This window comes from Alligator mississippiensis, chromosome 11 (genome assembly GCF_030867095.1).
Source record: "Alligator mississippiensis isolate rAllMis1 chromosome 11, rAllMis1, whole genome shotgun sequence".
Taxonomy (NCBI): domain Eukaryota; kingdom Metazoa; phylum Chordata; order Crocodylia; family Alligatoridae; genus Alligator; species Alligator mississippiensis.
This window is the reverse complement of record NC_081834.1, coordinates 57,116,051-57,240,117: the sequence shown is the minus strand read 5'-3', so window position 1 is coordinate 57,240,117 and position 124,067 is coordinate 57,116,051. Positions and strand designations below refer to the sequence as shown.

Here is a 124,067-nt window from a genome sequence, read left to right as displayed (position 1 = left end):
CCTACAGACCAAGTCCATTGTCTCATGTTTGGTATTTGGGATGTATCCAAATTAACACCTTGCCTTGGACCCAATACCAACTAATTCTAGTTGATTGCAATTCAAACTGTGTATGTAAATGACTGTCCCTGGCCTGATTTGATCTGTCACAAACTAGGACATTCAGCCCTGGGATAAACGCCACTGCTCTTTTTAGCAAGTGATTTGTTACACAGTAATTTTGAGTGGATCTGGGAGCTCTGACTACTGGATTGTCCACAAATTAAGATGTGCAAACTTGTTTGAAGCACCTTTTGGTATCTTAAAGTTATGCTACTCCAGGGCAGGTTTACCTCTGATCCATGTTACCCCAGCTCATGTTCCACGAATGTGAGGCCACTCCCCACAGATCAGCTGCTCAAATTGCAGTCCTCCAGCTTCCCAGGATACAGTGCCCCCACTCCTACCCTCCTATTCTGTGTGGACAAACTTTCCACCCTCTGATCCCTACTGCCAGGGGGTGGTACTGGCACTAAGCCAAGTCCCCATCTTGTCCCTGGGGACTGACTTGACTGTGACTTGACTTTCTTTGTCTCGTCTTGTCTTGTTTTCTTTAGTGGTGTCAGTGGCTGACTTCCTTCATTTAACCACCCAGCTCCTTTCCCACCACGCTTGCAATGTTATACGCCCCGGCAGAACGTTGTGCTCCTATATGGCTCAGAAGTTGTCACGCTAAAGAGCTTGACACTGTACTTAACAGTGTGCCGAGACTCCTAACAGGCTGAACACATAGAGATGTACTCCCTGTACTCTTGGGCATTAGATCAAGCGATATAGAAAGATGGACCCTAACATCTTTACTGGCAATAGAGACAAGAGATGATGAAAATCACTTGCTCTATTAACTGCTACCTGAAGACCCGAACAGATGGAGGTTTAAGAGGCTTAAAAGTCATAAACCACTTGTACATGAAGCCCACAAGCTCCTGGAAGAGATTGGGGCTGATGAACCAAAGCTTTGGGCAGCAACAGAGTGGGATGAGTGTGTTTGGTTCCTGGAGATGCTAAAAGGAAGTACCTTACGCTGCTGGGATTGGAGGAAGAAAGGACATCTTGTCCTTTCGCCCAGGATGCTGTTGGCTTTCCAATCTGTCAGCATCCTTCTTGAAGTGTGGGGTCCAAAAATGGAAACAGCATTCCAAGTGAGACTGCATTTTAAATAGCTGCCTAGTCATAGGGGAATAAACACCATCTCTAAAAGATTATTGTGTATATTTGAGGTTTCCCCTAACACAGGGGTGGCAAAATGCAGCCTGCAGGCTGGATATGGCTGCCAGGCCAGTCTATCTGTTAGACCCCAACTCCATGCGGCTCCCAGCGAATAGAGAGACGACGGTCCAATTGCTCATGGATCCTGGTACTCATTAGCCAGAGCAAGCAGGGAGCAAACACCAGCACACATTGCTCGCAACAGCTTTATTCAGAATGGAGACAGCTTTGGGCGAGCTCCCGCACAGACACACAGCCCGTGAACCAGGGGAGCAGCCCTGAACATTAGTTCTTTTCACATTTTATACACCTTGGTTCATACTTATTAACATTTACTCCGCCTATGTCCCTCCTTCGGTTTCACCCATTTCTCCTCCCATCTCAAACTCCGCCTCTGTTTACTGTTTGCTTCCTTAGCATGGTATTGCCTAAGCATTTCATTCATTTACATGCCTCTCTGCTAAGAGCGCATGCATAAGACTTTGACCCCCGTCTTCTCCTGGTCAATTGTGGCTTCTCACTGTTTTTTTCCTGGTTTTCTTGCTGACTTCACCACCATCTCCAAGGCCGTACTTCTGATTTGTCCCCTAATGATAGACTTTAGTCTGTATCCTATTTTTACACGACGCAACACATCACGCACTTTGCACCCTATCCTTTTGCTGAGGTTACTTTTAATATATCATTCAGCCTTGTGACCAGCAGCTTTTGCTGAGACACAGGAAAAAGCATTCATTCAGCTGCACACTCAGTACTCCCCAAAATCCATATCATTACCCTTACACTATCCAGCCCACAAGGCCTCTAAGAATTTATAAAATTAATATTTATCCATCCCTGGCTGCCTGTCATGCAGCCCTCAATGGCTTGCCAAAACTCAGTAAGCGGCCCACCACCTGAAATAATTGTTTGCCCCTGCTCTAACACTTGATTGCAGTCAGTGCTGGATCTATTGTCATTTAAGCCAAATCCTCCTCCCCTTCCCTGCCCATCCCACGCCCAAAGCAGTTCTTGTTGCTCTGTGTGCAGCTGTGTCTCAGCCAAAACTCCCATGCATTTCCTCTTTGCTGATGTGGAAAGTCTCTCACAGACTGTTAGAAGATGCATTCAGCATGACTCATGCCTGCTTCTTGTTATTTCTGACTTCCCTTTAGCTAGCTCTATTGGGCGTTGTCTAACCATGCCAAAGATGAGCTGCTAGGGTCTGCATTAACAGCTTCAGCTCCCAGTTATTGTTCCCTGGCCAGGCAGTCCTCTACTCTGTCCTCAATACGGACATTATAGCAGCAGAAGCTGGGAGCATACTTGCAAAAAACTGAGAGCTGAGTTTCTTCCCTCACCACAGGACTCCAGAAGCTGGGGATTAAGTATAGCATCACAGACCCTGAGGGAGTGGGAGCATGGCAAAGCCTGCATTTCTCCACTAGGGGATGGGGGCTAGTGGATATAAGGGGTAGTTGTATCTCTACCTGCCCCCATCATCACTTGCCCTAGCTGGTCCCAAGGGCAGATCCACTGGTGCACTTGCACACCTCTTTGATTCCGAATGAGAAGCCCTGAAGATCGTTTTTAACTCATTCCAAATAAGTTAGATTTGGTTTTGCTTCAATCTTACATGGAATAATACAGCCCTAGGCCCCTCGCGTATTACTAAAGCCTCTAGTTTATTTTTAACTGAGAAAAATAGGTGTTACGTCTATATGACACAATGCACCTTACCATTTGCGCCCCTCTTTTCCAAATCCCACAAGTGGAGCAGCCTGGAAAATGGGTTTCTTCTCCTTCAACTGATCATGTGGATGAAATAAAAACCAAATTCGTTTTAGAGAAAGCTTCCCCTGGGAGAATGTCACATTCTGTTTGAACAGTGAAAAGGTTTTGAATTTTTTCCTTCACCAAAATCTTCCTATAGAGAGTGGGTGCTTTTTCCAAAAAAGGTCCCTTCACCCCAAACCCAATTCCCCAACACAGAACTTCTGATGAAAAGTTCTCTCTGGCCTTTTCCTATGTCCTTAGGCAATGCTGTTTTTATAGAAGCAGAAAAGGCCAGGAAATTCAAAATGAATGCTCTTTAAATGACCTTCACTATTCTCAGTGGTGGCAGATAACAGAACAGAGCAATGGTTTCCTGCTGAAGCAAGGAAGGTTGAGATTAGATAGTAGGAAAACTTTCTCATGAGGTCAGTAGTAAAGCACTAGAACCAGCTACCCAGAGAGTCTGTGGAACCTCCTTTCTTGGAGGTGTTTAATTATGATTCCTCCTGACCTGGAGCTGCCTGGATAATGGGTTTCTTCTTCTTCCACTGAACATGGTGATGAAAGCAAAACCATTTTTTGGGGGGTGGAGGTGCGGGGGGGGGGGAGGGGGAGGGGAGTTGAATGAGACAGCATTTTTTCCTTATTTTTGCTTATTTTGTTATGGTTCTTAATGCATAAAATATGATGTTATGATACAATATCTTTAAATTATATTGTAATATAAATGTTCATTCTGTATGTCTCTCTGTCCATAATGATTTTCAGCAACTGTGCATGCGCTGCTGAGAGGGTGAGCAACGATTGGCTGTGTGGCCCAGGCTGTGCGGGCCCAAGTTTGTGCCACTGCTGGGGAAGTTTGTAGTGGCGGTGAACAAGTCCTGGCTGCCCAAGCAGTGGGGCTTCCACCCTGCCTCCCTGCCTGAGGGTGAAAAGGGGGACCACGGTGGCAGTGCGACCCACCCCCCCGCCACCCAGCCCCACCGCCCCTCAGAACAGCTGGCAGGGTGGGGGAGGTGGTGGGCAAGAAGGGAGGGGAGGCAGGTGGATGTGCACCAGTTGGATGCAAGGCTGGGGGGTGGAGTGGGGCCAGATGCAGGGAGGGGGGTGAAGTGGGGCCAGATCTGGAGCAGCAGGGAGTGGGGATAGAGAAGGGCCAAACGAGGAGCAGCAGAAGGGAGAGGGGTGGAGTGGGGCAGGACCTAGAGTGATGAGGAGGGGGTGGAGGGGGGCCGAATGAGGAGTAGCGGTGGAGCGGAGCCAGATGCAGAGATGGGGAGGGGATGTGGAGCAGGACTGGACCCAGAGCAGTGGGGAGAGGGGGTGGAGTGGGGCCTGGATGAGGAGTGACAGACAGTGGAGGGGAAGAGTGGGAATGGACCCGGAGTGGCAGGTGCAAGGGGTAGAGCGGGGCCAGCCCAGGGGCGGTGGGGAGGGGGGCTAGAGTGGCCTTGGATGAGGAGCAGTGTGGGGAGGGGAGGAAGGGGGGCTGGATCTGGAGTGACAGGGATGGGGGGTAGGGCGGGACTGGGCACGGAGCGGTGGGGAGGGGAGGTGGAGCGGAGCCGGAGGAGGACTGTTAGGGGTGGGGGGTAGAGTGGGGCTGGACTTGGAGCGCCGGGGAGCAGGGTGGAAACAAGCCCAGATGAAGAGCGGGGCTGGATCCAGAGTGGTGGCGAAGGAGGGTGGAGTGGGGCTGGGTGAGGATCAGTGAGTAGAGGCTGGGTAGAGCAGGGCTGGACCAGGAGCAGCTGGGAAGCGGGGTGGAGAGGGGCTGGACAACGAGTGGGGGGAGGGTTGAATGGAGCCAGACCCGGAGTGGTGGGGAGGTGGGGGGTGGAGCAGGGCTAGACAAGGAGTGGTGTCGGGGGGTAGAGTGGGGCCAGACCCAGAGCGGCGGGGGGGTGGGGGTTGGATAAGGACTGGCAGAGACTGGGGGGTAGAATGGGGCTGGATGAAGAGCGGCCGGGGGCGGGGGGGAGAGGAAGGCCGGACCTAGAGTGGCGGGGGGAACACAGGGCCAGATGTGGAGCAGTGGGGGGCAGGAGGGTGGGGCACAGGGCTGTACATGGGCTCCATCCCGGCCCCCCCCCCCCCCATTCTTGATGGGCAGTTTGCTAATATCGTTATATTTGTCTTTGCTTCCATCTTAAATTGAAGAATAGAGCCCTAGGCCTCCAGTATATCTTTATCTTCATTAACTATGAAGAATATCTTCATTAACAACCTAACATCTTCATCAGCTATCTGGAAGATGGGATGGAGCCCACTGTCAGCAAGGCTGCAAATGACACCCACCTACACTCCTACACTGCAGGGTAGGACTAGGATTCAGAGAAGCCTAGACAAATTGGAGGATTGGACCAAAAGAAATCTCATGAGGTTCAACAAGGACAAGTGCAAAGTCCTGCACTTAGGACAGACCAATCCCATGCTCTGCCACAGTTTGGGGACCATCTGGCTAAGCAGCAGCTCTGCAGAAAAGGACCTGCTGGCTATGGTGGACAGTAAGCTGAATGTGAACCAACACTGTGCCCTTGGCATACTGGGCTCCATTGGTAGGAGTGTGGCCAGCAGATCAAAGGAAGCAATTCTTCCCCTTTATTGGGCACGGGTGAGCTACATCTGGAGTACCGTATCTGGTTTTGGGCCCCCTGCTACAGAAAGGATGTGGACAAAGGGAGAGAGTCCAGCAGAGGGAAATGAAAATGGTTAGGGAACTGGGGCACATGACATCTGAGGAGAAGCTGAGGGAACTGGGCTTATTTAGTCGGAAGAAGAGAAGAGTGTGGTGGTGGTGGGGATTAATTACAGCCTTCAATTACCTGAAGGGTGATTACAAAGAAGATGGAGCTAGACTCTTCTCCATGGGGGCAGATGACAGAACAAGACACAACGGTTGCAAGTTGCAGCAAGGGAAGTTTAGGTTAGATATGAGGAACAGCTTTCTAACTAGGAGGGTAATAAAGCACTGAAACAGGTCCTGGTGCTTTCAGTGGTGGCAGATGCTCTTGGAGGTTTTTGAGCCCCTGTTAGACAAAGCCTTGACTGGGACTATCTCCTTGGGGATGGTCCTACTTTGAGCAGCGGGTTGGACTAGATGTGACCTCCTGAGGTCCCTTCCAACACTAATTTTCTATGATTCATATTAGCAAAGCTTCTAGTTTCTTTTTAATGGAAGAAAAATATGTGCCATGTCCTCTTTGTGATGTGCTGTGTTCTCACAACATCTGGCCTTCCCTTTCCAAAACCCAACATCTGCCCATGCTCCTGGTTCCCCAGCTGTGGCTGAGACCCACACCTGACATGAATCTCTAAGCTCTGGGTCTCTGTGCGGTATCTCTGTGAACAAAACCCATTTCCCACCTTGCTGCTGCTCTGCAGCAAATCATCCCCTCTCACACTTCCTGCATCGCAAACGCTGCAGCTCTGCATTTAGCTCTGCCCAACACCAGACCCAGCCACCCGGCTTCCTTGTGAATGCCTGGAGCTGCAGCCCTAATCAACCCTAATCAGCCTAATCAGCCCTTCAAACCCCTCTTCAAACCCTCCCCACCATACTGCATACTACATACAGCATACTGCATCCAGGGGACAGTGGCCGAAATCCCACCAGCTTTCCCTTCCACTTGCCTCTCCTTGAGGTCCCTGTTTGTGAGCCAGGAGGCACCCTGGGAGACAGGGTCTGCTCTGAGAAGCTGCTCTGAAGAAGAATGGCAAGGGAAACTGAGGCATGGAGGAGGGAAGGGTCTAGTTCAGTGTCACTCGGCAGGTCAGTGGCAGGGTTGGGAGCAGGCCCCATGTCCCTGGAGTCCCAGCCCAGCACACAGGCCTGAGGGTCCAGCACCTCCCTTCCTGGGATACAAGCCCCTGCCTACCCAACCCTCAGAGCCCCTCCTGCCCCGTGTCACCTCGACCTCCCACACAGGCTGTCTCTGACTGCTCTGGGCTCTCCTTCCTGCCCCAGGTCCATGTCACACAACCTGTCTCCCTCAGGAAGAGCATGAACACCTTGACGAAGCTGAGAGGAGATGCCCAGCCTCAAGAGAGCCTGGTGGGTATCAGGCCTGGGCAGCGGATGACAGTGGTGTGGCCCTGGGAGCTATGGGAGCTGGGTGGGGAAGCACTGACGGCAGGAGAAAACATTACTGGGGGGGTGGTGTGAGTGAGGCACATATAGTGGGGGCACTGGGCATGGTGTTGTGGTGGGGCATGGCAGTGGTGCTGGAGCAGTGGTGCACGTGAGGCGCTGGACTGGCTGCACGCCAAGTGGCGCTGGGCGCTGTGGGATGGTGGTGCCATGGTGCTGCTGCTGTTGCCGCCTGCCACAAAATTAGTTTGTGCGGGCTAAGTCCCATTATCTCTGGCCTTCTGCTGCCTATGTGGGGAAGCCAGGAAAGCAGCTTAGGCTTCCATCCTGGGATTGGGAGATGGGGATGCATGAGTGCACAGCTGGATGGACAGACTGTCATGAGGAAAGAGGACATGAGAACCCAGTTTGGCCACTGCTGCCTTCAAACTAAGGCCTGGGTGACCCTTCAGTATGGCTGGTTATGGGGAATGGCCTGGCCTGGCCTGGCCCCAGTTCCTTCCCTGCACTTGTCCACGACACTGGCCTGGATATCCATCTCCATGCCCTTCTCACACGTCCCTCATCCCAGATATTTGGTATGTGCAGACCCCCCCTCCCCAGAGGCGTCACCCAGCTCCTTCCTCCCTGCCACTCAGGGGGCTGTGGTTGTGGTTACTTCTATGGGCGCCCCCAGGACTTCCAGCTTCAGTCAAAGGACCTTTGTGTAGACACCTGGGCAGAGATGGGTGCTGCCCCAGCTGCTATGAAAGCCCCATTGTGCTGGGCACTGTGCAGACACACAGGCAAAAGCAGCCTCTGTGCTGGCGCTTCTTGCAACAAGAGCATACTGTTGTCTCCTATTCAGCTCCTAGGCAGTTCTTCCCTCCAGCACTGCAGCCCAGTCAGTCATTTCCGAGGCTGTATTTGGCATGCAATTATTCTGTCCCAAGTTCAGGACTTTGCCCTTGTCCTTGTCGTATCTCATCTGATTGATTGCAGACCATTTCTTCAGCCTATCCAGGTTATTCTGGATCCTAGGCCTACTCTCCATGTATCTATTCTGATTATTTTGGATCCTAGTCTGACTTTCCTGAGTACCTGCAATTCCAGCAAACTTGGTGCACTTTGCCAATTTGCTAAGTGTGCACTGAATCCCATTATCCCAATCCTTATCGAAGATATTAAATAACACTCACCTTGCGGAAACAGCACGGTGTTCTGGATGCAGAGTGAAGAGAGGCTCCTCCCAAGGGGAAGGTGTTTGTTCAGACAATCCCTAGGTTTAGGATTGGAGCTCTCCAAGTAAATCCTTTTTCAGGTGCTGAATAACTCTGTGGCACCTCCTTGGCCTGGAGCTATAATGCTTGCTTCTGGTTTTCTGAAGCCCCTTCCTGGAGCCAGGTGCTGGGATGCTGTAGATGGAGTGGTCTGACGTGGCTGTCTGGATCTCACCCACATGTATTGTGGACCAGTGCTGGGTCAAAAAACCTATACAGCAGCACAAAGTGCAGAAGACAAGCTAACATGGGGGCTGGTGTCACTTCAGATCATGCTGGTGGCAACAGTGAACCAGATCCCAGCCACGTGAGCTGTGTTTTCACCAAGAGGGGACTCTGTGGACAAGGGCTCAAGAGAGGAATTGCTGTCGGAGGCCCAGGCCTCTGACTGTCCGACTCCATTTGGAGCTTGTGCAAGAAGGCAGAGGAAATTAATTCTCCTTGTGCTGTTCCATCCGGCTGGCATTTTAGTCCTGGTAAAGCCAACACAGCTGGCCAGAGAATGAGTGCAGCTAGGGAAGAACAGGGCCCTGCAGGCAGCAGTGGCAGATAACTAGTGTTTAGTATCAGTGCTATGTCTTATTCATAGATTCATAGATTCATAGACTAGTCTTGTATCAGTGCTATGTCTCCCACAGCCATCAGGAGCACAGCTCACCTTGGGTTGTCTAGGAGCCTGTCCACTCCTGGAAGGGGACTGAATCCCAGTGGAAATACCGTGTGTATTAGCTTTTGGGCACCTCAGAAGTACAACATATTGAAAATAATGGATCAGATGGGCACAATGAGCAGATGGATGATTTTGAAAAGTGGGGTGCAGTTGGTGAGGTGCATCATGACATTTAACACAACACATCTTTATCTCCAGTAAAAATAAACTAGAAACTTCAATAATAGGCTATGGGCCTGGGGCTATACTAGTCAATTTAAGATCCAGTCAGAAACAACTATAGCTTTAGAGGAATATGCCATGTCACATAGTATGTATAAAAACACAACAAACTTGGCAAAAATAATCAAAAGTCATGTCATTAGTCCTGTAGCCCTCAAAATTAGATATCCACCTCTTTCAGATTTATAAAACATTGTCTAGCCTTCTTGAGCATCTGGACAGGGCACTGAACATTATTTCCACACCAGAGGTAATGGTTCTAGATAGTTCTATATAGTTAAAAGCAGTATGCAGGGCTGTGAAATAGGAGCTAGGTTACCAGGAGCAGCTAACAGACAGTAGAATTGCAGAGGAAAGGCTATCTTGATTAGTGGAACCAGGGAAGGCCATTAAAAAGGAGAGCGGGTTGTTAACACCTGGGGAATGGAGAGTTTAGAAGGAATCAGGTGTATTATGATGAGCCAGGAACTCAGTTGACTCCCTCTCTTCTGCCTGAATAGAAATGCTGCTGCCATTGCCAGGCAGTTCGTTTTAAAATATGGGTACAAGAGAAATCCAAGGAGGGTGTAACTACCACTGCCCCCAGCCCCCTGCATCCACCCCTATAAGACACCAAAGCAAAACTCAGAGTGACCTGGTACACAGGTCCACCTATTTGGTGGGAAGAGTTGCAATTTCTGATGAAACCTAGATCTGAATGAGGCCAGAAAACATATTTAGTGACTGATAAGAATCAGGATGCATATCCTGTAAGTAGGATGTTGGTTTGATGGGCTGATTTCCTTGTCTGGAGACAGATCAAAATCCCAAACAGACATTCTTGTCTGCTTTGAAAAATATGTATTGATCAGAGAAAGACATGTCAATAAAGAACAGACAATCACCTAGGGAGGGGCAGTTAGCATGGGTAAACATTGGGTGTATCCAAAACCAGCACAAGAGATGGGATCAGCTGTGATTGTTTCATTTCAAACGGCCCCAGTCATGATCTCTCACGTTCTTGTGCAAGATGCGACTGTTATTATAAATTGGTGATTTAAATTTCATATGTAGGTCCAGCTAAGTTTCACAGCTATCACACTGGTGCAAATGCACCCCTCACTTTGATGCCTGCCGCACCCAAAATTTAAAACCAACTGCCTTTGGAGGAGCAGGATTTTTACTGCTGAGGGAATCAACTGACTTCATGGCTCATTGTAATCCCCCTGAATCCTTGTAACCTCTTCATTTCACAGGTGTTAATGGCATTCTCTTCCTTTGAATGGTTTTGAATGGCTTGATGTTCCACCAATCAAGCTAGCCTTTATTCTGCTGTTTTGCCATCTATTAGCTGCTCCCTTCAATGGAGCTCCTGTTTTACAGCCCTGCAGACTGTTTTTAACTGAATCCAAAGAAGTTATATTTAGTTTTGTTTTAATCTCAGACTGAATAGTATAGCCTTAGGCCCTCAGCATTTTAATGAAACTTCTAGTGTATATTTAACTGGAGAAAAATATGTCTTGTTTTTATGTGTGTCAATGCACCTCACCATCTGTACCCTCCTTCTAAAAATTCCAGATCTATTCATGGTAGTGGTAATATTGTTTCGCTGATGGTATCCTGACAGTGTGAACAGCCCTTCCATACTGAGAGAGTCTGATGTGTCTGGTAGTACTTCACTCTTAACTACACCTGATGGAAATGTGCAAACAAAAATGCACTGCACCAAAAAAAAAGCCACATTAAAATTTTCAGGCACTCTACATTAATGCCCGTGTCATCTATACACGCCCTGACAGACCAGATGAGAATCTAGGTGCTTGTCTTGCAAAATGCAATCTAGATCTGCTGTGCACTGGTTGAAAATATGCCACGCAAGAGCCCAGCCCCCCTCTCCCCCAGTCTGAGTAGCTAGAGACCCAGCTGCCACATAAACCCAACTGCAATTCAGATGGGAGGTGGGGAGTGTAAGCCTATCTACATCCCTGACATATTAGAAACCCTCAGAGAAGTTCTTACATATATTATTATGAACTGTACAAAAAATAGCTGCTACTGTCACTGTCACTCATAAAGGTGGTCATAGCAGCATCTACCTTTAGCATAACAGTCTTGTGATTCAAGAACTTGCCCAGGGAGCAGGACGCCTGATTTCTTGGCCCTCTTTGGCCTGATGGAGTTCAAACTCACATCTCCTCCCTTTCCAGGAGATTTTCCACTCAGCAGGCTATGCGAGGGCATTGCCTACTTCTCCTTGGTGAAGATGGGCCTCTGTGCCACCAATAATGCAGTTGTTAGAGGCACAACAAGGCCATAGAGAGTTGGGGCTGGACTTTTTCACAACCAAGAAGATCAAAAACACACAAGAACAGGGAAGCAAGAGGTCCAATAAATCAGGAGACTGGGAGCAGGTGGGGCAGAAGGCCCAAATCTGTAAGGGCCCATGAGGTAGGCAGTCACCTGGGTAAAACCATTTACCAGGGAGGGTCAGAAATGGGACACATGGATGTAGACTGATGTCATTAGCCAGGGCAGGGTCTGTTAATATTTCCCACCCAAAATTGACCTGTTCCACACCCTCAAAACAGATATTTGCTACTCAAAGATGACGTGTCCAACTGAAAACAGTTCATATGAGACAAACTGCATTTCATGAGAAACCTATTTGATCTGAACACCTTGATTAGGACCGAAAATATCGCCAACAGTGATCAAATCTGGGGATGAAAAGCAGAGGAAAACCTCTCCAAAATATTTCATTCTCAGGACCCACCCAGGATTGGAAATAAATATGTATTGGGAGGATGCAAACAATTCATGCATTCTAGGGAACTTCCCCATTCTCGCTGTTTACGGAACAGTGGATTGGAAGATGTTTCCTTCTTTCTTTTCCTCCCCTTTCAGAAAGGGATTGGGTAGGTCAACAGCATATGACCGTATGCGGGGGGAAAAGGGCGGGAGCAAAATTAGCCATTCAGCAGCTCTATTATTCATTGTGTTAGTTCAGCTAGCTGCCTTGGGAAAGCTACAGACCCAGAACAAGAATGCTAGCTCTGAAAACAGAGATGGATGGTTCCATGCAATATGGAGCCCTGGCCTGGGTGTAATCCCAGGATAACTCCAGCTGCTCATACTGGAAACATGAGAGCTTTATGGCAAGTGAAGGGTTGCTGAGAGAATGAGCTGTGAGGAAGTCTCGTTTCGTCACTGGCACAAGCGACACTGAAAAAGGACTCAGGGGATAGGACTCCTGAGGGGTCTTCAGTGGAGAAACTCATTCCCAGTTGGATTCAAGAAGGCAGGATGATATCTGTCCAGCTGGAAGCCATCCAGGCATGCTGAGGGTGTGCGTCCAGGTTCTGGGTGAGAAAGCAGAGAAGTTTACCATGTTCGGAGATCATGGGACCGTGGAGTCTTATGATTCGTCTGATGTTACGCAGAGGCACCAGCACACCAATAGGCAGAGTCTTTGCTCAACAAAGCCCAGAATAAACCCTGCCCTAACGTCAGAACAAGGTTCAGTCACCAAGGGGAAGAGGATCCAAGCAGACAGAAAAGTAAGCTGGGGGGAAGTGGGATTATTTCACAACTCTTTTAGGAGCTCAGGAGAAGATGGATCCACAGGGGTGCTGTGCAGAGCTGGGCTGGGGCCCAGGAGAGCCCAAAAGACAGAGCCCGTGGATCTGCTTCGGTGCTGGGGTGTTGGGCGTTGCCGAGCAAACTGACTCCATTGCTCCAGTCCGGGGAGGTGCTGGGGTGGACCGTGGGCTGCATGAATCTATGTGTTTGATCTGCAGTGGCAGGGGCGGGCTGCGTTTACACTGGGCTCCAACCACTTTGTTCTGGAGCAGGACGGCAGCCAGGGCAGTGGCCAGGCAGTCAGCAGACAGATCCCAGGGGCTAAATCCTCATCTCCATTATGATACAGCAGGCATGCCCAAGTCGGGAGGGGGCTGCTCAGGGTTTATACCTAGGTAGTTCAGATTAGAACCAGGAATGACTCCATTGGATCACTCTGGATTTACCCTGAAGGAACGGAGGTCCAAGTGTGGATTCCCCTGTTTTTTTTCGAGAGGGGAGTGGGGAGTGGGAGGGAGTGTTGCACTGATTCGCATTAGCTGAAGTAGTGGCTCCAGGGGCCGGCTTTCAGAGGCAAGGGACAGGCATAACTCCCACCAAAATCACACCTACGCTCTGCATTCACTGGTTTACTGACCAGAGCTTTGGGGCATTTGAATTCTCAAGCACAGAAAGGGCATGAAGACTGTAATGAGTGAATTGCCTTTGCAATTCTTTTCTGCAGAGAAATCCAGCCTTCCCTGTGGAAACACAGTCTCTGCAGCACGATGCATCGGGAGAGAGATCTCAGAACCCTGAGTGAGGAAACCATTCCTCTTGCTCCTACTGGTTATGGTAGGGAAAGTCTTCTCCCTCAAACAGACAGGACAGTCATGGATTCTGCAAAGTGTGACCCACAAGACAAATGCCTTGAATGTGCGATTGTAGATGGAATGAAACCCCTGGTGTCAGTAGCCAAGTGTCTGCAGCACGGAGGGTTGGACACTCAGGCAGCTATACCTGAACTCATGAACTGTGCCTTTGAGACACTCAGATCTGCAGAGGAGCTGGCCAACGACAAACAGAATATAGCCAGTTCCCAAAACCAGAGTCTCCTCGTCCAGAGGGAGAAGCTGGGAAATGAAAAGAAGCAGAAAGAAATTAACCTCTTGTTGTTTAATCTCGACCTAACATACATTGGGCAGATGAAGCAGGTTGCCCAAGGCATGAGGGATACTGCAAAGAGGCACCTGCATGAACTGGAGGAGGAGCTGAAGAGAGTAAAAAAGGAGGAAAAGTGGCAGAAAATCATAAGGAACATTGTGATGGTCATCCTACCTCTTTACACCCTCATTGGTAAGGACTGACTCAAGCTGCCCCTTTCCTTCAGGTGGTGTGGGGTGGGGACGCCAGACCTTTTTCATGTGTCTGGTAGCACACTGCCTGTGCAAGGCACCCAGAGGGAAATACTGTATGTTCTCACCTATAACTCACCCCAGAATAAGATACCTACCTTGCTTTTTGAATGAAGAAAATAAGTCTTCTCTTGTATTAAGTAGCTTAGCAACAGCAGTGAGGAAGCCAAGCCTGTTCTTTGTTCCTCTCCCTGTGTGTTTTGTGTAGATGTTACCTTTGCTTTTATATTATTTATTGGGTTAGAGATAACCAGTGGGAACTACTTTTACCAGATTTCTTGCATATAACTCACCCTGCAATCTTGATGTTTCACTAACCAAGCTAATCTTCCTTCCAGCAATTTTGCTGTCTGCTCCTATTCTCTCTTCATGGAAGTGGAGATTCTTCTTAGCTCTTTTCAGAATCACAAGTCCACCCATGGAGACCAGCAGTTTTCAGCAGCAGCTAGGGATTCAGCTTTAGGTTAAGTAGGAAAGGGAGGGTGATTTGAAGATTAGGCTCCGTCCCAGCTTCATGCAACCTTAAGTGGAAAAATATTTTTTCTTCATTCTGCCTGCCCCAAAACAAGGTGTGTGTCTTATTTGGTGGAATGTGATATGCAAAGTAATATGATACTCTCATCCAGAGTTGCTGTACGGGTGTCTCCAGGGAACTGTAGTCCAGGTGCATGGGGCTTCCACTTCCCTCTGTTCCCGGCTCTTGGGACTCGATAACATCTTTCCTGATGCATCATGTGCTCCTCCTCTTGGTGAGGCCACATGGGGCATCCCAGAGTCCATGGCTGTGATATATTATGGGAGTTCTTGTCCTGCAAAACAACCTGGTCTACAGACAAGAGTGAAATTTTGAATCAGCTGAACTGCAATTTCCACAGGCATAATTTCACATTCTTTCCTGTTTGCATTATTTAAAATCATAAAATCATAGAGTCATAGGCAACCTCCAGAGGTCCTTCAGTCAAACCCACTGCCTGAGGCAGGATCATTCCTATCCAAACCATCCTATACAAATCCATAATCTAATCTCTTTGTAAAACTAGCCAACACTGATGCGACACAAGACATAACCACTGAACCTGCCACAGGTAAAGAAGGGGGACCACCAGTGACCAATGTCCTGCTTCTATAAAAGATTGTTAATATACACTCAAGAGATTCCAGGGAGAGGGCCATGTCTCTTGCTATAGAGAAAAGCAAAATAACCTACAGTTGATACCAATCTGACCAGGGGGTAAAATTCCTTCCTAGCCCTAAAGATGGCAATCAGTCTGACCCTAAATGGAGGGGCAAGACCTTCTAGACAGGACCCTCCAGCTTTAAGTCCCAGCAGGAGCTTTCATAATCCTCAGCCTGGGCTGCAGCCAACACCCAGTGCCTCTGAGGAAGGTATAAAAAATTTTCCACTTCTGTTTTTGGGAGGTATAAAAAATGTTCCACTTCCTTTTTTGGGAGCACTTGGGTTTTTGGATTAAAGGTTCCCAGGTTTTTTGATCGGGCAGTTGGCCTTTTTGATCAAAACCTGCCTTGAGGTTTTCACATCAACGTTTTGATTTAATCGCTACCCTAATTTTCTGTCTTGAAACAGTTTCAGTGCAAGTTGTGCGTGAAGCCCTTCATATAACAGATGAGACCCAGTCTTCCATCTCCCTGAGTGTGGTGGTTGCCATTTGCCAGGCCTCTCTCTATGTGACTTACAAGACAGTGAAGGAGTTGGAAAATGCCATTGAGCACTACACAAACAAGGTTTTTGAGTACAACCAGAAGGTTTACACATATGAGAAGGAGGAAGGAGAAATCCGGATGAAAATGGAGGAATGTAGCAAGACCAAGGATCAAGAACCAAAGCTTTCAGCATATCAGATAGCCAAACTGGACATGTACACTTCTTTCCTGCAGGTTGTGGTGAAGCTGCTTTTGTGTTACAGGAAGAACGCCTCTAAGTACTGGTTCATTTTGCGGAAAGTTTATTGCCAGCTGTTGCCATTAGTGGGAGAGGAAGATCAGGAGGACACGCTGGAAAACGAGCACCTGGCTCAGAAGCTAGAATTTACTGTTATCAAGTTTGAAGAAAATCACAGGGCTTCAATTAAGGGCAAGCATTGTTAGGGCTGAGATGCCAAGGAGAAGGTGAAGTCTGAGGAAGATCTGATTCTGTTATTACTGACATGAAATGAACACCAGAGTCTCTGGGACCAGAACGGACTCCAGGGATAGCAGCTGGGTCTAAGGTGTGGTGGAAACCTTATATCAGTAAGAGTGATTGTAAAGGTGTCTCCTTTAATTAAAACACAACACTTCTGTGTGACATTATACATGCTGAATTGTGCGCTGGGCCCAGGAAATGCTGAATGTCTTTTCTTCTGCAGCGGTGGTGTCTGTCGGCCATTCCTGGCAATGCCCCATTTCTATTTCACAGCTGTGCAGACTAGTGAAAAACCTTAACTCAGGTGTAGAAATGACTGATAGTGAAGTATTGGGGGCACTGTCAAGATACTCAGGATGGCTAGATTTTGGTGTATGAATCTGAATAAGAGATATACATTTAACTATAATGACCATGGGAATACTGACATAATAGCTTTTGGCTATTTTGAATCTTTTTGCTGCTTAGCTAGTTGTGCTTGTTTAAATGTAATAAATACTTTATCAAATCAATCCACATTCCAATAATTGTATTTGTTTTTCCTTTCATCTTAAACCGAATAATATAACAGCAACTTCCCCCACCTCACCCAAGCATATCAGTAAAGCTTCTAGTTCCTCTTTAACTGGAGAAAAAATATGTGTTGTGTTGTGTTATATGTGATGGTGCACTCATTTTCAATCTCCATTAGTGATGGTGGAGTTTCACACATTATTAGCAAATCTCTCACCTTTTAACTGAATGACAGGATGGTGTGAACCTAAAAAAATGAAGCCCTTCCCTCCTGCTTGCCTACAGGCACCTGTGTTTACCAGGAGGCAATTAAAACAGGTCCAGATAAAGAAGTCAACTGCTGCTGGGCTGTATTGCTTAGTAAAATGTACAGATTCAAGGACACTGGACATTTAATAAATACATTAATTTCATGGAATGTTTTCCATTTGGGAAAAAATGCTTAAAATTCCCCCAAATATATCAAAATGGCCTTTCCAGCATTTTTAAATGCTTTAATTTTTCATTTAGAAATCACTTTTCATTTCAAGTTTTTCTTACTATGATTTTAAAGATTAGAAATGGAAAAAGATCAACGTCAGACTGAAATGTTTAATTTTTTTTAGATATTTCCTCTTTCCTTAAATCACGAAACCTTTTGATTTTTATTTTGAATAGAACATCTTTTTAAAAATATCAAAATAGCCTTTTTCCCCCTTGTTTTGTTTTTTCTCCCTCTAACTCTAGTCTTTTTGCCTCCCAGTGAAATGGGTCTCATTTACATGGTTATCTGTGTTGCCAGAATGCCATTATTTCTCCACTCATCCATTGAGCTTACTAGGGACAGCAGAATAAATAATATCTAAGAAAAAAAATTGCTTCTAAAGTTTGCAAATGACATGGATCATATGGGAAGTCGGGTGCACTTGAACAATGCAACGGAAAATATTTTTAAAGCATCATTGGCGCCGCCGTGCCCCCCCAGCCGCCGGGGGCACGCATCATTCATGTTAAGCATAATGTGTGAGTTGACTGGAGTTCTTTGGCAGAGAAAGTTGCTGGGGTCAAGAACTCTTTAGCACAATTCACAGCAGGAATGGAAATTTCCAGGGTAACAAGAACCAGAGTTGTCCTCAGTCATGGAAACCAGGCCTCCTGTTTTTCAACTCATTTATCTCATTAGGCTGTACAGGAGGGAGATGGTTATTTTTTTTAGCAATTTTCAAACTTTATATAGATCTTCCAAATATGGTGGCCTGGGGGGCTTTTTACTTTTTATAAACTGGAAGGACAATATTTGCAACTGCTTTCTGAAATTTTGTGGCACCGGCATTTCTATTCAGGCAGAGCTGAAAGAAAGAGTCAATGGACTTCATGGCTCATTATCCTTTCCCTGATTCCTTGTAATTTCTCTCCATGCTGCAGATGTGAACAGTCCTCTCTCCTTTTTAATTTGATGTTTTGCTAAGCAAGCTAGCATTTCTTTGGCAATTTTTGCTGTCTGTTAGCTGTTCCTAGTAATATCTGCCTTTTTTTAACTCTGGCTCTAGCTAAAAACCTTAATTCAGGTGTGGACATGACTGACAGTGAAGTGTTGGATGCACTGTCAGGATGCTCAAGAAGGTTAGATTTTGCTTTCCGAATCTGAAAAAGAGATGTATAATTAACTATAACAATTACAGGATTAATAAAAGCCTATCTATCTGTTGACCTGTTTTGTTGCCTAGGCTGAGTTTTTTAAACTGCATGTAAAATCGAGCAAATTATTGCACATTCTAAGAAAGCCATGTTTGTTTTTGCTTTGATCTTCAGGTAAATAGTAAAGTGCTGCCCCCCTAGCATATTAGTAAAGCTTCTAGTTTCTTTTGACCTGGAGAACAATAGGTGTTGTGTTATATGGGATGATGCGCCACAGCATCTGCCCCGCCTTTTGCAAAATCTTCGGTCCTCCCATTGCTAGAGGAATGGAAAGCAGAGCTGTGCAAAGATGCCAGAATTATCCTCTGCTTGTCCAGTGCTGGATGAAAAAAAATCCATGTTGTTTCCAGTCACTGATCTAACAGCTCTGCCTCACCCTGTTTTGACCTACCTCTAGCTTTCACAATTAACAGACAGGATATAATTTTCAGCTTCCAAACACCAGATGTGATTTCAGCTTCATCTACTGGATTAGTCATCTCTCTGCTCTCACTTTCGTGTACTATTCCTTTAAGAGAGCTCACTGCCCTGGTAAGCAGAGCTTCCTGTAAGTTCATTTGCATGAGCAAAACTGCGCATGCGTAAAAAGTCCCTTTTCATTAATAATTCCCCAGCAAGGGAGGCTGATGCTGGCAACCGGATGCACTCAGTCTGAAAAAACTCATGTGACTTTGCCCTCCCAAGAAGATAAGCCTTTCTTGTCGCTGGGAGCTGGTAAGACAAAAAAGGAACTGAAAGTTTTTTGAGAGAGAGATCCAACAGCTGTGGTAAATCAGCATTTATCTATTGACTTCAATATGCTAATTTACCCCAGGTAGAGATCCTGCTTCCTTGATTCCCATAGAGTTGTCCTGGATTATATGATTTATATGATTTTCCTCTGCACTGGAAAGTGTTGCTTCACAGGAGCGCGCCGGTCCAGATCTCCAGCTACCATCAACCCACTGGACTTGCTGGGGTGGACCCTCAGTGTGGGTGAACATCGCTGAAGTCTGGGGAGTTACTTAGATTCACAGCAGCTGAGCATCTACCCCCCATATTTAGAGGTTAGTCTTCCTCTGACTTGTTTGTGCTTCTGTTTTTCCTTGGGATGATGTTCTTTTGAGTTGATGGGGATTTTGGGCCACCATTTAAATGCATGAAAACCCCTTCTGGTCTCGGCAAATCACAGGCCTAATGAAGTGGTTCTCAACCTTGTTCCACTTAAGGACCCCTGGCCTGGGAAAATGCCAATTTTTAGGTTTCATTAGTTTTTAACTATGGAAAAATAGCCTGCTTTCTGTTACAAAGAACTCAGAAAAACCTCAACAGGGAAGGATTTTTTTTTTTAACACTGCAGATTCCTCTTTGAAATCTCTGGGTTTACCTTGTGAATTGCAACGGGGCTAACATTGTGTGACACCTTTGAAAGGATCTCAGGGCACCCCAGGGTGCCAGAGCTCATCGGTTAAGTATTACTGGGCTAATGACAGGTTGAGCAATCAACTGAGAATTGAGGCTTGTGGTAGCAAACTGATGTAATTAGTCACATCCTCAGTGGGTGCCAATCAGCACTGCATTGGGTCTGCATTTGGGCAGCGGGGGTTGGACCTAGCCCATGCTCACACACCTGCCACTGACAGCCATGTGCATTGGGTTCCCAAATTCTGCAGCGGCGATGCCCCACAAGCCCTGCCCCCAACATGCAGCAGCCTGCTGGAGAGCGCTGGATGGCACAGGTCTGTGGGCTGGCTCCAACCCACAGGCCGTACGTTTGACACCTGTGCTGTAGACGGACCTGCAACTTCTGCAGATGGATGTGCGGCTCAAGGATAAGACCCTTAGGTCCCTTCATGACCCATCAATGACCCATGGTAGAGATCCTCTTCAAATTGTGGGACTGCCAGTGAGATGGATCTGCTTGCTGTTACATAGTCCAGTCACTCTAGCAGCACTAACCCCCCACTGTCTGAGGGGGTGTACAGAAGTTACATTTTTTTGCATGATGGACCCCAGAAGTGCTCTACAGCCCTAACACAGCAAATGTTCACAGCTGCAGAGAGCTTTTAAAAAGGCTGATTGCATGAAAATGTAACCCTGTAGTATCAGATAGGGGCACTCCAGGGCAGAGCTCGTTAGGGAAACTGTGTGTAGGTTTCCTGTGAGGGTTAATTTAGGAAAATCTCTGTCTCCTCCCTGAGCAGCTGGAGGTGGGAAGGGGAGGGAGCTACCCTGCTGGGGTCTTGCAGGAAGGTGGGCCAGGCCTGCAAGGCAGGGGGCTGTGTTTCCTCCCTCCCCCTGCCCAAGCTCTGGGTGCAGCAGCCATGGCTGCTGCTGTCGAGATGCTCATGCAGGGGGCAGGGGGAAGGGAGCTGACAATTGCCAGGTGTCAGTGCCCAGGAGGCTGCCAAACCACCCCTCTCCCCAGCCCTGCCCTACCCCCTGTCCCCCACCAGCTGACAGGGACCCCCAGTCTATTAAGCTTCGAGTTTCTTTTTAACTGGAGAAAAATCTATGTTATGTTATATGTGATGAGTCACCTCACCATCTGCAACCCTGTTTTCAAATCCTAGATCCACCTGTGATATCCACAGAGACCCATTAAACACCAAAAACGTGATCGAGGGGGTGGGGGGAAAAAATGGAAGGAACTGGGAGAGCTAGTTTTAACCATGAGGCACTTTTCTTTCTGCCTGTGTTTCTGTCGGTCTTTCTGTCTTCCTGGTTTCACTTTTCACACATTTGTGTCTGGTGGGTATCAGGTCAGGTTTGCCTTCTACTGTAATTTATAGTAGAGGGTCCTACCTGCAATTGTTAATGCCCAGTGCTGGATGGCAGTTAAATAAGCTGGCATCCTCAATGGTCCCAATGACTTGGCTCAGAAGAAAACTTTAGTGGAGGGTAGAGGTGCACTGATGCATAGGTCCCATATCAGATTGACACTGATATAAAGAAAATTGACAGTATTGCCAATTGGCCTTTTGTGGCTGATATGGCTGATAATGTCACCGATAAATGCCCCATGCATGTGCACAGCCACAGCGCAGCATGCAGGCAGCCAGGAGCGCAGCCTGGCAGTGTGGTGAGCAGCCAAGTCTGGCTGGTAAGTCTGCTGTGAGGGAAGGGGCGTGGGGTGGGAGGGTAGACTGAAGCCCCAGTGGTGAGGGAGGCAGTGGGGCTGGGGCTGGGGCACTGCACATCCAGGGTGGGATGAGGGAAGGAGCCATGAGTGGCTAGTCCAGGGAGCGTGGGGGGGTTGGGCCAGCTTTGCACGCAGATTGGGGGGCATGCCCCCCCATGCCCTCCTGGGTGCATGTAATGGAGGGAGTCACCCTGCCGCCCACCCACCCCTCCCCCAGGAGAGCCACTCCCAGCTCCATCCCATGCTCCGCCCTGGCTGTGCAGCCCCTGCCCCTGCCCTAGCCCCACTCCTTTCTTCACCATGGGTGCCTCTATCTGTCCCCACATGCCCCTTCCCTCCCCGCTCCCCTTTTCCCCCATAACAGACTTGCTAGCTGGACACTGCTGGGCTGCATATCAGCAATCAAATCGGTATTGGTTGATATGGCTCGTTAAAAATCGGCTATCAGTATCAGCCAAAAAAATCTCTATTGGTACACCCCTAGTGGAGGGTATTAGGCTTACCCTTGGTGGAGGAAATGTTGCCAAAAGGCTGTAGGACTGAGGTCCACTCCAAGATAGGGTAGACTAGGTTCTTTAGCTCTGGTTGGCAGCCAGTCCAGGAGTGGAGCCCCCATAGATGGACAAATGGACAATCTCTGTCACTCCCAGTAGCTCCTGCAGCCAATCTGGTTCCAAATGTACTGGCTTTCCTTTGGATTAAACCAGCAAGGCTGAGAGGGGGACACTGGTGTATGAGCAACCCAGTGTCTCCGTAGACACTGCTCAGGCTTTTGGGCCCTGGACAGATCACTCCAGCTTTGCAGAAATCAGATTGCATCACTGCTGAAGACAAAAAGCAAAAGATTGATCATGTATGATTGTACCATTATCAAACTATCCAACTCTCAACTCCATTTTATTTTGTGGGTCTGCTCTGCACCTTCTGTCTTCAAATTGCAAGCGGTGTTGGAATAGGCCAAACAATGCTGAGCAATGAAAGGTCCTTTGCATTGGCTTACTGCGATGTAAGGAGAACTGACTGCAGAGGATGAGTATCTATCTCTACTCTGCCTTCTCCAGGAAAACAGACATTTTAGCTGTAGGGGGCTGGTAACCAAACAGCATATCACCTGAGAGGGGCCAAGGCTTACCAGGAGGGTGCCAGGACAAAAAGGACTGACATATCTAAAAGGATAAGAAGTGAGTTTGATTTGGTAATCATTTTTATTGGAGTAGCTATAGAGCTGGGGGGAGATATCAGACAAACTTCTGGGCATAAAATACTCCTGCTTGGGCCTCCCAAAAGCTTGTCTAACATCTCTACTGACTCCATATTTGGCCCAATAAAAGTTATTACTAAACAAATTAGCTGCTGCCCTTTCCCTGGACTGGAGGGTGTGGGGGCTGACCTGTGGCATGGAGGTCACAAGTGGCATGGGTAGCCACTATGTGTGGCCTGTAGTAGATTGGGGAGGGGATGGGCATCATAGTGGCAGTTAGGGAAGAGAGCAGAAAGCAGAGCAGCAGATTGGACAGGGACACAGCAAGAAGCATAAAGAAGAGGAGCAGATCAGGCAGGGAGCACTGGGCTGGAAGCAAAAAACTGAGGAGAGGGATCAGGCAGGGGAAGGGGAACAGAGTGGTGCTTGGGCAGCGTACAGAGCTACTTTGTGGCACACCTACTAAAAAGGTTGGCTCCCACTGCTCTTGACCATCCTAACAACTCTAGTGAAAAGGGTAATGTCAGTTGAGTATCGGCCTGTTCATTTCTTTTGTTTCATTATGACCTGATGGAAGGAGAAAGGAAGGTCTTGGGACTCTGAAGACATTGATCAAAATTTGGAGAACCCTCAAGGACAGTGGACTAACTGAATATGGGATTTGCCTTATTTTTGCCAAGGTCTGTGTGACTTCTAGGATCACAGCATGTGGTTTAGAAACACTTCTACAAAGTCTTCATCGCTTGCTTTTGTTGTCCCCCCTCCCCCTCCATTGAGGGTTAAACTGTAGACCAGCAGACCCATGACACAGGAGCTCTGGGGAGGGTGAGTTTAAGATAATTAGAGTGGGTGTTGTGGGGTTCAGGATCAGTCTTTCAGCTTGGATAGTTGGATGCCACTACCAGGCAAGAGTGTAAGAGTAGTGATATGCTCCCTGAGAGAGAGTCTGGGAGCAGATATAGATATCTGCACTGCTAAGATTGGGTGGGATTAAAAAAATGCAGAATCCTGTGATTGAGTATCCAGCAAATGGAGCTCCATATCATGACTTCTCTCTGTTTTGCAGAGCTACACAATGGCGACTGAAATGAAACAGGCTCAAGCTGTAGCAAAACTGGAGGTGAACCACCAAGAAGTAGACCAGCTGGGAGAGAAGTTTGAGCTGCTGATGGAGCCCAAAGCCAACTGGGAGAAATTCCTCATGCCAGCACCCATTTCTGTTGCCACCCTGGGAGAACTGGTGATCAAGTCCATGGAGGAGGATGACTTCCATTTCTCCAAGGACTTCCCCAAGGAATGGCTGAAGTACATGAAAGGAACAGAGACCTTCAGGACTTGTCTATATGAAGTGAGTCAACGAGGATGGAAAGCCTTCAACAATGCCAATAGCAACACAGTCATGATCAACATGTGGTTTGAATGCTTCTCAGAGATGATGGAAGGAGTTATCCAGGGGGCTCTGGTAGGAAGGGAAGAGCTCCAGACTGACAGAGAGGAAGCTGAGGCCTGCAAGTTCACCGCTCAGGAGACCAAGGAGCAGTTCTTGGACTCAATAAATTACCTCCAGGAGCTGCTGCAAGTTTGGTCTAAGGCCAAGTTAAGCTTTAATGAAGAGTTAAAGGCTGTGCAGAGAGAATGGGAGCAGGCTACAGGGCAGGAGAAAATAATAAAGCAGGATGTCACCCATGCAAAGAAGAACCAAGAGTGGCAGGAAAAGCAGGAGGAAGGAGCTATCAGTCAGTTGAAGGCCATCCGGACCTCCTGTCCCTTGGCTATGAAGGAGGAAGACAACTCAGAAATAGAGCAACATAGGAAAAGACTGGTAGACATCCAGGAGAGGTATGAGGGCAGCTGTGAAACCCTCATTCAGCTGACAGAGACATGCAAGGAAACTGAGAAAACCAGGATGAAACTTGAGTTTGCAGAAAGGGAGTTGGAGGCCAAGGTTGTCTCTCTGGGCCATGGACTGGAGGCACTAGGGAGGGTGAAGGAGCAGTGGGAGAAGATGGTGAGTTTCTTCCAGATGATCTCCCACTTGATAGACTCCTGCCTCAACTGGATCAAGGACTATTTAGGCTCTGCTGAAGACAAACAGCACATCAACCAGGCGTTTGAAACTTTCAGTGTGGCTCACCTGGGACAGGTGATGTCAGAGACCTACACCAAGATAAATGGGAAGAGCCCATCTGTCCTCAGCCAAGCAAAAGAAATCCTCTGTCTGGACTGTTCTGATGCTCATTTCAGCTCTAAGAAAGCGGAGCTAGACAAAGCCTGTGAGGCCCAGAAGGCCCAATCCCACCTGGTGCTGGAAATGAGGGAGAAATTTAAAAAGAAGTTAAGTAAAGTGGAGGAGAAGATCAAGAGGTAAAAGCTCACACTAACTTCATGAGAAGGAGATGAAGGTTTGTGTCCCAATCGGGTCTGAGCTACTGGCCCAAACCAGGCAGAGCTTCACAATCAAGCAACTGAAAGTTTCCACCTCTTCCTTCTGGATTATTTTCTTCTTGAATGTCCCAAGTAGTTGCTGTCTCAAAGCTCCTCCTCCATGAAAGTTGTGTTCATTTCCACACCAACTCTCTTGGGATACAGGAACTAGAGGGCCCCCAAGGTCTCATCTCATCTACTCCTATCAATCCCCACTGCTGAATTGTTCCATTCAGGCTATAGCCCTAGGGTTTTAGCTTTCAGTGCCCCAGGGGATGCAATTCCCATTCATAGATTCATAGATGTTAGGGTCGGAAGGGACCTCAATAGATCATCGAGTCCGACCCCCTGCATAGGCAGGAAAGACTGCTGGGTCTAGATGACCCCAGCTAGATGCTCATCTAACCTCCTCTTGAAGACCCCCAGGGTAGGGGAGAGCACCACCTCCCTCGGGAGCCCGTTCCAGACCTTGGCCATTCTAACTGTGAAGAAGTTCTTCCTAATGTCCAATCTAAATCTGCTCTCTGCTAGCTTGTGGCCATTATTTCTTGTAACCCCTGGGGGCGCCTTGGTGAATAAATCCTCACCAATTCCCTTCTGTGCCCCCGTGATGAACTTATAGGCAGCCACAAGGTCGCCTCTCAACCTTCTCTTGCGGAGGCTGAAAAGGTCCAGGTTCTCTAGTCTCTCCTCGTAGGGCTTGGTCTGCAAGCCCTTAACCATACGAGTGGCCCTTCTCTGGACTCTCTCCAGGTTATCCACATCCTTCTTGAAGTGCGGCGCCCAGAATTGCATGCAGTACTCCAACTGCGGTCTGACCAGTGCTCGATAGAGGGGAAGTATCACCTCCTTGGATCTATTTGTCATGCATCTGCTGATGCACGATAAAGTGCCATTCATTTTCTTCTCAGTCAGAGGACCCATCAAAGATAGCAGCCTCCACATCTCTTTCCAAAAGCAAGATGGGAACTGGGGGCCACAATCCAAAATGATATAATTTGGAAGACTGTAACTGAAAAACATGTTATACTAGAGAACTGACCATAGTCCTTGCAGATGGAAGCTGGACACAGGGCAGGAAATAGGTCGTTTTTGATCATGTCTCCATGAGACGCTGACTGCACAGTTGTTACTGCACCGTCATTTAGTACTTGTATAAACAAGTACTAAATGATGGTGCAGTAACCAGAGTTACTGTGCAGTAGCATCACCAGATGGCTTTTAGGTGATGCTGACTGAGCAGTAGCTGACTGCTCCATGTCACGCTTCCTACCACACAACGCTATTGCACAGTAGTAACAAGCTACTGTGCAGTCAGCATCTCGTGTATATGCAGCCTTTGTTAACCAGTCTACCATGGCAATAATGGTGTCCTAGCCCTTGGAGGTTCATAGCTCCACTTTAAGTCCATGGTAATAGGAGCTGAAGGGCTTGAGGGTATTTCTGTGGGTATGAAGAGCTTGAAAGATTCCTGAAGGGGAGTCTTGTGGAATCCATTGCCTCAGCAGATAGCCTAGCCACGTTCAAAAAGGGAGTGGGTAAAACCATGGAGGAAAGATCTAATCATTGCTGTTGAACAGAACAGTTGGAGATGTGTCCTCTGGCATCTCTAACCCAATAACTGGTGGATGACAGGGAGGGTATTGAATAGGGCATAGATCACTCTAGAAATATCTGGTTCACTGATCTCTGTGTACAGCCACTGTCAGAGACAGGAGACTGCACTAGATGGACCACTGCTCTGACCCAATACGGCATTTCTTATGCTCTTGTGTCTTGGGGTAGCTGCAAAAAATGCAAGATCGGACCCAAGTTCATAGAGAGGTCCTCATCCAGGGTCACCAGGATGACAGGACTGTATCAAAAGTCTTCTTCTTTTGGCCAAAGTGCTCTTTCTCAAAGTGTATTGTGTTACTGTCAGAGAGTTTCCAGACAGAGGGATCCTTCAAGGAGGTACCATCAGTGCTGTGGACACAAGAGTTCTTCTTTTCAGATATAGGGAAGTCTCAAGGAACTCTGATGCTCTTGTATGGGCATCTGGAGTCACTGGACATAGTTATACAAGGGAACCTCTGAAGTGGGATTGTATTTGGGGCAGCTGGGTCTGGTCTGGGCTCTTGTGTATAATACTTACCCTTCTGAGACAAGGAATCCACTTTTCCATGTTTCCTCTGTAGCCAGTACATTACTGTGAATAAAAAGCAGAAAAGGAAGAGGACCCAGCATCATTGATGAGCATCCATTGATGAGAAAATCATAACCGGGGTGGGGGCACCAATCAGATTGCTCCTTCACTTAGATGGACTTGTTAATCAATGAATCGGTTTAATTTTTTTTGCAGATCCCCCGCCCCCCCCCCCCCCCCCCCAAGATCAAAGTGTAATTGGAAACCTGGTTATCAGTGAGGTGTTCCAGGGAGTACATGAGGAAATGTAAGTGGCATTGGTTGAAGAAGCCACATGATACTTCTCTGAAACCATTATACCCCTCAGGTATGGGTAGTCAAGGTATTACATTAGTACTGGAAGCAAAAACGGTATTCTGGACAGTGTTAGACTCCCTGATCTGGGATGGCAAATCTTGATTTTCTTCCTGTAGTTGGTTTACCAGGGCATGGTAGCTCTGAGTTGCCAGCTATAGGTGGGCAACGTGTCCAGAGATTGCATGTGGTCTCAGACAACTGGAATAGAGTGGATTTGTAGGCACCTGTAGCAGTCAGCCTTACTGGATTGCAGCAAGCCATGATTTTACTGGAGTGAAAGCCAAGGTCAAATCCAGGTATCAAGCTGAGGGTTGAGATGAAATCGTGGTCAAAGCAAGCAGTAGATCAGGGCCAGGACAGCCAGTAGAGGGACAGGAGCAAGCATGAGGGTCCAAGGGCCAAGGCAGTACAGGAAGTGGGCAGGTTTCATAGCCTTCCCAGGTCCCCCAGTTGTCTCAGGCTGAGTTGGGGCTGGCATGGTGCTATGGTGTAGATTTCTTCCTGTGGGTGTGGAAGATGTGGGGTCAAATCCTGGGGGTTGTGACTCTGCATTCTGTAGCACTGATCCAATACATCAGTTATGACTGCTATGAAGCCAGGTACCTGGTGTTATCTATCTGTAATAGATTGCTCAAAACCAGGCTTGGATCCCTCTGTACTCAGCCACTTCTGTTCTGGGCCCTTTGGCCTCAGGGTTACAGGTTACCTATTGCAAATGAGCTGTGATGGGACGTGCATCGGGCCTCACTCTGCTCAGGGCAATGGGAGTCCAGGATCTCAAGAGTATCATACAGAAGTACGGTGGGAAGGGACCTCCAGAGGCCATGTAGTTCACCTCCCTGCCTGAGGCAAGATCAGTCTTATCCAAACTACCCTATACAGACAAATTAATTGCCTAACCTCTTAGCAAAACTATACAGTCAACTCTGACACAACAGAAGTCATAATGCCCTAACCTGCATCAGGTAAAGCAGTGGGAGCCACAGTGGTCAATGTCCTGCAGCTGCAGATGTTGTTAATATATGCTTAAGAGATCCCAGGAAGAGGACCTCATTCCCACCTACAGACAGTCCATAACAGTCTGGGTGTGGGGTAAAATTCCTTCCTGACCCTAAATATGGTGATTGGTCTGACCCTGAGCAAGGGGGAAAGACCCTCTGGCCAGGAACCTCTGGGCTTTAGTCCCAGCAGGAGCACCGGCACAGCCCAGTATGAATCCCCAGCATTGGCTGCAGCCAACACCTAACGCATCTGAGGAAGGTGAAGTCTCCCATGCCCCACCCCCACGACATGTGAAACAGGAGGAGGGGAAAAAATCACTTCCAGGCCCCATGTGAAAACCAGTTATGTAAAATACTACCCCCCTTTTTTTTCTCGCACAGCCTAGGCCTGATGGGTCTGTGTCTGGTTTTCTTTGGAAATGATGGTAAGTTTCCCCTGTGTGATCATTGTTGCCACCTTGCCACTTTGGGTGACCCTGAATGACCAGGGTAAGGCCAGTGTCCCTGGGAAGGACCAACTGGCCTACCAGCACCTTGTTGGAGATAAAAAAGAAACCATCAATCTCCAGGGTTTCCAGTCCAGTACTTCCCTTGAAAGAAGTTGTCATTTGAAAGCTCAAGACATCACGGGAAATATTTCTGATTGCAGTCACAGTTTACCACCCACTCTCCAGACCGCAAGGACCCAAAGCTCTTTCGAAGCATTTGAAATTCGGAATACCTCGGGCCCCTCTGCTAACCATCTGCAGTCATGGGAGGTATAGGATTTTGAAAAGGGGGGTGCGTGTGGTGTGATGCATCATCACATAGAACATGAAACATTTTTCTCTCGATAAAAAAGGAACTAGACACTTTGCTAGGGGCACAGGGCTGTATTATTTCATTTAAGATCAAGGAAAACAAAAATAGAGAACATTACTGGAATATGCGTTCATTTGCTATTTCTGTCTGTCCCCTCATGGACAAAGCCCCTTTCACAAGACTCTGACTCTGCAGCTGTCCTAACTGCCAGTCCATCTTCCCACAGTCCTACTTTCCAGACTCTTACCCCTTCCATAGCCTTGAGTGTCCCCTCACAAAGCATGCCCTGTTGCCATGGGCAGATGTAAGATTTTGAAATGGGAGTATAGAATGGACCATGCAGTGGAAAGAAAGATGGCTGGATCATTGGTTGCCAATGGCTTGATGTCTAGTTGGCAGCTGGTATCAAGTGCAGTGCCCCAGCGGTTGCTCCTGGGCCTGATTTTGTTCAATATCTTCATTAATAATCTGGAAGATGGCATGGATTGCACCCTCAGCAAGTCTGTGGATGACACCAAGGTGAGGGGAGTAGTAGATACACTGGAGAGTAGGACTAGGATTCAGGGACCTTGACAAAATGGAGGATTGGACCAAAAGAAATCTCATGAAGTTCAACAAGAAGAAGTTCGAAGTCCTGCGCTTAGGATGAAACAATCTCATGTACCGGTGCAGGCTGGGGGCTGATTGGCTAAGCAGCAGCTCTGCAAAAAAGGACCTGGGGGCTACACTGCACAATAAGCTGAACATGAGCCAACAGTGTGCCCCTGTTGCTAAGACTAACCACATACTGGGCTGCATTAGTGGGAGTGTTGCCAGCGGCCCAAGGGAAGTGCTTCTTTCCCTCTATTTGGCACTGATGAGGCCACATCTGGAGTACTGTGCCCGGTTTTGGGTGCCCTACTACAGAAAGGATACGGACAAATTGGAGATAGTCCAGTGGAGGGCAATGAAAATGGTTTGGGGGCTGGGACATATGGCTAATGAGGAGAAGCTGAGGGAACTGGGCTTATTGAATTTGGAGAAGGGAAGACTGAGGGGGGATTTAATAAGTTTAAGTTAGACATTACAAAAAAAATTCACTAGCAGGGTAGTAAGCACTGGAACAGACTATGAAGAAACCCTGCTTTTTGGCTGCCTCCCTGCTCTGAGTCTGCCCAGCCCCACTCTGTTTTCAAACTCTGGCTGCTGGATCCACCTGGGCAAGCTAAGTGACTGGCTTGTAAAAATTCCAGGGGGAGAGGGGAGCTCGCTTTTCCTTTGTCCTGAGTTTCCCGCTGAACAACCTGTGTGACACTGGTCGCTCCACCTGGGGATGCTGATGACTTTTACAAGGATTGGTCTGCATCATCTGGGTTCAAACTGCTTGTTTCTGGTTGGAGCGAGGTGATCAGGCCAGAAAAGTTATTTAAAGGTCAGGTCACCTGGTCTGAGGGGGCGTCCTCCAGCAGACATTTTTCTGGAAACACACAGAAGCTTGGGCCTCCAGAATCCTCTGGGTGTATCTGTAAGTAGCCTACTTGAAATTTATCCAGTAAAGTAGGGTAATGTATCTTTAGCTGCATGTAAAAAGGGCCAACAGGCCCATTATGTTTTGCTCAAGGTGTTTTTCTCTAAAATGTCTTTGCTCTATCACCCCCCATTCTCTCTCTCACTCTCTCCAACCAATAAATCCTATCTGTTACAGCTTGCAAGGCTGAGTTCTTGAGAGAGGAAGGGAGTGAGCAGCCTTTTTGCTCTTTTTGCTTGGCTGAGCTGAGGGGAGTTTAACACAGTCCCACCTGAGTTTATTCTGGATGGCTCCTGGCCATAAGAAGCACCCAGAGATATTACCAAGGGCCAAAACACCCCCGAGGTCTGCTGGGTCTCTATACCCTGGGCTGCACAGAACCATGAGACCAGAGCCTGGGTGGTGGCAGCGACTACCCCAGGCTTGTGGGTGTCCTCCAGGAAGGGGGTCAGCCAAGCGTAGATGCCCCCAGGGAGACACCTGAACTGTGATTTTGGTTGGGCACAGGAAGGCAGGTGGTTCAGTGTAGTAGCACCCCTTACTGTTCCGTCACACAGGCTACCCAGAGGGGTGGTGAAATCTCCATCCTTAGAGGTTTTTAAGATCCTGGTAGACAAAGCCTTGGCTAGGACGATTTAGTAGAGGCTCGTCCTTCTTTGAGCAGGGTGTTGGACTAGGTGACTTCTTGACGTCCTTTCCAACCCTGATTTTCTATGATTTTGTGCTGCAGTTTTATACATCTTGAGAGCAAATGGGCATGATGATGCCATAACAGCCCTGAATCATGGAAAAGTAGGGTGGAAAGGGACTTCAGGCGGTCTCTTTTGTCCAATTCCCTGCTTACTGTCTATACCATAGAAGCATAGGGTTAGAAGAGACCATTAAGGCATGGGCATTGGATGTTGACAAGGGGGGTGTAGATGGCCTGGTACATCACCATATAGAGCTCAAGACATTTTTCTCTAGGTAAAAAAAAACTAGAAGTTTTGCTAATGTGCTAAGGGCTTACAGCTGTGTTATTTGGGTTATGATTCAGGCAAAAATCTTTAATGGAACATGAATTAATTTGCTATTTCATAAATTATGTACAATACTAAAAGTAAGTAGGCATAAATAATCAAAAGCTGTCATTTTATTAGTCCTGTAGCCATTCAAATGAAATGTCCATCTCATTCTGATTCATAAAGCACAATCTAGCCTTCTGGAGCATCTTGACAATGCCTCCAATTTTTCCCTGAAAATTATTTCCACCCCTGAATTGATGTTCACCGAAGTTAAAATGTCCATCCCTGAATTCATGTCTTTTGCTGGGTTAAAAACAGGGTGCAGGGCTGTGAAATAGTATTTGGTGATAAGGAGCAGCTCACAGACAGGAGAATTGCAGAAGAAGGGTGCAAGTATGGAAGACCATTAAAAAGGAGACAGGGTCCTTAACACTTGTGGAATAAAGGGATTAGAAGAGTGCTTCCCAAACTTTTCCTCAGTATAACCCCATGCATGGCCCCATTTCCTCAGCAGAGCCCCTCACTCCTAACCCACAGCCCCCTACCCCTGCGACCCCATTCACTGATGTTGCAACCCCCATTTGGGAGCTGCTGGATTAGAAGGAACCAGGTTGACTATAATGAGCCATGAAGCCAATTGATTCCCTCAGTGCTGCCTGACTAGAAATGCTGCTGCTACTGCAGGCAGTTGGTTTTAAATGCTAGGTAGAGGGGAATGAAAGTGGGGTACAACTGCACCATTTCACCCACCTGGATCTGTCCATGGCTGCAGCTAGAAGCATTGGCCACACACCTGGGGCCTGCCCTGGCTAGAAAATCCCTGCTCCAGGGCAAAGCAAAGCACAGGTGAGACAAGTTAGGAAAATATTTCAGATAGATGCAGGTTGGCTTGTACATGCCAAGGCAGGATGTCTGACACCTGTATCCAAAGCAGTTGGCAACAGCCTCAGTCAGAGACAGGCCTGGGCAGATGCCTGGGCAGGCGTCTTTGGCTAGTGGGTTTTTTCTGCCTCTGTAGTAGGGGCACAGCCCTTTTCTTTGGAGCTCTCCAGGGCATGTTAACAAAACTTGCAGCAGCTGGACACTGCCAGCCCTCACCCCCTTCTTTACGTGGGACAGGTTTGCATGCTCTGCAGGTCTTTGGGCAATGGGCCCTGTAGTTGTGCAACAGGGGTGATTGTGTGCTATTAGGAACAGGTCAGATAAGGACGTGTCTGGGGTAGTTTGCATAGGGATGATCCTGCCTCAAGCAGGGGGTTGGGCTAGACGCAACCACCAGAGATCCCTTCCAGACCTACATTTCTGTGACTCTGTACACTTTCTTCCTCCAATTACAACAGCCTCAAATACTCCCTTGCAGCTCATCTGCACATCTCCAGAGCCAAATACACAATACAGTAATGACAAGCAAAAGAATAGCAATAATAATGTAGGATACCTTCACATCTGACTCCCCAGGCTGCTGGTCATGATCTCAGACAGCAGAAGGGGCATCTCTGGTGCTTTCAAGCACTCATGGAGTTTGAAACCATGCACAGAGCCAGGGCTGGTGCCTTGTGTCCCAGCTGAGTGAAAAGGCAGAGAAGAAAGGCCTGAGAAACATGGGCCTTGAATTGGTGTCCCTGACTGTAACCAGCCCTGGAAGCAGCATTGTCACCAGCATGTGGTGGGCCACAACCCACCACACACAGCCCAGGGAGATGTCAGCCTGTACCTTCACAGACAGAGCCCTGTTCTCCCAGATGCTGCCCCGCCATGGCCCTTACCGCCTGTCTGTCCCCTCAAAGACAAGGCCCAGTGATGCCAGTCCATGTCCCCATGGATGAAGCTCCATTCTTCTAGATCCTACCCAACAATAGCCCAAACTGTCCATCTGTTCCCTCACAGACAAAGTCTGGTACATTCACAACCGTCCACCTTCGTGGCCCTGATGAACTGCCCATCTCTCTCTCTCTTCCTTAATAATATCCCTCACTTGGTCCAACACTGCTGTTCCTATTCCCATTCCCACCATTTCCTGCCCCCCACAGGCTCTGTTTCCCCCTCTTCCTCCCTTGCAGTCAAATAAAAAGACAAACAAAAGTTAGGGATTATTAACACAGGAATAAACAAATTAGAAAGTATCAGGATGGCCCTTTATAAACCCATGCTGCCTCCAGACTGCACCCAGTTCTGGTTCTCGTGCATCAAAAAGTTTATAGAGAAAATAGAGACGGTCCAGAGAAGGGCAACAAGGATGATGGAGGGGCTTTCTTAAGAGGGGAGACTAAAGAGGCCAGGCTTCTTTAATTTAGAAAATAGAAACTTGAGGAGAAACATGAGAAGGGCATACAGAATACTAACTAGTGGAGAGAAAGTCAATAAGGATGTACTATTGACTCTTTCTCTGTATGCAAAAACTAGGGGTCACAACAAAAAAACTAGTAGGGAGTACATTTAACAAGAGCAAAAGGAAGTACTTTTTCATCATAATCAGATAATTCAGGTCTGGGACTTGCTGTCACCAGATGTGGTGGATGCTGAGAGTTTAACCATATTCACAAAGGGATAATCCCTTCGGAAATGTTTTTGCAAAAATCTTGTTGGTCTAATAAAAGATATCATCTCTACTACAAGTCCTGAATTGCCTTTTCCTTTCGACCAATACAGCTACAACCTGGATACCTGACACATGGAAGATATCAAATTTTAGCTGATTTTTAAAAATGAAATCTTCATATTTTCCCAAGCAGGAAGTAGCTGTGACCACCTGAAACCGGAGATCCTGCTCCTGCCTTTGTCTCAAGGTAATTTGCATCATCACAGATCCTCACAGGAGGTGACAGGCTCCATACCAGTGATGAATTGCCTGCCCAGAGGAGTTTTCCATCTACTGACACCTCTGTGAAATCCTATGAAATATGAACATTCATTTCTACCCAGGAGAACTTTTACAATCTTTTCTCCGATGCCTGATGAAGGGTGTTTGTGCCCAAAAGCTTGCAGTTAAAGACATTTTTGGCAAAAATCTTGTTGGTCTAATAAAATATATCATATCTACTATGAGTTCTGATTGCCTTTTCCTTTAGACCAATACAGCTACCTGACAAAGGGATTGGACACATTCTTGGAGAAAAGGGGCATCTGTAGTGACTGAGCACAGGAGTTAGGCGCACGGTCTCTGAATCGGAGCTTCCTAGACCTGAAATGCTGGAGGCTGCAAGTGGGAAAGGAACAGTGGAAAAAACCCTGGCCAGACCCAGTTCAAACTCCCTTTCAGCATCCTCTCTTTGCCATGGTGTGATGCAGGATACTTGGCAAATTCTGACCTGGTAAATAGCAATTCTTATGTTCTTACTAGCTAACTGCCCATCAGGAATGACCGGGGGGCGGCGGGCAGCAGGGATAGAGCACTGCCACCCAGCACCCTGTGCTGCCGCTGCCTCCTGGGGGGGGGGGGGGCGGGAAGCTTGGCCCTCCAGCTCCTCCGTCCCCCTCGGCCGGCACCCCGTGCCACCCTCTCCAGGGAGCAGGGCTAGGGGGGCGCAAGGCCAGCGTTGCACCATCCCTGCTCTGTCCCCACTGTCCCTGCCATCATGGCAGTGCTCCGCCGCACCGCCTCCTGTCTGGAATGCTCTTGGAGCACTGTGATTGGTTGTTTCAGTCAGCATTGTGATTGGCTGCTGAGACAACCAATCAGAGTGTGAATGAAGCATTACAGACAGACAGACAGACTAGGGCTTTTATATATATAGAAGATACTGTGACCTGCCCTGCCCCTCCATCCTGAACACAGTCTGCCCCCCACAGGTCCCCCCTTCCCACTGCTAACCCCAGTCCCTGACTGACTGCCCCTCCATCCAGCTCCCCCCTCCACTAAGGACTCTCGCTCTGCTACAACCTCACCCCACAGCTCCTGGGCGAGCTGCTGGTCTGGCTCCACACACCGCCCATGCCCCAAACCTTTCCTCCCGGCTTCCCCTCCATCGCTGCCCTGGGTTCTGCCACAGACTCAGCCCAGCTCCTGCTTTATCTCAGAATTGCTGCCTGTCTGTCCCCTGCACGCTACTGCTGGCGGTTACTCCATCTCTTCACAGCCTGCCGAGGTCACTGAATAGCTCCCAGTACACTGGACCCTCCCGACACCAGGCCCTGCCCCATGCTCCTGCCTTCAGCAAAGCCCCCTTACTCATGGCTGTCTGTCCCCACTGCCCTGGCCCTGCCTGCAGCTTCCCTTCCCTCAGGCCCTAGGGCAGTGGTTCTCAGTTTTTTTGTACCGGGACCCACTCGTAAACATCAATGGCCAGTCCAACCCAGTGCCCCCAGGCCCCAGCCCCCAATGTGTGGAGCAGGGAGTGGGTGTGTGGGGTTGGGGGCCCCAAGCAACCTCCTACAGGCTGATGCTCTGCCAGTTGGCAAGGGAAACGCGACCGTTTCCCACGCTTTTCCCCTTTAAAGGAAAATCCATTTTTTAAGTTTGTTTGTGACCCTTTTATATATTCTTGGGTCCCACTTTTGGGTTGTGACCCCCAGATTGAGAAATGCTGCCCTAGGGGGTCCTTTCCCACTAATCACCCCAGCCATTACAAAGCCCAGCAGGTCAAACAAATGAGCAGAAGAGGTCAGGTCCCTGCCTTAAGGGATGCGCTATCTCTCCCCAGTCCCCACAGCCCTGACAGCAGAGCCTCTGGCAGGCGACACCTGGTCCAGAGCAAAAAGCCTCTCCCTGGGGCCTCAAACCCACGGACCCCCGCAGAGAGGTCTCTGCAGGGACAGCCTCCTCTCCGAGGCAGCCCTCTGCCCCTGTCCAAATGCCCCCTTGTGTTTGTACAGCCTTTCTCCCGTAAGCATAGAGATTAAATGAATGAATGGAGAAGGGCTGTATGGCCTGGGGGGAGAGGTTCGTGCCTCGAGGCAGGCTGAGAGGGGCTACATGACCTTTTGTTCATTTATTTGGCCTGCCATCCTAGGTTATTGTTGTGGCGTAGGGAAAGGAGGCTGAAGCAGGACCTTAGAGGTGCCAACTTTGTATTTTGCTGGTGGGAGCTTGCAGATATTCCCCCCCCCAAAAAAAAACCCAAAAAAACCCACACACACACAAAAACCAAACAAACAACCTCCCAACAACAAAACCCTCCCGGTGTTTTACTTTAAACTCAGCCTATCCCCATGCCAAACCCTGCGCATGCCTAGAAGAAGCAGCATGCTACTTCAACCCAGCTCTGTTTCATCTGTAAAGATCAGGCACTTTAGTTGGGCTTTTCGGTGCTTTTAGCTAACAGCTGATTGAGTCACCTGTAGCTAAAAAAGTGCCAAAAAGCTCTGCTAAAGCGCCTGATCTTTGCAGATGCTGCAGAGCTGGGTTGAAGTAACACATGCTTCTTTTGGTGAACAGCATTTGTTGTTTTTAATGTCTGCAAGCATGGCGTTGTGGGGGCTGAGCACCTGCTCATTTTTTCGGTGGGTGCTTGAGCCCCAAAGGCCCCACAGAGATGTTGCTTATGAGGGGCAGTCAATCAGGGGCTGGGGTTGGCAGTGGGAAGGGGGTACCTGTGTGTGGCAGACTCTGGGCAGGATTGGGGGGGTCATGGCAAAGGGGGAGGAGGGGGAAACAGTGCCTGGGAGGCAGGGGAAGGTGTGAATGTGGATAGGAGCGGCAGTTTTGGATCAAGCAGGGGGTATTATTAAGGAGGAAGGGGCCAGAGGCTGGGTGGACTTGGATAGGAGGCACTCCCTAGGATAACGCCACTGCTGGGGCCCTAGTGAGATGCCAGGCTTTTCCTGCCAAAGGTCCTGCCATCAGGTCTGTGGGGACTGGGGAGAGACAGTGCATCCCCTGAGGCAGGGATGTGACCTCTTCTGCTCCTTTCAGACTTTCCTATGGCAGGGGTGATTAGTGGGAGGGCATCCCCCAGGGCCTGAGGGAAGGGAAGCTGCCGGCAGGGCCAGGGCAGTGGGGACAGGCAGGCCATGAGCGAGGGGGCTTTGCTGAAGGCAGGGGCATGGGACAGAGCCTGCTGTGGTTTCTGTGCCACGTGTAGGGAGTCCAGTGTACTGGGAGGCATTCAGCAAGCCTGGCAACCATGAGATGGAGCAACCACCAGCTGTAGCATGTAGGGGACAGACAGGCAGCTATTCCAGCATAAAGCTGGGGCCAGGGGGTGAGTCTGCGGCTGAACCCAGGGCAGCTGGGAGGGAAATTTTGGGGCAGGGACTGTGCGTGGGGCAGGAGAGAGGTTTGTGATGGTGCAGGCTGGCATCCCTCTGGGCTACATGTGGTGGGCTGTGGCATCCTCCTGCCTGTGGCAGAGTTGCTTCCAGGGCTGGGTGCTGTCAGGGATGCAGATCCGAGGGTCACATTTTTCTGTCAGGCCTTTCTTCTCTGCCTATTCCCTGAGCCCAGACACAAGCCCCCAGCCCTGGCTCTGTGCCTGATTCAAACTCTGCAAGTGCTTGAAAGTACCAGAGATGCTCTCTGCTGTCTGAGACCATGAACAAGCTGGGGACTCAGATCTAAAAGCACCATACATTATTATTGCTATTCTTTTGCTTGTCATTATTGCATTGTGTGTTTTGCCCTGTAGACAGGCAGATGAGTTACAAGGAATTGTTTGCAGCTGTTGTAATTGGAGGAAGAAAGGCTACAGAATCACAGGAACGTACATCCGGAAGGGACCTCTGGCGGTTGCATCTAGACCAACCCTTTGCTTGAGGCAGGATCTTCTCTGTGCAAACCACCCCAGACACGTCATTGTCTGACTGTTCCTAATAGCAAACAATCCCGTTGCACAGCTACAGGGCCCATTGCCCCCAAACCTGCAAAGCATGCGGGCCTGCCCCAAGTAAAGTAGGAGGGGTGAGGGCTGGCAGTGCCCAGCTGCTGCAAGGGTGGTTAACATGTACTGGAGAGCTCCAGGGAAGAGGGCTGTGCCCCCCACTATGGAGGAAGACAAAACCCATTGCAAAACGATGCCCACCCAGGCCTGTCTCTGACTGAGGCTGTTACCAGCCGTTTTGGGTGCAGGTGTAAGGCAGCCTTCATCTACCCAAAATCTTTTGCTCGTACCTAGGCAGCTTGTAGTGTCATGTGTGACTTGACAGCTGTACAGTGCTCAATAGCTTCAGATTGGCACCCTTATGTGGGCAAAGAGGGTCTGAGGTGCTGCGAAACCCAGGAAGGTGCCGAGGGTCAGAAGTGCGTGATATAACGCGACCACAATTTGAAATGCTTTTCACAGCGTCCAAGGTTCTTTGGGTCAATCTGATATATTTTATTAGACCAACTAAAATAGTTGGAAAAATTCTTCTTTGCAAGCTTTTGGATACAAACACCCTTCTTCAGGTAGAGGGAGAGTCAGATTTACCCAAAGAACCTTGTCTGCCTATGTTCTTAGACCAACAGTTACAATCAACATCCCAGGATGTCCTGAGCTCAGACACAGCAGGGATTTACATGTAGCTGAAAGTACCGCTGGCAGCCCTGGAGACTAACTCTGTATCTCCAACAAGCAGCAGGGAAGTGACAGGCAATTTGTTCCCTCCTTTAGCCCATCCAAGGGAGGTGGTGCTCTCCCTTACCTTGGGGGTCTTTAAGAGAAGGCTGGATAGGCATCTGGCTGAGGCCATCTGACCCCAGCGCTCTTTCCTGCCCAGGGCAGGGGGTCAGACTCTATGATCTGTTGAGGTCTCTTAGCCCATCCACCCTGGTCTTACTCTGATCATTTGGGGTGACCTATGGCAGAGAGACAGGAGGTAGGGGAGAGATGCGCCTTATAGACTAAGCCAAAAATGCATAAGCTTTCATGAGCCTAATCTCTTTGCATCAGAAATGGTGAAAAGAACAACAATCTTTCCACTCTAGGAAGCACACAGCTCCCTTTAGTGTGTGGGAGCAAAACCCATGGTTGAGGGGGTTGCAGGTATGACAGCAAGTGCAGGGGAGAGGAGTCATGGGTGGGTCTAAGATCTGGAACAGGTGGGTACAGATGGGGCGATACATCATTAGAGAGAGAAGAACACATATTTTCTCCAGTGAAGGCTAGCAGCCTAGTGCCATAGCATTCAGTTTCAGATCAAAGTCAAAGAAATATAACTTTAACTGAATCTGCTAGATTATGTTTTAAGCTTAAGAAGCACAAACTAGGTAAAAAATAGCTGGAAGATACTGTGTCATTAGCCCTGCAGCCATTGAATGTTTAACGTACATCTCTTAATCAGATTCATAAAGCAAAATCGAGCCTTGCTGAGCATCTTGAGAATGCCCCCAGTACTTCTCTGGCAGTCATTTCTACACCTGAGTTCATATGACCACACCTGAGTTAAGGCTTTTAGCTAGAGCTAAAAGAAAGCACCGGGCACTCTGGTTCATGTCATGTCAGGTTTATTGACTCAGCGCTACAAGTTGAGACAGGAATGTACTGAAGTTCAAATCAATTTGGTCACCTCATGTAGGGAATCCAGATCTCAGCCACGACTACTGTAATGTGGATTCCCCAGTCCCTCCCTTTCCTGCCTCCAACCACGAGAATCGAAACCCAGGGGTCCTTGCTCTTTCCCTTTCTCTTCCCTCAACCAGTAGGTTGCTTTAGCAGTTAATTCTTGTGGTTGCGGAGGCCCTCACCACACGTGACCTATATTACACAATTCACTGGTTAAATTGTGAAATCAATTTAGACTGACACACATGCAAAGTAAGACTGGTTACACGTGCAAAAGAATTATCATGCCATAAAAATGTCTATCAAGATACAAAACAAGCCAACTGGCTACACAGTGATTTAAAACGTGTAACAGATTCATAGCTGGTTTCTGATTTTTGTTTGAACATGTGGCAGGGCCCCTGAAGCACTGAACATACTGAATACAGTGAAATGCTGAGGACTATTGAGACAACAAGCAGCAAACTCATGCCCATGATCTTCCTTCTGGCTTGGCCCAGCCAGTTGCTCTTAGCAAGTGCTAAGTGGCAAGAGGCTGCCTTTTGGCAGCTGGCATTCCTCCTTGATCATTCAAGTTTTTCCAGAGTCTTCTTAGCAGCATGGTGCAGGGGAGCGTGGGGTAACAACGGATGGAGATACACTATGCCTGCAGGGGCTAAGGGGGCAGGGTAGTGTCCACAGATGGACCTGACCCAGTCACAGCGCAGCTGGCTCCGTTCAGCCTGAGCGCACCCTTGCAGGGTTCACAATTCTGCTTTTCCCATGGGGCACTCTGGTTCAAGGGTTCTTCATTCTCCACCCCTGTCCCATCTGGCTTCCACCATCCTGTTGGGGAACACCCATGAGAAACGACCCCATCTGCTGATTGCCAACCCCTTTCCCTAGCCCCACAAAAGGTCCAATTCCTTTCTGCTGATGATATTCTTCTAAATTAAGCCCAGGTGGCAGAAGCTGCTTTGCAGTGGCCTGCTTCAAGGCCCTTCCTTAATGGGTTTAATAGCTTGGTGGGATGAAGTTGGATGGGAGTTACCTTTGAGGGATCTTCTAATTTGAGCAAGTGGATGGGAGTCTTAACACCTGGCCACATTCAGAACTGAAGGGGCTGTAGACTGAAACGTACAGTCCTTCTCTAGTCCTAACATGCAGGCCCCCTTCTCATCTCCTCCAAGAGCTGATATGGAGATAAATGGAGCTTTACCAAAGCAACCTTTGAGGCACTGGCTGGTTGAGGTCATCCAAAAGAAGATGTGAAAATTATTGATTGTGGAGTTTTGCTTGGTTCAGGCTAGTAGCTTGGACCTCAGTGAGGCACTGACTCATTTCTCTCAGCTCCCCCTCTAGCTCAGGGGTTCAGTTTGAGTTTCACCTTCTCTATGGTCTCCAGCCTGGTGCTGAGGTCCCTCTGGAAGTTGCCCTTCATCTCCCCCACCAGCCTGGTGAGGGCCTCCTGGGCATCCTCACATCCTCTGTCCAGCTGGGCTTTCTCAGTGTGGAAACTGGAACAGTCCTTACCCAGGAGACACCCCATTTGGCTGAGTAGCTCCATCAGGTATCTCTCAACTATTGTGGCATAGGTTTGGGAGATCAATTGTACTAGCTGAGCCACACTGACAGCACTGAATGCCTGTGTGACCTGTTGGAGGTCGTTAGCCGAGTCCAAGCATTCCCTGATGTGCCAGTTGAGAGAGAAGTCCACCAGGTTGGAGATCATCTGGAAGAACTGCACCATCTTCACGCACTGTTGATGCAGGTTCCTCAAGGCCTCCAGTCCTTCTTCCAGGGAGGAGACGTACCCCTCCAAATCTCTTTCCCCCAGCTCACACCGATTCACAGCACACTGGAGTTCTGCCATCTCCTTGTTCAGGTGTTTGATCCTTTGGTAGCTGCTCTCCTTATCTTGCTGAGCCCCAACCAGCATCTCTTGGTTCTTCTCCAGTTTAGCGGTGTGTTGTTCCATCAACTGAGTCTCTCCCTTTGCTCCAAGAGCATCCAGAATGCTGGGTTTGTATTTCACTGCCTTCACAAACTCCTCGAAGGCTGCCTGCTCCTGATCTTCCAACTGTGCATGTGTCAGCTCAGCGCGGTTCTGTTCACACTTGGCAGGCTCCATCTGGATCCTTGCCCCTTCAAGCTCTTTCTGCATTGTCTCCAATTCCTTCTTATAGTCCTCTCTGGCATTTAGGCAGGCCTGATACAGCTCTTGCAATGCATCTCCCTGTTCTGAGAACTTGGCCCTCACCTCCTTGGCCAGGGTCTTGCACTCATGTACTTTTTCCTGCATGCCCTCGATCTGTGCCACAAGCTGGTCCTTTCTCAAGTTTGCATCCTGGAGGAAACCCTGCATGAGATTTGCCATCTTCTTGGGGACATTCTTCAACTGCAGGCTGATCAGGGTGGCGTTGTCCATGCCCAGCTGGAAGGCATCCCACACTCTGTCACATACTTCTTTCAAGCACACCTTGAAGGATTCAGGCTCTCTGAAGTATTTGTACCCACTGCTAGGGGCATTGCCATGGATGGAGAAATCGCCCTTCTCCACAGTGATGCACACCAGCTGTCCCAGCAGCGCAACGGTGATGGGGGCTAGCAGAAGGAACTTCTCCCAGTCAGCCTCAGGCCCCATCAGCAGCTTGGCCTCCTCACGCACCTTGCTCTCTTCCGCATAGCTCAGCTCAGATTTCATCATGGTGTGAGATGGTTCCTCCTCAGCTGCCATGGTGCAGCCTGTAAAACAGGGAACAGGGGTCACCCATGGGCAGATCTAGGATTTTGAAAAATGGAGGGCAGATGGTGAAGAACATCATCACACATTACACAATATAGATTTTTCTCCCGTTAAAAAGGAACTAGAAACGTTACTAATATGCTAGGGGTCCAGGGCTATATTAGTTTAAGATTGAAGCAAAAACAGATATTCATTTATTGGCATGTCTCTTACTATCTCATATGTCATGTATAAAAAAAAACACAACAAACCAGGCAAAAATAACCAAAAGAGGTTGTTTCATTAGTCCTGTGGTCTTTAGAATGAAGCAGACATCTCTTCCAGCTTCAGAAACCAAAATCTAGCCTTCTTGAGCATCTCAACAGTGCATCCAATACTGCACTGAAAGTTATTTCCCCGCCTGAAGTAATGTTCACCTGATGACATTTTCACACCTGACTTTAATGTTTTTAGCAGGATTTAAAAGCAGTCTGGCAAGGCTGAGAAATAGGAACTTCGTGACCAGGAGCAGGTAACAGACTGCAGAATTGCCGGAGCAAGGATAGCTAGATAAGCAGAACATCCCCAACATTAAAAAGGAGAGAGGGTGGTTAACACCTGTGGGATGAAGAGTTTAGAAGGAATGGTGTAGATTACAATGAGCCATGATCAGAGCCGTCCCTAGAGGTGTGCGAGGCCCGAGGCATATCAGCCTGTGCGCAGCTTGGGGGCGGTGGTGAGTGGCCGGAGGTCGCGGAGCGGGGAGGGGAGCAAGCAGATGGAGCTGGTAGCGCTTGATAGTGGCGGTGCATGGTGGCCACAGCGGGGCCTATACAGCACTGTCCATGGGGCCCCCCAAAGTATGGGGCCTGCGGCAGTCGCCCCGGTTTGCACCCCCTTCCTCAGGGACAGCCCTGGCCATGATATCAATTGACTCCCTCATTACTGCCTGACTAGAAATGGTGCTGCCACTGCCAGGGAGTTGGTTTTAAACTTTGGGTGGAGCAGGAATTAAAGAGGGGTGCATCTGCACCCCCGTGGATCCACCTTGGGTGAAATCTCCTTGCTGGACATTATTCTATACTCTGAAGCCCCCTGGGTCCACCCATTGTCCAGTCACCATCTCTGGCCTCTCAAATTTGCTTGACTCCTAGTATTGTACTATATGTAAGTTTTGGACCCTGCTGCCCTAGGCTGGAAGACCTGTCTCAAACCCTTCTTTACATTACCTCATCTTAAGATCATCCTCCAGAAAGGTTCACTCTACTTAGCATATAGTTTAATCCAGTAGTGCTCAACATTTTTCCCTGGGGCGCCAGATGCACAGTGTCCGGTCAGTCCACAGGCTGGATCTGGCTGGTGGTCCTGATCCAGCTCCCAGGGCAGGCATGGTGGGTCCCTATCCAGCTGCAAGAAGGGGAAGGAGAAGCAGCTTGGCTCTGAAGCAGCTGTGTGAGGTGAGGGGTGGGGGGCATAGCCTGGCCTCAATCTGGCTGCATGGCGGGGAGGAAGGGAGCATGGCCCAGCCCTCATCTTGCCCTGTGCATCATGGGAAACATTAAGTTTCACATGCTAAGTAGCAGAACCCACTCTTACTGTATTTATTGAATATGATGCACACTGTCATTTCTACCTGTTGGGTTTTTTGTTTTTTGGGGGGGGTGCATGCTGCATTTGAGAAAATATGGTATAAAACACAGAACCCACTCCTTGTTTCTGTACCTTATTTGATCCTGGGAGCAGGGTAGTTACTCAGGTGTCCCCACTCCCTTCCCCACTCTTCCCATCGTCATGCCCCAGACTTCAGGTTATACACTTGTGCTCTCTCTCCCTTCCTGACCACATAACTCTTGAATTCCCTTCTGCACAGGGGCGACAGCTTCTGCCGGAGGGGTGGAGAGTACCGTCCCCTGCAGGTACGCTCCCTTCAGAGCAGCTTCTCCTGGAGGAAGGAGGTGGGAGACATCAGGTTGAAGCCTGTCAGCAGAGGAGGGAAGTGGGCCCGGGTTTCTCACTGTGTTGAAAAGAAAAGAACCAGTGGCCCATCTAATACATGCAGAGTTGGCATTTTTAGAGCATGTCTGGTAAGACTGAGCTCTTCAGACACAGCAGAGGAACACCTCAAAGCCAGTCTGGGCTTAGGCATGAACTACTTGCCGAGCTGCTGCTCCCTGCCCAGTCTGCTGCTCTGCTTTCTGCTCTGTGCCCTGAGCTCCCTGCCCCACCTGCTGCTGCTTTTTCCTTCCTGCCTGACCTGCTGCTTTGCGTTCTTATGCCTGCCCTTTGCTCTCCGCCCAATCTACAGCTCTTCTTTTTGCTCCCTATCTGCCACTGTGCTGCTTATAGTTTCATAGTTTCATGGACGTTAGGGTCAGAAGGGACCTATTAGATCATTGAGTCTGACTCCCTGCCCTGGGCAGGAATGAGTGCTGGGGTCAGATGAGCCCAGCCAGGTGTCTGTCCAATCTCCCTTTAAACACCTCCAAGGAAGAGGACAGCACCACCTCCCTTGGAAGCTTACTCCATATTTTGGCAACCCTCACTGTAAACATTTTTTTCCTGATGTCCAATCTAAATTTGCTCTCTTCCAGTTTGTGGCCATTATTTCTAGTTACCCTGACATTGTATGTCCAGCAGAGGAGGCTCAGTTGTAGGTCCATGTACCCTCTTGATTTGCCATGTGCCAACCACTGAGACTAGCCATACCACTTGTAGCATCCACGTTACAGGATGGGCACCCCTGCTTTATGGTATGAAGAAACATTGTATTTATCATGGGTGAATGCCTTTTTTCCTGGTACTGTACAGACATACATGTCCATTATCCTGCTCCAGTTCACTCTAAAACAAGCTGGATAAAATGCAGTGACACTTTATCCTGAGACATCATTGTGCACATCTGTACAGTGACTCCGGGGTCAAGCTTGAGAGGGTCATGTTCTGAGCTGGGACAAATCCTGGGGCAATCAATGACACACTTTAATGACACAGTCAAGTCATATGAGCCATCTACTTATAGCCTTAGTGTCCCTGTGGCTGAGATCCCCTCTGTCTCCACCTCACCTGGAGCACCGTGTCCAGTTTTGGACCATGCACTTCAAGAAGGATATGGACAGACTGGAAAACCAAAAGCATTATAAGAACGCAAGAATATAAGAACGGCCATTTACTAGGTCAGATCACAGATCCGTCTGCTCACTCTCCTGTGTCACACAGCAGCAGAGAGCAAATGCTGAAAGGGTGAGGGAACTGGGTCTGAGCAGGGTTTTGTTCACTGTTCCTCTCTCTGTTGCAGCTGCTAGTATTTAAGGTCCAGGAAGTTCTGATCCAGAGGCTGCCCCCCATGGACGACTGGTGCCGCCTTAGTCGGAGGGGGGGGGGGAGGGGATGCGCCCCCCCTGCAACCAGTCATGCCGACTGGGGGGGGAGGGGTTCCCCTCGTGGCTGATCCCACAATGGCTGATTACTGCAGCTGCTTCTGGGAGTGGCTCTGGTGACTGGTCGATGCTTGCAGGGGGGGCACCAGTGCTCCCACCTGCCCCCCATGCCCATCACCTAAGCGGGGAGTGCGGCCAGTCAAGGAGTGCACCAGCGCTCTCCAGGAGTGCACGTGCACCCCCTATGCGTCGCCACTGCTGCCCCACTCTCTCCCATGTTCAATAGCTACTAATGTGCCTTTCCTCCACAAATGTGTTCAATCTCCCTTTGAACCTGGCTAAAGGGTCAGCCTCCATGTAGCTGGTAGCAACGAGTTCCATACTTGAATGACACGTTGGGGGAAAAATAAATCCCTTTTTTTTCATTTTAAACTTACTTTCTCTGCTATGTGTTGCAACCCCTAGTTTTTGTATTGGGAGAGTAAAAAATAACCCCCTTATTTGCTTCATTTCCATTATTTTGGATTTTGTTAACCCTTCTCATGTCACCCTTCAAGCATCTCTTTTCTAAACTGAACAGGCATGGCTTCTTTAGTCTCTCCTCATATGGAAGCCCCTCCATCCAACCCATCACTCTCGGTGCCCTTCTGCAGATCTTCTCTAGTTCTTCTATCTCCCTTTTTGAGGTGTTAAATCCTGGGGGCTGTTAACAGGAGGGTCACTTGCAAATCAAGAGAAGTGATTCTCCCAGTCTATCCAGCACTGGTGAGGCCTCCCCTGGAGTGTTGTGTCCAGTTTTGGGGCCTGTGTTTCAAGAAGGATATGGACAGATTTTTAAAAAGAGTCCAGCAAAGCGCAAGACAATTGATCAGGGGCCTGGCAGACCAGACTGTTGGGGAAAGGGTGAAAGAACTAGGGTTATTTAGTCTGGAGAAGACAGAGGGGGGATTTGATCACAGCCTTCAAATCCCAGAAGGACAGAGAGGATGGAGATGGGCTTTTCTCTCTGGCTGTAAATGACAGGACTAGGAGCAGGGGACATTGAGGTTGGAGGTGAAGAGGAACACTGTGACTAGGAGGGGATCCAGGATTGGACCAGGCTTCCTGGAGAAACTGTGGAATCAACTTCCTTGGAGATTTTTATGAGCCAATTAGACAGACGCGTGCCTGGGATCGTTTAATCAGTGATTGTGAGGTTCTGCAGGATAGGATTTTACTGGGGGAGATTTCACGATGTAAGATTTGGGAGCGCAGCATGTGGGCTGCAGAAGATTCCCAGAATGCCTCCCTGACACCAGCAAGATAATGTCTCCCTGACACCTGCAAGATAGCAAGAAGTTCAGAAAAAGGTCTCATTATAATGCTAAAAATCACACCCCCTGGGCAGAGCAAAGTATGTTAATGAAACATACATGTATGTAAATGAGACACATGGCTAAAACATAGGTATAGAGACATGCTCAGTAGAGAACGTCTTATGTCAGTGGCTTGTAACCAATCACCAAACGATACACTTGCAAACATCTGTATAAAAGGTACCCAAAGGTAGTAACCTGTGTGCTTGTTACGTGAACTATCCGCTTGCACCATTTATTGCTGGCAATAAAACTTCCTCTGTACTTCCACCCCTGGTATACTTATTGGTGCTTGCATACCGGGCACGATCCCAGACTTGAGCTGGGGCACAACACAACAGGACGATCCCATCTTGAGCAGGAGGCTGGACTAGATGTGACCTTCGGAGGTCCCTTCCAGCCTCACTTTCCCATGATCAGGGTAAAAATGAATGCCTGTCTCTCCAGCCAAGTCTATACTGAAGACCATGGGCTCCTCAGAAAACACGGGATCTACACAGTTTGTGATCCAAGTGCTGCTGAAAAACTGGGGACAGCTTGGGGATTAGCACATAAGAATGCAGTTTGAAAGAGTTGCTTTACAGCGAGAGAGGAAAGGAATTTGGTCCATTTAGCTGGCTGAAAAGAAGGGTTAGAGGTGGCCCAATTATTTATGGGAAGAGAAACACTGTCTGGGCTGACAGAAGCTTTTATGACTGAGAAGTTTTCTAGTGAAACAACTGAATCCCCGCTCCCTTCACCCCAAGGAATCCCGCTACATTTGTAATGAATAAATGCTTTCATTATTCCAATCTTTTTATCTTTGCCTGGCTCAGTTTAGGGGGATTTTTAGCACCAACAGGTTCACTGCAACTGTTATAATTCACAGTGCACACATTGCCATGGAGACAGCCATAAAACACGTGGGCTTGTACAAACCAGTCAAACAGCATGAGGATTTGGAAGGTTTGCATGGATTTCTTCTCCTTTGTCAAAAGCCACTCAAAATATTTAATCATTTCTACCAGGCATAAATCATAGAAAATTCAGGCTGGAAGGGACCTCCAGAGGTCGCATCTGGTCTAATGGGCTGAGGCAGGATCATTTCCATCCAAACTGTCCCAGACACATCCTTGTCTAACCTGGTCCTAGAACTATACAACAAACCTGTTGCACAAGTACAAGGCCCATTGCCAAAGGCACCAAGAGCCCTTGAAGCTATCAAAGGTAAAGCAGGGGGACAAGGGCTATCTGTGTCCCATCCTGTGCTTTCTGTCCAAGCTGTTGCTCTGCTTTCTGCTTTGTGCCCTGTGCTCCCTGTGTGATCTGCTGCTCTGCTTTCTGCTCACTCCCTATCTGTCACTGTGCTGCTTGTCCCATCCCTGATCTACCATGCGTCAGGAACTACAGGATGCTCTGGCACCGTTGAATGAAACGGCAACGGAACAGCAGACGAAAGTCAAGGTTAAAATGATGCACATAGACAATGATAACCCAAACTATACCAGTGCTATGATGGGTTCTACATGAGCTGCTATCACAGAGGAAAGAGATCTGGGACTCATTGTGGACCCCTGGATAAAAACATCAAGAGGGTTCAGAGGAGGGCTGCTCATATGGTTAGGGGCCTGCAGGCAAAGCCTTACGAGGAGAGATTGAGGGCCCTGGATCTCTTCAGCCTCCACAAGAGAAGGCTGAGAGGTGATCTTGTGGCCACCTACAAATTCATTGTGGGGGAACAGCAAGGAATAGGAGATGCTCTGTTTACCAGGGCACCCCCTGGTGTAACTAGAAACAACAGCCACAAACTGATGGAGAACAGATTTAGGTTAGACATCAGGAAGAACTTCTTTACGATAAGGGTTACCAGAATCTGGAATGGGCTTACAAGGGAGGTGGTGCTCTCCCCTACCTTGGGGGTCTTTAAGATGAGGCTGGACGTGCACCTGGCTAGACCCCAGCACTTTTTCTTACACAGGGCAGGGGGTTGGACTCAATGATCTGCTAAGGTCCCTTCCAACCCTAACATCTATGAATCATCTGTGCTCAGCAGCCATCAAGGAGCCAAACAAATTGTTAGGATTAAGAAAACTGTAAATAGAATGGAAAGTCTCACAATCCCTTTTTATAAATCCATCCTGTGTCCACACCTTGAAGACTGCCAAGTTCTGGTCCCCACACCTCAAAAAAGATCAAGAAGAACTAGAGAAGGTCCAGAGAAGGGCAACAAGGCCGATGGGTGGCATGGAGGGGCTTCCCTATGAGGAGAGACTAAAGAGGCTGGGCATGTTCAGTTTAGAAAAGAGACTCTTGAGGGGGACATGAGATGGGCTTACAAAATTTGAAATGGGAAATGGAAAGTCAATAGGGATTTATGATTAACTTTCTCTCCGAATACAAGAACTCGGGGTGACAAGATAAAACTAGTCCAAAGTACATTCTATGATTCTATAAAGTTTAAAATGAACAAAAGGAAGGTCTTTCTTCACATCATGTGCCATTAAAGTGTGTGACTTGTTGCCACCAGATGTGGTGGAAGCCAAGAATGTAACTCAGGGGTGGGCCATATCCAGTCCATGGGTCCCATCTGGCTCACCATGTGATTTTATCTGGCCCATAGGTTTTCCAGGGGAATCCTAAGAGCTGAGTGTGGCAGCAGGTAGTGGGGCCAGGCCACAGTGCACGGCTTCTCCCCGGCAGCGCGCAAGTCCTGGGGGCTGCAAATGAGCCACGGGGAACCCCGTGCAATAGAGGCAGGCTGGCCTGGCACAGCTCCTTGCCACCATGTAAAGCTCCTGGAGCTGGCTGGAGCCATGCGGTGCCCGTGCAGAGGGGCCCTGCTGCCTGCTGTTGCTGCTGCCACGTGCGGCAGGGCCTGTGCACTATGGGGAAGGGCATACGGGAGGGTCCCCCAAACACCCCCATCCTTCCTTACATCCCACAAACCCACACCCTGCCCATACCCCACCACATATACACCCCCCCACACTGCACAACATATCCCGCAACACCCCCACACAGCCATACCTTTACAAACCCCGGCCCACACACCCCACAATACACCCCACTACCCACACCCCACACACAATGTACAAGAGTAAGACTTTATTTTTTTTACCTATTATGCCATTACCGCTACATACCCTATACAAACACATGTAAATCAGGACCAAAATATTTTTTTGAAATAAAATTAAAATATACTAGATGCTTGACTTTGAGTATATGATTTGGGATGGGGGGGGGGGGGGGAGGGGGAAGGCTCCAAGATGGCAACCTGCTCCTCCAAAAGGAGTACTACTGGGATCAGGTTGGGGAGTAAGCAAAGGCCAAGGGTTAAGGGTGGGATGTCTGGTCCCAAGATGGTGATCAGAGGGTAGGGCACCTATCAAGAGGAGCCCCTTGACAGCTCACCAAAACTCATTAAGCTGTCCTCCAGCTGAAATAATTGCCCGCCCCTGGTGTAACCAGATTCAAACAGGGATTGGGCATGCTCTTGTAGGGCATAGCTATTGAGCATGGGAGTTGGGGGCACAGCCTCTGAATCAGAACTTTCTAGACCTTAAATGCTGAAGGTTGCAAGAGGAAGAGGAACTATGGAAAAGCCCTGGTCAGGCCCACTTCCCCCTTCCTTTCAGCGTCTGCTCTCTGCTCCTGTGTGACACCAGAGATCGGGAAAGACAGACTTGTGATCTGACCCAGTAAATGGCAATTCTTATATCACTACAAGGGTTGTTAACATGCGCTGGAGAGATCCCCCATTATGGCTGTGCAGATAAGATGGAGGAATGGTAGTTATTAAGGAAGCTTCACAGTAACAGGTGGGAAAAGGTGCCCAAGATCCCACTGGTTGAGAATAATAATCCCCTGGTAAATCTGGTCCCCACATTCATGGCCCAAACCCTCAGGGGTGCTGCTCCACCATGGTGCTGAATTTACAGCACGAGGGGAGGTGTCCCCTGCTTTGGCTGTCTCCACCCTGGACTCTTAGCGAGATGCTTATGCCACCGTTACATAAGCCAAAACCAAATGGCAGTGTCATCTATTTCAGGGGTTTTCAACCTTTTTTAATAAGTGTACTCCCAGCAGACGGATGTGGAGCAAGTGGGGGGGGGGGGGGGGAGGGCACGTGGCCATGTGCAGAGTGGTGGTAGTGTGGCGTGGTGGCCACGGCCACCGCGTGTGAGTCCCCCCACCCGCTGCGACCAGCAGGGCAGCGCCTGTGCAGCCCAGAGAGGAGCTGCTGCCCTCACCCCCCAGCCCAGCTCCTGGGAGGCAGCGGCGCGGGGTGGTGAGTGGCAGTGCTCTGTCCCCACACGCCTGCACGTATCCCTACCCTAGGGCCTTCCCAAGTACCCTCAGGGGTATGTGTACCCCCCGTTGACAACCCCTGATCTATTTAATTGGGGAGATTAAAAATAAGGGGAAAAAAACCCAAACCAAACCATGATGGAAAAATTAGTCTGGAAACCACGCTAGGGGCTGGAACCTACAGAAGCAGGATGTTGGCTGCTGTGGTCCTCCCGCACTACCTGGGGCAGGCTTGGTGTGATATGGTGCGTTGTGTTAGGGCTCACAGTCATTTTATGAAGGGTTGAGATTATGTATTCATCCGCGACGGTTTGGATGGGGCTGATCCTGCCTCAGGCAGTGGGTTGGACTAGATGTGACCTCTGAAGGTCCCTTCCAGCCCAACATCTCTAGGGTGTTAGGAAGGGACAATGATTTGACATCAATTCCAGTAACACCCACAAGCCACACAGTCAATTCTGCACAGAGGCTCAGAGTCAGACCAACTGCTGAATTATCAGGAAGAAATTTCAGCCCCTGATCTGACTGGTACGGATTGGTGGGGGTTTCCTACTTTTGGAGTGGGGGGCACAGCCCGTTTCCTTGGATCTCTTGAACATATATTAACAACCTTTTAAAGCAGCATGGCATCAGCTTCTGTGCTTCCTTTCCTTTCCCTGCAGTAGCTTTGGGTGTGACAGTCCTGTGTTGTGTCAGGGCTGATGGCAGTTTTAGGAAAAGAGACTAGACAGTGGATTTGTCTGGGGTGGTTTGGATAGGGCTGATCCTGCCTCAGGCAGGTGGTTGGGCTAGGTGTGCCCTCTGAAATTAAACGATGGATTTGTATAGGGTGGTTTGGATAGGGATGATCCTGCTTCAGGCAGGGAATTGGACTAGATGACTTGTGAGGTTAACTGTGAATTTGTATAGGGTGGTTTGGATAAACCTGATCCTGCCTCCAGCAGGAGGTTGCACTAGGTGCAACCTCTGAGGTTAAATTATGGATTTGTAAAGGGTGGTTTGGATAGGGACGATCCTGCCTCTTACAGGGGGTTGGACTAGATGATTGCTAAGGTTAAGTTCTGAATTTGGATAGGGTGATTTGGATAGGGGCTTAGACTTGATAACCTCTGGAAGTCCCTTCCAGCCCAACTCCTCTAGATTTTCTATGGTTTCTACGTCTTGCATCCAGTGAGACCTTGTGTCCCTCCCCTTGACTGCAGAAAAGCAGTGAGCCGAAGCAGGGAGATACGCCGCGCTGACTCTTGGGATGCAGAGCTTTCTCCCCAGTCCAGAGACAGCTCCCCAGCTGATGTGCAGCACCACGGCAGTCCAGAAAGCTGGATCCCCAACTGGGGGAGATGCCCAGATAAATCCAGTAAAAAAGCTGCTGACTAACAGCAAGGAAGGAGCTGGCTCCAAAGGGCCTTTTCTCTTCTCCTGGGCCAGCCCCCAGGCTGCGAAGAACTCACCTTTTTAATATGCACCAGTCGTCCCAATGTCCCGAGCTTGCAATGCTTCCTGCAGCCAGCTCCAGGCTCCAAGGCAGGAAGGTGAAAAGCAAAGGCAGGGCCCCATGCAGATGAAAACTCACATTACCAGGGCGGAAATTGTCTTCTTAAAGGGGCAGTACGCATCCTTAAAGCAACCCCCCCCCCTTGCTTTCTGGGATTTGTGTGTCCTGGAAGCTTCCTTCTGTGGCTCAGGGCATTGAAAGTAGGCAGGGTATGTTTGCACCTTCGAGATGTATAAGCTGTTATAAGCAGCATTTGATGAAGCAAGCTGTGGCATAGAAAAAGCTTATGCATCTCTGATTTAGTTGAAAAGGTGCATATCTAGCCTGCTTTTGGACTGCAAATTACTCCCTCCAATCAAGCATCAGATAGATTTATATTAAACAGATGTCCGTGTTTCCACTGGAGGTAGGATCTTGCCATGTAGTGTAGTGATTTCTAACACAAACTCAGCCCTACCCCCTTCTTTCCTTAAAAAAAAAATTTTTTTTTCCAAGTGATGTATGAACTGCTCTAGTACAGCTGTGATGGGAAAAGCCCTTCAGTAGGGATTGCTTAGTGAATTTGGGAACAATGAAACGATATATGCTTATGCATACGTGTACACACACACACACACACACACACACACACACACACAGACAAGCACATATGTGTGTGTATGTATATTTGTATATATGTGTGTGTATGTAGATAGGTGTATATATAGATGTTTATATATGCATGTATATGTATGTACACACATATATACACATAAATATATATAGTATATATGTGCGTGTATGTGTATGTAATATATACACACATATATATGCTGCAAGCATATAGATATACATACATATATACACACATACATACACACGTATATACATCTATACACAAACACACACTGCAAGACTACCTCCAAGAACCAAGAACATGGGCCATACATATGGGATAGGGATGGTGTCTGGGAATGGGGTAGACTCAGACAAGGACTCTGCAGTCCTGCTGGAAACCACACGGAAGAGGGAGGCAGCTTCACTTCAATTCATAGCGTTAATGAGACCATTAACTACAGGACCTTGTTCAGTCCTGCTGCCCACACTCCAAAAAAGGAGGTGCAAAACTTGGAAAGAGGTGCAGAAAAGAGCTGTGAGATTGACTGGTGATTTGGGAAACCTGCCTTGTAGTGAGAGGTTCATGGAGTTTGCAGAGAGGGTTCAGAGGAGACCAGGTTGTGGGGTCCCAATGTCCCGGTGTTGGAAAGCATCTTCTGAGAGCAGAAGGCTTTGACGGAGCTGAACAAGCCCCTATGATTTCTGCAACAGAAGTAAGGTTTGTGCTTGTATCTGTTATTGAAACTTCATAGCTTCTGGCAGCTCAGCTCATTTTCACCACAGTCCTCTTCCCAGACACTGTGGCCCCAGAAGCAGTTCAGTCTGAATCCCAATGATTTGCATGTGAGAGAAGGCGGATGGTGAGGGCCAGTTAGTTGCCAAGGGAATTGAGATGCCTAAGCCTGTGATCACACCCTATGCTAATAAGGTGACCCTAGAAAAGCACAATGGTCAGAGGTCATAACCAGTTTCCCTGCTCCCTACTCCATTGGCCAAGAGCCCCTTATCTCAGAGAAAGGGGTGGGAATACAGAAATTTGAATCTATAACTCCACACAAGGCAGAGGGGTGGGAGCCTGGAACTTGCCTGGAACATGAGGATGGATTATGAGGGGCCTGAGTCCTCCCCACCTGCCTGTGAGTATATCTGTGTATCCTCTGCTGCATGTAGCTGGTCTTGGTTATGTTGCCTGGTGAATAATATCCCATTAAACCAGTGTATAGGGCAGAGGAACTTGCTTTGGCTTCTCTTGTACTTCTCCAGACGAAACAAAAGCCCCCAGAGTCATCACGGGTATAACACTCCTGCCTCCTTCCCTATCCAGCATTTGGTGTGTACTTTCATAACCCCTCTCCACCCACTTTCTTTCCATGCCAGGTGTTGTGTCAGCTGCCTGTGCTCATCTTCCCCTGCCAGGGCTCCTGGCATGGGAAGTATGGAGGGTTGTGGGTAGCACAGAGATGAGAGCCTATGGGTGGGCAGCACAGGGTGTGGAGCTGCAGAGGGTTGGGGGGGGGCAGGTATAGATTCATAGATGTAGGGTCGGAAGGGACCTTGTAGATCTAGTCCGACCCCTTGCCATGGGCAGGAGAGAAAACTGGGCTCAAGTGACCCCAGCCAGGTAAACATCGAGCCTCCTCTTAAAGACCCCCAGGGTAGGAGCCAGCACCACTTCCCTTGGAAGTTGGTTCCAGATCCTAGCTGCCCTGACAATGAAGTAGCGCCTCCTGATATATAGTCTAAACCTACTCTCTAGCAACTTACAGCCATTATTCCTTGTTACTCTGGGAGGCACTCAAGGAAGCGAGGTCTCTCCCAAACCCTGCTGGTCCCCCCTAGTAAGTTTATAGACGGCCACCAGGTCCCCCCTCAGCCTTCCCTTGTGAAGGCTGAACAGGTTAAGGTCCAGTCGCTCAGCACCTGGCCAGAGCATCACAAGTGCTCGTAAAGCCATGCCAGAGGCCTCCCAATAACCCCTGCCAATTCCCTCAACATCCTGGGATGGAGAGTGTCTGGACCTGCTGAGAGGTGAGAACCCAGGTGTCCAGGAAGGTGATACAGGAGTAGTGAAGGCGTGGGCTGTGATGATATGTGTCCCCCCCACCAGTAACCAAATATTGGGGAATGGGTCCCAAGCATCTGGGTGGGCAGCACAGGACTCATGGGGCTTGGGGGGGGGGGGTTGAGAGGAGAACCCAGGCATGCCAGGGGCTGTGTCCACATCCCCCCAGTCCTTACTCCCTACCCTATGCCCACACATTCCCCATCAGTGCTCTTCTGTTTGGGGGTTCCTATGTTATACTCTAATGGGAAGGTGGGAGAGGAGACAGGGTGTTGTCAGGTGGAAGGTGTTTATGGGTGCCACCCCCTGGTTCTTTGATGTACAGACACTTGTGGTGGTGCTCGAAGCTACGGCTGGAATAAATAGATACCAGGTGTTGGTGTGACACACACTCAGTCTCAATTTCTCCCCTTTGGCCCCTCTCTGATGTCTGCAGGGTTTTGCTCATTGGTACTTAAAATGTTCTCTGGAGTTTTGGAGTCCGCTGAAGTCTATGAAATTGCAGTCTGTTTAGACTGGATGTCAGGAAGAACATCTTCACTGTCAGAGCCGGGAGGCAGTGGAATAGATGCCTAGGGGAGTTGTGAACTCTCTATCATTGGGGGTGTTCAAGAAGAAGTTGGACAGCCACCTCGAGAAGAGGTTGGACAGGGAGGCATAGCCATGCCTATGTTCTACTTTGGGAATTTTCCAGGCTTCTGGGTTTACTAGTTCCCTCCTTCCACTTTTCTCCCCCATCGCTTTCTGCTACATGTGGCAGGCCCTCCATGTGTTTTTAAGCCTTCCCCAGAGCCATTGGGTGCTGGTTGCAGCCCAGGCTGGGGATGGTGACTGGGACGTGCCAATGCTTCTCTGCTGGGACAAAAGCTGAAAAATCCTGGCTAGAGTGTCTTGCCACTCCATTCAAGGTCAGACCAATCGCCATATTTGGGGTCAGGAAGGAGTTTTACCCCACGGTCAGATTGGCATGGACTGTGGTGGGGTTTAGCCTTCCTCTATAGCAGGGGGCATGGCCTCTACCTGGGATCTCTTGAACGTATATTAACAACCTTTAACTGAAGCAGATGTTGGCTGCTGTGGTCCCCCTGCTTTCCCCGTGGCAGGTTTGAGTGTGATGCCCTGTGTTGCATCAGGGTTGATGGTAGTTTTATGAAGAGTTTAGAGTATGGATTTGTACAGGATGGTTTGTGTAGGGCTGACCCTGCTTCAGGCACAGGGTTGGGGTAGATGACCTCCGGAGGTCCCTTCCAGCCTGACTTCTCTAGGATTCTGTGATAACTTTTGAGTGTCACATTCAATGCAACCACGTTACAGACAGACCTGCCAGGAAGTGGCCAAGGAAGGGACAATTAATTTTTGGAGCTATTACTTATGTTTTCTCCTATCCTGTGTCTGCTCCAATGACCCTGCTTTAGGGCCGGGCCCATGTACTTCTCTCTGCAGAGTGCCCAGAACTATGGGCTCTGTAGGGATTGGGCATGGGTGGACCTGCCCCAGAATTAGGGACAAGGTCTGGAAACAGCAGAGGACAAGAACCAGAGTCTAAGGCCAAGATGCCAGGTAAGGACCATGGGGCAAGGTCCACAGGCAGAGCTAAAGCTGAGATGAAGAAACCAAGACAGACCAAGGCCTGGAGAGAGGCTTAGAGCAAGAGCCAAGGGCTCTGGTGGTGACCAGGCATGGAGCCCTAAGCACCACAGCTAATGCTCCCAGCACCTCGTCCCAGAGGCCGGGTGTGCCTGTGGTTACCAGAGCTCAGACGTGGGGGTTTCTTCTTCCACCACCAACTGCTCATGGGCCTGGGAGAACTGTACCACCTGTTAACCCCCTCGGGACAACTTCGTAGCAGGCACATTGGCATAGCTCTGCTAGAAGTACCTCAGTAGCTCCAGGAGCTAAACATTATAGTCTACAGGGGGTTCAACAAGCAGGAAGGCTCTCTCCTTACCACCCATTACAGTTACAAGGCAGCCAGGTTTAGTGTGCAAAATCTGTTTATTAGCTAGGCTGTCAGGATAACATGGAAACATGACACAGGCAAAGATTGAATATCTGCTATGATTGCTTGAGAGAAAATGTGCAGAAACTGATGCAATATAAATGTAACTACAACAACCCAAGCAACCTGAAAATCTTTGAGCTAGGGGTATTACACTCATCTTGTACCCCAGACTGGATCTGGACTTCGGGGCTTCTTGCAGACCCGATACAGCCTGGGGCATGCAGCAGCTGTAGCTCCATCATGGGGCATGTAGGCCAGCAGCTGAGTTGTTGGGGCCACTGTAGTTTGTGCCCTACAAAGAAGCCAGAAGGCAACTGGGGCTGTATCAGCCCTCACTTAACCTTCTGCCACTGATCACCACACCTGCTGGGGCCCAATGGCCGTGGATTCTGTGGCAGCTCACAGCCATGGTCATGGCTCCAACTAGTAGCCTGGTGGGCCAGATTGTGTGGCTCCTTGAACGGGAACTGGCCCACAGGCCGTACGTTTGACACCCCTGCTTTAGGTTACTAAGCCAACCCTGCAAATTTTAGATGACATCAATTGCAAACTTGGAGGAGTCAAACAACTACTTCAAGAGGGCCCAGTTCTTTCCTGTCTTTTTTTCCCGCACTCCTTTCCCATACTCCCAGTAAAAATACTGTTGCCTTTGCTACCCCTTGGGCATGTCTATATATGCATTTACGCCAGCTTACTCGTACTGCGCAGTAAATTTCTGCGCAATATGTGGGAATAGGCTGGTGTCTATATGTGCGGGCATTAAAGCGCATTAATACTGTGTGTGGACTGACTTGGGACTATTTTGAGTCAGTCTACACACACAGTGTTACTCTGCACACAAGATAGTCCCAAGTCAGTTCACACACACAGTGTTACTCTGCAGTAAGGTGTCTACATGTGCATTACTGTGTAGTAACTAATTGGGAGTAAATTTGATACCTGAATGATGCGGGCATCAAATTTACTCTCAGATCGGTATAAGTCACTATATTTACTGCATGACAGGCATAGACTTGTAGACACATGCCCATACTGTGTAGTAATTTTGGTTACTGAGCAATAAATGTGTAGATGTGCCCCCTGCATAGAGATTTCTAAAAGTGCGTTGTTCTGGTGGTATTAAAGGCATTGATTTTTTTAAAATCTTAGTTCTCCCAGAAGACGTGCAGGGGCTGAACTGGAATCTCTGCTCTTGGAGGAGTTTAAGAGTAGGTTAGATAGACACTTGGTTGGGATAGCTTAGTTAGGGGTGGTCTTGCCTAGAGCAGTGGTTCTCAACCTTTTTTGTACCAGGACCCATTTGTAAACATCAATGGCCAGTCTCAACCCATAGCCCCCTGGCCCTGCCCATGCCCTTCACTCCTGACCCATGGTCGCCTGCCCTCTTGGGCCATGCTGGTGCCTCTCACTGCCAAATCACAGCCCCCTACCTCCTCAGCCCTTCCAGAGGGGATCCCCTACTGTCCCTGTCCCACTCAGAGCATGGTGGCTGCAGTGGCTGTGGTTCATGTGGGTGGCAGTGGAGTGAGTTCAGCCTTGACACAGGCTGGAGGGAGGAGTGGAGTTCTGTGGCACCCTCCCTGCCCTGGGCTGGGGCTCCTGTGCCACACTGAGCAGCCTGGTCACAGCCCCACCTGCCCTCTGAGCAGTATCTCCCGGCCTCCTTGCCCCTGCGAGTATTGTTACCAGCCCCAGTGTCATGCAGCAGCCCACCACCCCTGAAAGACCCCTTTCCCCCCACTGGAGAGGCAGGTGCCTTCTTCCTTGCTGCTTCCTGCCCTGACACAGCGTCGGCCCCCAACCACATTCCCCCAGTGCCAGCAGGCACCTGCACTGCCTCATCCACTCACCCCCCCGCCCCAGATAACTCCCAAATCTTGGACCTCCAGCCCCCACTCCCCATGCACTTATCTGCATTCAGGTGCTGGGGCTGTTCCCACGACTGACTGGCTGCATGCTAGCCGTGTGTGTGTGTGTGTGTGTGTGTGTGTGTGTGTGTGTGTGTGTGTGTGTGTGTGTGGGGCGGGGTATGCACAGATGGACATGTGCCCACTGCCTCCAATTTGCCCGAAGCAGCTCCTTGCAGGCTGGAATGCTATCAGACTGCAAGGGGAAACCCATGCTTTCCTACATCTTTATGGGACTTGCTCATGACCCTTTCAAATATTCTTGTGATCCACTTTTGGCTCACAACCCACGGGTTGAGAAACACTGGCCTAGAGGACCCCCTAGTGCCCTTCTAGCCCGATTTCTCTATGATGCTTATGTATCTGGTAGACTGTTTATCTTCTCTTGATGGCAATGAGAACCCCTTGGGAGATGAGGTTTTCAGGTCTTTCTGTCATGCTGGGTCATGGGGAGCCAGGTCTGAGGGTCACCCAGGGTCAGAAGAAGCAACTAAGATCTGAGGGGAAAGTGCACAGTTCATGTAGGGGAGCCAGAAGCTCTCTCTGGGGAACTGAATCAGAGATGCAGAGAGTTGGGAAGAGCGTGAGGTCAGGAGACCAGCCAGGGAGACCAAAACAGAGTTGGGTTAGGGAGCTAAAGGGTCATGCCAAACCCAGGGGCCGTGGACATGTTGAGTTGGGTGTTTGGGAAATCCATCAGAGCAAGTAGAAGCACAACCCAGAAGTGAGACAGCCTGAACACAAGATTGAACCTTTTGCTGAGGCACTTCCACTTCTGGGTCAGGGGGTTTTAAAGAAAGGGGGATAGAGTCGGCTGACCCTGGCTGGCAACACCACTTGCAGGGAGTGGGCAGGGCGCTAGGTTAAGATATCAGGTTCTGACCACCTGTGTCTACACAAAAGTTCAGCTGAGGAGGTGGCAGATTAGGAGAAGTGGCTGTGCTGAGTAAACTGAAGGCCTCCAGGTTCTAGACCATGGTCTGATACTTTAATTCTTTTCTTCTGACAATCCTAGACCTTGACCTTGAAAGACTTCCAGGAATCATGCTGTTGGAATGCTTGCGTCACTTCCCCTTGCATTTGCAGGCCTGGCCCTATGGCTATCACCTACCAAGGACTGTCCATGATGCCTTTTAGCCTTCTCACCTGGTTGTTTTTTTCTTCTTCAGCAGAGCACCCGAAGTTTGTGGCTCCTTCCTTTCCCAGCTGCATCAAGGACTGTGAAACCATTTTCAAAATGTCCCAGATATCATCATGGTCTGAGACATTCTTGATGCTGTTGACCATCTTAACCAGCCGATTCAGGGGGCTGTGGTATCTTCTCACCTCTTCTTCTTCCTTGTTCACCTCCAAAAGCTTATCTCTTCCACGGTCCATCTCTTCACTGATTCTCTGATGGGCGCTGTTGTCTTCGTTGATCTTCTCTCTGATTTCTTCATTCTGCTTCTTGTAGGCATAAACTTCCTGTTTGAATTCAGACGCCTTGTCTTCTGAGCGACGGATGGATGCCTCCAGCTCCTGCACTGCTTTCTGAGTCATGTACAGAGATGCCTGACAAATCGCAGCCAAGACGCTCAGTGAGATGGCGGACTGGTTCTCCCGGCTCAGTTTGAGGGCATCTCTAATGTATTCTATGGAAACTATGTTGAGACAAGAAACAGGATTTTACTTAATTGACCAATGTCTTATAAAACACCCAATCTACTGTGTGGAAACATTTTCAGTGGAGGAGTGGGGCCAGGGGAGGGGAGATTGCTAGGATGTGTAGCAAAGGGTTGATTGAGGGATGCTTCAATGCTGCAGTTGCACCTACTTTGATTCCTGCTCCACCTGGATTTTCAAAACCAGCTGCCTGGAAGCGACGGGAACATTTCGTCTGTTTAGATAGCACTGAGGGAGTCAATTAACTTCACGACTCGCTATAATATACCTGATTCCTGCTGATCCCTCTCCACTTCATAGGTATGAATGACCCTCTCTCCTTTTTAATGGTTTTGATATTCCACATGTCAAATTATCCTTTTTTCTGCAATGTTGCTGCCTGTCAGCCATTCCTGGAAATCTCTTTCTGACTATTTCACAGTCCTGTAGACTATTTTAAGTTCTACCTAGAAAACTTAACTCAGGTGTGGTCATATTAACTCAGGTGTAGAAACGGCTAATGGTGAAATATTGGAGGCTCTGTCAAGAAGCTCAGGAAGACTAGACTGTGTTTTATGAATCTGAGTAAGACCTGCACATTTAACTAGAATAACTGCAGGACTGATGAAACACTTTCTGTTTTTTCACTAGCTTTGGGGATTAAGAGTAGGTTAGACAAACACGTGGGATGGTTTAATAAGGGATGAACCTGCTTTCATGGCCTCCTGAATCCATTTCCAGCCCTGTGCTTTTTAAACAATATATCATCTAGCAAATTCCAGTAAAGTAATATTTGTTTTGGCTTTAATCTTAAATTGCAAAATATAACTCTAGGGCCCTAGCATATTGGTAACACATCTAGTTTCTCTTTAGCTGCAGAAAAATGTGTGTCATGTATTTGTATGTGGTGATGCACCACACCATCTTCACCCCCCTTCTTTAAAATCCTAGATCCACTCATGCCTGTAGCTCAGCTGTCTTGTAGTATCCTTCTTCCTGATAAGGCAGCCTCCCTAGCCAGACTACAACTTCGAAGATGCAGCTGGGGTGCACATTTCCCCCTCACCAAGATGTGGAGGTAGGGCATCAAGAGAGGTGGTCTCTGTCTTAGCAGACTAGCATAGAAGAATCAAAGCCCAAGGCCCCTGGAGAGTAGTTCAGGTTCACAAAATCATTCAAAATCTTTTATATTTTGCTAGTTCTGAATATTAACTTTTTCTTAGGAAAAGCTGAGCCATTCTGTGGAAATGTCTTTTTATCAAAACTGTCATTTAGGTATATTACCAAATTTTCTCATGTCTCTAAATAGGACATACACTCTGGTTTTTTTGTAAGGCAGAATAAAGATTTTTTTTTTCTGAGTTGTGGAGAAAGGAAGAATTGCATACAGCAGGGGCAAAGCCTAATCACTCTTACTCCCTTTCCTGTTGAGGCCAAAGCTGTAGTTTTAACTTTTTCATGGCTGAATCTGTCAGCTCTTGGCTGCTCTGCCAAAAGCTGAAACTCTAACTGCTGCTAAAGACTGGACTCTATGGGCAGACTTGTGATGTTGAAAAGAGCTGAAAACAGGCTGCTGGGATGTGAAATAGGAGAATGGAGACCAGGAGGAGCTACTCTGCAACTTATTTAGCAAAAAAGCTGAAGAAAGGCTAGTTTGATTCATGGAACATCAGGAGCATTAAAAAGGAGAGAGGGCTATTAACACCTGTTGAGTGAAGGGAACAGCAGAAAACAAGCTGGTTCTAATGGTGCCATGAAGTCAATTGGCTCCCTCAGTGCTGCCTGAATAGAAATGCCACTGCTTCTATTCCAGGCAGAAAATCATCTTCCCCATGGAAGACACATGCATCAATTTTGGAAAGCTAATTTTTGGGGAAAAGTTTTATGTAGTATGCAATACAAGTAAATATGGTGATTTAAAACATGTTCAGACCCAGTATGGCTAGCAGAAGCCTTATTTGCCCTCAGGCAGGAGACACTCACAACTCAAGAGGTGTCTCATGGTTCAATACCCACCCTGACAGACTGTCTTCCCCAAGCCTCTATCACTATGTGCCCTCCTGATATGGAGGGGAGCCTCTTCTCATAGGATAAGGGCAGCTCCATCTCTGTACAGCCCTGGGCAACTTTGCTGAGGTTGCAAATGAAAGGGTGGAAGTGGCAGGTGGGGAAATTTCCTGCAGAAACAGCCAAACTATGGTTTAGTGCCAGTGGGGTAACAGAGAGCAGATTCACTGCTGGAGGCAGAGAGATGGGTGCAGCAGACACTTGTGAGGCAGACACGTGACTGCCAGAGACCCCTCTGATACTCCAAACCTAGGCAAAGGGCCTGATCTATTGATCTCAGAGAGCTTTAATAAAGTTATGAGGGGGAATTGAATTTGTAGAGATTCAGTCGCCTCTAGATCAGCCCATTCCCAGAAGTAGAATCAGGGATGATACTTGTTTTTAATTCTGAGCAACATCTTTCTCCTAGGCCTCCCACCCTGGCCACCTCTTCTGTCTGGAACCTGTCTGTGGGAGCCCACACAATGCCTATAACTCACTGGTGGGTAAGTGTTGCATGTTCTCTACGATGCCTGGCCATTGAACTCATTTGAGCTTTGGCTGCTCACCTTGGTGTGATAGTTCAGGTGAGCAGGCTACATTAACCTCTAGGCCAGTGCCACAGCCAGTGTGCTACCAGATGCAGGAGATGCACCACCACCCCATGGGAAGCCCACAGCCCAGCTGCGCTCAATACTTACCGATGACAGTGTAAATAAGCAAGAGCCCCAGGATGATGTTCCTTAGGATTGTCTCACATTTCTCCTTCTGCTTCACTTTCCTCAGCTGCTCCCTAAGTTTGTAAAGGTGCTGCTCAGCTGTGTCCACCATGCTCTGGGCTTTCTCCATTGTCCTCTCAGCCGATGCCAACTTGATGTTCATCTGACTGATGTTTGTTTCCTTCTTCCTCTTTTCATCCTCCAGCCTTTTCATCTGGAGCAGTAGCTCCTTGTTCTGGGCTTTCAAGGTATCCAGGTGCTCTTTGGACTTCTTCTCTGTGGTCTGCAGCTTCTCGGAGGCACAGACAATATGTCTTTGCATGTCCTGAGGCACTCCTGTTCCCCCTGGGACACGCTTCAGGCATTCAGCAAAAGACACCAGAGACCGTGCCCCAGCTGTGATGGCACATTCTGGGCAATCCTCTCTCAGTCTGCAGCTTGCTGGAGCCATGGCAGGTGGGCCAGAGGCAGGGGATGTTCAGTTTGCAGAAGGAAGAGATCTCTCAGGGCTGGGAACGAGATGGAGAAAATGGGTGTTCTTTTGCTCACTTATTTTCACTCCACATATCTCACGGTAGGGCCTGGAAGGGCGAATCTGCCTGCACAAAGGCCTTGCAAGGGCAATTAACTCATTACAATCCTTTTGTGCCCTTTCTGTGCTTGAGAATTCAAATGCTCACAACTGAGGATTGGAAAACCAGTGAAAGCAGAGTGGAGGTGTGATTTTTGTGGGAGTTATGCTTGTGTCTCTGAAAGCCAGCCCCTAGAGTGAGCCACCTCTTCAGCTGATTGACTCAATGGAGCCCCCCACCTTCCCCCTTGAAAAACCCCATGGGAATCCACACTTGGACCTCCATTCCCTCAGGGTAAATCCAGAGTGATCCAGTGGAGTCACGCCTTGCTTTAATCTGCGCTACCTAAGTATAAACCCTGATCATTCCCCTCCCGACTTGGGCGTGCCTGCTATATCATAATAGAGACGAGTATTTAGCCCCTGGGATCTGTCATCCTGAATGCCGACTGCCTGGCCACTGTCTTGACTGCCATCCTGCTCCAGGACAGACCAGTTGGAGCCCAGTGTAAATGCAACCCACCCCTGCCACCGGAGATCAAACACAGATTCATGCAGCCCAGAATCCACCCCAGCACCTCCCCAGATCGGAGCAGTGGAGTCAGTTTATTCAGCAATGCCCAACACCCCAACACCGAAGCAGACCCATGGGCTCTGTCTTTTGGGCTCTCCTGGGGCCCAGAGCTGTTGGCCTGTCTTCTCCTGAGTGACTAAAAGAGCTGTGAAATGATCCCATTCCCCCTTCCTTACCTTTCTGTCTGCTTGGATCCTCTTCTCTTCGGTGACTGCACCCCGTTCTGACGTCAGGGGGGGTGTTTATACCGGGCTTTGTTGAGCAAAAGCTCTGCCTATTGGCGTGCTGGTGCCTCTGCGTAACATCAGACAAATCATAAAACTCCACGGTCCCATGATCTTCCAAGTTGGTGAACGCCTCCGATTTTTTTTTATCCAGAACCGGAGCACTAACCCTCTGTGTGCCTGCGCAGTGTCTAGCTGGGACGATACCATCCTGCCTTCCTAAATCCAGCTGGGATTGTATTTCTTCATGGCAGAATCCAGGGCCCTACGTGCCGAGTCCTTCACCAGACAAGACTTCCCCACAGCTTAGTTTCTGCCCCCTCAAATATCCTTCACCTGCCACATAGCTCTTGTGTTGCAGGGACTACCAGCTGGCATTAGCCTGGTGTTACAGTCTGGGCACAGCTCCACAATCTCACAGAGGGACTGTGCATTGCTCTATTCAAGGCCACCGCTTCTGTCCTGGGTCCGTAACTCCCCCCAAGGCAGCCAGCCGGACTAGCGGAATGAGCAGAGCGCAGCTGAATGGGAATCTTCCCCTCCCTCCACCCCCCGCCCCAGCACGGTCACGTGTTGCTGGCCCACACGTTCCCCTTCCTTCACTGAAAGGGAAAGAACAGAGAGAAGAAACACCTTCCCACCCGCTGCCATGCAAATGGGGAGAACGTAGAAGTTCCCCACAATTAACCAGCCATTCGCATCCTTCAAATGTTCATGTATTTCAGACCCTGGGTGAGCCCTGATTTTTTTTTCTTTTCCCTCTGGGTGGAAGATTTTTCTTCTGCTTTTCAGCTCCAGGTTTGATGATCTCTGGAGACTTTTGCAGTCAAACTTTTCATATCAAACAGGTTTCCTGTGAAGCAGAGTTCATGTCATGTGAACTGTTTTCAGTCGGATACCTTGTCTTTTTGGGTCGGAACTGTCTGTGGGAGGTCCCAAGGGTATCGGGTGGGCCATTTGGGGGGCAATGGTGAGATATTGGTGAGGCACTTTGGAAGGAAATGGAAAAAAAAAAATTAATTTGGTTTCGCATCCAAACTTTCATTTCAGCTCATTTTTCAGATGTCAGATTTTGAGATGTTGTCCCTCATCCTGCCCCCACCTTTGGTTGCCTTTGTTCCACTCTCTCACTTTTGCTGGCATTTGCAACAGTGACATGAAACTGGTCACACAATGAATGGCTTTCTGCCTCAAGACTGTTTTGCTACAATTTCTGCAAAATATAAATGAATTCTGATATTCAATATTTTCCCTATATGGTGCTGATCCATTTCTCACATAGCAGCTGTGCAGTTTTATGTGCATTTCAACACGGATTGTTTGTTACAAGCGTCTTTTGCTCTTTGTATTATTGGAGTCATCAGCTAGGAACCCATTGTAGCAGGTGCTATTACCACGTCACAGATGTGGTTGCTATTACCACTTCATAGATTCATAGATGCTAGGGTTGGAAGGGACCTCAACAGATCATTGAGTCCGACCCCCTGCCTAGGCAGGAACGAGTGCTGGGGTCAGATGACCCCAGCCAGATGCCTATCCAGCCGTGTCTTAAAGGCCCCCAAGGTAGGGGACAGCACCATCTCCCTTGGAAGGCAATTTCAAATTTTGGCCACCCTACCATGAAGAAATTTTTTCCTGATGTCTAACCTAAATCTCCTCCCCGTCAGTGATCATTGTTCCTTGTTACCCCAAGAGGTGCCCTGGTGAACAGAGGATCTTCGGTTCCTTGCAGCATCCCCCTAATGAATTTGTAGGTGGCCACAAGATCACCTCTCAGCCTTCTCTTGTGGAGGCTGAAGAGGTCCAGGTCCCTCAGTCTCTCCTCATAGGGCTTGTCCTGTAAGCCCCTGACCATATGAGTGGCCCTCCTCTGGACCCTCTCGAGTCTATCAACATCCTTCTTGAAGTACAGTGCCCAAAACTGGACACAGTACTCCAACTGCAGTCTGACCAATGCCGCATAGAGGGGAAGTATCACCTCCTTGGACCTATTTTTCATGTATCTGCTGATGCATGATAAAGTGAGGTTAGCTTAGGTGATGATTTTGTCACACTGACGACTCATGTTCAACTGGGAGTCCACTATGACTCTGAGATCCCTTTCCACTTCTATGCTGCTGAGAGGGTCACTTTCCAGCCAGGAGGTGTGCCGGATATGTTTGTGTCCTAGGAGCAGCACTCTGCACTTGTCCTTGTTGTACTGCATCCTATTGTGTACCACTCACTTTTCTAACTTGTCCAGGTCTGCCTGCAATTATTCCCTACCCTCTGGGGTGTGAACTTCACCTCACAATTTAGTATCATCTGCAAACTTGGACAGAGTACACTTCACACCCACATCCAAGTCACTGATGAAGATATTGAAGAGTACAGGTCCAAGGACCAAACCCTGCGGGACCCCACTACCCGCATCCTTCCAGGTTGATACCGACCCATTACCACTCTCTGGGTGCAACCGCTAAGCCAATTTGCCATCCACTGGACTGTGTAATCACCTGTCACAGCCTCTTCACTTATTTATGAGAATGAGGCAGTGGTGCCTAGCACGGGCAAGGACTCAGTTGTTGAGTTGATGCACAAATCCAGAACAAAAAGACAACCCCTGACTGAAGGACCTCCTGGTCCAAGCAGGAGAACTGGTATCATTAAGGAGATTGTGTCTCTCAACTTTTCATGCCTGGAGTTGAGAAACCAGCCCATAGAGGGTGAATGATCTAGCACTGGAAGTCACTCCTATTAAGAGAACAAGAGATCCCCATTTGACCTCAAGGAGAGCTGTGCTTCTGTTCACTGGGAACAGGCTGCTGGAGATTAAATGAAGGTGCTAACGCTAGATGTGGTAGATAATCTGCAACTGCTGTTTGTAGGACCCCATTCAGCCCTCATTATGGTGGCTCTGTCAAGTAAGCAAATCTGTAGGTCCCGCTGCAGCTATAAGGCTCTGCAAGCTGGAAAACATGAGTTGTTTTTTTCTCCAAGGACTAGCAGACTGCCCTCAGCTGGACAGGACTTGATTGGTCCTGGTTAGTCATCAGCTCAAATGAGTTTTGTGGTTAGCAGGTTCCTTCAGCCTCTCAGCTTTCTTCAGGCTTTCAGATCATCCTTATTACTCTTTCCTGAACCCTTTACATGTTTCGAAATGAAGGTGCCAAGTTGAAAAGAGTGTTGTCCACTCCTCAGATCCAGAGAGGATCCCACCTGTTGCTTGATGTTCTCATGCTTATGCATCCAGACATCACCTTCATCTTCCTTACAGCAATGCAGCACTGGATAAAGGTGAAGGGGTCTTTCTTAGGACTCCCAGCCAGGCATCTTCATCACTGAGCTACGGAGCCAGGCTCTTTTTGCTTCTGGATCCATTATCCTAGCATTGTTGGTTGCACAGTAGCCTGTGTTCACCCAGAAGACATGGAGGGTACCTTCATGTGCCATATTTGATGACCTGGTGGTTAGGGTTTGAAGCCCCTCAGTCTAAGGAGGGTCTAGAACCCAGGTGGAAGAGCAGGTGCAGGCAGCATCTGGGAGGCTCTTGGGTTTTGCTAACCCGCTGGTCAAGCAGAGATCTTGCTCAGTCTTGTGTGAGGGCTGGGGGGCACGCAAAGAAGAGAGCCTGGTGTAGGATCTCGCGGCTGCTCCCATGACATGGGCTAATGCTAATTCCATGGGGCACTTTATTGATCAAAGATCCCTGTGCTCTTCAGCCTTAGATGTAGGGGAGTGTGTGAGCTGGTTGCCCTGAGCTTGGGGAAAAGTGGCCAGTGCTTCTGTTGGACACAGGGTACAACCACTGTGATGTTCAGATGGAATGGGAATCTAGGCCTTTGCAGTGCCAGCAAGGAGGGGATGAGGGTGGTGAGGGGAGTGGGAAGGGAGGTTGTAGTGAAGGGGCTGATTGTTGGAAGGACCTGTGGGGAAGAGCTGGCTGTTCTGTGGAGTGTTATAGGATGGAGACAGCCTCCACCCCTACTTTATATCCTGTTTGGTCATTTGCCGCCCCCTCATCCCCACCCCTGCTCTTGTAGAAATCATAGAGAAGTCTGGCTGGAAGTGACCTCCAGAGGTCATCTAGTCAAGCTCCTGTCTGAGGCAGGATCATCCCTATGCGAACCATCCTGTACAAATGCATAATCTAAACTCAACCCTGATGTCACAACACAAGACATCAGTCCTGAACCTGCCACAGGTGAAGCAGGGGAACCACGGCAGCCAATGTCCTGCTGCTATAGAAATCCATATTCAAGAGATCCAAGGAAATGGGCCCTCCCCCCCGCCTACAGAGGAAGGCATTGCACCCAGAGTTCATTCCAGTCTGACCATGGGGTGAAATTTGTTCTTGATCCCAAATTCAGCAATTGGTCTGACCTCTACCTGGGTGTCTACAAGGCCTAACAGGGTGACCTTCATTGTGGCTGAAGCAGAGGCTGTCTCTGCTGGGTGTCTGCACAGTGCCCAGCACAAGGGGCCTTTGACTGAAGCTGGAAGTCCTGGGGGTGCCCATAGAAGTAGCCACAGCCAAAGCCCCACGGGTGGGGGAGGAAGTGGCCGGGTGACAGCTTTGGAGATGGGTGTCCAGGCCAGTGTCAAGGACCAGCAGGAGCTGGGATGTGGGCAGGCCAGGCTGGCGTGGAGGCAGGGGTCATGGGGTGGAGGGAGCTGCTGAGGCAAAGGTGTAGATCCTGGATGTGATTCCTGGTGGGGGGGCTGCTGTGTGTGTGGTTGTGGGTGTTTGTGGGTGGGGGAGGTACATGTGTGCTGGTGAGTGTATGTGTGTGGGAGGGGAGCTTGTGTGTGTGGGTCGGGATGTGTGTGTGTTTGGATATAAGGAAGAGCCTGTGGGGGACGGAATGGGAAGCCAGTGTGTGTGGTGTGTGTGTGTGTGTGTGTGTGTGTGTGTGTGTGTGTGTGTAGAAGGGGGGCGGGATGTGTGTGTGTATGGAGCTTGTGTGTGTGTGCTTGCGTGTGTGTGTGTGTGTGTGTGTTTGTAGAAAGGGGAGCCCACGTGTGTATGAGTGTGGGGAGCTGGTGTGTGTCTTTGTGTGTGTGTGTATGTATGTGTGTGTATAGAAGGGGGAGCTGGTGTGTGTATGCATGTGGGGCCATGTGTGGGTGTGGAGGGAAAGGAGCTTGTGTGTAGGGGGAGCCTCTGTGTGTGTGTGTGTGTGTGTGCGCGCGCGCGCATGCAGAAAGGGGACCGTGTGTGTGTGTGTGTGCGCACAGAAAGGGGACCCTGTGTGTGTGCATGTGTGTGGAGCCCGCATGTGTGGACGTGTGTGCATCCTCCTGGTTGGAGGAGAGCCCAGCACCCCAAGTGCACCGTGGTGAGGGCAGGAGGCTGCAGGACCACAGGCAACAGGGCCTGGGGCTGGGAAGGGGGGGTGAGGTGGCCGCTTTGGCAGTGGGTGATGACCACAAGCTGGGTGTGAGGGGCAAGGCATAGGACCATAAGGCTGGGAGGACACTGGTGGGACCAAGCTGGCTCTCCAGTGGGCACCTTTAGCTGCCAGCCCCCACATAGGATGGTGAGGCCTGGTCCCTGGTTGGCGTGAGCTGTACTGGCCTCTGCTGGGAGGTGATGACTGGCACCAATGACCTGGCACAGGGAGGCCAGGTGCAAGGGAGGTTGCGTCCAGCCCTGCCCATTGCTAAGCCAGCAGAGTTGGGTGTTGGGGACATGCCTCTTACCCCACCGCCAGGCTGGGGCAGTGGTCCCAAATGTTTTTTTTACAGGCAAGCAGCCTCTCCCTCACAGTTGCCCCAGCACTCAGAGCTGGAGAAAGACGAAGCCTCATGAGTCCTTTGGACAGTCCAGCCCAGGTCAGGCTCTATTGAAGCCTTAGGTTGAAGGCAGCCAAATTGGGCTTTTGTTCCTCCTTCCCCAGGCCAGTCTGTTCATCCAGCCATGCACTCGTTCACCCCCCTCTCCCTATCCCAGGGCAGAAGATCTTGCTCTTTTCTGGCCTCCCCACCCAGCTCCCACGGCTCCCAGGGTCCTGCCGCTGCCAGCTCTTGCCAGGCCTGGTGCCCCCCAGGCTCCCTTGGGGCTGGGCCTCTCCTCTTATTCTTGCCAAGGGGTTCAGGTGCTTCCTGGGGGAGACGTGTTGTGTGGCACAGACCTGGGGCAGGAAGCAGAGCCCAGAGCCAAGGTGACATGGGGCAGGCGGGGCTCTGAGAGTGGGGCAGGCAGGGACTTATACCCCAGGAGGGGAGGTGACAGCACCCAGTGGCCTGCATGCTGGGCTGGGACTCCAAGGACGTGGGGTCACTGATCTGCTGAGCAATCGAAGGTAAGACCCTTCCCTCCCCTGTGCCTCAGTTTCCCTCCCCATTCTCCTTCTGAGCTGCTCCTCAGAGCAAACCCCATCTCCCAGTGCATGTCTAGGGGCCAGAAAGCCCTTCTGGCTCGCTCATCATAATGAGCAGGGGGAGACCACGAGGAGAGGCAAGTGCAGGGGAAGGCTGGTTGGGGGGTGGGGGGGTGTTGGCCACTGTGTCCTGGTAGCAGTGGGTTGGATCCCAGATGGGGAGGGTGTGAAGAGGGGTCTGAAGAGCAGAGGGCTGATTAGGGCTGCAGCTGCAGGCATTTGTGTGGAAGCCAGGTGGCTGGGTCTGGTGTTGGGCAGAGCTAAATGCAGAGCTGCAGCATTTGCAATGCAGGAAGCGTGAGAGCGGATGATTTCCTGAAGAGTGGCAGCAAGGCGGGACGTGGGTTTTGTTCATGGAAATACTGCACAGAGACCCAAAGCTCAACTATTCACATCAGTTGTGGTTCTTACCCACAGCTGGGGAACCAGGAGCATGGGCAGATATAGGATTTTGGAAAGGGAGGGGCAGATGCTGTGGTGAATCATCACAAAGAGAACACTGCACATATACTTCTCTAGTTACAAAGGTACTAGAAGCTTTGCTAATATGAATCATAGAAAATGAGGGTGGGAAGGGACCTCAGGAGGTCACATCTAGTCCAACACTATGCTCAAAGCAGGACCAACCCCAACTAGAGTATCTGAGCCAAGGCTTTGTCTAGCCAGGTCTTAAAAACCTCTAAGGATGGGTACCTGTTTTGGTGCTTTACTACTGTCTAAGAATTTTTTCCCCTCATATCTAACCTAAACTTCCCTTTCTGCAACTTGAGTCCATTGCTCTTTGTTCAGTTATCTGCCACCACTGAGAACAGTCCAGCTCCATCCTCGCTGGTGAGAAAGTCAGGCAGCTGGGCCATACCTAGGGCAGAGGTATGAGCAGAGCTTCAGTGTTTGCAAAACAGGAAAGATGAGGACGGAAGATTTCCTGTGGGGGTTTCCACAGAAACACTGCAACCAGAGTTCAGAGATTCACTTTGCATGTGGTTCTTGCTCACAGCCAGGGCCTGGGAGCATGGGTAGTCCTAGGATTTTAAAAGTGGGGGGCAGATGCTGTGATGATCATCACATATAGAACACAGCATATATTTTTCTCCTGTTAAAAAGAAACTAGAAGCTGTGCTAATATGCTATTGGCCTAGAGCTGCCTCATTCAGTTTAAAATTGAAAAAAAAATCAATATAACGCTGTTAGAATGCCCATCATGAATGCACATTTTATAAGCCAACAGTGTGCCCTTGTTGTCAAGAAAGCCAACAGTGCATGGGATTGTATTAGTAGGATTGCTGCTAGCAGATCAAGGAAAATGATTCTTCTCTTCTATTTGGCAACGGTAAGGCCACATCTGGAGTATTGTGTCTGGTTCTGTACTGGGGCCTCCACTACAGAAAGGAGGTGAACAAATTGGAGAGAGTCCAGTGGAAGGCAACAAAGCTGGTTAAGGGGCTGAGACATGACTGAAGAGGAGAGGCGGAGGGAACTGGGCTTATTTAGTCTGGAGAAGAGAAGACTGAGAGGGGTTTTAATAGCAGCCTTCAACTACTTCAAGGGTGGTTCCAAAGAGGATGGAGCTAGACTGTTCTCAGTGGTGGCAGATGACAAAGCAAGGAACAAGGGTCTCAAGTGGTAGCAAGGGAAGTTTATGTTAGAGATTACAAAAAATCTTTCTTACTGGGAGGGTAGTAAAGCACTGGAACCAGTTACCCAGAGAGACTGGAATCTCCATCCTTAGAGGTTTTGAAAACAGAGCCTTGGCTGAGATGATATATTTGAGGATGGAGTGGAGACAATGTTTGAAGGCTGCATTGTATAGGGAAAAGTGTCAGGAGAATGCAATGTGTTAGATCAGAGGCTGAGTTGGACCCAAGAGCCCAGACAAGGGGAGGTGCTTACATACATAGATTAAGTGACAAGGTAAATTAGGAGTTTAACATTAATTAAAGTAATCCAGTGCACTTGCTGATGCATGCACTGCAGATATGACATGCTGTAAGTTGCATTTGGGGCCTGTACACATGCCTCTAATGGATGCAGATCTCCCAGAACAAGTCTACCAAAACCCAAGACTGTTTGGACATAGACTGAGGGATGGAGAAGGTCCATGGTCTCCACTCTCTCTCCAGCTTTTCTCCCAGTAGCTGATTGGGGCATTCAGTTTGGAAGCTACTGGGCACCCCTTCACCTAGCTGGGCTGTGAACCTTGGTATCTCTAGCTACAACACCACTGCTCAATCATTATCCATCTCTTTCTCTTGTGCTTCTTTCAAAGCTGGTTCTCTGGGCAGCCAGGGGAAGCAGGTGTGTGGGTGATATAAAGGACCTGGAGAAGGACTTAAGCTGGAAGCTTTGTGTGGCTCAGTGGAGTACGTGCTGGTTTGGAAGAGCAAGAGCCTTGAGTTTAGCTTAGACCCTTGCTTTAAGGGAGGCATTATACAACTCCATGCCTCCCTGAAGACATTATCCAACTCCCTTTGTATAATGTCTTCCATCCATTGACTAGGTTCATGGCTTAGCTTCAGGAGATGTTTGCAGTTGACTAACAGCTGTGATTAACACTGCTACCAAAAGAGTCTAAAGGTGCATAGCAAATTATCTGAGACTCTTAAATCTAAAAATGACGAAGGGCTTTGGAGGCAAAAATTATGAGGAAAGGCTGAAAAAGCTAGCATCATTTAATCTGGAGAAGAGATGACTGAGGGGGAGTTGAACAGTCTTTAAGTAACCAAAGGGTGATTACAGAGGGGATGGAGATGGGCTTTTTTCTGTGGTCATAGGGGACAAAACTGGAAGCAATGGCTTCAAGTTCTGAAGGAGGAAATTTAGGCTGGAGATTAGGAAGAACATTCTGCCTGTGGGGGTGGTCAAGCATTGGAACAGGCTGCCCGGAGAAATTGGGGAATCTCCATCCTTTCAGCAGTTTGGACAGACACTTGGCTGGGATGGGCTAGTTAGGGATGGTGCAGCCTTGAGCAATAAGCACATCTGTTACACTTACCCATTGCGTTGAGTCACAAATTTACCAAGTTCCATCCTAAAGCATTTTATCATTTTTTGGTTTATCTTATGAATCATGTTTATACACCTAACAGAGCTAACTTTGTGTGGCATCCTGTGGTAGCACTGAAATGATCTCAAGGCACCCCAGGGTGTGGAGGCACTCTGTTTAGACGCGTCTACGTGAGATGCTGACTACACACTAGCCAAATAATACTGCAGTAGTGTGTCACGGGACCAACAATGCTAGTATGCTACTGTGACGTATTATTAGGCTATTGTGCAGTAGCATCACTTAAAAGAGATTCTCTGGCACTTCTGCGCAGTGGTTCTTGTGCATTTATTTAGTAGTTGATTATCTTGTGCAGACACACCTGTTGAGAATCAGTGGTCTATACATAGTTGTTCTTGTTCAGACACTGACTTTTAGCTTAGACAGTTCTTCCCCTTCCCTTGTGTGAATCCTCTGATGTACTTACAGACCATGATCAGATACTCTCAACTCTCATTTTGCTTGGCTAAGCAGCCTATGCTCTTCTTGTCTCCTCTCCATTCCCTTCATCCCCTTTGCTGCCCTTCTCCGGTCTGAGTTCATTATTCTGGAGCATGGACCAGAATTGTACTGTCTTCCAGGGGAGGTCTCACCAAAGCCTGGAGAACTGGCAGTAACACTTCTCTGCTTCTACTGGAACAGCCTCTCCCGATACGGAGTGGCCAAGTTGCAGCATGTGTGCCACAGGTGGCACTGGCAGGCTCTGTGTGTGGCATGCAGCAGACTAGGAAACAGAACATAGCAGCAGATTGGGCAAGGAGCAAAAATCAGAGCAGCAGATCAGGCAGGGAGCACAAGGCAAGGAGCAGAAAGCAGAGGAATAGATTGAGTTTAGGAAGGGGATCAGCATTGCACTCCAGGAGTGTGCAGGGCTTACTATGTGGTATGCCTGTCAAAAAGATTGTCCCCCACTGGAATAATATGCGCCCATGTCATTTCCAACCACTGAGACCCAATCTCTAGCCAGATACTTGTTATTAGTGCTTAAGTGTGCAACATTGCACTTCGTGCTGTTAAATATCACCCTGTTTCTACTACTTGAGTCCTCAAGGTCATCCAGTTTTTCCTGTGGTATGCCAATCCTCCTCCGTATGGACGAAGCTTCCCACACTTATTGCTATTTATGTTGCACATTCCTACTTTATGTGACAAACTCATTCATGAAACAACATTAAGTAAGGTCAGTGCCAAGACTGACCCTTGAGGAATTTCATGAATCTATAATCTACACTTGCACAGTTCCTCTTCCAGCACAATTCGGTGTCATCCATCCTTTAGCTAATTGTCTCTAATACCCATCTTGCTCTAATCCTCATCTTCTCCATCTTCAAGGATTAGTTTCCCTTGTGACAATGTAGATAAATCTGGATGAACACGATATATTCTTTTCCGTAAATTTCATAGATTTCATAGATTTCATAGACATTAGGGCTGGAAGGGACCTCGGAAGATCATCGAGTCCAGCCCCCTGCCCAAAGAGCAGGAAGTCAGCTGGGGTCATAGGATACCAGCAAGATAAGCATCCAGTTTGCTCTTGAAGGTGTTCAATGTAGGCGCTTGAACCACCTCCAGTGGCAGGCTGTTCCAGACCTTGGGGGCTCAGACAGTAAAGAAATTCTTCCTTATGTCCAGCCTGAAATGGTCTTGTAGTAGTTTATGACCGTTCGACCTAGTCGTCATCCCTTGGGACGCTCTGGTGAACAAACGTTCCCCCAGATACTGGTGGTCACCCCTGATAAACTTATAGGTGGCCATCAGATCACCCCTGAGCCTGCACTTTTCCAGGCTAAAGAGCCCCAGGGCTCTCAGCCTGTCATCGTAGGGTCTGCTTCCCTGACCTCTGATCATGCGCGTGGCTCTTCTCTGACTCTCTCAAGCTTCTCCATATCCTTTTGAATTGTGGAGCCCAAAACTGGATGCAGTATTCCAGCTGCGGAAATTATCCCATTAAAGAAAGATGTCAGGTAACTCTGGCATGACGTACCTTTGATAAACTCATGCCCATTTTCTGTTTATCTCCGTGTCCTTAATTGTTCTTTTCCACAAAACTTGGTCTAAAGCCTTGTACTACTGAGGTCAAGATGCCAGGCTTGGAATTGTTGGGATTAATTTTTCTTCCATCTTAATTGGCACCATATATTCCATCATCCAATTTTTGGTCCCGTGCCCTGGTTGATAGATTGATTCACAGTCCATGCCAACAGACCTGTGAATTTGTGGCCTGTCTCAGAGCTCTGGGAGATGAGACTGTCCTGTTGACTTGAGTGCTTGGAGCTCTCTGAGTTCTGCTCCCACTATGGATATGGTCATTTTGATTTCCATACCTCCACCCCCATTGCCATCCCCCCCCTTGACTCATATTCAACATCACCAACCTTTGTGGGGATGGGGCCAAGGTATTTACAGAGCCTTGATGTTGTCATTTTCTTTGAGTCAAGACTGTGGTGTCCAGCCCCTCACTTCAGTTTCTGACTGAAGACGTCAGCCCTTGAAAAGGTGGATCTTCCCCTGGGTGTAAGTATTTGCAAGCCATGGATTCAGAGTTTATTTTCAACAGGGTTTAACACATATTTTTGGTGTTACTGTTGGAAAGTCTTTTTTGACCCACATGTCAGGGCTGTAGCTTTGAACCCAGGACCTTAGTCTAATCAGCATGGCTATCTCTCCCAACCCACCACTCTATTATTCTGCTTTGATAGGCTGGTTGAGGCCTATCTGAAGCCTCTATCTGTGCCTGAGTCACTGTCTACTCCCTGACCCCTGAGTTGGTGGCCTGGGTCTCATTACCTGACCCTACACTTCCCCCTGTTTAAGCCCAGGAAGTGGTTGGGTTATAGACCTTTGGCTGACTTCAGATAGTGCTTCTGGTAACTTTGCTTCCTGACCTCCTTGGCTTGCTTGTGGACCTCACTTACCTCTCAATCTCTTGGTTTTCTCACCTGGCTCGTCCCTGGATTCTGCTTGCCCTCTCTGATTCTGGTTTGTACTCCCATATAGTAACCTTGATCTCCTTTGGACCATCAGACCTGGCCACCCATGTCCCAGCATTGACACCACAGAATTAACCTGTTGTCCCCAGCCACGAAGAGCTGTCTGAGGAACATGGGCAAACTATGTAGTTTGGATCCTCTGATTATTTGCTCCAAAGTGTGCAAACTGGTTTTGGCACTGAAAATGTCTTGCCTATGTAGAACAAAGCTACTCATGTCAGCCATCTAATTACAGGGTTATGATATGATATCTTGGTATATCCCTAAAATCCTTCTGTACCAGATAGATCAGAATCAAAAGTGATGGGATCACATGGCAGTTTCTACAAGACTTGATTTTTTTCCCCTCCAGTGCTTTGTAATCACTAGTATTTAAGTGATCAGGGGTCTGGAGCATTTTCCATACCAGAAGAGACTAAAAAAGACTAAGACTGGAAATGACAGGGCTGAGGGGGGATAGGAAAGAGGGTGTGGACCAAGTGAACAGGGCATTGTTCACCAAGTCCCAAAATACTAGAACAAGGGGCATCCCACTGAAATTAGTAGGTAATGGTTTTAAAACCAAAAAAGGTGAACTTGTTATGCCATGTGTCATTGATGTATAGAGTTCATTGGTGGAGTGCAGAGCCAGGTTCAAGGGACTGGATTAATTCATGGAGGATAGATCAGTTATTCTGAGGACTGTGGAGTGTTTTCTTGGGTGGTCTCTGGTCGCTGTTATTTTGCTATACAGGCTACTGGAGTCTGTGTGTTCTGGAAGGCTGACACGAGCAGGCCATCTTGCAGAGTCCAAAGGCAATGCCGAAAAAACAACTTGGATCCATTTTCAGCGGCAAAACCTCAGCTACATTTATTGTTCTTGGACAATCCAACAGCTGGCCTGATGAAGTCAATCCAAGTTAGTGAAGCTTGCCCTTGACAGGCAGAGACACTGTCATTCACCCTCCCCTAGGTCTCTACCAGGGACAGGTCTCCCAATCGCTGCATTTATAATTGCATGTCCCCTGTCTTGTGCCAATTCTTCTCCCCCTCTCTCTCTCTCTGTTGAGATCTTCATCTCTGCTTGTTCCATTTGCCAAGAATTTCAGTCCTTGTGATCTCTGTCTCATTCCCTTTCTTCTACATGTGTCAGGGTATATTTAAGTCTTCCTCAGACGCATTGAGTGTTGGCTACAGCCAAGGCTGGGGATTTTGACTGGACTAAGCCAATGCTCCTGCTAAGTCCAAAGCTGGAGGTTCCTGGCTAAAGGGTCTTCTCCTCCACTCAGGGTCAGACTGATCATCATATTTGGGGTCAGGAAGAAATTTTACCCCATGGTCAGATAGGTATGGACTATGGGAGTTTTTGCTTTCCTCTATAGCTGGGGACATGGCCCTCTACCCAGGATCTCTTGAGCATATATTGACAACATTTCATAGAAGCAGAACACTGGCTACCATGGTTCCCCTGCTTTACTTGTGCAGGCTAGGGTGTTAGGTCTATGTTGGGTCAGAGTTCATGGTAGTCTTATGTAGAGTTTAGATGATGGACTGTACAGAATGGTTTGGATAGGGATGATCCTGCCTCAGGTAGGGTGCTGGACTAGATGACCTCTGGAGGTCCCTTTTATCTTGATTTCTCTATGATTAGTAAGTTCTTAGTCTTTCCATTTGCCCTCGAGTATTTCAGCTGTTATTTTCATACTCTCCTCAGTGTATTCTTGCTCATTGGTGTGTTTTTATTTTTTTCTTTCTTACTGGGTCATCCAGCAGTCATGAGGCTCCTTTCTCCCATACTGCTTTTTGGCGCGGTAGCTTACTATGGCTTAACATATGTATAACGTAGCACAACCGGAACTCCTACAAGATCTGCTCATAACTGTTGAACAGAACTGTTGGAGATGTTTCCTTTGGCATCTCTAACCTAATAAATGGTGGATTCCAGGGAAGGTCTTGAATAGGGGATAGATTACTGTTGAGATATCCAGTTCAATACTCTCCACATGTAGCATCCGCTTCTGCCACTGTCAAGAGACAGGCCTATTTGTTACACTGATGGTATTGTGGGCCAAGGCCCACCAAGAAAAACTATTGAGACAGGCCTATTTGATGTGCCATAAGACTATGGGCTTTGGCACATCATGAATTACTATAAGCCTCCCTTAATAAAGGAAGCCAGTAGGGACACTTCAATTTGTGGTTTGGGACAAATAAAAAGAAAACAGGAATGGGAGTGATGGTTACAGGTTCAAAACAAGGGATCCAGAAGGGAACACTGAGCAGAGTGCACTGGCCAGCTCTCATTGCCCTCTGAATGAGTCAAGGGAGCCTGTGGATGCTGACCAACGAAACTCTTACTGGAGATGTGAGCAGAGGTGTGACAGGAAGATAGACCCACACTTGCCCAGGTTCCCCCCGGCCAGAGTCTGCTTCCTGGTCTTATAGATGGCCATCTTGGGCAGAGCCAGGACAAGGTTAACCAGGACGTCCTGTGGCCTGGTGGGGCCTATAGAAACAGGCCTATTTGATGCACCACTTGGTCATGGGAATGGCTTATCATGGGGAACTATAAGCCTCACGTAAGAAGGGAGGCCACTGAGGACACATCAACTAAATACACTGGACAGCAAAAAAGAGGATAGGAACAGGAGTGAGGTCATAGGTTAATAAGTAAGGCATCAGCAGTGGACACTGAACAGAGCACACCAGTCAGTGCCCACTGCCCCCTGAAGATGTCAAGGCAGCCTATTGATGCTGGCCAGTAAATCTCCATCCAAAGACGTGAGCAGAGGAGTGCCAGGAAAGCAGTCCTGCACTCGTCCGGGTTCCTCCCAATCAGAGCCCCCTTCCCAGTCTTGTAGATAGCCAGATTGAGCAGAGCCAGGGGGAGGTTAACCAGGAGGTCTTGGGGCCTATAGAGACAGGATGCTGGGCTAGATGGACCATTGATGTGAACCAGTCTGGCACCTCTTAGGTTCTCATGTTCTAATACATAATTAGAATTTTAATAAATTAATAAAGCTTGATTTTTTGTGGCAGGGACTGTCTTCCACAAGGGGTAAGGCAGGGCCCTGCTGTGCTGTCATGTCCATGGCAAGGGTGGATTGAAAGGAATTGGTACTGACTGTGGGGGCTTTTGCCTTCCTCTGGAAAGGGGGGCATAGATCTTTACTTGGGATCTTTTGAGTGTGTGTTAACAACCTTTTATAGAAGCGGCTGTGGCCCCCCGGCTTTCCCTGTGGCAGGTTTGGGTGTGATGTCTTGTGCTGTGTTAGGGTTGACTGTGGTTGTTGAATGAAGAGTTAGGACAATGGATTTATATGGCATGGTTTCGATAGGGCTGATCCTGCCTCAGGCAAGGGTTGGACTAGATGACTGCTAGAGGTCTCTTCCAGCCTCATGCTGCTAGCATTTCTCCGTGATTTCTCTGAATGCCTGACTGTGGAAGAATAATTGAGAACTGAAGCCAGGAACGCAGGACCCTGCGCCTCAGCTCTGTCGTGGCTGTACACTGTACTGCCAGCCTGGTCAAAGAGGAGGGAGAAGCAAGGAGTGGCGTGAGTCACGCTGAATGCATCTCCTTTCAGTTTGGGGAGTTTCAACATCAGCAAACAGGAAACATATGTGCGGTTTGGCTGAAATCCATGGTGGTATGCTTTAGCAATAAGAAGTGTTCTGTGGCCTTTTTTTTTTTTGCTGGCCCTCACGGAGTCAATGCTGCAAGGGTTAGAGGAAACCTCTGATAAGCACAATAGCTCCTTGGTGGTGCGGGGAGTTATTTTGAACTCAGTCAGACAGTCGTTGAACAGGCCTCCTGTCTGCTTTAGTTGATCTCTTAGAAGCATGGGTGACTGGTGCCACTTTAGTCAGGGGGAGCACATGCCCCCCCAGCAACCAATCAGCAACCTGGGAGGGGGTTACCCCGCAGCCAATCCCACCAACTGGTGGGGGGGACTTGGGGGCCGGGGGGGGGGGGGGGGGAGGTTCAAGGCTGTGGTGCTCCTGGAAGTGGTCACAGCACTCCCAGAAGTGGCCATGGTGCTTTATCCGGCATTCCCACTCCCCAGCCAGCGCTTGCAGGGGGTGCACTGGTGCTCCTGCCTGCCCCCCCTGCCCGACACCTAAGTGGGGAGTGCAGCCTGTCAGGGGGTACGCCAGTGCTCTCAGGGGGTGCACATGCGCCCCCGTGCACCCCCTATGTGCTGGCACTGCTTAGAAGGAAGCACCCTCCCCTTTCATCATTTGCTGGGCCTGCCCTTGCACGCCATGCACGCACACTTTCTTAGTGCAGCCTCTGAACAGGGTGATAGAGACCCCCTGTCCCCCAGCCGCTCTGCTACAAGAAAGCAGAGACATGATGGCCCCCTCCTTTCCAGAGGGGCATTAACTGGCAGGGTGTGCGGCTGGTTGGGAGTGTGAGTTGGGGGGCATCCCATGACTGGTGCTTTCTCTTGCAAAGGAAGGAAGCTTCTAGCATGGGCAGGTCAGACCCTGGGGATTGTTTTCTGTGGAAAGCCCTGCCGCTCTGCAGACCGGAGACGTGACCCTCATTTCAATTCAGCTCATCAGTGCACTTCATTTCCATAAGGCTACGATCTTCTGCTTGGAGGAAGGGAAATCTATTTGCTTTGCTGCTGTTATTCAATGTGGCTCTGTTTAGGCTGCTGGCCCTTATTGAAGTACGATGTAAATAATATTCTCTGATCATGTTGGAGTGATGCTGTAGCTGGGCTGGTCCAAGAATTATGTGAGAAACAAGGATTTTTCTGTAGTGATTTTTTTTTTTATTGGGCCTGGCCTCCTGTTATAGTCTTCAGCTCCTTTCAATTTACCTGTGACATGATGGTAGTAGCCATAGGCCTCAACAAAGGCAAAGCAAGGCCCCTGGCTTATCCCTTGTGCAAGACAGTCCCTGCTGCAAAGAACTGGGTGGCATTCATGAGTTAAAATGATAATTATGTATTCATTCTTCCTCAGCGTGGATGCCTGGCATTCGAAAGCTTGTCTGATTTTAACCCAACCATGCTGTTGGTTCAATAAAAGAGATCACCCCTCCAAAATCCTTTCTTCTCGCATAAATAAAATGGGAAGCCACACAGAAGATACAGGCACAAAGTAACAATCTACAGGGAACTCTGGCTAATTAGTCACTGGGATAAAGTGCAACTGTAATCTTGTTTGTCAGCTCATTGAATTCCTCCTAGAATCCTAATGATTTGTACGGCAGTATAATTAAGGGTGGGTGAATAGTGTCCCCCCTTCCCCTCATTCTCCATCATCTCTGCCTAGAGCACAAAAAATTGCTAGTGATGCCTCTAGATTTGTGCGTACACCCCTCCAGCTAATTTGCCATTTGCTACAGCATCATTAGTTCCTTCCAAAGGGACACACAGGCTAAATCATAATGGAACTTGCTTCTGATAATGAATTGGCTGCCCTCTGCCCTCCATAGCATTTGTCAGGCAGCAGGGTGCCGGCAAAACATTTGTTCTTTACTCAACAGGACAGAATCAAACTGTTCTCTTTTGCAGAGGTCTCTTCCATTTTGGTAGTAAGTGCCTGCAGAAATGTGGAGTGAAAGCTTTATCTCATTATTTTAGACCATTATTAGATTGAAATACCAATCTGGTAAGCACTCTGAATTTTCCTAGAAGGAAGCTGTACATTAAGCACTTATCCATATAATTATGCAGTTCTCATACAGCAACCCAGAGTGCTTAAAAGCTACCCTGAGAATTTTTGCGGTATTTTTTTCCTCATTATTAATGTGAATACTCGCCCTTTCCTGAGTCTCCATACAGCCTGCAAAATGCATCTCGGGAAAAGTTGGAAATGTCTAAATACTGGTAATTAGTGTGTTGTGAATAATTAGCCATTGTTACCAATCCCCTTGGAATGACTTGCCAGTATTACAATGCAAATGTTTTCCATTTATACGGTGGCTAGCCACATTAGGCTGAAGATGCACAGAAGGGAGGGCAGGGTGGTACCTTAAAAACTAATTCATTCAGAAAGTATGAACTTTCACAGGCAACCACCTGGTTTGTGAGGTGCTAGGAATGGGTCATTTTTAGCATCCAGGTGAACCTGATCCTCTATCCACTTCCTGCACTGCTTCCCCAAGCATTGCCATCCAGGCCCTCTCTGCCTTGTGCTGTTGGGATATGTCTGAACATCTACTGTCTGCTTCTCCTTGATAGATGTTTTGAGGTCTTTCGTACAAATTATAGAGAAAGCAGTCTGGAAGCGACCTCCAGAGGTCATCTATCCCAACCCCCTGCTTGAGGAAGTATCATCCCTTCCCAAACCATCCTAGACAATCCGTAATCTAAACTCTTTGTAAGGCTATTGTTAATCCTGATGCAACACAAGACAACATCTGAACCTGCCACTGGTAAAGCAAGGTAATTATGGCAGCCAACACCCTGCTTCTGTAAAAAGTTATTAACTTATGTGTGAGAGAGCCCTCTGCTTCAGAGGAAGGCAACACCCCCCAGCCCAATCCATACCAGTCTGACTATGCAGTAAAATTCTTTCCTGACCCCAAATAGTCTAATTCTGAGTGGAAGGGTAAGACCATCTAGCCAGGGACCTCCAGCTTTGGTCCCAGCACAGTCCCGGTCAAAATTCCCAGCCTTGGTGGCAGCTAACACTCAATGCCTTGACACACCCTGACACGTGTAGCAGAAGTGAGGGGGGCGCAACCAGCAAAGACCAGAAGCCTGGGAAATCCTGGTAATAGAACACAAATGTCACAAAAATAATTTTTTCCCCTTCCTGCTGTTTCATGTGTCATGGGGGTGGGGCATGAGAGATTTCACCTTTCTCAAATGCATTGGGTGTTGGGTGCAGCCAAGGCTGGGGATTGTGATTGGGCTGGGCTCCTGCTGGGATTCAAAAGCTGGAAGTTCCTGGGTAAAACGTCTTGGTTCTCCACTCAGGATCAGATCGATGCCATATTTGGGGTCAGGAAGGAATTTTACCCCATGATCCCAAGGGTATCTGCTATAGAGGGTTTTTGCTTTCTTCTGTAGTGGGGGAAGTGGCCTCTACCTGGGAGCTCTTGAGTGTATATTAACATCATTCACAGAAGCAGGACACCGGCTGCCATGGTCCTCTTGCATTATCTGTGGCAGGTTTGGGTGTTAGGTCTGTGTTGGGTTGGGTTAACAGTAGTTGTATGTAGAGTTTAGATTATGGATTTTATGGGATGGTTTAGATATGGCTGATCCTTCCTCAGGCAGAGGTTTGTACTAGATGGGCACATCTACACATGTGCTTTACTGGGGAGTTGATGAATTCGCTCTTTCAGTAAAGCATCACCGTCTACACGTACAGCGCTATTAGGCTGCAGTAAACTAATTAACTCTGCTGTAGGATAGTACTGCTCAACACAAGTACTGTGCTACGGCGGAGCTATTTAGTGTGCTGCAATGCATGTGTAGATAGTGACTGGGGCTGGCTGTGGCACACAGGTGTTACAGTGCATGGGGCTGCCTGCTGAGTAGCCCCGCACTGTAGCACCCTTGTGCCCCAGCCAGCCCCTCCACAGCATGTTGACCAAGGGGGAGCAGCTCTGGACTGGCAGGCTGAGACCCCCCGCCCCCAGACTCCCTGCTAGCCAGGGCAATGCCACATTGACTCAACATGCTGCAGTCCTGGGCACACATGCAAACACTATACCCAGGAGCAATAAACTCCAGATTGAACTGTGTCGAAGTTTGTTCAGGCATATTAATAGCATGGGTAGATGCATCTGCTGTGACCTCCGCAGGGCCTTTCCAGCCAGCTTCTCTAGGATTTTATGATGATCCTGTGATTCCTTCCTTGTATGTATGTAACAATGTCACTCACCAGTGTAGTTACAGTAATAGGTTATAGATTCATAGATGTAGGGTCAGAAGGGACCTTGCAGATTTTCTAGTCTGACCCCCTGCCCTGGGCAAGGGAGAAAACTGGGCTCAAATGACCCCAGATAGGTAAACATCAAGCCTCCTCTTAAAGACCCCCAAGGCAGGAGCCAACACCACTTTTCTTGGAAGTTGGTTCCAGATCCTAGCTGCCCTAACTGTGAAGTAGCGCTTCCTGATGTCTAGTCTGAACCTACTCTCTAGCAACTTATGGCTGTTATTCCTTGTTACTCTGGGAGGTGCTCGGGAGAACAAGGTCTCTCCCATTCCCCACTGGTACCCCCTAGTAGATTATGGATTTGGTTAGATTATGGATTTGTATGGGATGGTTTGCAGAGGGATGCTCCTGCTCAGGTCAGGGGTTGGACTAAATGTGACCTCTGGAGATCTCTTCCAGCCCAACGTCTCTATGACTAACAACAACAATAATATTCTAGCTCATAAGAAACCGTATTTTGCTGCTACTTTTAGTAAAAATATTCTGAAATAGGTATTTTAGGATTTTTTTTTTGTGAGTAGCCACAAATAATAAAACATTTTAATCAAACTGTTGAAATCTTTTTATTGAGAAATGGTGCTTCTTTCTCTTGTTCTCCTTTGTATGTCACACTTCCTTTTCAGACTGCATCTCTCAAGAGATGACATCTCCTCTTGGAGGCAGGAGGCAATTCACGTTTGGGGGCAAAATTAGGCCCTGAGTGTCACTCCAATCCTCTTCCTATGGCAGATCTTTTGCATTTCTTCCTGCTCCTTTCCCTGTGCTCCCTGCCTGATCTGTTGCTCTGCTTTCTACTCCTTTCCCCATCTCCCACTATGCTCCTTTCCCCCTCCACAATCGGCTGTGTACCACACACAGAGGCTGCCCTTGCCCTTTGTAGCAGGTGTGCCAGAGTTCACCATCCTTGCATTATAGACACCCTGGTTTTACTGAACTACAGGTGTTGTGGTCTGGTCTGTTGAAAAGAAATGGAGGCATGAGGTAAGGCTTGCCTTGGAGTTCTGAGTCTACTTCCGGGCACAGAGCTTTAAGAAGCATATTGACTAAATTACAGACAGCCCACTGGAGACCACCAAAAATATGACTAGAGGTGTTTGAATATATTACTTATGGAGAATGGTTGGAAGAACTGGGAATATGAATTCTAGAGAAGTGAAGAGTGAGGGGTTGAATAAGTATTCAGATGCCTGCATAGATGTATAGAAAAGTAGCACTGGAAGAGACCTCTGGAGGTCACAGATAGTCTAAATCCCCCTGGTCAAGACAATATTGTCCCTATTTAAAAAAATACTATAAAAGCATTTGTTTAATTTTATGTGAAACCTGTATCACACAATTACTAGGCCCAATGTCCCCAAACACCAGAACCCCATAATCTGCCACAGGAAAACAAGGGGACAAGGACACTGTCAGTGTCCTGCCACTTCCAGACAGTTGCTAAAATACACTGAAACATCCAAGAAGGACCATGGCTGCTACTAGAGTAGAAGGCCATAGGTTGTTATAAAGATGACTAGCAAATTGCCCATCAAGAATGATGGGGGCTGGGCTGGGGGATGAAGCCCTGCATCTGGCTTGGCGCCTGCCCCCACCCCCCCTGCCACTCCAGTTTCTGGCCCTCTCTACCCCGCCTGCCCTGCTGCTCTGGTCCTGCCCTGCTCTAACTGTACCCCACCACCTCTCTGGGTCTGGCCCAGCTCAGACCCCCCCACCCTCTGCTCTGGGTCTGGCCCAGCTGTACCCCACCACCCTGCCACTCCAGGTCTGGCCCAGCTCCATGTCCTCCGCCCCTCCACTACTCTGGGTCTGGCCCAGCTGTACCTCACACCCCCGCTGCTCCAGGTCCGGCCCTGCACCAGCCCGGCTGCTGCTCCTGGTCTGGCCCCGATCTACCCACCCCCCACAGCTCCAGGTCCAGCCCTGCTCAACTCGCCCCCCCCCAGCTGCTCACTCTACCCCATTCCCCACTACTCCAAGTCCAGCCCCGCTCTGTTCCGCCTCCCTGCCACTACAGGTCCGGCTTCACTCTACCCAACTCCCCTGGTGACTCCAGGTCTGGCCCCGCTCTACCTCCTCCCCGCCACTCCAGTTCCGGTCCTGCTTCACCCCCTGGCTGTGCATGCATCTGGTCCATGTCCACCACCCTCCCTCCATGCCCTCCGCCCTCCTCCCCCTCCCTTCTAGCTGTTCTGGGGGGCATAGGGGCCTGGGGCTGGGGGTGTGCCACCACGGTGATCCCCCCCTTCACCCTTATGCAGGGAGGACTGGGGGAAGCCCTGTTTCTTGGGTGGCTGGGGTGTGTTCGCTGCTGCCAAAAACTTCCCTGGCAGTGGTGCAAGCTTGGGCATGTGCAGTCTGAGCTATACAGCAAATAGCCACCTGCCCTTTTGGCAGCATATGCACAGTTGCCCAAAAGTGTCGTGGACAAAGACATAGAAATGATTTATCCAGAGGTGACAGAGCAAGGCTTACATTTTGACTGTTGGGTATGAGGAAAAACTTTTTGATTGGGGGTGGTTCAGGCCTAGAGATAATATTGAAAGGACATGGAGCGTTTGTCGCTGAAAATGTTGAAGGTAGGCAAACAGATGTCTGGGATGGTCTAGACAAGGATCATCTTGTTGACAGTAGGGCATTGAACAAGACGACCTCTCAAGATCCTTTCCAATATGATCTTTCCATGCTTCTGTGTGGCCATCAAAGCACAAGTCCCGTGGGTATTTCAGCACCAAAGTATTTTTTATGTGTGATACTTGCATCTTTGATGAGACCGTGAAGATGTCCAAGGAAAGCAGATGCTTTTTGTTCAGGGTGGTGGGGTGGGAACTCGTCAGGGAAAATTCCATATTTCTGCCAGAAGTTCTGTGGATTGAACGTCTTTGATGAGGCCTGTGTCTGACTGGTTTTGGTCCTGGTGTACGCCTGTATGGCAAAGAGAAGATCACTCAATTAGAATTTTGTTTTTAAAGAAAAGTTTTGAAACCAGGCATGTCAAACATATGGCCTATGGGCCAGCCAGCAAGGCAGCAGACATTGAGGGGTGTGATGTGCCACAGATTTCAGGGTCCCTGCTCACCAATGGATGTGGCTGTTGGTGGTAGGGAGGCAAGTAAGGGCTATGTCCCTGGGCCTGTGCCAACATTCACCCCAAGGCCAATGCCACTGCCTGAATGCAGACCAGCCACAGTGGCTGCTGGCCCACAGATCTGGCCTAGGATGGGCCTCTATGGTCCTGATCCTGCCTGGGGCCTGGAAGGTGAGTTTGACATCCCTGCTTTAACCCATTCTCTTCACCCTGTATAAGTTATCCAGTGAGGAGAAACTGGGGCACAAAACATAATTACAATATAAACAGTTAACACAGAAGCATTGCGGTAAAGCCTATAGTCTGGCAAACTCTTAACATTTTTTTAGTCCCTGTGACTCTAAGCAAACTCTAAAATCAAATTCGGACCTGAAGTGAGGCCCAGATTTCTGACAGTTAGGGGTTTGCCCTTGAGGAAGGGGGTGAGCAAAGTTCGGAAGCCCTGAGTTCAGTTCCTTCTGTCACGTGCTCGCTGGTTGACCTCAGCTGGTCTAGCTCTGGCTGGGTTCCTCTGTCTGGTATGTTTGCTTTCAGTCCCATGGAAACCTTGGTTGTTAAATAAGTACTTGGCAGTCAGCGTGGCTTTGCAATGACTGTAACATGGCTCTGTTACAGGAGGAAAATGAATTCCCAAGTGTTTCTGCTGGTGAATGCAGTGTGACTTCACTGACATCCCCAGGCCACACCCCATCGTCTTGGTGCAAACATGCCTGTAGCCCAGGGTGCCATCCAAGTGTGGACAAACTTACCAGGGCTATTTAACCCCATGTTTTGAGTTGAATCTTAACCTTATTCTGCCTCTGGCTTTAGCCTGATGAGCTCCCATACATCCAACTCCCTTCACTTTGTCTCTGATGATCTCCACAGTTAGCTCCCCATCACTTGGGACTAAAGCTAATGTAACCTTTACATGCCTACATGACAGGTTACAGCAATTTTTGCACAGTTTCGACTCTAGGTAGTTATGGCTGCCGAGTGCCTCAGGAGGCTGTGGCCTGGCTAGGCTCCAGGTTGGAGGAGGATTGCTTAGACATGCACATGAGGCTGGGTAGGTCCCAACACTTTAGTCACAGGCAAACCATGATCAGCAAATGGTTGACACCAGAGGAGGAAGGTTCTCCTGTCTTTCAATCCAGTAACCTAGGGGCTGAGCACTTACCCATGGGGGAGGAGGCCTAGGTCCTAGCCCCCCATTCATCTCGAGGGGGATTGAATCTGCATCTCCTACTTTTCTGCTCATTGCTGTAACCATCCAGCCACAGGATAAGAAATGTCTAGGGCCTGTCTAGCTCTCCTCTTTGGGATGCCTGGAAGTGGGGAGCAGGCCAGATGGATGGTGTATCTCGCTGAGCTGGATGCTGATCGGATGGGAGAGCGTTCTGGTCCCAGTGGTTTCGTCACATGTAACAGTCATTGCATAAGCAACAGTGGGCTAACTCTTGCTGTTCTGGGGACAGGGCCAAAAACTAAACTCAAGCCCCCCTCCCTTCCCGGCTTTGTTATTCAGCAGGCAAGGCTGCAAATGCTCTCAGAGACATTAGAGCAATGGCAAATCTACCAGAGGCTTCTGCTGAGCAACAGAAGTGAGGCTGGCTAAAGGAGAAGAAGCTGCACCTCTCCTCAATCCTCTTGTTTCCTTCCTGGCCACAGCACCAGAGCAAAGCAGGGATGAGGGGACAGGTTAGAGACACTGGGAGGGCAGAGCCACTGAAGGGATGGGGGAGGGAAATGGAAGATGTAACCCCTGGCAGCCCCGATGCTGGCTGCATCCTTCTGAGTCCCTCCTAAGTAGTAGAAGGAGAAAGGAAGTCTTCTCCCTGCACCCCTTTCTCCACAGCTCCTCCAACTCAGCCTCCCCTTTGAGTCCCATCCAGCCATTAGTGTGGGAGAAGGCATTAGTATGCTTGATGACTCCCATTGGTCCCCACTGTATTTAATGAGGAGGCAAGGCTGGCCCAGGGGAAGGAGTTTGAAAGAGAGGTTTAAGAGCCAGCTTCCTTGGGCCAGCCTGATACCCAGGTCAGGGCCCTGTGCAACTGGGGTGGACTGGGGGTTGAGTGGGGTACAGGCCTTTGTCCTCTTTCTGTGGGGACTGGCTGAGAGGCAAGAGGGATAAGCCAGGGTAGGACATTTCCCCACTCTCTCAGCACCAATTTTAATCTTGCCAGAGGTTGCTGAATAAAACCGTGAATATAGCTTTGCTGCCTGGCAGGCTTGCAGCCACCTTGGCCCTATGGATTATGAAGGTGAAGAGAAGGGGCAGAGGAAAACACACTGGGTGTTGGTGGGGAAGGGTCTGGCGGAGGTGGCTGTATCTGTGAGAAGGCAGATGGTTATGGCCATGGGGTGGGAAGCTTCCTGCAGGGTAGGACTCAGTGTGTGAGGGAGCACAACAGTGGTTAGTCAAGGCCATGGTGATGGAAGGCTTTGGAAGAGTGGGGCTCCATCTTTGGGGGATACAATAGCAGTTATGGCCATACACAAGAAGCTGCCAGAAAGGTGCTGAGGTTTGTGGTGAAGCAGCTGGCACAGCTGGGACCATGCAGCTCATGCGGGTTTGGGAAGCCTGAGCTGGGCTAGGTAATGTTGCCCTGGGGTGAGGTGGGTGCTGGGTCACTGAATTTTAGGGTCTGAGTCATGATATTAAGGTGAGTGGTGAAGAGAAAGTTTGTACGGTTTAAGTATTTACTGTCTGTCCCCATAGAAGAACTAGAGGTCACAATGAAACTAGTAGGGAGTACATTTAAAAAGAACAAAAGGAAGTTCTTCTTCTTCCAGTGGTAATCCAAGTGTGTGGGACGTGTTGCCACTAATGTGGTGGACACTTGGCCGTTTGGCCAGATTGATACAGGAAAGGGACACATTTTTGGAGGAAAGGGGCACCAGTCACCACTGAGCATGAGAGTTGGGGCACAGCCTCTGAATCAGTCCTACCTAGACCTTAAATGCTGGAGGCTGCAATTGGAAGAGGAACCGTGGGGTAAAAACCCTGGTCAGGCCCAGTTTACTCTCCCTTTCAGCATCTGCTCTGTGCCACAGTGCGACACTGAAGAGTGGGCAAGATGGACCTATGATCTGACCCAGTAAATGACAGTTCTTATAAGTTCTCATGTCTGTTGTTATAAATCGCACAGGAGATCACGGTGCCTGATCCAGCACAGCAGTGCCAGGAAAGACCAGCAGCTTCCCTGACAGCTCCATCTGAGTGCCGCCTCCTGTAGTAGATAAGAGAGGTATTGGCTCCTTTATTGTCTGTCCAGAAATGCTCCTGTGGCAGCTCTTGTGTGGGTACAAACAGCCCAGTTTCACAGCCCACCCTAGAGCACCCCTCACAATCCCTCTCTCTGGGCCTCTAGTCATTCTGCTAAGGGGTCTGGAGCAGTCCAAGCTGTGACTGTCTTGCTCTCTCCAGACACCCAAGGACAGATGCTGCAGCCTCATCTCTAACCGTCTCCCAGCTTGTACTCACCCTTCTACCCTTGGCTCAGCTCCAGCATTTTTCAGTCTCCTTCCTGCGTTCTACAATGCAAAACCTGTACAATTCCTCCCTCTTATGCCTGAAGGCAGAAATTGCAGCCTTGTGTGTGTCAATTAAAGTCAGAATAGCTCTTAACAAGCCCCAGCTACCAGATCCAATGCCCCCAAACACCAAGAACACCCTAAGATGCCACTGTTAAAGCAAGGGGAAAGGTCACTGTCAATATCCTACCACTGTAGGACAGTTGTTAAAACAGACATGAGAGATCCAAGAAGGACCATGACCCATGCTATAGTGGAAGGCCATAGGTTGTTACAAAGATGATGGAGATGATTTGTCCAGGACACAGGGCAAGGAGTCATGGGCTTACATTTTGACTGTGTTGGGTATGAGGAAGAACTTTCTGACTCTGAGGCCTAGAGGTGATATTGAAAGGATGTGTGTAGTGTTTGTTGCTGGAAGCATTCAAGGTAGGCAAATGACTGTCCTGGGTGGTCTAGACATGGATCATCTTGCTGTGACTAGGGGGTTGAACAAGATGGCCTCTCAAGAGCCCTTCCAACCTTCTCATTCCATGCTTCTGCATGGCCATCAAAGCACAAGTCCTGTGGTAATTTCAGCACCAAAGTTCTTCTTGTGCAGTACCTGAACCTTTGATGCGGCCATGAAGATGTCTAAGGAAAGCAGATGTTTTTGGTTGGGGGTGGGGGGAACTGGTCCGGGACAATCCCAGTTTTCTGTCAGAAGTTCTGTGGAAGGAACGTCTTTGATGAGGCCTGGTTTCTGTCTGGTTTTGGTCTGGGTGGAATATGCCTGTATGGCAAAGAGAAGATCATTTGTTTAGGACTTCTTTCCTAAAGAAACGTATTGAAACCAGGGATGTTAAACATCTGGCCCATGGACCACAACCAGCAAGGTGTCAGCTGTTAAGGAGTGTAGTGTGCCAAAGAATTCAAGATCCCTGGACACCGACAGACATGGCTGTCAGTGGCAGGGTGGCAAAGGGCTATGTCCCTTTGCCTGTGCCAACATTTGCCCCAAGCCCAATGCCACTACCTGAATTGCAGACCCACCGCAGCTGCTGCTGGCCCACAGATCTGGCCCAAGATGAGCCTCCATGGTCCTGATCCTGCCTGGGGCCTGAGGTGAGTTTGACACTCCTACTTTAACCCATTCTTTTCACCCTGTATAACAGGGGTCAGCAACATTTTTGGGCAGAGTGCCGAAAACACCCACAACTTCAATCTGTAAGATGTTGGTGTGCCAGGGGTGGATGACGGGGGAGCCATGAGGGGTCCAATCCTTGCTGTTGCCATGTAGCCCTGGCCCCTTCCCACCATCCACCCAGAGGCATGTATACCAAACAACTGCCTTTGAGTGCCATACTTTGGCACCCATGCCGGGGGTTGCCTACCTCTGCTATATATGTTAGCCAGTGACGGGAAACTGAAGCACAAAATATTATTGCAACATAAACTGTTAACACAGAAGCATTGTGGTAAAGCTTATATCCTATCAAACTCTTACCTTTTTTTTGGTCCCAGTGACTTGCCATCTGGGATTATCAGTGTCATCACTGCTGTTGTCCTCATCGTGTGTTATTGATGAGTTGTCAGTGTTGAAGTTTCAGGAACCGCGGTATGTAGACAAGTTGTAGCCATGAGATTCCAATACCAATCTTGTCTTAAAAAACAACCACAGGCTCAGTTCAGTGGCAAAGATTTGGCAAGGTTTATTGCTAACAAGCACAGCCCTAACACAATGTGGCTAACAAGCACATGAGACCATAAATTAAGGCATTTGTACCTGTGACAAGGGAGTTGGCGCCACACCATGCTGGCTCCCCCAGGCTGCTATAAAGTTTTTCTGCCTTCTGATTCTCTTATGCAATGATCAAAACATATTGTGCATTGCATTTCATCTGTATCTTAAATGTCTCAAACCATCTCACACCGTGGGTTTGTTTCCCATTCTGACTTGGGTGTTCCCATTCCAGCCTTATCATTCTGGTACTGGACTATCCTATCTTGCACCATCATCTCCCATTCCCATCTCTTGGCAGAAGTGCACATCTGGCCCACATCCCAAGTTTTGTTTATGTGAGGAGTTCATATATCAGTCAGGTTTTCTGGTAAGGCCTACTCTGGCCAGTACTTTAGCAAAGCCTTTGTGTAAGCTGCATGTATTAATCAAGGCCCCAGCGAGGCCTACCACTCTGAGTAAATTCTGAAAGCAAATTCAAGCCTTAAGTGAGGCCCAGATTTCTGACAGTGAGGGGGTTTGCTGTTGAGGAAGGAAGTGTGCAAAGTTTGGAAGCCCTGCGTTCAGTTCCTTCTGTCACATGCTCGCTGCGCAACCATGGCTGGTCTAGCTCTGGCTGGGGTCCCATGTCTGCTATGAGTATTTGCTTTCAGTCCCATGGAAATTTTGGCTGGTAGATAAACACTTGACTTTGCAAACAACAGAGCCTGGCTCTGTTACAGGAGAAAAGTGAGAAAACCTAGGGTGGAGGAATCAGTTACTTGAATATAGGTTAGGAGGAGCTGTCCTGGCCAGCATGATGGCTGAAAGGGACTTTGTGGTAACGGCCAATCAGAGGATGAACATGAGTCGCCAGTGTGGCACTGTAGTCAACAGGGCGAATAGCATACTGGAATGCATTAGCCAATGCGTCATGACCAGGGCTAAAGAAGTGATACTTCCTCTCTACTCAGACCCCAGTTGGAGGACTGTGTCCAGTTCTGGGCACTGCACTACAAAAAAGATGTGGAGAATCTTGAAAGGGCACGGAGAAGGGCCACAAGAATGATTAAGGGCCTGGAGGACAAACCTTATGAGGAAAGACAAAGGGATTTGGTACTGTTCAGCCTGGGGAAGAGAAGACTGAGGGGCCATCTGTAAGTATGTAAGGGGTGAATACTGAGAACTGGGAGAAAAACTGTACACTAAGGCACCCCAGAGGATGACAAGAAGCAATGGCCATAAACTGTTAGAGGATGGTTTGGGGTTGGATGTATGGAAGAACTTCTTTATGGTAAGGGTGACCAGAATCTGGAATAGACCTCCCAGGGAGGTGGTGCAGTCCCTAAACTTGGAAGTCTTCAGGAAGAGACTGGACAGACACCTTGCTGGGATCATTTGATCTCAGCTGTATTCCTGCCCAGAGCAGGAGGGTTGGATCTGATTATCCTTGAGGTCCTTTCAGCCCTTAATTTTTATGATTCCACGATTCGATGATTCTGTGCATTCCCAGGTGGTTCCACTGTCAATCTAGTGTGACTTCACTGACATCCCCAGGCCCATGAATGCCGCATGCCCCTGGAGGCTGGGGGGCATGGTGAGCTCCCGCGCTATGGCAGCACTGTTGGCGGCAGGAGTGTAGCAGTGGTAAGCGGGGAGCTCCCGCAGGCAGCCACGGTGCTGTTAGTGGTAGGGGTGGCAAGCACTGACCAGCAGTTGGCAATCACCCACAGATGCCACGAGCAGCATTGGTGGTAGCCAGTGGTGATTGCAGATCGCCCAGAGACGTTGCTGGTGGTGTCAGTGGTGGCAGGGGGTGGTAAGTGGTGACCTTTTTGCAAGGGGTGTACCACCATGCTCAAGGGGTGCTTGTGCAACCGTGTGCACCCACTATGTGTCGCCAAGCCCCAGGCCACACCTCCTCAATTTAGCTCAGATGTGCCTGTAACCCAGGGTGTCATCCAAGTGTAGACAAACCAATCAGGGCTGTTTTACCCATTAAGTTGAGGCTAATCTTAACTGTACGCTGCTTCTGGCTTTTACCCTGATCAGCTCCCATACATTCAAGTCCCCTCATCTTGTCTCTGATGGTATTCACAGTTATTTCCCAGCCCACTTGGGGCTGAAGCTAATAGCATTAATATGTACCTATATGACACATTGCCCTTGAGGAAGGGGGTGAGCAAAGCTCGGAAGCCCTGAGTTCAGTTCCTTCTGTCACGTGCTCGCTGGTTGACCTCAGCTGGTCTAGCTCTGGCTGGGTTCCTCTGTCTGGTATGTTTGCTTTCAGTCCCATGGAAACCTTGGTTGTTAAATAAGTACTTGGCAGTCAGCATGGCTTTGCAATGACTGTAACATGGCTCTGTTACAGAAGGAAAATGAATTCCCGAGTGTTTCTACTGGCAAATGCAGTGCGACTTCACTGACATCCCCAGGCCACACCCCGTCATCTTGGCCCAAACATATCTGTAGCCCAGGGTGCCATCCAAGTGTGGACAAACTTACCAGGGCTATTTAACCCCATGTTTTGAGTTGAATCTTAACCTTATTCTGCCTCTGGCTTTAGCCTGATGAGCTCCCATACATCCAACTCCCTTCACTTTGTCTCTGATGATCTCCACAGTTAGCTCCCCATCACTTGGGACTAAAGCTAATGTAACCTTTACATGCCTACATGACAGGTTACAGCAATTTTTGCACAGTTTCGACTCTAGGTAGTTATGGCTGCTGAGTGCCTCAGGAGGCTGTGGCCTGGCTAGGCTCCAGGTTGGAGGAGGATTGCTTAGACGTGCACATGAGGCTGGGTAGGTCCCAACACTTTAGTCACAGGCAAACCATGATCAGCAAATGGTTGACACCAGAGGAGGAAGGTTCTCCTGTCTTTCAATCCAGTAACCTAGGGGCTGAGCACTTACCCATGGGGGAGGAGGCCTAGGTCCTAGCCCCCCATTCATCTTGAGGGGGATTGAATCTGCATCTCCTACTTTTCTGCTCAGTACTGTAATCTCTCAGCCACAGCATAAGCCATACCAAGGGCCTGCCTAGCCCTCCTCTTGAAGCTGGCCCTCTGGGAAGCCTAGAGGCGGGGAGCAGGCCAGATGGACGTTTCATCTCCGAGTTGGATGCTGATCTGATGGGAGAGCGCTCTGGCCCCAGTGGCTTCCTCACATATAATAGTCACTGGATAAACAGCAGTGGGCTAACTCTTGCCTTGCTGGGGACAGGGCCAAAGCCTGAATCCAAGCCCTGCTCCCTTCCTGGCTTTGTTATTCAGCAGGCAACACTGCAAATGCTCTCAGAGACATTAGAGCAGTGGCACGTCTGCCGGAGGCTTCTGCTGAGGGGCAGGGTGAGGCCGACTGAAGGGAAGAAGCTGCACCTCTCCTCGGTTCTCCTTCCTCCTTGCCCAACGTGGCATCACAGCAGGGCAGGGATAACAGGAAGTGTTAGGAACGTAAAATGCTGGAGGCTGCAATGAAAGAGGAAAGATGCGAAAAAACCCTGGTCATGCCCAGTTCACTCTCCCTTTCAGCATTTGCTCTCTGCCCTGGTGCGACACTGAAGAGTGGGCAAGATGGACCTATGGTCTGACCCAGTAAATGGCAGTTCTTGTAGGTTCTCATGTCTGTTCTTGTAAATCCCACAGGAGATAACAGTACCTGGCCCTGCACAGCGGTGCCAGGGCAGCCCAGCGGCTTCCCTGACAGCTCCGTCTGAGTGCCCTGTCCTGCAGTAGGTAAGAGGGGAATTGGCTCCTTTATTGTTTGTCCAGAAATGTTCCTGTGGCAGCTCGTGCGGGCACAAACAGCCCAGTTTCATAGCCCACCCTAGAGCACCCCTCACAACTCCTCGCTCTCAGCCTCTAGCCCTTCGGCTAAGGGGTCTGGAGCAGCCCAAGCTGGGGCTGCCTTGCTTTGTCCAAACATCCAAGGACAGATGCTGCAGCCTCATCTCTGTCCATCTCCCAGCCTAGACTTGCCCCAGCCATCGCTAGCTCTGCTCCTGCATCTTTCAATCTCCTTCCTGCCTTCTGTGATGCAAAACCTGTACAATTCCTCCCTCTTGTGCCTAAAGGCAGAAATTGCAGCCTCATGTGTGTCAATTCATGTCAGAGCAGCCCTTAACAAGTCATTGTGAGTGGTTTGTTTAGGAAGGCCATGTTCGGTCCATGGGGTGTACTGGAGTATGACTGACAATAATTTTTAAGTCACCTTTATTACAAAGTACGGCTGACAATAATTTTTAAGTCACCTTTATTACAAAGGAGTTGGTCTCTGGATAGAAACATGGGGGATATAACTGCTGTCAGGCTGAAATCTCTTGCTAGCTGCTTTAAGCAGGAATGAAGCTGCTTCTCTGCCCTGAGCTAAAGGCAGATGGACAGATAGACTGATGGAAGTTGGGAGAAAAGTGTACAGGAATGGCGTGGATGGGGTGTTGCTTTAGCAAGCTAAGACTTAGTCTGAGTACACTCGGGGCTCTCCTGCAAATTTGTTTTGTGTGAAGTTGCTTATATGCGACAGCTTTATTTATACCAGAATACAAGGGGGTTGGGTGGAAAGGGACTTAACGGTGGGGGTCTACTACAGACCACCCAACCAGGGAGAAGAGCTGGACCGGGAATTCTCAGGTCAGCTCGTGGAGGCAGTTAAGTCAAAGGATGTGGTCATCATGGGTGACCTAAACTTTCTGGACATTTTCTGGGAAGAGCAGTCAGCCAGATCTGACCGCTCACATAGGTTCCTAGCTGTGTTACAGTACCTCCATCTAACCCAGGAGGTGCACAGTCCCACCAGGGGAAATGCCTTGTTAGACCTGGTCCTGGTCATAAGCAATGACCTGGTGAGGGGACTGCAGGTGCTTGATCACCTGGGCGATAGCGATCATTGCCTACTGGAATTCACCATCCAGCGCGGGGTGGCAAAGGCCTGCAGCAAGGCAGCAGCCCTGGACTTCAGGAGGGCAGACTTCAATGAGCTAAGGACACTAGTCGGGGAGGCACTGAGGTCCTGGGGGGGTGGGGAGTTGGGAGTCCAAGAAGAGTGGTTGTTCCTGAAGGAGACTTCTCAAAGCCCAAAGGGTGGCAATCCCAACATGGATCAAAGGGGGGTGGAGTGCTCAAAAGCCCCCATGGGTCACCAAAAGCATCCAGGAATGTCTCAAAGCTAAGAGGGAGGCATACACCCAAAGGAAGGGAGGGGCCATCACCAGGGAGGACTATACCTCGGTTGCTTGAGATTGTAGGGGGCTGGTCAGGAAGGCTGAGGCGGAGATGGAACTGGCACTACCAACCCGGATCAAGGATAACAAGACATCCTTTTTTAAATACATAGGGGGTAAAAAGAAGGTACCGGATAACGTGGGGCCTCTGCAGGACATGCCTGGAAATCTGGTGGTCTCACCAGATGACAAAGCTTACTTATTTAACAATTTCTTTGCCTCCATTTTTCTGAGCAGGGACCAGGTCATCCCCCTCACTGGGATCTCCGATGGTCCCAGGGGAGTGCAGCCAGGCCCAGGGTCAGAGAGGACCTAGTCAGGGAACTTCTGGTGGGACTACACATGTTCAAATCAGCTGGTCCTGACGATCTCCACTCCAGAGTGCTGAGGGAATTAGCAGAGGTCATTCAGGACCCCTGACACAGCTTTATGAGCACTTGTGGTGCTCTGGTGAGGTGCCAGAGGACTGGAAAAGGGCCAATGTGGTCCCCATTTTCAAAAAAGGGAGGAAGGAGGACCCAGGAAATTATAGGACTGTTAGTCTTACCTCAGTCCTGGGGAAGCTCTTTGAGAAAATTATCCAGGTGCACATCTGCGAGGGGCAAGCAGGGGAGGTTATGCTTAGGGGCAACCAACATGGGTTCATTAGAGGCAGGTCCTCTCAGACCAACCTGGTGGCCTTCTATGACCAGGTCACAAAATCACTGGATGCAGGTGTCATGGTGGACATAGTCTTTCTGGACTTTAGGAAGGCCTTTGACACTGTCTCTCACCTCAATCTCATTAAAAAATTAGGAGATCGTGTGTGGTGTCAATGCCTACACAGTCAGATGGATGACCAATTGGCTGGAGGGCCGCACCCAGAGAGTGGTGGTGGACGGGTCATTTTCGACCTGGAGGGATGTAGGCAGTGGGGTCCCCCAGGGCTCGGTCCTTGGGCCTGCACTGTTCAACATCTTCATCAGTGACTTGAATGAGGGGGTGAAAAGCACCCTGTTCAAATTCACAGATGACACTAAGATGTGGGGAGAAGTGGGCATGCTAGAAGGGAGGGACAGGCTGCAATTGGATCTGGATAGGTTACAGGGGTGGTTGGATGAGAATAAGATGGATTCAGTACTGACAACTGCAGGGTACTGCACCTATGGAGAAAGAACGAGCAGCATACCTACAGGCTGGGGAACTCCCTTCTCATCAGCACAGCGGCAGAAAAGGATCTTGGAGTCATTATAGACTCCAAGATGAACGTGGGCTGCCAATGTGGGGATGCAGTCAGGAAAGCCAACCACACCTTGTCATGCATCCACAGATTCATCACAAGCAGGTCCAAGGAGGTGATCCTCCCCCTCTATGTGACACTGGTCAGGCTGCAGGTGGAGTACTGTGTCCAGTCCTGGGCGCCGCACTTCAGGAGGGATGTGGACAACATGGAGAGGGTGCAGAGGAGGGCCACTCGCATGATCAGGGGGCAGCAGGGTAGGCCCTACGAGGAGAGGCTACGAGGCCTGAACTTGTTCAGCCTCCACTGGAGAAGGCTGAGAGGGGATCTGGTGACTGTTTATAAACTGGCCAAGGGAGACCAGCAGGCAATGGGGGAGTCCCTGTTCCCCCGAGTACTACCAGGAGTAACAAGGAATAACGGCCATAAGTTGACTGAGAGTAGATAATTCAGGCTAGATATCAGGAGGTGCTACTTCACTGTCAGGGTGGCTAGGATCTGGAACCAACTTCCAAGAGAAATGGTGCTGGCTCCTACCCTGGGGGTCTTCAAAAGAAGGCTAGATAGACACCTTGCTGGGGTCATTTGACCCCAGCACTCTTTCCTGCCCATGGCAAGGGGTTGGACTTGATGATCTGCTCTGGTCCCTTCTGACCCTACGAACTATGAAACTATACCAGAAATTTGGTTTGCGTGAGAAAAATTCGATCTTATGCAATGTTGCTATGCATGTAATAATGAATTCACTTTATGTGAATTTGCTTTATGCGAGGTTTTTTGGAATGCAAACCTCGCATGAAGAGAGACCCGAGTAAAGTAAAAAATCATTGCTTGTTTGCCTGTCTCATCACTGTCTTCTCTCCCCCACCGTTTTCCATCTTTATACGCAAATCTCTCTCTCCATGTTCCACACTGGTGTGTTTACATCCTTTCACAGTATATGAAGGGGAATAATGAAAGTATCAGGGTGTCCCTTCATAAATTCATGTTTCCACACCTCAAATACTGTGCCCAATTGTGTCCCCTACACCTTAAAAAGGATCTAGAAGAGCTACAGAAGTTCCAGAGAAGGGCAACAGTGATGATGAGAGTCTTTTTAGTCTCCTTACAAGGATAGACTAAAGAGGCCAGGCCTGTTCAGTTAAGAAAAGAGACACTTGAGGGGGAACATGAGAAGGGTTTACCAAATATTAAACAGTGAAGAGAAAATCAATAGGGATTTATTATTGACTCTGTCTCCCAATACAGGAACTAGGGGTCACAACATGAAACTAGTAGAGATCAAGTTTTAAAATGAGCAAAAGGAGTTTCTTTTCTACCCAGCATCTCATTAAAGTGTGAGACCCATTGCCACCAGATGTGGTGGAAGTTGACAGTTTAGCCAGATCTAAAAAGGGATTGGATATGTTCTTGGACGAAAGGAGCATCCTTAGCTATTGAGTATGGGAGTTAGGGGTATAGCCTCTGAATCAAAACTTTCCAGACCTTAAATGCTGGAAGCTGCAAGTGAGAGAGGAACAGTGGGAAAAACCCTGGTCAGATTCTGTCCACACTCCCTTTCAGGATCCACTCTCTGCTGCTGTGTGACAGGAGACTGGGCTAGATGGACCTGTGGTTTGTCTCAGTAAATGGCAGTTCTTATCTTCTTATCTGGTGAGGTGAGCTCCAGCTCAGGAAAGCTTGCACTAGATGCATCTCTAATTTACTTAGTCTGTAATGTGCAAGTCTGCCCTGCCTTCTGCTTGACTTCAGACTGAAGTGTCTAACTATGGGTGAAGCTACACATTATTCTTAGCCTGTACTAAATGTGTGGCATGTTAAGGGGTGGTAATGTTGGAACATGCTGTGAGCAGTTACGTGTTGAGGATAAATATTGCTTCTCTCCAGCACAGCTCTCCTTGCCATTAGAAGGCTGGCAAGCCAGGCATGGCTAGATGATGTCTTGCAGCAACAGGACTCTCAGTGCAATGATCCTGAAAGTTCTTCTTGGGGTCTCCTTGAGTTGAACCAACAACTGAACAATGGGAGGCTGTATTTGCCAATACCGCTCCTTCTCCTAGCATCCACTCCAGCCATCTACCCACTGTTTGAGGCTTTGTAGGGGGAATCAAATATCAAAACGGGAGGCAGAGGGAAGAGCTTATACACTGCTGAATAACACCACCTCACTGGCATATTTTCCATTGGGGAAATGGAAAGATTATGAATTGTAGTTATAGGACTTCCTCAGGTATTCACAGAAGACCCTGAGTAAAGACTGTGGATCTGTGTTTAGGCCAATGGTACTGACTCGTTTAAACTCCAAGAACCCTTTGCTAGATTCAAGGCATCTTTTTGGAAAATGCCAGCTTTTACCCTTTGCTCATTTTTTGATTACAGAAAAATAGAGTGATTCCTCAGTTGCATAAAGCTCAGAAAGACTGCAGCAGGTCAGAATGGTTTTGATGCTATGGATTCATCTTTGAAATTTCTGGGTTTATCTGGTGAATCATATTTGCATTCCTAGGGTTATCATGCGTCCGGGTTTTCCCAGACATTAGGGCTGTGTGAAGGTTTGGGTGGTGATTCAATTCAGAGGAGATTCAGCCCGATTCGATACTCGAATCTCCAAATCCAAATCGAATCAGGGGACCAATTAAAAGGACTGAATTGATTCAGAGCTCTCCAAATCTTTGGAGAGGCCCCAAGTCACGAGGAAGCCACTTCTCATGTGCTGTTGGGGACGGGAGGCGGCACGGGCACACACGGCCACCGGGGCAACGAGGTGGGCAGCAGTGGAGCGGAGGGCACCTTTCCTTCACATCCCAGGGAGGCTGTGGCTGGGAGGACAAAGAGGAGCCCAGACTGGTGGCAGCAGCTCTCCCTGCCCTGCTCCGCTCTGTGCTCGGCTGCAGCGACGGTCGTGCCCAGCTGAGCTGCAAGTCTCTCTCGCAGCCTCTCAGATGCACTGAGGAACCCCTGCTCCCTCCTCCCTCCCCTCCCGCCTGCCCCAGTAAGGCAGCGAGTGGCAGAGGCTGCAAAACACTGCGCAGGTGTCTCCTGCCAAGACACATCCCTCCACCTTTGATTAGTTTCCACTCTGGCTGATATCTTTTCCACATCTGATCTGTTGACTTGCATTATGCTTCTTTCGTTATGCGACAGTGTTTATTTTAGTCAAGTGTTTGGTATTATTTCATTGTTGCTTTTGTAGCAGCCTTTAAAAAATGGACCCACCTGAACAGAATGGGAAGAGCTGCCTGGCAGAGACAGAGTTTGTCCCCGAGGGGACACTGTTGGCTCTGAGGGCAAGTGAAACTGTTTGGAAGCAGCCCTGTTGGGAGTGGGAGGGGTGATGTAACCCCAGCACAGTTTGAAAGAGCTGTTAGCAAAAGCCTGGGAAGGGCCCTGAGCTGGGATTGTCTGAGAGGCTTGGATAAAAGGGGGAGCAGTTTTCCCACAGGGGGGGAACAAGAGAGAGAGGGGGCTGAGGGACAGGCTGGAGACCGGATTGAGAGTCTCCGCGCAGTGGTCCCTCGGAGAGCCCCTGGGAGAGGCCTGCAGGAGCAGAGTGGAGAAGCTGGGTGGCAGGAGCAGGCAGGGACTGCTGGTGTGGAGAGCCCAAGTCTGAAGAGACCTGACTGCAGCCTGTGTGGCTGGGTGAGCACAGCAGAGCCAGGGGGACGGGGGACTGCCGGAGTCTGCCCTAGTTTCCCCGAGGGGCGAGGGGCCCCAGGGGCAAGCAAAGCCTAGGGAGGGGCTGCATTTGCTGGGGCTGTGAGGCTGTGTGGGGCAGGAGGGTTGCTACAGCCTGGAGCCCAGACACTGCTCACAGCAGAACCAGGGAAGGGGGCAAAGGCAGGGAAGGCTGTCTTGCAGGAACTGCAGAGTTGCTGCTTGCTGCCCGGAGACCCCAGAAGCACGGAGACGGACACCAGTGCCAGGGAGCGTCCACAGACCACGTGCAGGGACACAGACAGTCCCGCTCCCTGAGATACCCCGCCAGAGGCAGTGCACACGGGATCCCCAGTACACCGTGTGCAAGTGAGAGACTATGTATATAAGTTCTTGAGGGTTTATTAGACAGTATATCCATGTGTTTATTTAATGATTATTTATTATGATGTAAATAATTAAATCTTGTAAATAGTTTGAGAACTGTCTGCAAGGGTGCTTGATTGTACAGGGAGGCTCTCTGCTTGGGGCACTGCAGCAGCTTCCCAGGGGGTCTGGGCAGGGCCACTGGCTACCGGGTACCCCAGGATCCCATTATTCAGGTGAGGGCACGTATAGTGTCACGCCCAGGGTTACACTTTTATATTGTTTTTATTTTGGATTATAAACCACATAGATTCATAGATGTTAGGGTCAGAAGGGACCTCAATAGATCATCGAGTCCGACCCCCTGCATAGGCAAGAAAGAGTGCTGGGTCTAGATGACCCCAGCTAGATGCCTATCTAACCTCCTCTTGAAGACCCCCAGGGTAGGGGAGAGCACCACCTCCCTTGGGAGCCTGTTGCAGACTTTGGCCACTCGAACTGTGAAGAAGTTCTTTCTAATATCCAGTCTAAATCTGCTCTCTGCTAGCTTATGGCCATTATTTCTTGTAACCCCCAGGGGCGCCTTGGTGAATAAAACCTCACCAATTCCCTTCTGTGCCCCCGTGATGAACTTATAGGCAGCCACAAGGTCGCCTCTCAACCTTCTCTTGCGGAGGCTGAAGAGGTCCAGGTGCCCTAGTCTCTCTTCATAGGGCTTGGCCTGCAAGCCATTAACCATACGAGTGGCCCTTCTCTGGACCCTCTCCATGTTATCCACATCCCTCTTGAAGTGCGGCACCCAAAATTGCACGCAGCATTCCAACTGCGGTCTGACCAGCGCTCGATAGAGGGGAAGTATCACTTCCTTGGTTCTGTTCGTCATGCATCTGCTGATGCACGATAAAGTGCCATTAGCTTTCCTGATGACTTCGTCACACTGACGACTCATGTTCATCTTGGAGTCCTCTATGACTCCAAGATCCCTTTCTGCTTCCATGCCACCCAGCAGGTCATTCCCTAGGCTGTAGGTGTGCTGGACAATTTTCCTCCCTAGGTGCAGCACTTTGCATTTCTCCTTGTTGAACTGCATTCTGTTGTTTTCTGCCCATTTGTCCAACCTATCCAGGTCTGCTTGTAGTTGTTCCCTGCCCTCCGGTATGTCCACTTCTCCCCATAGCTTTGTGTCATCCGCAAACTTGGACAGTACACTTCACTCCCTCGCCCAAGTTGCTGATGAAGACATTGAAGAATATCAGTCCAAGGACCGAGCCCTGCGGGACCCCACTGCCCACACCCTTCCAGGTCAATACCGACCCATCCGCTACGACTTTCTGGGTACGACCCTCTTGCCAATTCGCCACCCACTGGACCATGCAGTCATTCAAGTCACAGCCTCTTAACTTGTTCACCAGTATGGGGTGGGATATCGTATCGAAGGCCTTCCTGCTGCAGTGGGGCGCTGCAACCCCTTCTCTTCCTCTTCCTGCTCCCCTCCCCTGCTGGCTGTTGTTGGGAGGTAAGTGCAGCGTGGCTGCTCCCTGGTCCCCGATTTTCCCCCCTTCTGCCCTGAGCCCTGGCACACAGTTGTGTCCATGGGCACCAGGGGTCAGCCAGTTGATGCCTGCCATCTCGATGGCGCATGCACAGTTGGCCCAGAGTGTTACAGACAGACAGATGGAAGTGCTACATCTTTTATTATATTAGAATTGACAAAGCAAGATTAGTAAGAAAGTATAAAGCAAAATCTTATGGGATGGGTCTTGACTGCTACAAAGAGAAGCTGGCCAGACTCTCAGTCCCTATCAGCAGGGGAGTCTCCAAGTGGTTCAGCATGTGGATGTCTCTAAATTCCCCCCCTGCTGATGTCCAGTATTTATGGATGGCTGGTAAGCATAATTTCAGTATTCTAATAACTAATCCCTGATTGTTTTTATTAAAATTTGTTTCACTGAAAATTTCAAAAATGGATTGAAACAGATATCTTGTGGTCCTAAAGAAAGGCAATTAGTTATGATTTAGATCCTTGAGAAAGCAAAGGCGGATTCTTTATCTCGTTTCCCTTTCCATTGCGGAACACTGGTCCATTGCCTTTTTACTCTAGTTTATGGTTTGACAAGGCTGTTTTGTTTCCCAAATTCGTTTTACTTTGTGCTCTGTTTGATGGTGTCTCAATGAAGCATACAAATGGCTTCCTTTGCTGTGCTCAGCCAGCTCTTGCATCTGCAGTGCTTTCATGCTAAGGTCAGTTAGGCAAAGCCTTATAGGGATCCTCCGTCTTATCCACCTTCTGTGGCTCAGGCCTTTAAAAAATAGTCAAGCCTGACAGTTGTGCTCCACATTGCCTTACACAGTCACTATATTGATATTGATCCAAAAGCTGCAGTGAGCAGCCTGGTTGAAAAAAAAAAAAAACTGGTCTAGGCCAGTATTTTTGGGCATGTGGTTCATTGAACTGGTGTAGCCTAGGTCCTGGCTATACAATTATGTACTTGTGTCCTCTGTGGAACTGAATTTCATTGGGTTCATTGGTTGCTTCCAATAGCCCAAGACAACAGATCAGAAGGATCTTCTTCAGCTTGAATGGTACCAGTGGCCCAAAATGTGTCTAATGGGAAGATTTACTGAAGAGTTGATGGGGAGAGGCCAGGTGTATCCTTGTTCATCTAAGAAGAAATGGGCTCCCTTGATACTGGAAGAGAGGGTAGTTTAATGTAGGGATGTCAAACTCACCCTGGCTTGGATTCAAAATGTAGGGCTCTTTCCAGGCATGGTCTGCAAATCCAGCAGCAGCTGGAATGGTCCAGTGGTGGTGGGGTTCAGCAGTGGCATCATGGATTTGGGCAGGAGCAGATCCAGGTGAGGGTTACTGGTGTAGTTGCATGCCTCTCCCCCACCGCTTTGATTCCAACTCCGTCCAAACTTTAAAGTCTACTGCCTGGGAGGACCTGCAGGATTCCTATTCAGGCAGAACTGAGGGAGTCAGTTGACTTCATAGGTCATTAAAATCTATCCGATTCCTGATTAAGTCCATAGGTGTTAATGACCCTCTGTCCTTTCTTTATGGTCTTCAAGTTCCACTATTCAAACTATCCTTTCTTCTGAAATTTTGCTGTCTGTTAGACATTTCTGGAAATGTCTCTCTTCTGTTTTATGGTCCTGCAGTCTGCTTTTAGTTCTAGCTAAAAGGCTTAGATCAGGCATGATAATATTAACTCAGGTGTAGAAATGACTGATTGAAGTATTGGAAACCCTGTCAGGATGCTCAAGAGTGACTAGATTTTGTTTTTAATGAATCTGAATGAGAGATACGTATTTAGCTGTAATGACTACAAGACTTACGAAACAATATCTACTACTATTTTAACTTTGTCTCATTTATTGAGTTTTTTAATCTGAATATATAATCTAGCAAATGTGTACACACTTTAATTATATTTGTTTTTGCCTTCACAGTGGGGAAGGGGGTGGTCATCTTCATAGCAGTGTTCTTCTTTGGTATTTGATTTCCTTCATGGTGCTTTGTGTTGCATCCTAAATTGTTTTCAATTCCCCCCTGTTCTCTGAGGGCAGCCTCATCCTCAGTTTCTCTATCCTGGCCTGTACGTTGTTCTTGAAGTCATCCTTTGCATTTTCCACTTCTTTGTAGATAGCACGCTGGGCATTTTCAAAATAAGCGGCATCAAAGCTAGAAGACTTTGTGCTGATGATGTCCTGGAGGCTTTGGAACCCAGGCATCAGGTGGTCATCAGATAACTTCTTGTAGCTGTTGGAGATCATGTAAACTAGCTGAGCCACACTGATTGCACTGAAAACCTGGGTGCAAACCAGATCCATTGCCAAGATTTTAGAAGAGTAGTCGACAGCCTGAACACTTTCCATGGAACCTAAATACTCCTGGATGTCCTGGCAGGAGCTGAAGTCAAGCAAACTGGAAATCATCTGGATAAGTTGCCCCATCTTCTCCCACTGCCGATTCATTTTCTGCAGGACATCAGATTCTTCAATCAGCATAGTCACAAGCATCTCAAAATCTATTTTCCTCATCTCGTACTGCTTTATGTCACAGTGGACTTTTGTCAGCTCCTCATTCCACTTCACCAGGTCTTCAAAACCTTTTTCATACTTCTCCTGAGTTGTCTTGAACATCATCTCTCTCTGCTTCACATTTTCTTTCACCTGCTCAATTCCATGCCAGTGTGAGTCCTCTTGACCTTCAACAAAGGGGAAAGCTGGGGCCCTCACAAAGTCTTTACTATATGAAGTAAATTGAAATGCTTTCTGGTGAAGTTCACAGATGTCCTCAATCACTTTCTGCTGTTTTTCCTCCTCTGTGCTTTGGGACAAGGCTATTTGTTCTAACTCTTCACAGATAGAAATACCTAACTGACAGATCTCTTGGGCTTCTTGTTTGGCTTTACATGAAACTTGTTCAATTAGTTCATTTTTCTGGGATTGGAAATGATGCTTTATCCAGTGGATTTTAACATTTTGGCTTTTCTGGTCAAAGATGAGATCCATTTGGAGCCTGCCATTTGAAGTTACATTTTTAAGCCATTTTGCATATTCTAGAAGCTCATCTGCCCTGACACAGATAGTGGTCTCTGGGCTTGAAGTAGACATGCTTAGTAACTTGGCCATTTCACCTTCTATGTCACCTATGGAGAAGCCACAATTCTCTGCCAGTTTGTTTAGAAAATTTGCCCCTTGGCCAAGGAGAACATTTATCATGTTCTGCTTGATAGACACCTTTATAGCTTCCCACCCGGATGGGATGGACTTCAGGCTCATCTTGTACTGGTTGAAAGTCTTCTCCAGTTGCTGTCCCATTTGCTTTAGATGCTGCTCAGCCACCTCCTTGGCCTTCTTGGCTGCCTCCTCCTGTTTCTTGGCCTGCTCCAGTGTTCCCTGCACATCTCTTAGCTTATCCTCATAGCTTTTCTTGGTTTCCAGGCAGTCCTCCAGGAGTTTATGAATAATTTTGGTCACAGCTGAGAACTCTGTCTTCACACTACCAACGTAGGTTGTGCATTTTTCTGCCCTCTTCTTTATCTTATTTAGGCTTGTTAGGGACAAGGCCTTTGCCACATCAGCTTCCTGGAAGGACTGTATGAAGTTTTTCATCTTGGTCACTGCAGACTCAGAGAAATCCTTAATGCTACCCATGGTTGTGTGGGCCTCATTGAAAGCCTCCCAGAAATGGTTACTCAGTTTATGCAAGTGGGTCTTGAAGTGCTTTGGGGGATCAACTTGTGTAAAGTCAGCATTGGAGGAACTCTCTTGGAGGGTGAAGGGGCCCTGCTCTGAGGTGCTGCACATCAGCTTTCCTAAGATGGCAATGCAGGCAGGGGCAGGCATGAGGAACTCCTCCCAGCTGGCATAGGGCTTCATCAGCAGCCCAGCCTCTTCCTGCATCTTGGATACTCTATCAGCATTCCACATAGTTTTGGTTGTGTTCTGAGTTTGTCCTTTTACTGCTGCCATTTCGTAGCACTATGAAAACAAGAGAGAGCACTTAAGAGCAGTGTTGTGGGTGAGGGTGGATAGATCATGTTCTGGGATCCGTCAGTGGACAGAAGTTCAGAATTCACTGTTGCTCAATTAGCTTTTGTCATAATTATTTATTTTCCTATCAATGTGCTCTGTGCACTGAATCATTCATCCCAAAGTCATTCTCCAAGTAAGAAAACCCAACAGTATTAGGTCTATGTCAATACCACCTCCCTTTCTCCTCCACTCCTGATAAGAGAAAGGGAAAAGGAAACACTCACAACTTTGAGAAGATGAGGATGGACCTACTCCTGATGTAACACCACTGGAATAGCCACAATTAACTCATGTTGGTTGAGGGGCATGCCCATCTCTATGGCCTCAGCTTCTATAGGGATTTGAAAGACCTGGGAGATTTTCTGAACTTTCTCTTAACTTGAGCTGTGTCTTGGGGCCAGTCACTTCTATCCTTCATCTGTTTGGGTCTCACTCTCTCAACCTTTTTCATTCTCCCCTATTGGTATCAAACAGCTAGCACTAGTACCTTCAGTAGTTACATTGACCTCCATAAGCTGAGGTACAACCTATGCTTGTATGGGACTTATTGCAAAGAAAAGCACTCAAAAACAGGCCAATGTATAGCATCTTTCTACAATGACCAAGACTCTTAAGTATTGATTATTAATAGTGGCAAATGTAGAACCATGTTCTATTCTACCATGGAAGTGGACATAGGTACCTAAATACGCTTTGTTTCCAGCCTGCTCAAGCCTTTGTAAAACAGTAAATGCAAAAGCTGGGTAAGTCCTCATTTTCTTCCCCCCCCCCCTTTTTTTTTTGACTTGGTCTTAAAGGTTGCACGATGTTGGGCTTGAAAAGTACATTTAGTAATGGATTTTTCAGAGATTTGAACAGGATGGATCAGAATCAAACTTACATGCCTGAATACACATTGATGCTGAGCAGGTGGAAAAGAATTTGGCTCAGGACACGTTCCAAATGTAGGGTAGTGTTAGGGCAGTGTTGTAGTCACGATGATCCAGGAATGATGAGAGACAAGGATTTGTTGGGGTGATGGCTTTTTTTGGACCAACCCTATGGTTGGACCAGTTAGACAAATAAAGTTAGGCAAGTTTTTGAATGCAAGGCATTCTTCATCATCTGAAATTCATCTGAAGAATGCCTTACATTTGAAAGCTTATCTAACTTTACTCCAACCATAGAGTTGGTCCAGTAAAAGACATCACCCCAAAAAATCCTTTCCTTTTACAAGTTTAGGGTCCTTCTAGCCAAAACTCCCTAATCCCTTGTATGTAGCTTGGTTTTTCATTTCTCTTTTCATCTTGGACTAAACTTACTTGGGATTTGTTTATTTCTGTAGCTTGCCAATAAAATCTGCTCCCCTGCAGGACACCAAAACTGACTTTTAGGTTTAGTTGATGGGTACTGTCTACTGGCAACTTCTCCCAGTCAGGTGTCAGCTGTAGAGATCTGCTAGCTACTGTAGCAAGCACTGAGCACTTAGTATAGACTGAATGTTGGTTCATTGATCTGGGCTGAGTCATGGGCTGTTTGAAGTCTAGGTTCAGGACTTTGGTCTTCCAGGCTTCTTCGTATCCAAATAACTGCTCAGGTACCCAAGGTGTTCTAGGTAACTATGGTTGTGTATGGTATCTTTTATTGGACTACCTGTAAGCTGCTCTGTAGGCAGGATGTAGGTGCTCTGGTCCCTACTCCCCAAGTATTAAGCAGCTACAGAAATGAGACCCGGAGCTCATGTTTTCCTCTTCCTGAGCAAATACTCCAGACCCCTTCGCACTTATGCCCTTTTAGCATAATTCAGAAATGCAAGAAATTTGATCCCATTCTGCCCCATGGGGCTGCCTCACCAGGAAAGGCGAGACTGCCCCCAACCCTGGCTGTAGCTTAGATTTGAGGACATTCTCCAGGAAAGGGGGGGGGGTGGAGAGGGGAAGAGAATTGGGTGTGAACTTCTCAAATTGAAGAGAGAAATGAACCAAGATCTCCCACTTCTTTGAGTACTATAACTACAGGACAAAACTGTACTGCTGTTACATGTGTCAGGGGTTTTGCCTTCCTCAGAGGCATTGGTGTTGGTCACAGCCAAGGCTGGGGATTGTGACTGGCATGTACCTATGCTCCTGCTGCGACTCAGACCCAGAGGTACCCTGCTCAGGGTTAGATTGATCAATACATTATAGGTCAGGAGGGAGTTTCACCCCACAGTGAGATTGGGAGTAGGTTTTTAGCTTTCTTCTGTAGTGGGGGGCATGGCCCTCTTTCTTGGATCTGTTGAACATATTTAAATACCCTTTGCAGCAGTGAGATGTTGGCCCCTGTTGTGGGTTAGGGTGCCATTTCATGGAGAAGCAGGGCAGGAAGGGACTTCCACAGGTCATCATCTAATTCAACCCCCTGCCTGAGAATCATCCCTATCTAAACCATTCTGTATCACCATACTATAAAAACTCTCCATACGACTACCCTCAATCCTGATACAACTTAGACCTAACACCCTAAACTGCCACAGGTGAAGCAGGGGAACCATGGCATTCAATGTCCTGCTTCTGTAAAGTGTTGCTAGTATACACTTAAGATGTCCCAGGTAGATGGCCATTCCTCCCACTACAGAGGAAGGCAAAAAGCCCTCCCACAGTCCATACCAATTTGACCATAGGGTAAAATTACTTCCTGACCCCAAATATGGCAGTCAGTCTGACCCTAAGCAGAGGGCCAATACCCTATAGCCAAGAAAGTCCAGCTTTGCTCCTAGCAGGAGAATTGGCACACCCCCAGTTAGAGTCTCCAGCCTTAGCTGTAGCCAAAACCCAGTTCATCTGGGGAGGCTTAAAAACACCTAGACATGTATAGCAGAATAAAAGGGGGCAGAGACTGGGCAACCACAGGCCAGAAGTATGAGAAATACCCATGGTAGAAGATAAGCATAGCTATGCCTAACTCATCCCCAACCAGTGGCTGTCCAACCTCTTCTTGAACACCTCCAGCGATGCAGAGTCCATAACTTCTCTCAGCAGGCTATCCCACTACAACACTCTAACAGTGAAGTTTTTTTCCAGATATCCCCTCTAGCTGCAACTTCAAACCACTGGTCCGCATTCTCCCTTCTGCAACGAGAGAAACAAGGTGCGCACCCTCTTCTTTATGGCAGCCCTTCAAATATCTGAAGAATGTGATCATGTCCCCTCCTATGTCTTGTGGTTGTAAAAGGGTTGACTGTTTTTTCCAAAGAGGTTGGATAACAAGTTTGTATACAAAGGTTTGAATAAGCATAATCCAACCCCAGACAGGGGCTTGGACTAGATGACCTCTGGAGGTCCCCTTTGGCCCTACTTGTAGGCCATACATAGAATTATAGAAAAAGTTAGGGTTGGAAGGGACCTCAGGTGGTCATCTAGTTCACCCTTCTGCTCAGCAAGGACCATCTCCAACTAGATCATTCCAGCCAAAGCTTTATCTAGCCAACTCTTCAAGTTCTTCAAGGACAGAGATTCTACTAGCTCTCCAAGTAACCTGTTCCAGTATTTTACTAGTCTCCTAGTGAGAAAAAATTCTTCCTAGTATCTAGCCTAAACTTCCTTTGCTACAACTGGAGCCCATTGCTCCTTGTTTTGTCATCTGCCACCACTGAGAACAGTCTAGCTCCATTCTCCATTTTGAATGCATCCACTTCAAATAGGTGAAGGCTGCTATTAAATCCTCTCAGTCTTCTCTTGACTAAATAAGCCCAGTTCCCTCAGCCTGTTCCCATAAGTTGTGTGCCCCAGCCCCCAAATGATTTTTGTTGCCCTCTGCTGGACCCTTTCCAATTTCTCCACATACTTTCTGTAGTGGGGGCCCAAAAACTGAACATAGTACTCCAAATGTTGCTACACCAGTGCTGAATAGAGGGGAATCATCATTTCCTGTGACCTGCTGGTAACACACCTACCAATGCAGTCCAGTATGTAATTAGCCTTCTTGGCAACAAGGGTACACTCCTGGCTCCTATTCAGCTTATTGGCCATTGTAACCCCCCAGGGACTTTTCTGCAGAGCTGCTGCCCAGCCAGTACCAGTGCATGGTATTATTCCATCTAGAGTGCAGGACTTTGCACTTGTCCTTGCTGAACCCCCATGAAATTCCTTTGCCCAATCCTCTAATTCAGGGGAAGGCAATTATTTTGGGTGGAGGACCACTTACTGAGTTTTGGCAAGCCATCAAGGCCCATATGACAGGCAGCCAGGGGCAGATAAATATTACATTTTTAAAGTTTTTTTTAGGGGTCCCATGGGCCAGATGGAATGGCCTCATGGACTGCATCCAGCCCGCATTTTGCCCACCCCTGCTCTAATTTGTCTAGGTAATTCCTAATCCTAGCCCTACCCTCCAGAGTATCTACTACTCTTCCCAGCTTGATGTCATCTGCACACTTGCTGAGGGTGCACTCCATCCTCTCTTACAGAAGATTGATGGAGGCATTGAACAAAACTGACTCCAGGACCAACCTCCTGGGCACCCCACTTGATACTGGCTGCCAGACAGACATTTATTATTACCCTCCGAGCCCAATTCTCCAGCTAGTTTTCTATGCACCTTACCATTTATTCATCCAACCTGTACTTTTTTTTTTTTTTTTTTTAAAGCTTGCCTGGGAGAATATTAGGGGAAACCATATCAAAAACCTTGCTTAAAACAAAACAAAACAAAACAAAACAAAACAAAACAAAACAAATGAAAAACAGACACCACAGTATACCACTTCCACTGGTCTCCTTGCATCTATAGAGCTAGTCATGTCTTCACAGAAGGCAATCAGGTTGGTCAGGCATGACTTGCCTTTGGGGAATCCATGCCTATTGTTCCCAATCACTTTCTTCTCCCAATGCTTAGAAGTGGATTATTTGAGGACCTGCTCTTTGAATTTTCCATGGACTGAGGTAAGGCTAACAGGTCTGTAGTTCCTTGGATCTTCCTTTTTTAAGCATGGGCACTATGTTTGCCTTTTCCAGTCATCTGGGACCTTTCCAAATCACCATGAGTTTTCAAAGATGATGGCCAATGGCTCTGCAATCACATCAGCCAACTTCCTCAGCACTCTCAGGTGTATCCTGTCTGGCCCTATGGACTTGTGTATGTCCAGCTTTTCTAAATAGTTCAACCTATTATTTTACCTCTGTTGGATTTTCATCTCCTCCCCAAACTGTGCTTCCAGGTGCAGCAGTCTGGGAGCTGACCTTACCCATGAAGACTTGGGTGAGAAAAAAAAAAGGCATTGAGGACTTCAGCCTTTTCTGCATCCTGTCACAAGGTTACCTTACTCATTCAATAGGGGACCCACACTTTCCCTGATCCTCCTCTTGCTGCTGACTTATAGAAGCCCTTCACATCTCTTGCTTACTGTAACTTAAATTGTGCTTTGGCCTTCCTGACTTCATCCCTGCATGCCTGAGCCATGCTCTTATACTCTTCCCAAGTTATTTGTCCATGTTTCCAAGTCTTATTAGCTTCCTTTTTTGCCATTTAGCTTACTGAGGCATTCTCTGCCAAGCCAAGCTGGTCTTCTTCCATACTTGCTAGTCTTTCTGTGTGTTGGGGATGGCTTGTTCTTGCCCTCTCAGTAAGGCATCTTTAGAGTACAGCCAGCCTATGCATAGGCTTGTACAGTGCAAGCCATGGGTTGCAGGCAATATCAGAACCTGATTTCATCGATTTCTAGGGTTGGAAGGCACCTAGCAGATCATCAGGTCTGACCTCCTGCTCCAGGGAGGAAAGAGCACTGGGGTTAAGTAACCCCAGCCAGATGCCTATCCAATCTCTTCTGGAAGACCCCCAAGGTAGGGGAAAGCACTACCTCCCTTGCAAGCCCATTCCATATTTTGGCAACCCTCACTGTAAAGGAGGTCTTCCTTGTGTCCAATCTAAATATATTCTCCTTCAGTTTGTGGCTATTATTTCTGGTAACCCCAAGGGATGCCTTGGTAAACAGAGTGCCCCCTACTCCCTGCTGCCCCTACCCCCAATGAATTTGTAGACAGCCACAAGATTGTCTCTCAGCCTTCTCTTGTGGAGGCTGAAGAGATTCAGGTCCCTCAGTCCATCTTCATAGGGTCCTGCCTGCAGGCCCTCAACCATACAAGTAGCTCTCCTCTGGACCCTCCCCAGGTTATCCACATCCCTCTTGAAGTGCAGCGCCCAAAACTGGATGCAGTACTCCATCTGCAGCCTCACCCATGCTGCATAGAAGGGAATTATCATTTCTCTAGACCTGCTTGTGATGCACCTGCTGATGCAAGAAAGAGTGCGGTTAGCCTTGCTTATCACCTCATCATACTGGTGGCTCATGTTCATTTTTGCATCAACCAGGACTCTGAGATCCCTTTCTGCTGTTGTGGTACTCAGAATCATACCTCCCAGTCTATACATGTTGGAGATTCTCTCCCCGCAGGTGCAGCACCTTGCATTTATTCTTGTTGAATTGCATCCTATTCTGATCCGCTCAGTTTGTCCAAGTCTTCCCGAATTCACTCCCTGCCCTCCAGTGTGTTAACTGTACCCCATAGTTTAGTGTCATCTGTAAATTTGGATAAGGGGCTTTCAACACCTTCATCCAAATGAAGGATGAAGATATTAAAACAGCACTGGTCCAAGCACAGAGCCTTGGGGGACACCACTGCCCACATCCCTCCAGGGAGAAACCAAGCCATCCACCATCACTCTGGGTGCATCCCCTGAGCCAGCTTTTCACCCACCTTACTGTGAAAAAATTCTACAACTACAACAGCTACTCAGTTCGCTCATAAGAATTCAATGCAACATGGTGTCAAAAGCCTTTTTTAAATCCAGGTAAATAAATATTTACTTCCACTCCTGTATCTAAGCACTCTGCGAGCCATTTATAAAAAAAAAAAAAGGGTCAGTCGGGCAGGATCTGCATGCTATAAACCTATGCTGGCTGCACCTTACCATAGTGTGACTTGCTGGCCCCCTGCAAATGTGATCCTCTATGATTTTTGCTAAGGTCTTGCTGAGAACAGAGGTGAGGCTAGCAGGCCTATAAAGTTAGCAGGTCCTCCTTCCTCCCCTTCTTGAAAATAGGGACCACATTGGCCCTTTTCCAGCCCTCTGGGACCTGATCTGAGCTTGACATATGAAGCAGTGATGTAGGTTAAGCATGCAGTGTCCAAAGCATGACCAAACAATAAGTGCTATTGCTAGGATTAGTCATTTTTAAGGAGTCTAAGCAAAGCTGGAGTGTGACTAAGCAGAAGGCCCCAAAGCCCATGTCTGAGTGACCATAACATAAACCTTTGCAGATGTGACAACTAGCTTGGTCAGCAAAATAAAGGAAGGCATCTATATTTCTAACTGAACATAATTAAGCAAAAGTACAAGGCCTGAAAGGAGATATTATAAAAGGGAAGACCATATATTAAATAATCCAAATATACCATGTCATAGCTTTATCTTAAAATATTAGTAGAAATGATTGATACGACCAAAAAGGTTATTTTTCTATATTAGATATATTTTTGTTAAAATCCTTAGATAGTTTATGGTCTTCTCTGAAGAGGCAAGTTTGTAAAAACAAAACAAAGGCAAAGTAGTAACAGACCAGTGTTAAACAGCATTCCACAGTAAGAAAGGAAAGAAGATAAGGAAAGTTTCCTTTTACTTTCCCAAGGATATACATCCCAACTAAATTGACACCTCCCAAGTCCATAAGAGATCTAGTTTAATCCAGGTCGAAAAGAGTTTCAGTTAAATAAAGAAATTTAAATAAAACCAACTAGAGATAATTAATTAAGATATAGGAACCAGCCATCTATAGATATTGGGCATAGACTGAAAGGAAGTTTGGACTTTTCTAAAGCTCAGGAACCACCTTGGCAAGAGTCCCCAAAAGGAAGGAGAGAAGCCTGGCCAGCGGATCAGTTTTCTCCTTGAATCCAAGGCTGTGTAAGCATTGTCTTTGTTAATAAAAATAAATCTTTGTTATTACATATCCTAATAAAGCTTTTGAGTTGCGACTGGAATGGTCTCACTGCTCCTCAGTAGTCTCATTCTTCCCCCCAGTCAAAATTTGGAGCAACATATTTCTCTCTGATTCTATAAATAAAACCCATGATCAGTACCAAGTATAGGTCAAAACTAGTTTAGTTTGTTTTCAGCCTGTGCAATACCTGATGGCAGAGACACTCACCCTTGTTTGGTGTAGAAATTTCCCTTAGCTGGTAATGCCTCTTGTGATCAGGTTTGGTCTCCAGGTACCAGCAAACTGTGGGTTAAATCCAGCTTCAGTATAGTGGTGCTTGTTTAAAAATGCACTTCTCAGATTACTGTGACCTATGACAGGAACTCATAAAGTAATAGTGTGATTACCAGTTAGTTCAGCAAGGTCAAAGTATTGCTATAATGCATTTGGAGGTCTTTAAGGCATTTGACTTGGTATATTATATGGATAAGAAATTAGCTAAGTGCTTTGAAGTTGTTAACAGGTGATCGTATGTGTTGTGTGTGTTCTTGATTTTACATGAATGTCTGAAAGAGCTAGGGTTAATTTAGTCTGGAGAAGAGAAAACTGGGGGGTGGGGTTATGTTCCATAACAGTCTTCAAATACCTGAAGGGCTATTAAAAGCAAAGCTGAAGACAAACTTCTCTTTGACTGTAGGGGACAGAAGTAGGAGTGATGGCCTCCAACAGAAGCAGAGAAAACTGAGGTTGGAGATTAGATACAACTGTCTAGGGTGTATCTACATGTGCAAATAAAAACCACCAGATTTAGTGTGCATTAAGCTAATGCACATTAAGCAATTTTTGGAAGGTGTCTACATGTGCAGGGTTTTGGAACTAAAGTTAAGCATAATTCATGTAGTGCTTCCATGTGCTCCTGTGGCCACCAGGGAGGAGCTCAGGGTGGCCTGGCACAAAAATTTAGTGTCGGGTCAAGTGTGCATTAATGCACATTTGCAGGTATCAAAAGGTAGCAATGGTGATTAGCCATTTTGAATGTGCAGTAAGGGCTTGGATTTGTAGACATGTGCCCATACTATACATTAGCTGCATTTCATGTAGACGTGCCCTCTGACCATGTGTGGGTCAAGCATTTGGAACAGGATCCCTAGAAAAAGCTGTGGAATCTCCATCCTTGAAGATTTCAAGACCAGGTTGGATAGACATTTGGTTGGGATGTTTTAGCTAGGGGTGTTCCTGCCCTGAGTAGGTGAATAGAATAGATTACCTCATAAAGTCGCTTCCAGCCTCATTTTCCTATGATCTCATTCTTTATCAGTGATCTGGAACAAAACATGGAATAGTTAGTGATGATGGGCACCTATACATTTGGCGAGGTCTGCTTTAACGTACACTAATTATCCTGCAGAGTAGACTCCATTAATAGCCTCAGTGTCCATGTATTCAGCATCCATGCACTTCAAAATGGTGGCAAGGGTGCTATAAAGAAGTGGTGACTATAAAGAGAACAATGGGCTGAGATGAGTTCCCAGGAGAAAGCTGTCAACTAAGAGGCCAAGGAGATCTTTTGACATATAAAGAAGGGAATGTTGACTAGAAGCTTAGTTTTGAGAACAGAAGACTGAGGTGGGCATTTGATAAGTCTTTGAATATCTCAAGGGCAATTATAGGGAAGATGGAGATGGGCTTTCTGTAGGACCAAGAGCAATTTCCTCAAGCTGCAGCAGAGAAAGTGTAGGTTAGAGATTAGCAAGAGCTCTCTAACTATGCCAGGGAAGGATCGGAAGTGGGGTGGGGTGGGGTGGGGTGGGGTGGGTAAGGGGTGTCCATTAGATGACCTTGTGAGGTCCCACCCAGTCCTTCTTTCTTATGATCCCAAGTTCAATATTGGTATGGGTAACATGATAAGCTGGACACAATCCATTTGTTAATATAGCCAAACACAGGCGCACATCAAAGATGCATTGTGTTACCTTCCTGGTCACCAAGTGTCCAGCTTTATCTATCACCATGGGATTTTTGGTGGCCCAAGTGCCAAAAATGCCAGGTATACAAGGGTAGGAAATTCTTTACTTGGCCACATAAGCCTGTGACACATATAGGTAATTAGGTAGACTTGCCAATTAGGCATGTGCATCAGTCAACCAAGTTATGGTTGTGGAAAGCACTTTATACATTTTGCACCCAGTAACCAAGTGGTTAGTGAACTCACCAAGGAAGCCACAGAACCCAAGGTCTAGCCCCACCCTCACCCAGAGGGTGTTTGAACCTGGACGTCTCCATCTTCTCAGCACAGCCATCTGTGGCATGTCAGAGTCAGACCTGGAGAATGCCTGACTATCATGGTAGTTAGAACAGTTGTGATGGAGAGTCCAAAAGATACAGGAGAAGCTAGGTAGTGGCTGGGAAGATCCAGGTTCAAACACCCTCTGGGTTATGGTGCCTAGAATCTCTAGTTTTCTCTACTGCCAGCATTTGCTGTGAGCAGCTGAGCTGGGGCCTTGTTGAGGAGAGGTTTGCTGGGGACAGCTTGGAAAGCACTCAGGTGGCCACAGACATCCAGGATGTCTTTGGCACACTCAACTGTGAAGTGGAGAGACAGTTAAATAGACCCAAAGAGCTGGAGATAAATTCAGAGTCAGTTTGACAGGGCTGCAGCAGGAACCTCAACTGGTGCGTACTCTTGAGTTAATCATCTCCCTGGTTACTGGCTGGCTGTATAATAATGGAGACTTGAACTGGTTGCAGATTGGGTGGCTATCATAGTGCAGGAGGCTGGACATGCCTGTTCTTGTTCAGCATGATAAGTCCAGCACTCTCTTGGCTTCTCTTCCTTCTGGTTATGTTATAAATGGTGCCCTGAATGGAGAATTTATGTTAAAAAAAGTTGATGTCCTTGAAATTTCAAATCCTACCAAACAGCCAAATACACTGCCCCCAGGTCTTTCCCTGCTGAATCATCAACATAAAGATGATGATTGCTACATCATCATTGCTACATCAACACCTCCCATTCTCAAGAATGACAGCATCATAGGGGTTAACAAAAAAAGACCATGATTGCATGACACTCTTTTATTGCAGCGGTAGGTTCAGAAAAAGTACTTTGGACTGCACTTTTGATCCATGCCTGAGAGAGGCTTTCAAGAACATAGATTTCTTGTTAATGTGAAGGAATGATAAGCCCTTCGCAGCCAGCTGCCTGTGGTTACTGTAAGAGTAGTGCACAACAAATGAACCATTTGCCCCAATTGCTAGAGATTCTGAATGAGACTCTGGGAGAGGAAAGAGGAGAGAAACAGAATGAGCAGTTTGATTTGGCTATGTATAGAAAGCTACATTGCTTTCCTTAGCATACTTGTTAAAATAGTATTTCAGGGGGCTGGACTAGATGACCTCGTGGGGACCCTTCCAACCCTACTTTCCTATGAACCCCTCAAAATCATGCATCAGCTTGGGGCACCAGCCTTGCTGCATGTCTTCTTGAATGACCCGAATACTGGAGAAGTGGTCTGCAATCAATCACATGATATTCAACAAGGACAAGTGCAGAGTCCTGTACTAGGGATGGAATAACTGCACTCCACAATCCAGGTTGTGGAATAACTGACTAGGCATCAGTGCTGCAGAAAAGGACCTGAAGGTTACAGTAGACCATAAAATGGTTCAGCAAGGTTCAGACTTCAGGGTAGCTGCAATGATTCTTGCCCTGCACTCACCTACCATGCCATGATGCATTTAATTGATCTAAAGGGAGATTGCCTAATGGGTCCTAGAGCAAGCCACCATTTCTCTGATAGTCAGGAGGTCCCTCCCAAACTCCACCTATTTAAACCTTGCTTTTATATCAAGTGGGCCCTGTCAGTCTGTCTAGGCCCCCCAGGTCCAGAGGACTTGTTGCCTTAAGGCTATTTATGCCCCTCTCCTCCCCTGTGGTGTTATGGTACACCATCCTTTCCCAGGGTCTCTATCACTTTTTTCTGGCTTGGCCTTCTAGTGCAGGACCATGGCGCTGGACCCAACTTCTAGCTACAAGTTTATCTTGGTTACCTCAGTCTTGGGCCCCTGGCACCCTTTTCCACCCTTCCTGGGTGCTGGACCCCCTAGCCCAGTCTACACTCCAGTTTGGTAGGTCCAAGGGAGGCAGTTATCTGACTTGAATCATAAAATCATAGAAAGTTAGGGTTGGAAGGGACCTCAGGAGGTCATCTAGTTCAAATCCTCAACTCAAAGCAGGACTGTCCCCCAACTAGATCATCCTACCCAAGGTTTGTCTAGCCAGGTCTTAGAATCTCCATCCTTTAGGGTTTTTAATCACCCCTCTAGGTAGTCCATTCCAGTGCTTCACCATCCTTCTAGTCCGAAAGAAAGATTTTCCTCATATCCAACCTAAATTTCCCTTGCTGCAATTCAAGACCATTGCCCTTCATTCTGTTATCTGCCACCATGGAGAGAAAAAAAGAAAAAAAATTCTAGTTGAATCCTCTTGGAATCACCATTCAGGTTGTTGAAGGCTGCTATTAAATCCCCTGTCTTCTCCAGACTAAACAAGCCCAGCTCCCTCAGCCTCTCCTGTCATATACCCCAGCCCCTGAACCATTTTTGCTGCCTTCCACTGGAATCTCTCCAATTTGTTCACCTCCTTTCTGTAGTGTGGTCCCAAACCTGGACACAGGACTCTAGATATGGCCTTGCCAGTGATGAGGACCAGAATAATTATTTTCCTCAATTTGCTGGCAGCACTCCTGCCACTGGAGCCCAGTATGCTCTTAGCATGGTAAGAAGGGCACACTGCTGGATCATATTCACCTTATTTCCCAGTGTAACCCCCAGATCTTTCTGCAGAGCTGCTGCTTAGCCAGTCAACACCCAGCTTGTACTGGTGCATAGCATTGTTCTGTCTCAAATGCAGGGCTTTGCACTTGCCCTTATTGAAGCTCATGAGACTTCATTTGGTCCAATCCTCCAGTGTGTCTAGGTCTTTCTGAATTCTAACTCTACCCTCCAAAGTATTTATTACTTCTCCCAGCTCTGTGTCATCTGCAAACTTGCCAAGAGTGCATTCTATGCCATCTTCTAGGTCATTGATGAACATATTGAACAAAACCAGCCCCAAGACTGGCCCCTGAGGCACGCTACTTGATACTAGCTGAAAACTAGACCTCAAGCCATTGATCACTATCCCTTGAGCCTGGTGATCCAGCAGACTTTCTATTCACATTATGGGTTGAATAAATGGACTCTATTTCCTTTACTTGCAAGAATACTGTGCAAGCCCATGTCAAAAGACTTGCTAAAGTCAAGGTGTGTCATGTCCACTGCTTTCCCCACATCCATAGAGCCAGTCATGTCTTCATAGAAGGCAATGAGGTTGGTCAGGCATGACTTGCCTTTGGCGAATTCATGCTGACTGTTCCCAATTACTTTCTTCTCCAAGTGCTTAGAAATGGATTATTCGAGGACCTACCTTATCAGCCTTACTTCAGTCCCTG

The 124,067-nt window shown here is 48.4% G+C and overlaps 5 protein-coding genes across 11 annotated transcripts; 2 read left to right on the top strand and 3 right to left on the bottom strand.

The window, feature by feature from the left end:
• The first annotated feature begins 12,208 nt into the window (after positions 1-12,208).
• LOC106737980 (uncharacterized) lies at positions 12,209-16,851 on the top strand. Its single transcript, XM_014601545.3, has 3 exons — positions 12,209-12,780; positions 13,527-14,137; positions 15,782-16,851. The coding sequence occupies exons 2-3, from the start codon at positions 13,570-13,572 to the stop codon at positions 16,300-16,302; spliced, it is 1,089 nt and encodes a 362-aa protein (XP_014457031.1). The 5' UTR covers positions 12,209-12,780; positions 13,527-13,569; the 3' UTR covers positions 16,303-16,851.
• Positions 16,852-19,125: 2,274 nt separating this feature from the next.
• Positions 19,126-35,110, top strand: LOC102568411 (uncharacterized). Of its 4 annotated transcripts, none has more exons than XR_009455740.1 (3): positions 19,126-19,575; positions 23,918-31,063; positions 34,803-35,110. XR_009455740.1 is itself a non-coding variant. In XM_006273388.4 (2 exons), exon 2 carries the CDS (start codon positions 23,927-23,929, stop codon positions 25,217-25,219), a length of 1,293 nt encoding a protein of 430 aa, XP_006273450.1. In that variant the 5' UTR covers positions 19,126-19,575; positions 23,918-23,926; the 3' UTR covers positions 25,220-35,110. The 4 variants fall into 4 exon arrangements, 1 of the variants encoding a protein (XP_006273450.1); XR_009455741.1 differs by having other exon boundaries at positions 34,800-35,110; XR_009455739.1 differs by having other exon boundaries at positions 34,720-35,110.
• A 5,302-nt stretch (positions 35,111-40,412) lies between these two features.
• Positions 40,413-53,809, bottom strand: LOC102568185 (uncharacterized). 4 transcript variants are annotated; one of them, XM_019500394.2, is made up of 3 exons: positions 53,665-53,809; positions 44,914-45,205; positions 40,413-43,211 (listed from the first exon to the last, which is right to left on the bottom strand). In XM_019500394.2, exon 3 carries the CDS (start codon positions 43,201-43,203, stop codon positions 41,830-41,832), a length of 1,374 nt encoding a protein of 457 aa, XP_019355939.1. In that variant the 5' UTR covers positions 43,204-43,211; positions 44,914-45,205; positions 53,665-53,809; the 3' UTR covers positions 40,413-41,829. The 4 variants fall into 4 exon arrangements, with proteins under 4 accessions (XP_019355939.1, XP_019355937.1, XP_006273449.1 ...); XM_019500392.2 differs by lacking the exon at positions 44,914-45,205 and having other exon boundaries at positions 40,413-43,248; XM_006273387.4 differs by lacking the exon at positions 44,914-45,205.
• A 4,534-nt stretch (positions 53,810-58,343) lies between these two features.
• On the bottom strand, positions 58,344-66,548 carry LOC102567947 (uncharacterized). Its single transcript, XM_006273386.4, has 3 exons — positions 66,004-66,548; positions 64,665-65,191; positions 58,344-61,916 (listed from the first exon to the last, which is right to left on the bottom strand). The coding sequence occupies exons 2-3, from the start codon at positions 65,131-65,133 to the stop codon at positions 61,384-61,386; spliced, it is 1,002 nt and encodes a 333-aa protein (XP_006273448.2). The 5' UTR covers positions 65,134-65,191; positions 66,004-66,548; the 3' UTR covers positions 58,344-61,383.
• A 40,249-nt stretch (positions 66,549-106,797) lies between these two features.
• On the bottom strand, positions 106,798-119,178 carry LOC102567795 (uncharacterized). The gene is made up of 2 exons (XM_019500389.2): positions 118,804-119,178; positions 106,798-110,585 (listed from the first exon to the last, which is right to left on the bottom strand). The coding sequence occupies exon 2, from the start codon at positions 110,574-110,576 to the stop codon at positions 108,627-108,629; it is 1,950 nt and encodes a 649-aa protein (XP_019355934.1). The 5' UTR covers positions 110,577-110,585; positions 118,804-119,178; the 3' UTR covers positions 106,798-108,626.
• Positions 119,179-124,067: the final 4,889 nt, after the last annotated feature.

Bases quoted from the DNA above. Each gene is read 5' to 3' on its own strand.
- LOC106737980 (XM_014601545.3), top strand. From the start codon at position 13,570: ATGCATCGGGAGAGAGATCTCAGAACCCTGAGTGAGGAAACCATTCCT. The intron at 14,138-15,781 runs GTAAGGACTGAC...GTCTTGAAACAG, and splicing joins ACCTCTTTACACCCTCATTG to TTTCAGTGCAAGTTGTGCGT.
- LOC102568411 (XM_006273388.4), top strand. From the start codon at position 23,927: ATGGCGACTGAAATGAAACAGGCTCAAGCTGTAGCAAAACTGGAGGTG.
- LOC102568185 (XM_019500394.2), bottom strand. From the start codon at position 43,203: ATGGCAGCTGAGGAGGAACCATCTCACACCATGATGAAATCTGAGCTG.
- LOC102567947 (XM_006273386.4), bottom strand. From the start codon at position 65,133: ATGGCTCCAGCAAGCTGCAGACTGAGAGAGGATTGCCCAGAATGTGCC. The intron at 61,917-64,664 runs GTAAGTATTGAG...GTCTCAACATAG, and splicing joins GCTTATTTACACTGTCATCG to TTTCCATAGAATACATTAGA.
- LOC102567795 (XM_019500389.2), bottom strand. From the start codon at position 110,576: ATGGCAGCAGTAAAAGGACAAACTCAGAACACAACCAAAACTATGTGG.